The 138,209-nt window shown below is 47.4% G+C and overlaps 14 protein-coding genes and 2 pseudogenes across 22 annotated transcripts; 11 read left to right on the top strand and 5 right to left on the bottom strand.

Moving 5' to 3' along the window:
• Nucleotides 1-2,581: 2,581 nt before the first annotated feature.
• LOC112892493 (putative disease resistance RPP13-like protein 1) lies at nucleotides 2,582-5,188 on the top strand. Its single transcript, XM_025959640.1, has one exon. It carries the CDS (start codon nucleotides 2,582-2,584, stop codon nucleotides 5,186-5,188), a length of 2,607 nt encoding a protein of 868 aa, XP_025815425.1.
• A 17,021-nt stretch (nucleotides 5,189-22,209) lies between these two features.
• Nucleotides 22,210-25,661, top strand: LOC112892005 (signal recognition particle subunit SRP68-like). Of its 5 annotated transcripts, none has more exons than XR_003228635.1 (6): nucleotides 22,210-23,137; nucleotides 23,501-23,555; nucleotides 23,948-24,019; nucleotides 24,405-24,529; nucleotides 24,794-24,940; nucleotides 25,276-25,661. XR_003228635.1 is itself a non-coding variant. In XM_025959051.1 (6 exons), the coding sequence occupies exons 2-6, from the start codon at nucleotides 23,524-23,526 to the stop codon at nucleotides 25,321-25,323; spliced, it is 429 nt and encodes a 142-aa protein (XP_025814836.1). In that variant the 5' UTR covers nucleotides 22,210-23,137; nucleotides 23,501-23,523; the 3' UTR covers nucleotides 25,324-25,661. The 5 variants fall into 5 exon arrangements, 1 of the variants encoding a protein (XP_025814836.1); XR_003228634.1 differs by having other exon boundaries at nucleotides 23,939-24,019; XR_003228633.1 differs by having other exon boundaries at nucleotides 23,881-24,019.
• Nucleotides 25,662-29,412: 3,751 nt separating this feature from the next.
• On the top strand, nucleotides 29,413-34,995 carry LOC112895236 (calcineurin B-like protein 5). 3 transcript variants are annotated; one of them, XM_025963174.1, is made up of 9 exons: nucleotides 29,413-29,686; nucleotides 30,280-30,477; nucleotides 30,747-30,829; nucleotides 30,912-30,971; nucleotides 31,377-31,485; nucleotides 31,588-31,640; nucleotides 33,884-33,964; nucleotides 34,072-34,184; nucleotides 34,566-34,995. In XM_025963174.1, exons 2-9 carry the CDS (start codon nucleotides 30,339-30,341, stop codon nucleotides 34,633-34,635), a joined length of 708 nt encoding a protein of 235 aa, XP_025818959.1. In that variant the 5' UTR covers nucleotides 29,413-29,686; nucleotides 30,280-30,338; the 3' UTR covers nucleotides 34,636-34,995. The 3 variants fall into 3 exon arrangements, with proteins under 3 accessions (XP_025818959.1, XP_025818961.1, XP_025818960.1); XM_025963175.1 differs by having other exon boundaries at nucleotides 29,416-29,686; nucleotides 30,280-30,426; XM_025963176.1 differs by lacking the exon at nucleotides 30,747-30,829 and having other exon boundaries at nucleotides 29,415-29,686; nucleotides 30,280-30,426.
• Nucleotides 34,996-35,073: 78 nt separating this feature from the next.
• Nucleotides 35,074-36,614, top strand: LOC112892491. The gene is made up of 3 exons (XM_025959639.1): nucleotides 35,074-35,132; nucleotides 35,323-36,169; nucleotides 36,252-36,614. The coding sequence occupies exons 1-3, from the start codon at nucleotides 35,074-35,076 to the stop codon at nucleotides 36,612-36,614; spliced, it is 1,269 nt and encodes a 422-aa protein (XP_025815424.1).
• A 2,658-nt stretch (nucleotides 36,615-39,272) lies between these two features.
• LOC112892490 (uncharacterized mitochondrial protein AtMg00810-like) lies at nucleotides 39,273-39,920 on the top strand. Its single transcript, XM_025959638.1, has one exon. The coding sequence runs from the start codon at nucleotides 39,273-39,275 to the stop codon at nucleotides 39,918-39,920; it is 648 nt and encodes a 215-aa protein (XP_025815423.1).
• Nucleotides 39,921-41,820: 1,900 nt separating this feature from the next.
• Nucleotides 41,821-44,153, top strand: LOC112895152 (F-box/LRR-repeat protein At5g02910-like). Its single transcript, XM_025963031.1, has 3 exons — nucleotides 41,821-42,931; nucleotides 43,035-43,178; nucleotides 43,559-44,153. The coding sequence occupies exons 1-3, from the start codon at nucleotides 41,861-41,863 to the stop codon at nucleotides 43,940-43,942; spliced, it is 1,599 nt and encodes a 532-aa protein (XP_025818816.1). The 5' UTR covers nucleotides 41,821-41,860; the 3' UTR covers nucleotides 43,943-44,153.
• Nucleotides 44,154-49,046: 4,893 nt separating this feature from the next.
• LOC112894046 (aspartyl protease family protein 2-like) lies at nucleotides 49,047-51,027 on the top strand. Its single transcript, XM_025961619.1, has one exon. It carries the CDS (start codon nucleotides 49,148-49,150, stop codon nucleotides 50,624-50,626), a length of 1,479 nt encoding a protein of 492 aa, XP_025817404.1. The 5' UTR covers nucleotides 49,047-49,147; the 3' UTR covers nucleotides 50,627-51,027.
• A 4,094-nt stretch (nucleotides 51,028-55,121) lies between these two features.
• Nucleotides 55,122-57,764, top strand: LOC112894815 (SUN domain-containing protein 5-like). 2 transcript variants are annotated; one of them, XM_025962631.1, is made up of 4 exons: nucleotides 55,122-55,705; nucleotides 55,826-57,084; nucleotides 57,176-57,261; nucleotides 57,346-57,729. In XM_025962631.1, exons 1-4 carry the CDS (start codon nucleotides 55,498-55,500, stop codon nucleotides 57,593-57,595), a joined length of 1,803 nt encoding a protein of 600 aa, XP_025818416.1. In that variant the 5' UTR covers nucleotides 55,122-55,497; the 3' UTR covers nucleotides 57,596-57,729. The 2 variants fall into 2 exon arrangements, with proteins under 2 accessions (XP_025818416.1, XP_025818415.1); XM_025962630.1 differs by having other exon boundaries at nucleotides 55,826-57,261; nucleotides 57,346-57,764.
• Nucleotides 57,765-57,969: 205 nt separating this feature from the next.
• Nucleotides 57,970-60,555, bottom strand: LOC112891624. The gene is made up of 3 exons (XM_025958530.1): nucleotides 60,421-60,555; nucleotides 60,094-60,293; nucleotides 57,970-58,447 (listed from the first exon to the last, which is right to left on the bottom strand). Exons 2-3 carry the CDS (start codon nucleotides 60,273-60,275, stop codon nucleotides 58,261-58,263), a joined length of 369 nt encoding a protein of 122 aa, XP_025814315.1. The 5' UTR covers nucleotides 60,276-60,293; nucleotides 60,421-60,555; the 3' UTR covers nucleotides 57,970-58,260.
• Nucleotides 60,556-62,180: 1,625 nt separating this feature from the next.
• LOC112892489 lies at nucleotides 62,181-83,460 on the bottom strand (annotated as a pseudogene).
• A 6,194-nt stretch (nucleotides 83,461-89,654) lies between these two features.
• On the bottom strand, nucleotides 89,655-91,958 carry LOC112892488 (annotated as a pseudogene).
• Nucleotides 91,959-92,278: 320 nt separating this feature from the next.
• On the bottom strand, nucleotides 92,279-95,375 carry LOC112894171. The gene is made up of 3 exons (XM_025961796.1): nucleotides 94,613-95,375; nucleotides 92,824-93,605; nucleotides 92,279-92,661 (listed from the first exon to the last, which is right to left on the bottom strand). Exons 1-3 carry the CDS (start codon nucleotides 95,318-95,320, stop codon nucleotides 92,508-92,510), a joined length of 1,644 nt encoding a protein of 547 aa, XP_025817581.1. The 5' UTR covers nucleotides 95,321-95,375; the 3' UTR covers nucleotides 92,279-92,507.
• Nucleotides 95,376-100,012: 4,637 nt separating this feature from the next.
• On the top strand, nucleotides 100,013-107,400 carry LOC112893719 (serine/threonine protein phosphatase 2A 55 kDa regulatory subunit B beta isoform-like). Of its 2 annotated transcripts, none has more exons than XM_025961181.1 (14): nucleotides 100,013-100,409; nucleotides 102,283-102,386; nucleotides 102,482-102,577; nucleotides 102,663-102,782; nucleotides 103,187-103,342; nucleotides 103,495-103,586; nucleotides 104,321-104,439; nucleotides 105,011-105,134; nucleotides 105,273-105,396; nucleotides 105,873-105,941; nucleotides 106,054-106,145; nucleotides 106,230-106,307; nucleotides 106,489-106,556; nucleotides 106,636-107,400. In XM_025961181.1, the coding sequence occupies exons 1-14, from the start codon at nucleotides 100,253-100,255 to the stop codon at nucleotides 106,770-106,772; spliced, it is 1,536 nt and encodes a 511-aa protein (XP_025816966.1). In that variant the 5' UTR covers nucleotides 100,013-100,252; the 3' UTR covers nucleotides 106,773-107,400. The 2 variants fall into 2 exon arrangements, with proteins under 2 accessions (XP_025816966.1, XP_025816965.1); XM_025961180.1 differs by having other exon boundaries at nucleotides 103,187-103,345.
• A 1,168-nt stretch (nucleotides 107,401-108,568) lies between these two features.
• LOC112892192 lies at nucleotides 108,569-111,825 on the top strand. The gene is made up of 5 exons (XM_025959318.1): nucleotides 108,569-109,474; nucleotides 109,569-109,621; nucleotides 110,500-110,660; nucleotides 110,732-110,880; nucleotides 110,974-111,825. The coding sequence occupies exons 1-5, from the start codon at nucleotides 108,709-108,711 to the stop codon at nucleotides 111,414-111,416; spliced, it is 1,572 nt and encodes a 523-aa protein (XP_025815103.1). The 5' UTR covers nucleotides 108,569-108,708; the 3' UTR covers nucleotides 111,417-111,825.
• Nucleotides 111,826-113,521: 1,696 nt separating this feature from the next.
• LOC112892193 (thiamine phosphate phosphatase-like protein) lies at nucleotides 113,522-116,365 on the bottom strand. The gene is made up of 4 exons (XM_025959319.1): nucleotides 115,813-116,365; nucleotides 115,607-115,728; nucleotides 115,302-115,503; nucleotides 113,522-114,976 (listed from the first exon to the last, which is right to left on the bottom strand). The coding sequence occupies exons 1-4, from the start codon at nucleotides 116,080-116,082 to the stop codon at nucleotides 114,620-114,622; spliced, it is 951 nt and encodes a 316-aa protein (XP_025815104.1). The 5' UTR covers nucleotides 116,083-116,365; the 3' UTR covers nucleotides 113,522-114,619.
• A 7,924-nt stretch (nucleotides 116,366-124,289) lies between these two features.
• Nucleotides 124,290-125,415, top strand: LOC112894107 (chlorophyll a-b binding protein of LHCII type 1-like). The gene has a single exon (XM_025961715.1). The coding sequence runs from the start codon at nucleotides 124,372-124,374 to the stop codon at nucleotides 125,164-125,166; it is 795 nt and encodes a 264-aa protein (XP_025817500.1). The 5' UTR covers nucleotides 124,290-124,371; the 3' UTR covers nucleotides 125,167-125,415.
• The last annotated feature ends 12,794 nt before the right edge of the window (nucleotides 125,416-138,209 follow it).

Here is a 138,209-nt window from a genome sequence, read left to right as displayed (position 1 = left end):
CGAGGTCGGCCAGCGCTGGGTGGAGATTTTTGGCCTTCACTCTGAGGTGAGCAGGTGGACGGTAAGGCTTTGCTTTCTCCCGATGTCTTTCTTCCCAAGGCTCTCAACTAGCTTTTCTGACGCGGTCGACGTGCGATCAGACAGCCCCCGATGACAAGCTTGGGCACGAGGTGGTGAAGAGCTAGGGCCTGGAGAGGGAGCTCGGTGAAGTGAGGGTCAGCATCCTTAAGGAGTCCGACGAGCATGACGCCCTTGGGGTCGGGCGAGGCAAAGCCTCCCCCTGGGGATCGGGCGAGGCGGAGCCTTCCCCTTGGGCTTCGGCTCGGCTCCTGATCCCCTGCGCGGTGTCGGGGGTCGGGAAGGCGCCCCGTGTCCCGTGCCTGGACCGTTGCTGGGCCGTCAGGGCTTCTTCTGCTGGTGCGCTGGCCACGGCCGCGGGTCTACCTGACTGGGCCCGGCCATGTAATCTGATTGGAAGGGGGCTAATCACGTGGTGATCCTTCTAAGTTCCGCACTTTGGGGTATCCACTATATTTATCCCCGTCACTAAGAAATGGCTACCACATCCAAGGAAGCCACCAGGCACGTAAATTACCAATCCTAACACGGGGAGGTAGTGGCAATAAATAACAATACCGGACGCGTTAGTGTCTGGTAACTGGAATGAGTACAATCTAAATTCCTTAACGAGGATCCATTGGAGGGTGCCAGCAGTCGCGGTAATTCTAGCTCCAATAGCATATATTTAAGTTGTTGAAGTTAAAAAGCTCGTAGTTGGATCTTGGGCCGGGTCAGCCAGTCCTCCGTTTGGCGAGCACGGACCTACTCGACCCTTCTGCCGGTGATGTGCACTCGTGGCCTTAATTGGCCGGATCATGCATGCGGCGCCGTTACTTTGAAGAAATTATAGTGCTCAAAGCAAGCCATTTCTCTGGATACATTAGCATGGGATAACATCATAGGATTCCGATCCTATTGTGTTGGCTTTCAGGATCGGAGTAATAATTAATAGGGACAGTCAAGGGCATTTGTATTTCATAGTCAATTAGGAGGTGAAATTCTTAAATTTATGAAAGACGAACAACTGCGAAATCATTTACTAAGGATGTTTTCATTAATCAAGAATGGAAGACTAGTAAGATTGTTGCAGAAGCGACGCCATTAATTAATAATGTAAAATGTGTAAAAAAAAGTGGCATGAATAACGAAGGATATATACAACTCAACTACTAACTAGTACTCCCTGCGTCCCAAAAAGACTGCATCCAAAAAGACTGTTCGTTTAGAAAATTTCAGACATATTATTAGCAGTGGAATATGACCATATTACCCCTAATTAACTATAGCAGTTGTGATTGAAAACCGCGCTATTTCTTTGGTTCCCTAGATCCTTAACAAATGCAAATGCATTGGAATCTAAAAGGTAACGTATACTTAAGCATTTAAGCATTTGATTGGCTCCATACCGTTCTCTATGCAATTCTTTCTTGATATTTTATATTGTTTTAATTAGATGCGCTTTACTATAATGAACACTTTTTGTGGGACAAACTTTGAAGGCTAAACAAACAGTATTTATACGATGGAGGGAGTATACATTATGCATTCAGTGTGGTGGATGCCGTGGATCCCATGTGCGTCACGAGGCGCTGTGCGTCTGCTACTGACACTATATATATGAAATCCAAACTCACATGGAAAAAACAAGGACACATGCACAGTTCCTAGTGTTACATTGGTCTGATTGGCGCGCTATAGTGACTTTCATATCATCAAATCTGGCAGCACTCTACTTAGACTCCAGGCAGCAGTTACATTTTGGGATCGACCCATGCATCGTTGACTTATTTACATTCCAATCATTCAGCAATCAGCATCTTCACCAGCTGACCTGCACCTACTCGTAGTTGCGCTAATAATGGCCAGGCCGAGAGTTATTAACAAGAAGGTCCCAAACTCAGCCGCCTTCTCGGAAAGCGTGGACTGATGAGAGCTACTCCGATCCTACATTTGTGTTCTTCCTGACAGACAAGTAAGCATGATCCTTAGCTGACTTTGTCTAGTGTACAGTTTTGCCGTCCTTCAATGGCCTTCGTTAGTTCTTCGATCAGTTCACCCTAGCTAGCTATATTCTGTCTGTTCTCGTTGGAGATATGTTTAATTTCGTCCGAGGCCAGATCTACGCAAGTTGCGTGGATTTCGTACGTTATTCAGTTCATTAGCACACACTATTCAGTTCCAGCCATCGCCTTCGATCGTCTTTGCAGGTGAGGGTGAGCAACAACCATCGTCAGCAGATTCGGCCTTGTTACGTTCTCACTTTTCAGGTTGGGACAGGCCAGATCAGCACTCAGCAGCAGGAGGCGCAACAATGATCCTAGAAACCACGATAATCAGCATAGTCGGGTGGGCGGCGTCGCCGGTGGTAAACAAGCTCGTGGACAAGCTGCAGTGGTACGCGGTGCAGCGGTACAGATGGCACCAGGGCCTCCCGGAGAAGCTGGAGACCCTGGCCCATTTCCTGGATGAGATCGGCAGCACGGTGAACGTGGTCGGTGCGCGAGGGTTCAGAGACCCCAAGATGATGTGCTGGCTGTGCCAGCTCAGGGGCGCCGCCGACGAGGTGGACCACATCTTCGACGTCCTGGACTACGAGATCATCGGGTCCAGCTCCAGCCAGCCCGACGACCCTTCTGCCGCCGAGCGTGGTGGAGCAGCGTCCATTGGGTCGGCCGAGCTCTGCGGCAGGCTGAAGAAGCTGCTCGCCAAGCTGAACGACATCCGCCAGAGCTCGCGTGGCCTCATGCAGGCCTCGATGCTGGCTGTCGCGGGGGCAGGCCCCGACGGGTGTTCGAGGCCCGTCACGGGGCCGCTGCTACCGCAGGGGCTGATCCCCCTCGGATACGACGGCCAGTACGAGGATCTTCTCGCGTGGTTGCTGCAGCCGCCGCAGGGCAAGGGCGGCGGCGTCACTGTCCTCGCCATCATCGGCCACGGCGGGATGGGGAAGACCACACTTGCCCAGCGCGTGTGGGGAGACGAGCATGTCCAGGGCACCTTCGACCTCGTCATATGGGCCTGGGTGTACAACAAGACGAGCGAGGCCGACCTCCTGGGCGAGATCTGGAGGTCCGCCGCCGCCGCCGAACGGCGGCGGCACGAGCAGATGAGCTTCGGCGGCATGCAGCTGGAGCTGCAGAAGCTGGTGGCGTCCCGTAGGTACCTGCTGGTGCTCGACGACGTGTGCAACGACGAGGCGGCCACCGAGCGGCAGAGGAGGGACATGTGGAGCGCCGTGCTCGCCCCGTTTCGGCAGCCTGAAGACATCGGGAGCCGGGTGCTGGTGACCACTCGGGCCGTGATCTGCGCGGACACGCTGGGTGCGGACAGCAGCAGGAGGCTCACCCTGGATGGCATCGGCCACGAGGCGTTCGTCCGCCTGCTCTCGGGCACCGCGGCTTTCGGGGCCGGTGGGAGTGTGGAGGAGGCCACCCGTGCTCGTCGGGAGCTCCAACAATTCCTTCGAAGCAGCAGCTTGTTCCCGGAGCCGGAGGCATCGTCGGCATCGGCGTCATGGCTGGCATCCAACTGGAGGTGCTCCCCACTGTCAGCCAAGGAGATGGGGCTTGAGCTAAGGGACAGCCGCGGCAAGACCAAGTGGGCGGAGATCATGGCAACGGACTCCCACAGCCACAGGAATAGTGTGGTGTCGGTCCACGAGTCCAGCTTCCGGCATCTGCCGCCGCACCTGCAGCACTGCTGCGCCTTCATCAGCCTCTTCCCGAACAAGTTCAGGTTCCTGCCCGAGATGCTCGTCAAGATGTGGATCGCCGATGGGTTCATCAGCGGCGACGACGGCTCGTCGTGCACCAGCATGGAGGAGACGGCGAGAGGGTACTTGAACGACCTGCTCGCCAGATCACTCCTGCAACCCGTGCAGGACGGCGACAAAACTTACTACGTGGTGCACGAGCAAATCCATTCCATGATACGATCGGTCTCTGCAAGCTACTTCCGGATGATCCAGCCCAACTACTGTTCGGCCGCCAAGATTCCTCACACAGTGCGCCACTTATCTGTGACCACTGGCTGCGTGGCTCGGCTCAAGAAGCTGAGTCTCCTGAAAAGGCTGCGGACGTTTATCCTTCTCAGAGATCCAGATCCTTCAGCAGTTGTCACCGCCATTGACGAAGATCTGCTCAAAGAGCTAGAGGGTGTCAGGGTTCTGGATTTCACCGGCACGGACATTAAAGATGTGCCTTCAGAAATTGGCAACCTGATTCATCTGCGCTGTCTGGCTCTTCCTCAAACCGTGCAGGCGTTCCCTGAAGAATTTAGCAAGCTGTTCCACCTGCAGACACTAATTCGGAGCAAGAGCAAATACGACCAAACAGATGAGGTACACTATCACACGGGCCTCGATGTTGCATTTACACTCAATGCCACGAACAGGAGAAGTTTGAGGCAGCTCAAACGCATGAATTCGCTCCGGGGTTCCCTAATCATAACGGGGCTTAGTCTAGTTGCCAGCGAGGAAGATGCGCAAAAGGCTCAGCTCAATAGCAAGAAATCTGTGAGGGTCCTGACACTGGAGTGGGAGGCCAAACAGTCTGCGACTGCGAGGTTCCTGGAATTTGTGTGGGAGGCCACGGCCAGACGTCCAACCTCTGCTACAGATTTGGATGTTCTTGAAGGTCTGCAGCCCCATACTGGTCTTCAGATGCTGCACATCAAAGGATACCGGGGCATATCATCTCCCAGCTGGCTGCTCAACAACTGTCTCAGCCAGTTGACGCACCTGCATATCATAAATTGTAGGAACTGGAATGACCTGCCTCGTTTTGGTGATCTACCACTTCTCAACCATCTGGAGATCACAGACCTGGAATCTGTTACAGAGATCGATGGCTGCGGACCCTTCAAGTCATTAGAGACACTTGTGCTATCTGACATGACGAGTTTGGAAGAGTGGTGGACAGCGGCCAGAGCCACAGATAGCGGCGGATTATTCACTGCTCTTAAGAAGATAGAAATCTTCAATTGTCCAATATTGAAACTACCGCCTCCATTTCCACCAACCTTGGAGTTACTAAGGATATGCAACTGTCCAGAATTGAGAGATAAAGTCCGGAAACGATACAGAGGTGTGCCCCAACCGATTCTAGACGTCGATTTCTTAATGTGGTAATTCGCTGTTCTCTTAAGGTTTTCTGTTAAGACAGACAATGCACGATGATGTACCTATCAGTTGAGTTCAGATAACAACTCTTTTCTTCCCCATTCTGTACCAGTCATCACCAAGCAGTTCCTGTTCATGTACCCGTTATTACAATGAATTTCTCTTGAATTATTTAGGCTTATGCCACTACTGGAATTGCGTTTTAGGCTCGTGTCATCGGTTCAAAATGGGGTTATTTATGTTGACCATTAAGGATCGGCTAATGCGTTAATTAGACTAGGAAGTACTCTGTGAATTGCTTGATCTAGAAACAGAGAGAGGGATTGAGAGATGCAAGAGAGGGCACGGGGTTATACCTTCGTGCCCTAGGCCGGCGGCGGATGCAGAGGTGCCTGCCATGGCGGTGTAGCGCAGGGATGGGAGTAGTTCGGCCGTAGGCGTACGGGTCGCGGTGGCCGACGGCGTAGACGCGTCCGCGAGCTCGGGGCAGAAGCAGGGACGTCGAGGGCGATGCCGGAGGAGCTTCCCGCCGCTTACCGCGCTCAAGGTAGATCGGCTACGCTGACTGTGGGTGGGGTGGCGGCGGCCGGTCAACCTCGTGATGCGAGCCGCTGGCCCTCACCCCCTTTTATATTGCGCGGCGCGACGGGGGCCCACCAGCTAGGGTTGAGCTGGGGCGCCCCCGATCAGGGCGCTTGGGTGAGGTAGCCCATCGGCCCGTTAGGGTCCGATGGGCTAGGAGATCAATCTAACAGTCTCCCCCTTGATCTCACCCTGTCCTTTTCTTTTACTTTTACTTTTTCGCGTTTCGTCATGGATTTGTGTACAGAGCATGCCTCATCGTTCACGATCAATTGTCGATAGATTTAGCAACTACAATCCACGCTTCCATTCAGAGACGGATTCTTTAACTTTTTGGGCCCTTGTAGTCCGAAGATCACAGGCTATCCCTTAGCCCCAAGCCAGCTACGTGTTCCTTGAACACGTTGGGTGGTAAGCCTTTCGTTAGCGGATCCGCAAGCATTTTCACTGTGCTTATATGTTCAAGATTTATGATCTAATCTCGGACTTTATCTTTCACAACATAATACTTTATATCTATGTGTTTGGCAGCACCACTTGTCTTGTTGTTGTGAGCGTACATCACTGCGGGCTCGTTATCGCAGTACAACTGTAATGGTTTAGATATATTATCAACCATTCTCAGACTGGGTACGAACTTCTTTAGCCAGTTCACCTGCCCCGTAGCCTCATAACACGCAACAAACTCGGCATACATTGTGGACGATGTAGTGACGGTTTGTTTGCAACTTTTCCACGATATTGCTCCCCCGGCTAGGGTGAACACATATCCTGACGTGGATTTTCTGTCATCTCCTGCGTAATTGGAATCTGAGTATCCTACGATACGCAGAGATTCTGTTCTCCTGTACGTTAACATGAGACCTTTTGTGTCACACCCTAAAATATTCAATTTTAGGATGTGACTATCTTTTACAATATGCTCATCTATCAATAGAATTTTCCGAGAATTTTAAAGATTTTTCTGGCAATTATTCTATTTATCCAAGAGCTAGATCCATTTTATTTACTTGGAAAGCTCAAAAATTCTTTTTCATGAGTCCCAAATATTTTATTGCGAATCCTCGTGACCCAAATTAACTCCCGAGTTTTCCTCGGAAATTTTTGGGATTCTTCCGGATATATTTTTCGTGGTTTGAAATATTTATCTGGACTTTTCTAGATTTATTTTGAACTTAAAAATATGTTCTGGAAAATATTTCTATTTTTTTTCATTTTCATCGCAGTCAGACCGAGCCGTATCTTTGTTGTATATCCTTTTAACCTTATCCTCTCCGAATCATTAAGAAGTTCTATCGAGCTCCCGATCATCTAACCATTTTTTCCCGATCAAGTCATGCTCGAAAACGACGCCTCGTGGCTCGTCTTCAGTATTTTTCCGATGATGTTCGATCACCGTCAGCTCCAACGACTCGGCCTGATCCTTTCCTTCTCTTTTCCGCGCTCTCGAATAACTCGTTCATGTTCAATCAGCTCAGTCAGCTCGTTTTCGTATTCACCACTCACCCGATCATGTTTCGGCTCATAAACGAACTCACTTGGCCCTTCTCGTTTCCTCTTTCTGTTACCTCTTCTATCCTCTCGTTGCTCGCTAAATTGTGGGACCCGCTGGTCGGTCCAATCCCGTCTCCCGTGAGCAATCCGGACTCAAGAACGAGTCCCAGCCCGATGCGTCGCCGCGTCCTTATCCTCGTTCGAGTCGGAGCCCAGCACGATATCTCCAGACCCATTTAAACGCGTCTTGCACCACCTGTTCCCCAATAGCCGGCCCTAATTCTCTCCCCTGCGTCGGTTTCTGCGTGCCCTATAAATTCTCGCGTAACCCTAGGCCGCATCTTCCCTGCTCATATTTTTCCCCACCGCCGCCCCTCGCGCCCATGCGCAGCCATCTCCTCGCGTGTGTCTCTCCTGCAGCACCGCACGTAGCGCCGGCCCTAGTTTTTCCTCGTCGCCTTGCTCCTCCTGCAGCGCCCAGCGCCGCCCCTGCTCCGTTCTCCCTCTCCCGTGAGCCCCTGTGCGCTTGCACCCCTGCCCATCGCTTCTGCCTCGTGCGCTCCCCCTCCTGCATCCTCCTGCGTCTCTGCAACACGGCCACCACCAGGATGCCGTCCTTCTGCATCACGTGCGCCAGACCTGTCCAGTGCCGCCGCCCTGACCTGCGCGCGCCCTGCACTCCCTCCTGTACCGCCCCCTCTTCCAGCACCGCGCCTGCCTAGCCCTGCATGTCCAGAACCGCCAGGAACAGGAGCAGACGCTCAGGAACAGAACAGACCCGCCTCTGCAACTTCCTTCGCAAAATTCGATCACGTCGACGCATCCCCGGGGTAAGTTAGGTATGGAACGGAATCCCCTCGTCGTCCTCTTTCTTTTGCCCCGCTTCCCGCGACCTCTCGTGCCCTAAATCGACGGGAATCTGAGCTACAGTACCCGCCACCACCATTGGAGCTGTGCTGTGAAGCTTTTTCAATTTAGTCCCTGAAGAATCCTGTAAATATCGTGTGCATTTTTGTGTCTAGCGAAAATTGCAGAAAACCCCTAGATCTTTTCCATCTTTTCAATCCAGCCCCACCATGGAATCTTTTCAGATCTAACCCTAATCTTTTCCTATTTTGCAAGCACTATTTTCTGTGTCTTGTATTTCTTTTCAGCTAACCCTTAAAGTCTATAGTTAATTGCGTATAGGTCCCTGCAGCGCTGTTTTATGCGTAGTTTCCGCGTTTTATATCCGTTTCGATCCGTTCTTTTTGCGTTAGTCTTCTAAAACCCTAAGCTATCGTTTAGTAGCGTTGTTGTGCCGTAATTCCTGTTTTTAAAATTCAATATCAATTTAATTTGAATAATATCCTCTCATCTAGTTTTCCGAAATAAAATCCAATTAAGTCTTTTCTCCAGTTTTCATAATTAATGTTAATTTGATTAATATCAACTTAAATGTGTTTGTAATTTAATTTATATAGTTCAACTCGAATCATAAAGTTATGCGTTTAGATGTTCTCACAAGTTTTCTTTTCTAACTAATTATTTGATTAGTGTAATTTATACATAGAGAATTGTATATAAAATTTGACTAAGTTATATCTTCGTCTTTATAAATGCAAATATAATATGAGTTAATTATAAATAAGGATATTCTCTTTGGAATATCTTTTACATTGGTTTTCTAAATTAAAATAAATGAAAGCCTATAGTTCTTTATTTCTTTTATAACATAAATCTCCCGATAGTTGTATGTTTTCAACCCTAGCTCCGTTTTCCGCGTTTCTTTCTTTCTCGTGACCGTAGCAGCGAGCCTTATCCTTTAGTTCGCTCTTTTAAAGCTTTCCTTTTGTTTGTTGTATTTGTTCTTAGTTGTTCTTGTTTGTTTGCTTGCTTGTATGCTTCGGTCGGATGCTGGTGTGACGTTAGAAGAAGCGCGACCCAAGAGATTTGAAGATATAGAGTTTCAAGAACAAGAATTGAAGACTCTGAGCAGCTATTCTCTAAAAGAAAGGCAAGTGTTTCCTTGATCATGCTTTTGTCCTAATAATCACAATAAATATAACTTTTTCTTTATGCATGCATGTGTCCTAATTTTGATGGATCCTAATTAAGGATATGCCTAGTCTTTATGATCATTCCTTGTCAACCTGGGTTTTATCTTTATTGTTGGGTAGCTATTGCTTAGTTGCTTCAACTGGTTATGGTTTGGGAATAATATATAATCATGATGAGAACAATGATGATGTTACACCTGTTCTATCCATGTTCATGCGCTATGCGTTGTTAATACAAGATTATATGTTTAATCGGAACATGGAGAACCACCCAGGAAAACAGTGCAACCACAATACTATATGGCTCTGGTCTTGGCTAATTAATTAGAAACTCTAGCTTGTGATGATCTTACCGAAAGGGCAAGAGGGGAGTGCGTTGATGGGGTATAGCCCGGTCCTCTTGAGGCATATTGATATATGTGGTCCTTGGCTAAGGCATTTCCTCATTAGGGAGGGTTATGACCACTGCGGCCTGAAACCTTAGCGGATTATCATAAGTTGGGGAATCTTTGTAAAGGCCTCGTAGTGAATCCCTTGCCACTCACCTCGGAAGTGTTTAAGAGGCTAGCTACCTCGGGCAAATCGGGAGACACGAATTGTGGGTAAAGTGTACAACCTCTGCAGAGTGAAAACTGATGTATCAGCCGTGCTCACGGTTAAGAGCGGCTTGGACCCTCACATGATTAATTGAACTTGAAGATAAATTAAATCGTGGACCATGGCTATGGTTATGGTTATTGTGGACCATGTTTATGGTTGTGGTTATGCTTATGTTGTATATCTTCTCTCTTTTAATGTGGGTTTTTGGTATGAACTTATACCATAGTAATCAGGTGCTAATAAAATTTGACCAACTAAAATTGCTTATCGCAGTAAGCCAGTCAGCCTTTCCTTGATTTTAGCCTTCATATCATATAATTCCCAACACTTGCTGAGTACCAACCATAAGTGTACTCACGCTTGTTATAATTGCTGCTCAGAGGAGAAAGTGATGTGAAGTCTTTTGAAGATGATGCTGAGTTCTAGGCCTGCGCAACCCCCGGTCGATTGCCTGTGAAGTTTGGAGTCTACGTTTCCAGGATAAGCTGTATAACTCTGATAATCTTTATAGTGTTTAAATTCTCTTTTCGTGATACTGTTGCTGATTATTCACTGATGAAGTCACTATATGTATGGGACTTGATCCTGGCATACATATAGTTATACATTCGGTTTTGTCTTTAAAAACCGGGTGTGACAGAGGTGGTATCAGAGCTGTGTCGACCGTAGGACGCCAGCCTAGATAGCAATGGTCGTTTTCTAAGATCTATTTTGACATAAAAGTCATATTTTACCATATCCTTGACCCTCTTGTTGTTTATTCCTCATCCTTCTTCATTTATCTCATCTTTGATGCTGCTTTTATCTAACTCTGTATCCTTTTCTTTTATCCCCTCCTTTCCATTGCGGTTACATTTCATAATTTTCTTTGTCCGCGTGTACCCTCAATGGCATTGGTTACCTTTATCCATTTGTTCCGATTTACCTCCTCCTTGATTTCAAGTTTGGCCACTTTGGAAATCCCCTTGTCTTCTATTCCAAGTGGATTTATTTTATCCTTTCCTCTTGTTACAAACGCTAGACTGTCCGACCTTGTACCCCGAAGAATGGAAGTAGCAGTCTACTACAAGAAGTCAAGCTAGAGCAACTGAAGACTACACTGGACTCATAGGCGTTACACTCAAGAAGTCAATGTTCTGCCAGACAAGCTGAGAGAGATGCCTAACTCAAGAATGCTGAAGCTTTAGGATATGACCCATACTTAAGAGGTTTTCCCTTTTCAGTTGTAAAACGTTAGTTTCGATTGATTGATGGTTTGTTTTGGTGTGCTTGTAATGCTTGTTGTTTGCTCTTGACTGCTTAGACTCTTTGTTTTTCTCGTTGATGTGTTGTGGGACTTGTGCCTGCAATGACATCATTTCTCCCTTAGTTTTCTCAACCACGATATCCTCACGTTCCAAAACATAAGCCAGCAGAAAAGACCCAAACTCAAATTCCATCTTTTTGTCTCGATACCCACATTATCATATCGCTTTTCTCCTCGTCAGAAGCTCTTTGCCTTACCTCTCCTTTCTATCTCTAGACTTTATGAATCTCTTGTCAACACCATCTTCTTGCTCCTTAGCGAAAATTAGCACAGAAGATCCAAATCTATTTTCTCTATTTTTCTTGATACCCATCTTGTTACCTTTTCGCCTCCTTTCAACCGCAAGATTTTATAAATCGTCAACCCCATCTGCTTCCAAGCATGTGAAGAATACCCAATCATCGTCCCTCCTTTTCTTGTTACCCATCTTGCCATCTCGCCTTACTCCTTATCAAAAAAAACTCTATGTTCTATCTCCCCTTCCAATCACCAGCCCTTTTGAATCTCTCATCAATGCCTTCTGCTCAATCCAGCTAAAAGCAAGTGAAGATCCAAATCCCAAATGCTCCTTTTTTTCAACACCGACCTTATTATCTTGTCGCCTCCTTGATGAAATCTTTTGGCCCTAACTCTCGTCTTTGCCACCAGCCCTTGCGAATCTCGGGACGAGATTCTGTTTAAGGGGGGTAGTTCTGTCACACCCTAAAATATTCAATTTTAGGATGTGACTATCTTTTACAATATGCTCATCTATCAATAGAATTTTCCGAGAATTTTAAAGATTTTTCTGGCAATTATTCTATTTATCCAAGAGCTAGATCCATTTTATTTACTTGGAAAGCTCAAAAATTCTTTTTCATGAGTCCCAAATATTTTATTGCGAATCCTCGTGACCCAAATTAACTCCCGAGTTTTCCTCGGAAATTTTTGGGATTCTTCCGGATATATTTTTCGTGGTTTGAAATATTTATCTGGACTTTTCTAGATTTATTTTGAACTTAAAAATATGTTCTGGAAAATATTTCTATTTTTTTTCATTTTCATCGCAGTCAGACCGAGCCGTATCTTTGTTGTATATCCTTTTAACCTTATCCTCTCCGAATCATTAAGAAGTTCTATCGAGCTCCCGATCATCTAACCATTTTTTCCCGATCAAGTCATGCTCGAAAACGACGCCTCGTGGCTCGTCTTCAGTATTTTTCCGATGATGTTCGATCACCGTCAGCTCCAACGACTCGGCCTGATCCTTTCCTTCTCTTTTCCGCGCTCTCGAATAACTCGTTCATGTTCAATCAGCTCAGTCAGCTCGTTTTCGTATTCACCACTCACCCGATCATGTTTCGGCTCATAAACGAACTCACTTGGCCCTTCTCGTTTCCTCTTTCTGTTACCTCTTCTATCCTCTCGTTGCTCGCTAAATTGTGGGACCCGCTGGTCGGTCCAATCCCGTCTCCCGTGAGCAATCCGGACTCAAGAACGAGTCCCAGCCCGATGCGTCGCCGCGTCCTTATCCTCGTTCGAGTCGGAGCCCAGCACGATATCTCCAGACCCATTTAAACGCGTCTTGCACCACCTGTTCCCCAATAGCCGGCCCTAATTCTCTCCCCTGCGTCGGTTTCTGCGTGCCCTATAAATTCTCGCGTAACCCTAGGCCGCATCTTCCCTGCTCATATTTTTCCCCACCGCCGCCCCTCGCGCCCATGCGCAGCCATCTCCTCGCGTGTGTCTCTCCTGCAGCACCGCACGTAGCGCCGGCCCTAGTTTTTCCTCGTCGCCTTGCTCCTCCTGCAGCGCCCAGCGCCGCCCCTGCTCCGTTCTCCCTCTCCCGTGAGCCCCTGTGCGCTTGCACCCCTGCCCATCGCTTCTGCCTCGTGCGCTCCCCCTCCTGCATCCTCCTGCGTCTCTGCAACACGGCCACCACCAGGATGCCGTCCTTCTGCATCACGTGCGCCAGACCTGTCCAGTGCCGCCGCCCTGACCTGCGCGCGCCCTGCACTCCCTCCTGTACCGCCCCCTCTTCCAGCACCGCGCCTGCCTAGCCCTGCATGTCCAGAACCGCCAGGAACAGGAGCAGACGCTCAGGAACAGAACAGACCCGCCTCTGCAACTTCCTTCGCAAAATTCGATCACGTCGACGCATCCCCGGGGTAAGTTAGGTATGGAACGGAATCCCCTCGTCGTCCTCTTTCTTTTGCCCCGCTTCCCGCGACCTCTCGTGCCCTAAATCGACGGGAATCTGAGCTACAGTACCCGCCACCACCATTGGAGCTGTGCTGTGAAGCTTTTTCAATTTAGTCCCTGAAGAATCCTGTAAATATCGTGTGCATTTTTGTGTCTAGCGAAAATTGCAGAAAACCCCTAGATCTTTTCCATCTTTTCAATCCAGCCCCACCATGGAATCTTTTCAGATCTAACCCTAATCTTTTCCTATTTTGCAAGCACTATTTTCTGTGTCTTGTATTTCTTTTCAGCTAACCCTTAAAGTCTATAGTTAATTGCGTATAGGTCCCTGCAGCGCTGTTTTATGCGTAGTTTCCGCGTTTTATATCCGTTTCGATCCGTTCTTTTTGCGTTAGTCTTCTAAAACCCTAAGCTATCGTTTAGTAGCGTTGTTGTGCCGTAATTCCTGTTTTTAAAATTCAATATCAATTTAATTTGAATAATATCCTCTCATCTAGTTTTCCGAAATAAAATCCAATTAAGTCTTTTCTCCGGTTTTCATAATTAATGTTAATTTGATTAATATCAACTTAAATGTGTTTGTAATTTAATTTATATAGTTCAACTCGAATCATAAAGTTATGCGTTTAGATGTTCTCACAAGTTTTCTTTTCTAACTAATTATTTGATTAGTGTAATTTATACATAGAGAATTGTATATAAAATTTGACTAAGTTATATCTTCGTCTTTATAAATGCAAATATAATATGAGTTAATTATAAATAAGGATATTCTCTTTGGAATATCTTTTACATTGGTTTTCTAAATTAAAATAAATGAAAGCCTATAGTTCTTTATTTCTTTTATAACATAAATCTCCCGATAGTTGTATGTTTTCAACCCTAGCTCCGTTTTCCGCGTTTCTTTCTTTCTCGTGACCGTAGCAGCGAGCCTTATCCTTTAGTTCGCTCTTTTAAAGCTTTCCTTTTGTTTGTTGTATTTGTTCTTAGTTGTTCTTGTTTGTTTGCTTGCTTGTATGCTTCGGTCGGATGCTGGTGTGACGTTAGAAGAAGCGCGACCCAAGAGATTTGAAGATATAGAGTTTCAAGAACAAGAATTGAAGACTCTGAGCAGCTATTCTCTAAAAGAAAGGCAAGTGTTTCCTTGATCATGCTTTTGTCCTAATAATCACAATAAATATAACTTTTTCTTTATGCATGCATGTGTCCTAATTTTGATGGATCCTAATTAAGGATATGCCTAGTCTTTATGATCATTCCTTGTCAACCTGGGTTTTATCTTTATTGTTGGGTAGCTATTGCTTAGTTGCTTCAACTGGTTATGGTTTGGGAATAATATATAATCATGATGAGAACAATGATGATGTTACACCTGTTCTATCCATGTTCATGCGCTATGCGTTGTTAATACAAGATTATATGTTTAATCGGAACATGGAGAACCACCCAGGAAAACAGTGCAACCACAATACTATATGGCTCTGGTCTTGGCTAATTAATTAGAAACTCTAGCTTGTGATGATCTTACCGAAAGGGCAAGAGGGGAGTGCGTTGATGGGGTATAGCCCGGTCCTCTTGAGGCATATTGATATATGTGGTCCTTGGCTAAGGCATTTCCTCATTAGGGAGGGTTATGACCACTGCGGCCTGAAACCTTAGCGGATTATCATAAGTTGGGGAATCTTTGTAAAGGCCTCGTAGTGAATCCCTTGCCACTCACCTCGGAAGTGTTTAAGAGGCTAGCTACCTCGGGCAAATCGGGAGACACGAATTGTGGGTAAAGTGTACAACCTCTGCAGAGTGAAAACTGATGTATCAGCCGTGCTCACGGTTAAGAGCGGCTTGGACCCTCACATGATTAATTGAACTTGAAGATAAATTAAATCGTGGACCATGGCTATGGTTATGGTTATTGTGGACCATGTTTATGGTTGTGGTTATGCTTATGTTGTATATCTTCTCTCTTTTAATGTGGGTTTTTGGTATGAACTTATACCATAGTAATCAGGTGCTAATAAAATTTGACCAACTAAAATTGCTTATCGCAGTAAGCCAGTCAGCCTTTCCTTGATTTTAGCCTTCATGTCATATAATTCCCAACACTTGCTGAGTACCAACCATAAGTGTACTCACGCTTGTTATAATTGCTGCTCAGAGGAGAAAGTGATGTGAAGTCTTTTGAAGATGATGCTGAGTTCTAGGCCTGCGCAACCCCCGGTCGATTGCCTGTGAAGTTTGGAGTCTACGTTTCCAGGATAAGCTGTATAACTCTGATAATCTTTATAGTGTTTAAATTCTCTTTTCGTGATACTGTTGCTGATTATTCACTGATGAAGTCACTATATGTATGGGACTTGATCCTGGCATACATATAGTTATACATTCGGTTTTGTCTTTAAAAACCGGGTGTGACATTTTGTTCCTTGCAAATAGCGCAGAACTTTCTTTACCAATTTCCAGTGTTCTGGTCCTGGATTACTCTGGAATCTGCCAAGCAACCCGGTAACATAAGCTATGTCAGGGCGTGTGCATACTTGTGCATACTGTAAGCTTCCCACAGCGGAAGCATATGGTACCATTTTCATTTGATCAATCTCATATTGAGTCTTGGGGCATTGAAATTCCCCATATCTGTCGCCCTTAACTATAGGTGCAGGTGAGGCACTGCATTTGTGCATATTGAATTTCTTCAGGACCTTTTCTATGTATGTCTTTTGAGACAGTCCTAATACCCCTTTTAATCTGTCTCGGTGAATCTCGATTCCTAGGACGAATCTTGCTTCACCGAGATCTTTCATCTCGAAATGCGAGGATAAAAACTTTTTCGTTTCTAGCAGTAGACTAACATCACTACTTGCCAGTAGAATGTCGTCCACATACAAAATTAGGAAGACGTACTTCCCATTCTTGAACTTTGCGTAAACGCAATTGTCCTCGACATTTTCTTTAAACCCGAATTCTTTTATTGTCTTATCAAATTTCAAGTACCACTGTCTTGAAGCTTGCTTTAGCCCATAAATCGATTTTCTCAGATGGCATCCCAATTTTTCTTTGCCTTCCACGACAAAACCTTTCGGCTGTGCCATGTAGACGGTTTCATCTAAGTCCCCGTTAAGGAATGCTGTCTTCACATCCATCTGATGTAATTCTAGATCGTAATGAGCTACAAGAGCCATTACGATTCTGAAAGAATCTTTACAAGAGACTGGGGAAAACGTCTCGTTGTAATCAATTCCTTCTCTTTGTGTGTATCCTTTTGCCACGAGTCGTGCTTTAAACTTATCTATATTCCCTTGGGAGTCATATTTCGTTTTGTAGACCCATTTGCAGCCTACTGTTTTGGCTCCTTTAGGAATCCCCTCTAGGTCCCACACTTTGTTGGTACTCATCGATTTTATTTCGTCTTCCATAGCGTCAAGCCATTTCGACGAATGTTCACTTCTCATGGCTTCTTCAAATGAAATGGGATCATCCTCCATTTGAATTTCTTCGCTATTATAGACTTCATAGTCATTAGAAATAGCGCGTTTTCTTATTCTTTGAGGTCTCCCGTGAGCCTGAGCCTGCGGTGCCTCATCTATTTGGGGCTGCTGGGGCTCCTCTTCTTGTGCGGCAACTGGCTCGTCAGGAGCCTGATGAATGGGTTCCTCTTCCTCATTCATCGTCACCACAGAAGGAGTCATTACAGGTATCGGCATCGCAGTGACTTGCACTGGCGGTGCAGATACAACGGGCAGCGAGAAAAAAGATTCCTGAATCACAGGATTGGGTGTATACACCCTCTTCTCCTCAAGATCAATTTTCCTTGTTGTGCCGCTCCCCCGGATCATTTGATCCTCAAGAAAAACTGCATGCCTCGTTTCTACAAATTTCGTCGATCTGTCTCGACAGTAGAAACGAAACCCCTTTGATCTTTCTGGATAGCCAATGAAATGGTAAGATACCGTTCTTGAATCTAGTTTTGCAATGATCGGGTTAAACACTTTTGCCTCAGCAGGACTCCCCCACACCCGCAGATGATTTAGTGAGGGTACTCTTCCTGTCCACATTTCATACGGCGTTTTCGACACCGATTTACTCGGAACTTTGTTGAGAATGTGAATGGCGGTTTTCAGTGCCTCCATCCATAAACTCACTGGCAACGTAGAGTAACTGATCATACTTCGCACCATATCCATTAGGGTGCGATTGCGTCTTTCAGCCACTCCGTTCTACTGAGGCTCGCCCGGCATCGAGTACTGGGCTACTATGCCTTGTTCCATCAGGAACTTCGCAAAAGGTCCTGGAACTTGGCCATATTGGGTATGTCGACCGTAGTATTCCCCTCCACGATCGGATCTTACGATTTTAATCTTTAAATCGTGTTGATTTTCTACTTCGGCCTTGAATATTTTAAACTTATCCAAAGCCTCCGATCTTTCTTTAATTGGATAAATGTATCCATAACGGGAATAATCGTCTGTGAATGTTATGAACGAGTCATAACCATCCACACTCTTTATATTAAACGGACCACAGATATCTGTGTGAATTATTTCTAATACACCTGTGCTCCTCTTAGCATTTTTCTTTATCTTCTTTACAAATTTGCCTTTTATGCATTCAATGCATTGCTCTAAGTCAGAGAACTCTAATGGAGGAAGAATTTCATTTTTAATTAATCTTTCTATTCTCCCCCTCGAAATATGGCCTAAACGACAGTGCCATAATTTCGACGACGTATCGTGAGTTCTCTTACGTTTTCTATTTGCGAGTGTAGGCGAGGATACATTCGCACTGTCATCGCATACGGAATTAACACTTTCGCGTAACGATACCAAATAAAGATCATTCTTTCTGAATGCAGTGGAAATTACTGTATCATTACATTCGATCAAGCATTTCCCATCTCCAAATAGACAAGAATAACCATCTTTGTCCAGGCGAGACACACTAATTAAGTTTCTGTGTAGAGAAGGAACAAATAAAACATCTCTAAGTACAATAATGAAGCCAGTATCGAGTTCCAAATGAACGTCTCCTACTGCTTCAACGTCTGCCTGATCTCCATTCGCCACTCTAACTAGCTTTTCGCTTCTTTGAGTGGTTCTCGTCGAACGGAATCCCTGTAAAGAATTTGCAACATGAACAGTTGCTCCTGAATCAATCCACCAAGTAGATTTTGAATATTCTATATACAAGGATTCATTTACAAATGAAATAACGTTCTCACCTCTTTTCTCCATGATCATCTTTAAATATTTGGAACAGTCTTTCTTGTAGTGACCCCTCTCTTTGCAGTAGAGACATTGATCTTTATCTACGAGAGCCTGTCCCTGCTGCGGTCTGTGTTGTTGAGAGCTTTTACCTTTTGAGGAGGACGAAAAATTACCCTTGAAGTTGGTATTTTTCTTCTTGTTTACATAGTTTAAAGATCCGCCAGTGGTGGATCTTATCCTTTCCTCCTCCTGAACACACATTGCAATGGTCTTTTCAATGTCCCAAGTTTGTGGTTGGGTGTTGTAATTGACAACAAAAGTGTCAAATTCTTTTGGCAACGAAGCAAAAACCAGATGGACAATGTGATCCTCCTTAAAGGCAAGGTCCAATGACTTTATCTTGTTATTCTGATTGACCATGCGATGGATATGTTCCCTTATGCCACCGCCATTGTATCTCTCTGAAACCAGTTGTTTGATCAACTGGGTTGCATAAGTCTTTGAAGAACCAGTGTACTGGTTCTTTAATTTTTCAAGATACTCTATGACGGTGGCACAATCTGGGATTGAGCCCATAATTGCAGGCTCAATCGTATTCTTTACCACTGCCAAACATTTCTTGTTGGCAGGTAACCATTTTGCATACAGCCTCTCATATTCTGCTTTTGCTTTCTTGTAAGCAAGCTCTGTTTGCTTCCAAGAAGCATCTGTGTCTGTGTCCTCCCTTTCAGGAAGCACAGGCTCTGTAGGAGTCGGTGTAGCTAGGACCCAATCTAATTCACCCATGATGAAATAGAGATCCAGCTTTCTGTACCATTCATTGTAATTATCTCCCTTTAATATTGGAATATCGTTGATGGAAAACATCATTGATACTCCTCCTGAAAAACATTCATGAGTGGTGAAAACATTAAATTAAGGTCAAATAAAATTTATTGCACACGTATAAATACGACGTTGGTCATAAATTAAAATATGCAATAACCTTGTGTATTAAAACTAAAACACCGTTGGGCAGAATTAGAATTAATACATAAAAATAAAATTATCTATTAAAATTGAGGCATAATCTCTTTTTGTATTAAATCTAGAATACCGTTGGGCATAAATAGAAATAATACATGAAAATAATCTATAAAGGATAATTCAGTAAAATTGTAATATTATCGCTTGTTAACGTTGGTCAAAAGATAATAATATTACAACTCAGAAAAATTATCTATTTGCCTTGAAGAATTTAAATTATTCCGTTGGTTCAAATTTAAATTTCAAGATAAGTAATCAAAAGCATATAAAAATATTTAATCTTTGCAGCGGAAAACTGTAATTCTATCAAAAAGTGTCTAAATTTATCTTTTATAAACAGTGCATCAAGGTTCATTCAAGTTTGAATTTGAAATGTATCAAATTCAATCAAACTCTATTGGAAAGAAGCTCTGGAAAATATGAAAAAGACGATGCACTGTTTAAATCTCAAAGGCAGCCCAGCTGGCCCATTCTTCTCCGACGGCCCAGCGGCAACAGCTACCGCGCGTCCACGTGCTCGGCCCGCGCGCTCGTAGCAGCCCACGGAAAAATCCCGCACGCGCGGCCCGGTGGCAGCGGCCCAAGACTCGCCGGCCCGCGTCTGCCCCGCGCACCCCCGCGCGGGCACTCGCGCTCGGGCCAAGACAACCTGGGCCCGGGCCGCGCATTCCCATTCCCGCCTGGGCCGAATCTAGCCCACAGACACACGGGACGAACGCTGCCGTTGGATCGTGATCAACGGCTGTCCGCGCGTTTCGGGGTAACAAAAACCCCCCGCGCCGGTCACTCCCAAAACCCTAGCTTCATTCTATTCTTTCCCCGACGCCTGCTTCTCCTCCACGCGAGCGCGCGAGTGAGCGGCCGTCGGTGACCAGCGGCGACCGGCGGGCGGCGGCTGCGGCGGCAGCCGCGGTGGCGGCGCCACCGTGAGGCGCCTCGCCGACGCGCGCATCCACCGAAAGGTGAATGCGCCGCCGTCGAGGTGTTTCTCTGTGGTGCCCGTTCGAGCCGAGCTCGATTCCGGCGTGGTGGCGCCGGATCTGGCCGGGAGGCGGGCTCACCGGCGGTGGGCAAACCGAGGTTAAGTGTCTTTTCCCCCGGTCGGCCTCTTTTCCTCTTTTTTCTTTTGCATCTAGGGTTAGGGTTTGGATCTAGGGTTAGGGGTTCACGGGTTGCACTGGGATGTTTCCGGGGATCTTTTCTAGGGTTCTTTTCTACTTCACTTTCCAATTCTAATCAACGCAAAATAGCTAGAGGCTCTGATACCATTGTTGACCATTAAGGATCGGCTAATGCGTTAATTAGACTAGGAAGTACTCTGTGAATTGCTTGATCTAGAAACAGAGAGAGGGATTGAGAGATGCAAGAGAGGGCACGGGGTTATACCTTCGTGCCCTAGGCCGGCGGCGGATGCAGAGGTGCCTGCCATGGCGGTGTAGCGCAGGGATGGGAGTAGTTCGGCCGTAGGCGTACGGGTCGCGGTGGCCGACGGCGTAGACGCGTCCGCGAGCTCGGGGCAGAAGCAGGGACGTCGAGGGCGATGCCGGAGGAGCTTCCCGCCGCTTACCGCGCTCAAGGTAGATCGGCTACGCTGACTGTGGGTGGGGTGGCGGCGGCCGGTCAACCTCGTGATGCGAGCCGCTGGCCCTCACCCCCTTTTATATTGCGCGGCGCGACGGGGGCCCACCAGCTAGGGTTGAGCTGGGGCGCCCCCGATCAGGGCGCTTGGGTGAGGTAGCCCATCGGCCCGTTAGGGTCCGATGGGCTAGGAGATCAATCTAACAATTTAGGCTTGTGGACGGACACGGGGGCTTCGCCATGGCAGCGAAAGCCGGAGAGAGGTTCCCGTTGATGAGCTGCTGCAGTTCATGCTGGTGGTGCGACGCCGGCAACACCGTTGCACAAGGCGTGCGGCGGCGAGTCATGCGCACGCGCTGCTGTCCCGTGCTCGCACATGTGTCGCACCTGTGCGGCGGCAAGGCCCAAGGCGTGCGTGCTGCTGCTCCTCCCGTGCCCGGCCCGCACGTGCGCCTATGCCACGCATGCTGCTGCTCCCGTTCTTGCTGCTCACTGCCATGGCCCTGGCTCGATAGCCAGATAGGGTGTGGAAAGGGGTGGACGTGTGGGAGAAGACAGCCCGGGTCTCGGCTGGACGCGTGGGAGAGTTAAGGACGGATACCGGGCCGATATACATCTCTACTACTAATAAATATAAATTATAAATTATAAATTATTATTATTATATTATACATTATATATACTAATAAAAAAACTAAGTTCTAAAAAAAAATCTGACTCTGTATGAGTCTGTCTTCTAAGGGCAAACTACAGCAATAGTTCCCTAAATTAGACCCTCAAATACTAGAGGCTAGCTCTATTTTTTAGACTCAAATTTAATTTAACTCCAGCAAAAACCTTTAATTCTAATTTATATGACTTTCTACAGATCCTCTATATCTCCTAGGAATAAAAAGTAGATGAAAAATTTGAGAGGCCAGTGGAGCTGCTGGAGTGCAACTTTTTTTTTTAACTCTCTGGCCTCGGCAGCGTCTGAGTTGCTCTCATCCTTTCCACGGTACCTCAAACCAAACAGCGTCGCGCGCCTCCCCAATCCCCCGCCTCTTCCCAGCGCCTCCCCACCTCTTTTCGCGAGCTGACAGTTCCACCTAGTGACCCCTCCGCCGCGCCCCCTCCCCTCGCGACGCATTCTCCTCAGCTTTCTCCTCCGCGCACACAGCCCCACCGCGCGGTCGCCGCCGTCCTCGCCGCCGGTATCTCGCGTCGGCCCTGCTGCCCCTGCAGAGCTCCGCCCCGAAGCCCTCCCCCGCGCGACTGCCGCTGAATCCCGCTAGCTGGTCCGCCCCGACGCCCTCTGCGGGCGCTCCGCCTTCGCCGTTCACCGTCCGCGGGTGCCTCTCTCGTTGGCCGCCGGCCGCCCGGCGCGCGGCCGCGCGGGCTCCCAGGCGTTCCGCCGTCCGCTCTTCCCACTCGCGAGCACGGGAGCCTCTCGGATCCCCGGCGCTTGCCCAAGCCTCTCTCCCCCGGCGCGTGAGCCGGGGATCCGCGCGAGGTCGCGGCCCCGGTGCCCAAGGCGTCGCAGCCGTGCGCACACTGTGCCGCAGGGCTTCCGGCTGTCCGTGAGGGCGGTGGCGCTGGGAGCAGGCATCCCGGTCCACATCCGGATTCGCCCTCCTCTCCCCTGGATTGGCTCGTGCTCGAGCTTAACGCGTCCCCATGCCGGAGCCCGCTGCCGTCGCGAGCATCTCAGGCCCGAGCTCGCCCCACCTGACCTTCCTCCGTCTGCTCGATCTGGCCGGCACATGCGGCGCGCGTGCACTCCTGCTGAAGGGCCGGGTCTCGTGTGCGGCGTTGGTGCGGGAAGTGGCCGGTGGCGCTTGGATTTGAAGAGGAAGGAATCGGGCAGCTTGCTCGGTTGAGAGGAGCAAAGGAGAGGGAGGGAGACTGCTCGGTGGTGGATGCATCTCGGCCTGTACTTCCCCCAGGTTGCTGATCTGATTGGGCACCTTTCGTGGTGAGCTGCTCTTCAGATGATGCTACTTTGCGTCGGTGCAGATTGGTTAATTTTGTTGAATGCATAGTCGGAATTATTGGTGTAATATGATGTCACAGTGACTCTTAAGGAAACACCATAAATCCACTAGGATTTTAGCTTCTGGTTCAAGGAGCCGATGACTATTGTAAGTTTGTACTTAGACTTTTGTGCTACTAAATCTAGCTTTATCCACAGGTCTCACCAACTGAATTCAATTCTGATACACGTAACCTTGACAGCCATTGTACATATGTTTGATTCTGCTATTTTGAGATCGTTGAGTAAAGTAGTTCTACAATTGAGAAGTTGCTTATACAAATTCCCTCTCTCTTTTTACTGCAGGCCAATCTCTAAGGTTGCTGAAAATGTCTCCTGCAATATTGGAGATGTCTTATCGGTGAGTAACTTCCATTTCCTGAAACTATTCGTCCATGTAGTAATTCTAGGAGAATATACTGGATTGCAGTAAAATTGCCCTGTTAGAATTCTATCTGCTACTTTGAACGCATCAACTTTTCTGTACTGGTTTGTTGCCTTTTGTTTGTTCTGGTGTGCATGGCATGGAAGGCAAGGGTGGGTGAGACTTATGATTGCTTGACTTGATGGCTAGATTTAACTTTTTTATGGCGCCTTTTTTTCTGGTCCCCATGATAAAAAAAAAGGCACAAGTCTGTTGTTGCTTCACTTCATCACAACAAGTTCACTTTTCATGATGTGTTCAGAGAATCGGTGGGAAACTACCTTTTGCAGAATACAACGGACTTGACAGATTTTTTTTAGCTCTGGCAGAAATAAAAATGAAGAAGAGAAATCTTTTATTCATGAGTATGAGCTGAAAGGCTTGGCTTTCAGAGCTGCGAGGTTTGTAATACTCTATCCCAAGTATAACAAACTCTTTAACAACCACCTTTCTTTGCATCCATTGTCTCTCCTTTGGCAATAAATCTGTTCCGGAACTATTTTTTGGTAGCGAGTTTTTCACCCTTTGACATGTTGACATGTTGGTTTGTATGCCTTGCTACGGGCTATTCACCAATTATCTATATGTACCAAAACACAATCAGGTTATCGAAGAGCTTAATGCAAATCACTTGCATAGTTAGTTTACACTTTCCTTTCTCCAAATCACCCCATTTGTATAAATCCTTCTGCTGCTTAGCAAAGTTTCAGTTGATATGCTAGAAAACTTATATATATAATGCCCATTGGATTATCCTTACAAGTTTCACTTTGAATAATTGTGCAGACAGATGTTTCTTTTTGGCGAAGTCATATAGTTCTGCTAGCAAAAGGGCAGAAGCATATGCATTATTCTGTCATGAACAAACTCTCTCTGGTTTTTCACAGCAGCTTGCGAACAGTCCTGACAAGGTTTTGACACTGAACCGACAGCTTGCAAACTTTTTATTCATATACTTCTTTGGATCTTGAGGAATATTAATGTGATAACTAGACACTAGATACAGGAGTTTTATTTGCCGTCCAGTTAATCTAATAACATAGGTTTTGGTCTCCTCTGAGTTCAAGCAAATCGAATCCCAAGTTAATTGACTTTTTTGGCTTTCTCAAAATATGGCTTTTATGGTTCTACTGTAGAAAAGCTCTCAATTTATAACACATGCTCATTTTTCACAGGCTTTAATCCAAGATCTGAAGTCTTTATCCAACAATTGTAGATCCAATAGCTGCATAGAACATGTGACGGGTATTATGGAGGAGTATAGTGTTCCTTTAAAACTTTCAAAAGGAGTCTCAACTATTTCACTTGATGATAAAACAAAGGTATGTTATCATCATGAAATTTGTCCACATAAGCATTGCAGCATTGGTAGGATACCCTGACGATCTAGGTTTGCACTGAATTACTTCTGATGTTTATGTCGACTGTTGTATGATGGCAAAGTTTTGGACAAGTAACTGAATGCCCAAAGGTTGACATTAATTTGGCTTTTTTAAATACTATTCTTGGAGTGATAAGTGCCTCTGGCGATCCTTTGAATGGCAACTTGGCAGTTTGAGTAGCCTGATATGTCTGGCTGCCAGTTACCATTTTCAACCTATCTTCATTATTATTACCACAGCAAGCCAAGCTATTACTGAACATTTTTGAATAACAGGTACTAATGACATACCGGTATCTTGCACAAGAACAAGTATCTTCTTGATATACTAGAGAGCTATGAATCAGCAATCGGTGAGCCAAACACCAAAGGTCCATGTCGCGTCGCACAATTCCCAATTTCCCACCGCCCTTCCAAACAGTGCCATGCAATCCAATCGTGCTTGATATGGCATACAACACGATAGAATGCCTTGAGAACCAAATAAAGAAAGAGAAGAAGGGTCTTCTGCACCGGTTCTGGGGGTCAAAAGAAGACGGAATTTGACCTCGTGCATTTTGATACATTGTGCTTTTGTCATTTGCTTTGTTTGCCATGTGCATGAACTCGTACAAATATAGATGGTCCTCTCGTTAATACTGCTTTTTGATGGGTTAAATTTTTTTGTCAGGCCCATATTAGGCCCCCCCTAAGAAATTTGGACAATCTTTTATCCGCAAGAGTTTTACTACTCATAGACTAATTTGACTAACTTGATATTTTACACCATATTGAACATTGATTGAAATAGCTTGGAGTGTTGGGTGTTAAATTGTGTATTATTTTCGATCCTTGCTTACTCAATGCAATAAGCTATAAAAAATAATTCTTATGAAAAAATTTATCACCCGTAGCAATGCACGGACATTCAACTAGTACAAGAATACAAATGGAGATGGTATAGATACAAAAGGGCCAACGGATGGTGGGCGCTGCTGTGGCGGCCACAGCGGTGGTGCGGGCACTGGCTGTCGCTGCCCGCCCAAAGGCGCTAAACGAGAGTCGCTGCCCGCCCAAAGGCGCTAAACGAGAGCCTGAGCGGCAGGACGAGCGTGGCTGTGGCCCATTTGGATCCGATTATGGATTCCCAAAATCCGGATTTTAAGTGGTGATTCAAAATCTAGATTTTAGGTAAAATCTATAGCTAGTGTTCGGACCCACAGATTTTAGAATCTCTCTCTTCCTCCTCTCCTCGTCACTTTCATCCCTCCGCTCGCTTCCATCCCGCTTGCGCCGCTGTCGCCTCCCTCCTCTTCATGCTCCAGCACCCCCCTTCCGCCGCCTCGCTCTCCTCCCTAGGGTTAACTTTACCGGCAAGGGAAAAAAACCGGAGGTTGCTGGTAAACACGTTTATCGAATTTCTTGAAAATTTATCGGGTTTAACGTTTTCATTTCGGACAAAATTTAGAGGAAAAAATCCATCAAACTGTACACAAAACAATATAGATTATCTACAAGCAATCTAACATGAAAAATAAGACATCACAATGCATAGAAATGAGAAAACATAAGGACTAGGAGGAAGGGTGTGGGCATAGATTCAAAATTACGGAAAATTTTCAACAAACCGGTCACCACTGATAAACGCGATTATCGGTTTTCTTGTTTTTTTTCTCGCTCCTCTTCTTTTCCTCGGACACGGGCTCCGAGCCGCCGCCTCCCTTCCGCGAGATCCAGCCACCACCTCCTTCTCTCGCCAGATCCAGCCTCTATCGCCAGATCCAGCCGCCGCCACCCTCTATCGCCAGATCCGGCGCATCGGTGGGCACGGACGGGTATGGGGGTGGCATCAGCGTGCGGCAGGCGCGGACGGGTATGGGCGGGGCGTGCTCGGCGGTCTTCGTGGCTAGGCTGGGTCAGCGCTCCCAACCATGGGTCGGGTGATCGTGTCGTCCACCCCGAACAGGGGGGGCGTGCCTGGTGGGGAAATCTATATATCGTGCGTGCGAGTGGGAGGAGAGCGTCACAGAAGGGGGAGCGGCCACCGGCGAACTAGGGGAGGGGGGAGGGATGGGGGTGGAGCGGCCGCTAGCGAGTTAGGAGAGGGAGGGGGTGGAGCGGCCGCCTTGGAGGGGTGGGAGGTGGGGGGAGCTGCCGCCGGTGAGGGCACCGGCGGCCAGGGTGGTGGACGAGGTGGCGGAGCTTTAGGGTTCGGGGTTATCGGGGTCCGGAGGGCTTCAATGGCCTCCAGATTTAGAAGAGGAGGGGGTCGGGAGGGCGGCGGCGGCGCGGGAGTGTTACCGGCCGAGCAGGGCAGGATCCCCGTTAGGTGGTAGCCGGCGGCGGGGGCGAGGAGAAGGTGGCAGCAGTGGACGGGCGGTGCAGCGGCGAGAGTGGTTAGCGTCGGCGGCAGCAAAAGGCGGTGGTGGAGGCGGTGGACGCGCATCTGCAGATGAGGGCGCTCGGCTGCTACAATTGGATCATTCCAATTGCACGTAGCGAGAAATAGACGGCCTCTGCCTGGTTGGTAGTGCGGCTCGCCCCTGTACGCCTTTGGCCTGGTGATGAGAGGCAACGTCGTACGGCTTGTTCCGTAGATTTGACGGGACGCGGGCAGGTGGCGTGGGAGCTGGTTAGAGCTGGTCATGGTAGCCCGGCTGATCCGGAGCGCCGGGGTCGGACTACTGGTTAAGAGCGTCTCCCAACAAGACGATTTGAGCTAGCTATTTGATAGCTGACTAGGCTCGGTGCTTGACGTGGATGAGAGAGAGCAGCAAAAAACTACACACCAGCGCTTCGTTCGTCGCTAGCAGGAGCTCGTGAATCAAGAATACATGCATGCGGCGGGGGAGGGGAGGAAATGAATAAAAAATATGATTGTGGGGTATAGAGGATAGAAATAGAGGACGTTGTTGGAGTAAAATTTGGTATAGAGAATGAAGTTGATATGGAAGATGGAAATAGGGGATGGGATTTGGAGGATATCGTTGGAGATAGCCTAAATAGAGAACAATTTTGAGGGGCCCATTGAAAGGAGAGAGAATATGTAAGAATAAAATTAACCTTACAAGTGGCGTTGATTAGATGATGTGGAATTCTCCTAGTACTAGCTAGGACTATTGGAGGCGCCCAAATAGCTAGCGTCTGTGTCCACGGTGTCAGGCTAGGCACATGGGCCAGCTTGCGCGTCGCATCAACGTTGGGAGCATTAAATGCTCCATCCTCCTCCCCGTATCCTCCCAAGTTACGAGGTCGGGGTCGATCCCTGCGTGATGGCGTGCGCTCCCTCACACATCATCAAGCCACGTGCTCCCTCCCACATCGGCTCGGGAGGTCAGAATTGTGGCCCGTAGGGCGGGCCCTGGTGGTCAGTGTTGTCCAGGCCGTTTCGCTGTTGGGCCTTGTGCCTCGTTGGGCCGTGTGGCCCATTGGTATCATTTGGGAGTGATCTTTTGGTACTCGTGGTACATACACCCGTCACCTATCTTGATTGGCCTCTTATTATTCAGTCGATTGTTTTAGTGTTCTTAGCAAGTAGGCTTGGTATATCTCTTATTCTCGCAGGGTATCCGCTGTTTATAGTTGTTTGGTGAGTGGTTGTGCGTTGGGGATTTCTTTCTTTCTTGTGTTTTTGGTTTGGCTGCCACGGTCTGTTTGGTAGGGTGTATTTTTGCGCTTCAGGAGTTCAGTGATAGTTGTGTCAATGTAACTCTTTAATGAAATACGTGCCGTGCTCAGATACATTCGTCAAAAAGAGTGTGAGTCTATGTGTGTATATATATATATATATATTACAGTTGTATTTTAGTAGTCCATGTTAAAGAAGAACCAACATGTCACAGTCACAGTCACAGCATATAAGTAACTTTTGGATACGCGCTGGTTGAAAACTCCATACGACGATTCAATGGGTATGCGATAAGAAAAAATGCATTTTACAAAATTACTTTGTAAAGTCCTCGACGTATGGTGTGCGTAGGTCGTAGGTCTAGCGTGCGCGCATAGGTGTGCATCTGTGTGACTGTGGGGGTGTGAGTGTGAGTTTGTGCGCGCGGGTTCAAACAGTACAGTGTACTTCGTAGGTTAGGGTAAAAGGAAAAATCGACATGTCACACCATACAAACTTTTGGATACACGCTCGTCGAAAACTCCATGCGATTCAATGGGTATGCGATCCAAACACAAAACTTTTTTACAAAATTACTTTGTTATTGACTCCACTACCGAAAAAGAAAATGGTTGCCTGCCGTGCTAGGCACTACCCGGTAGGCCGGTAGTAGTTGGCATCTGTCACGGGTTGCTGGTAACAAACGGGAAAACAAGTGGAAACTAGAAAAGCGCAATCATTGACTCCAATCGCGGTTCAAGAAAATGAACAAATACCTCAGCGCAGCATCTAGCCTTACGGCATCCAGCACGAATAAAGTAAATCCGGAGCTTGCGCACAGGCGAGCATGAGCAACTCAGCAACTTGAAGGAAAAAAAACAAGCCAACACGCGTACGGAGACGGAGATGATACCTTTTCCAGTTATTTTATAATCTTTGTTTTATATGGTACTGCGTGCGCGGCATCTTCTGCTTGCTACTAAAAGTCAATTGGGCGGACGGCCGCGAACCGACCAGGAGGAGCAGGTCAGCGGGATACAGGACTGAGCGGCGGCGGCCAGGCCACCAGGGATTGTGCCCCTCGATCTCCCTCTCCCCCTGGTACGGCCTTCCCTCCCTTTCTTCCTCCGCTAGATTCCAGAGGCTTGCTTTGACCTGAGAGGGATTCATCCGAGTGTTCTGGGAGCTGCGGCTTCTTGATTTCTTCCGGGAAATTTGAGCTGCTACGCATTGGCCTCATCTCGTTCAGGGGATTCACCCATTTCATGTTGATAAGAAGGTTCTCGCGCCATGGTATGGGCCATGTGCGCAAATAGCCCCAGAAAATTTCCTCTTTTTTCCCCAACAGTTTGGAATGTTCATTTAATTTCTGGGCTATGGCCTACAGGCAGGGTTCTGACCCTGCAACGTTGCAATCCTGCATCTGAATGGATCTGTAAAGTTGAAAGATGAACTGGCGAGGACTGAAACTTACTTCGCTATTTGTATCTTGCACTGTTGTACTGAATACAGAACTGACGCACTAGTATTTACAGAATAGGATCACTAGATGCTCCACATTGTTTTTCAGTTATATTCCCCTAAGGAAAAAGATAACAATATCAAAACTAGCTGTTCTAGTGTACTATTGTTTCCCCCGAAGCGGATAAGGCCATATTTGTTTGAATAGTTGAATTGCAACTGTGTTTTCGCAGATGTGATTGAGGTTTGCACTTTTCTCAATTTTCTGCACTGGAGCCGCTGGATGTGAGTGATGGGGTGCGTACCAACAAAGTATGCTGGTCGGTCACTGCATTCACTGGATACACGGGAAGCTGTGGCCCTTGCTGCCGAAACATCTTGTGAGAAAGTGGATCTACCAGATTTCGTTAATATTGCTACTGGAACAGCGTGTGAGAATTAAACCCCTTCTTTCATAAGAAAGAGGAATCAATAGATTGCTTTCGGATATACTGTTGTGTATTTCTGCTCAAACCAATCAGTTAATGTTGTACACTTAACATGCAACATAGTGCAGGCTTAGCAGTTCTTTCATAGTTTTTTTGGGTCAAACAAGGCTAATAAAAAACACTGTAGCATTACTAGTTATCTGACTAACTCTGGTATTCATGTATCTGTTGTGTTTTAGAACAAGTTTATTAAGCTTCACCTATTGTTGCAGTTACAGTAAATGAAGTTGAGGCACTACATGACCTCTTCAGGAAAATAAGTAATTTGATCATCAAAAATAATCTAATTAGCAAGGTAGTCCTCAGTGCATAGTTTTAGTTGGGTAACTATCTTGCGATAAACTAATTAGCATGTGCCTTTATTTTCCCTTTACCAGGAAGAATTCCATGTTGCTCTCTTTAGGAACAAGAAGAAGAAAAATCTCTTTGTTGATAGGGTAAGTGTATCAGTTGCGTCAAGTTCTTGTAGTTCCAAAATGTTGCTCATGACTTCATTTACTGTAAAAAGAACAGCTTCTCTAAGGTTTTTTTTTCCCATATCAAATACGTGATGATTGTTTGCCGTTTACATTTTGTATTCACTGGTTGCTTTTACCAGAAACCATCCGCACTCATCTGTCAGACTCTCTAAAAGCTTTTCTGCTTAAGTGTCATAGTTGTAGCTTCTGTGCTGTTTAAATCTAAGATTGGACAAAGTATGATATACAAGGCTTAAGCATATTGTTGATTATGATGATTTGTGTTTTAGTTAAAGAATTAGTTAAAATGTGTTAGTGTTGTATAGCCTTAAATCATTTGTGTGTCTATAAATTTGTTATAACAAAGCTAAAAATAAATTGCAGGTGTTTGATTTGTTTGATCAAAAACGAAATGGTGTTATTGAATTTGGTGAATTTGTTCGATCTCTTAGTGTGTTTCATCCAGATGCACCTGAAGAACAAAAAGTTGCATGTAAGAACTCTTGGTGAAGTTATTATTCTGAAATCAGAATCTTCACAAAAAAAAATATAGGTTTAATGTTGTTAGCTAACTTTTTGTTATTGATTATTGCAGTTGCATTTAAGTTGTATGACTTAAGACAGACAGGCTTTATTGAACGGAATGAGGTATCTTTTTATTAGCTACTCCATGGTTTTCAGTGAACATAATGTTGTACATTCTTGTATCTGGTTGCATTATGTGCTGCATTCTTGTTAATTAATACTGATATTAGGTTGTCCTGTCTCTTAGAGAAGTTTTGTCTATCTTTTCTTGTTCACTTGAAATCTGGAGTTAACCTAATTTTCCGGTCAAACAAGATGCCGGAGGAATGGAGGAGAAGTATTTTAGTACCGATCTTCAAGAACAAGGGAGATGTTCAAAGTTGTACTAACTACCGGGGGATTAAGCTGATGAGCCATACGATGAAGCTTTGGGAGAGGGTTATCGAGCATCGCCTAAGAAGATTGATAAGGGTGACCCAAAACCAGTTTGGGTTCATGCCTGGGAGGTCGACCATGGAGGCGATTTCCTTAGTACGACAGTTGATGGAGAGATACAGAGAGGAGAAGAAGGACTTACATATGGTCTTTATTGACCTAGAGAAGGCATATGATAAAGTACCGAGAGACATCATGTGGTGGGCCTTGGAAAAACACAAAGTCCCAACTAAGTATATTACCCTCATCAAGGATATGTACAAGGATGCGATGACCTGTGTTCGAACATGTGATGGCGATACCAGTGACTTTCCAATTAAAATAGGACTACATCAGGGGTCAGCATTGAGCCCTTATCTATTTGCTTTGGTGATGGATGAGATCACAAGGGACATACAGGGTGATATCTCTTGGTGTATGCTCTTTGCTGATGATGTGGTGCTAGTTGACGAGAGTAGGGCAGGGGTTAATATGAAGTTAGAGCTATGGAGACACACGTTAGAGTCGAGGGGGTTCAGACTGAGTAGGACCAAGACCGAGTATATGATGTGCGACTTTAGCCCGACTAGGCATGAGGATGGGGACGTTAGCCTCGAAGCTCAAGTGGTGGCCAAGAAGGATACTTTCCGGTATCTAGGATCAATGCTTCAGAAAAATGGAGACATTGATGAAGATGTTAGACATAGAATTTCAGCCGGTTGGTTGAAGTGGCGGCAGGCTTCGGGCATCCTCTGTGATAAGAAGGTGCCACAAAGGCTAAAAGGTAAGTTCTATAGGATGGCGATTCGCCCGGCGATGCTATACGGTGCTGAATGTTGGCCTACAAAAAGGCGACATGTCCAGCAACTGAGTGTAGCAGAGATGCGTATGCTGCGTTGGTTCTGCGGGCATACAAGAAGGGATAGAGTCCGGAATGAAGAGATTCGAGATAGGGTCGGGGTGGCACCTATCGAGGAGAAGTTGATTCAACATCGGTTGAGATGGTTTGGACATGTACAACGGAGGCCTCCCGAGGCACCGGTGCGTAGTGGAGTTTTAAAGCGGGGCGATAATGTAAAGAGAGGTAGAGGTAGACCTAGACTAACTTGGGACGAGACGGTTAAGAGAGACCTTAAGGAGTGGAATATCGCTAAGGAATTAGCTATGGATAGGAGCGCTTGGAGATTAGCAATTAACATATCTGAACCGTGACCTTTGTTACTTTTTGTTTAACCCCTAACTCTTCCTTTGGCTTGTGCCTTTTTTGTGTTTTTTGTGTTTCTTATTCTTGTTTTATGTGGGTTTCATCTCTAGTCTACCCCAACTTGCTTGGGACAAAAGGCTAAGTTGTTGTTGTTGTTGTGGTGGTGTGCTGCAACACTAAAAGATATGAACAATGTGAAACTTAGCCATATACATGATAGTGATTGCAAAATATATAGTTTTTTTTCATTTCAATTGATTACTTTTGAAATTTGTTAAAATAGTTCCATCTGAAACTAGCTTAGTAGGAGGTTCAGTATATGCTCAGTGGCACCAAAAACTAATAAAACAGGCATCTAGAACTCATTTCCGATATGATAGATCAGGAATGATATGCAATTTGTTCTGTTGTATTTCTGAGAAATATTGTTCAAAAAATATTCTGATGAATATATAGTCTGTTGTGAATCTCTTCTTTTATAGATAGTATGATGTAATACCAATTTATTGTCATATATTGTTCTCTGTTCTTTGATAGTAGAAGAGAGGAAGCCTATCCTATTGTAAAGACCAGAGTGAAAAAGTGGCATGTTTCGAACCATGATATGTTTGCTTGTGTGAATGGTCTTTTGACTATTTAGCCCGTTCATCATGTCTACTGTAGCGAGCACATTAATTCAGTATTGCGTAAAATTTGATTGTTAAATGGAAAATTAGGAAATTTATTGCTATCCTCAATTATGTTGCAGTTAAAGGAGATGGTGTTGGCTCTGCTGGACGAATCAGATTTGGATATTACAACTGATGCTGTCGAGATGATTGTTGATAGGGTATGAAAATATTCCATCCATTTAGTCCTTAGGTATCCTAAATCCCTAGCATAGAAGCAAAGCTATCCCTTTTGCATGGTGCTAAACCTTTTGATGTTGGTTGATAGACATTTGACCAGGCTGACACAAAAGGTGATGGAAGGATTGATCAAGAAGAATGGACAGCATTTGCTAAAGATAATCCATATGCACTAAGGAATATGACCCTTCCATACCTTAAGTAAGTATGCACAGTTTCTAGTAGTATTTAGCAATGATATGTTAACAGTACACCTTAACCATTAGAGTTTTCTTTGTTATTTTTTGACATTGTTGAAACCAGAATATAAATGCAACCATAGAAGTCTAGTCAGATGCATCTTTCTTGTTTTTGGTGGGAGAATGTTCCTTTCCCTGTTTTATATCTAATATGTGCCCTGTGGGCTGCTTTCATATGATTGATGGACTGTCACATTCAGTAAATGGACATAAAGATATAATTTTTTTTTCCTTCAGACTCAGCCTTGGTATCTTTTTGTCATTTCTGGGTGACCACGTACACCTTGGCTGATTTTATAAATGCCCTTCTTTGACTGACTATTTCGATGGTCATAATCTGCAGGGACATCACCATGGTATTCCCAAGCTTTGTGGTTCATTCAGAAATCAGTGAAGCAGACATGGCTGCCTAAACTGAAAAGTGAGAAGTAACTGCAAGCATGCAACACATCTCTGTACATCCTGATCTAAATACTGATGAAAGGGAACGCTGCAAGCTTTTTCATCAAGAAAAGGTTTGAAACACGTCATTCAAGCACCCGTTGTGGTTAGAATTGTGGACTGGCTGTAAATGGTGGAAGTAGGAAACGAGTTTTGTTGTCTTACCTACAAGCAAAGGAGCAATGTAGCATCCAACTCCAGCATCACTGACCATTGTCTATACATGTACAAGTGTACAATGTCACAGCAATTTTTCCATTGTTGGCTGATCTTTTTATTATTTCTGCTTTTGTCACGTTGGAGAATGCTTAGACAAGGATGTTGTAGCGTCATAGTGCAGCTGTTCGATTCAACGTTATTTAAACAAAAAGGATATACAATAAAAGTCAATGTTTAACACATCTCCCCTCATGAAAAAGGATTATATGTTCTATGAGAGTAAGTTAATTGATTCACCATTAAACCTGATGTAAGATTGCTACCATATCTTTTTTTTTATCAGTTTTCTATGGTAAACTGTTAGCGTGATGTATGGGCTCTTGGGCCCGGAGGGATCGGCTGTTGCCTATCTGATTAGCTCCTTTCTGTTCTTAGGGTTATCCTTGCCTATATGTACTTGAGCCTTTGCTCCTTCATAATCAATCGATTAATCCTCCCAGCCATACTCTCTTTCATGGTATCACGAGACCGGGACTCTTCCCTCTCACCCTTCCGCTGCCACCGCGCGCTACTGCGCTAGCAGTATGGTCGGGACCCCCCCTCCCCCCCGCCTCCATCATCGACCCCGCAAAGCAGGCACGCCGTGACGCCGACGCCGAGCCGACGCGCCTCGCGGATTCCCGCGCCGCTGCTCGCGAGGCTGCCCTCGCCGAGGCCCAGGTCGCCGAGGAGGAGGCCGCCGCTGCCTCCAACGACTGCGACGCCGCTGCCGAGCGCATCCGTGCTGCTCTAGCACGGGCGGCCAAAGCCCGGGCCGATGCCGCCGCCGCGGCGGATCCCATCGACCCGGCTCCTGGAGACGGCCTGGACGTTTCTCACGCCATGGCTCTCCACGAGGCAGCCGCCATCCTCAATCTTCACGCCCAGGCTGTCTCTGTCCAGAACGCCCGCAGTCTGGTGCAGGTCACCCTCGACACCTCCTCCGGCAATTACTCGCGGTGGCACGAGCAGTTCCTCCTCGCCGTCACGAAGTACTCGTTGCAAGATCACATCTACAGCGACCACGCCACCTCAGCCCTTCCTGACTGGACTCGGATGAACGCAGTTGTCAAATCATGGCTCTACAGCACAATCTCCTCTGATCTCGCTGAGGCCGTGATTGACCACCGCGCCACCGCCCGTGAAGCCTGGCTCGCCATCGAGGGTCACTTCCTCGGCAACCAGGAGACCCGCGCCCTCCACCTCGATGCCAAATTTCGGGCCTTTGCACAGGGTGATCTCTCCATCACCGATTACTGCACGCGCTTCAAGAAGATGGCCGACGACCTCACTGACCTCGGCGAACACGTGACTGACCGCACACTGGTCCTCAACGTGATTCGCGGGCTCGTACCTCAACGTGATTCGCGGGCTCAACGAGCGCTACAAGGACATCGGCGTTCATCTCCGGCGCGGGCGCCCCTTCCCCTCCTTCGCCACCGTACGCAATGAGCTCCTCCTCGAGGAGATCAACATGGTGCAGCACCCTGTTGCCCCCTCCACTGCCCTCATTGCCACGGGCTCCTCCGCACCTCGCCAGCCCGCGTCGACCGATGGTGGCGCTCCTCGGACCGGCGCCCCCAAGCAGAACAAGAAGAAGAAGCAGAAGGACCGCCGCACCCCTTCAGGCGGCACCTCTGCCCCTGGCGGCGGCGGTTCCTCTGGTGGCCCCTCCTCATTCACGCCCGAGGTGTCTGCTAGGTCCGGGGGGACCTGGCCCTCCTTCTACAATCTGTGGACTGGGCCCATCTAGATGTGGCCCGGCCCACGGATGCCTCCCCTGGCCCAGCTTCCCCAGGGACGCACCGGCCCACAACAGCAGCAGGCGCTGCTAGCTCTTCAGGGGGCCCAACAGCTTCCCCAGGCGGCCCAGCAGCTCCCCCACCAGCAGGCCTTCCTGCCGGCCTATGGAGCTCCTGTCCAGCCCATGTTCCAGCCGCAGCAGCCGACGCTGTCGGCCTGGCTCTCCCAGGTGCCGTACCAGCCCATGGTGGGATCTCCGGCTTGGGACCAGAGCTCCCTCACCTCCACTTTCAGCACCATGACGCTCACTCCGCCGGTGAACAACGACTGGTACTTGGATACAGGTGCCTCTTCCCACATGACCTCTCATGACGGTTCTCTCTCTCACTCCTCGACCCCACGGTATCCCTCTCCCACCTCTATCGTTGTCGGTAATGGTTTGCTCTTGCCGGTCACCGCGACCGGCACAACACACCTTGGCTCTCTTGCATTAAATAATGTTCTTGTTTCACCTTAGCTCATCAAGAACCTTATTTTTGTTTGCCAATTTACTATCGGTAACAACTGTTCCGTGGAGTTTGACCCATATGGTTGCTCTGTGAAGGATCTTCTCACGCGGACCATGACCATCAGGTGCAATAGCTCCGGCCCGCTCTACCCTCTGCAGCTTCCCGTGGCACACTCTCTTGTCGCGAGCTCTACTCCGGCTTCGCTGTGGCACCATCGCCTTGGTCATCCTGGTCGCGAGGCCCTCTCCAAACTCGCTTCGGCTATTCCTACTTGTAACAACAGTTTGGATTCTCTATGTCATGCGTGTCAGTTAGGACGACATGTTCGCCTCCCTTTCGGTACTTCAGCTTCTCGGGCGTCAAACAACTTTGCTCTTATTCATTGTGACTTATGGACATCCCCTGTTGTCAGTGTCTCTGGTTACAAATACTACTTGGTTGTTCTCGACGATTGCTCACATTACTTGTGGACGTTCCCTTTACAGCTGAAATCTGACACCTTCACGACATTATCTAACTTTTTTTGCCTATGTCTCTACCTAGTTCGGCACCTGCGTCCAGGCCGTCTAAACCAACAACGGCCGGGAGTTTGACAACTCCAGCGCGCGCACTTTCTTCCTGACACATGGCGTCCTCTTTCGCATGTCATGTCCCTACACGTCTCCGCAGGTAAAGCCGAACGGATCATTCGTACCACTAACGATGTCATCCGCTCCCTTCTATTTCAGGCGAGCATGCCTCCTTCGTATTGGGCTAAGGCGTTGCACACTGCAACTCTTCTCCTCAACACCTTGCCCACCAAGACCCTTGATTTTTCGACCCCGCATTTTGCCCTCCTTGGCAGTGCGCCGTCCTACGATCATCTTCGGGTCTTCGGTTGTAAGTGTTACCCCAATCTTTCGGCCACTGCTCCCCATAAACTTGCACCCCGTTCTGCTCTCTGCATCTTCCTTGGCTATTCTGCTCACCATAAGGGATACCGCTGTCTTGATCCCACCACCAATAGGATCATCATCTCTCATCATGTTATCTTTGATGAAACCAATTTCCCCTTTGCCGAGCAAACTTCACCTCCCATGGCTGCGGATTTCACCTTTTTAGATGAACTCCCTAACCCGGCACCTGTTCCCATAGGGCTGCCAACACTATCTTCTGCAGGACCTCCAGGTACTCCTGCTGCCGCCGGTCGCCCTCCTGCGGACGTGCAGCCGCTTCCTGCACCACGAGTTCCACCGGGGTTTCCTGCCCTCCCTCGTGCGGGTGCTGCGCCACGCGCGGCCACGGCTCCCTCCTCGACGCCCATTGCGCCATCGCCCGCGCCACGCGCGGCCACGCCTTCACCACGCGCGGCGCTGTCCTCTCCGCCTGGGTTCCCGGTGTCACCATGTGTGCCCCCGGCGTCTTCCCCTCCCCCTCCCTCCCCCCCCCCGACGGCGCCTGCTCTGCGCGTCTACTCCAGGCGTCCCCGGCCCGTCGAGCCTCTTCCTCGTGCTGCTGTTGCTGTTGCCCCACCGGTGAATCAGCATCGCATGACGACTCGGGCCAAGGATGGTTTTCGCGTACCATCCCTATTCCACGCCGCACCACTGTCTCCAGTCCCGAAGACCTTCCGCGGTGCCCTTGCCGATCCCAATTGGCGGGCCGCCATGGAAGAAGAACATGCTGCTCTCCTTCAGAACCAGACTTGGGATCTGGTTCCTCAGCCCCGACATGCCAACATTGTCACCGGCAAGTGGATTTTCAAGCACAAGTTCCTCACCGACGGTTCTCTGGAGCGTTACAAGGCACGTTGGGTTCTTCGTGGCTTCACTCAGCGCCCGGGTGTTGACTTTGCCGAGACATTCAGCCCAGTCGTTAAGCCTGCCACAGTTTGCACGGTACTCTCTTTGGCTCTCTCCCACAAGTGACCTGTTCACCAGCTCAATGTCAAGAATGCTTTCCTCCATGGTACTCTGACGGAGACAGTGTTTGCTGCTCAGCCTTCCGAATTCAAGGACCCTGCTCACCCAGACTTTGTTTGCCGCCTAAACAAGTCTCTCTACGGGCTGAAACAGGCCCCTCATGCTTGGTACAGTCGTTTTGCCACATACCTGGTCTCTCTCGGCTTCGTGGAAGCCAAGTCGGATACTTCGCTGTTCATCTACTATCGTGGCACTGATATGGCATACCTGCTCCTCTACGTTGATGACATCATCCTCACCGCCTCCTCAGCACAGCTCCTACGGCAAGTTATCTCGGCCCTTCAGCAGGAATTTGCCATGAAGGATTTGGGCGAGCTCCATCACTTCTTAGGGATGCAGGTCCAGCGCAACGTTGATGGAATGGTTCTCTCTCAGCGGCAGTACATGCTTAACATCCTGGACCGGGCAGGCATGGCGGAGTGCAAGCCTTGCACAACGCCAGTGGATACCAACCCCAAGGTCTCCGCCGACTCTGGGGCTCCGGTCGCCGATCCATCAGATTACCGCAGTCTTGCAGGCGCTTTGCAGTATCTGACCTTCACGCGACCTGACATTGCCTATGCCGTGCAGCAGGTCTGTCTCTACATGCATGATCCTCGAGAGCCTCACCTTGCTGCTCTCAAGCGCATTCTTCGGTACATTCGGGGTACCCTGCACCTGGGTCTTCACCTTCGGCCGTCGATCCTGGATGATTTGGTGGTCTACTCTGATGTTGACTGGGCTGGTTGTCCTAATACTCGCAAGTCCACCTCGGGCTATGCTGTGTTCCTTGGTGATAACTTGGTCTCTTGGTCGTCCAAGTGTCAGAACACAGTCTCCCGTTCTAGTGCTGAAGCTGAGTGCTGAAGCTGAGTATCGCGCCGTGGCCAATGGTGTTGCTGAGGCTTCCTGGCTCCGTCAGCTTCTTCACGAGCTTCACACTCCGCTCCGCCACGCCATACTTGTCTACTGCGACAACATCAGTGCGGTCTACATGTCCTCCAACCCAGTTCAGCATCAACAAACGAAGCATATCGAGATCGATCTTCACTTCGTTCGTGAGAAGGTAGCTATGGGGGCTGTACGGGTTCTCCATGTTCCCACGACATCACAATTCGCCGACGTCTTCACCAAGGGGCTGCCTTCTTCGGTGTCACGATCCGGCCCAAGAGCCCATACATCACGCTAACACGCCCCCGCAGTCTGAACGTTGGTGAAGACATCGGCGAATTGTGATGTCGTGGGAACGTGGAGAACCCGTACGGCCCCATAGCTACCTTCATAATCAATCGATTAATCCTCCCAGCCATACTCTCTTTCATAAACGCCTAAGGGCAGAAATTTATTAGATGCAATAATGAGTACAGATACCATATAGGAGTATTCTCTAGTCCGGTATGTGAATCGTTTCCAAATATATATTTTTTCTTTAGGAAAAGTCCGGTTTACATCCTCGAACTTTCGCAAAAGTTTAATTTTCAACCTTCAACTACAAAATCAGATAACATAGGCCATCCAACTATCGAAACCGTGCAAATTTGGCCATTTGGATAGTTTTAAAGCTAGTTTTTATTTTATAAAATTAAAAATATACAATTTTAAACTAAAAAATTCATAAGTAATTCGTTTTAAATAAAAAAATACGAAATGGGTATCAAAATTTTTCTAAAAATGTAACCTATCTATTGACACTCTACTTCTCAATTATTCAGATCTAATTTTTTTAATATTCATAATATTTGGTTGCTCGTAGTTATGCCCAATAGAGCAATAATAGATAGGTTACATTTTTAGAAAAATTTTGATACTAGTTTTATATTTTTCTAATTTAAAATGGATTAGTTTTGATTTTTTAGATCTAATTAGAATTTTTTAAAAAATACAAAATCACCTTTAAAATTATCCAAAGGGCCAAATTTGCATAGTTTCGGTAGTTGCATAGTCTATGTTACCCGGTTTTATAGTTTTTGGTTGAAAATCGAACTTTTGCGATAGTTTGAGGGTGTAAACTGAACTTTATCATTTTTCTTTTGTTTTATTAGGCAGACAGTTTTGCAGGCATGTACTGCATGGCAACTGCAAGACCTTTTGCTATATTTCTCACATATAAGGGCACCATTGTTCAACACATATAGGTTCAGGAATCAGGATCATGACTAGATGTCGCTCCAGCAGTTGACTTAGCTGCTGCTGCTGTTTCTCTTCTTTTTCTTATAACAAGTTTGCTGCATTGATCGGGATCTGGCCGAGGGAAGGTGAGCTCAATGGCGACCAGCGCTGAAGCACATAATGTGATTCTAATTAGCATTGCTGATTGCATTATTAGGGACAACATGGTCCTTACATATACCAAAAGCTTGATACGCTGGATAAAAGGTCAAAATACTTCGGTGATACGCCAACTACAGTTAGCAGCTTTCAGACTATTTTGGATTGAGTGAACTAGGTGCCTCCTGTACCGGTTATTAATTTTTACTAAAATTACTTCTTTTATATTTTTCAAATATTTAATGCTTAATAGCTTTTTGGTAATTAATATTTACTTTTTTTGAGATTATGGTAATTAAGATTTACTAAATTGAGTAGTGCGAGGAGCCGGCCGAAAGGTATAAGGGGCCCAGGTATGTTCAAGGCCCAGACAAAACTTCCTTCAGGGCCCATAACCAAAGACATCGGGCCAGTGGCCACTCGTCAAGCACTCGAGCCACCCCCCTCCCTCTCGCAAGCGAGCTCGCACTAACCGTCTCCCAAACCCCATATTCCCCAACGGCTCCAGGCCAAAACCCTACTCCGATCCGATCGCCGCCATGGACGCCGCCGGCGAAGGCGGAGGACCTGTGACGTACGACCAGATCGAGCACTACTTCAATTCCTTGGAGGGCCCGACCGCGCAGGAGCGCATTGACTGCATCTTCTCGTCCATCATCTCCCTCCTCCCCCCGCCCTTCGTCCCCGCCCCCGAGGCCGCCGGCGACGACGACTCCGACGACGAGCGCTTCTCTCTCACCTCCTCCGACTCCGAGGCCTCCGACGCCGTCGCGGACCCGCCCGCGCTCCACCCGGCGGCGCTCGGCGACGGCGAGGACCACATCAGCCGCCTCCCGGACGCGCTCCTCTCCAACATCATCTCCCGCCTCGCCACCCGGGAGGCCGCGCACACCGTCGTCCTCTCCACGCGCTGGCGCGGCGTGTGGGCCTCGACCCCGCTCCTAGTCGATGACGCCCACCTCGTCGGCGCGGACGGGCCACACGACATCCCCGTCGTGCGCGCCGTGTCGCGCTGCGTGGCGGCGCACCCCGGCCCCGTCCGCGGCGTGCGCGTCACCCGCATCCCCTTCTACTCCCACGAGTACGCGCTCAATCGCCTGGTCGCGGACCTCGCCGACAAGGACATCAAGGACCTCATCCTCTTCAACCGCCCGTGGCCGCTCAACATGCCGCTCCCCGAAGACATCCTCCGCTGCGCCTCCCTTGAGCGCCTCTACCTTGGCGTGTGGCAATTCCCGGAGATCACCAGCGCACACCCGCCCGTGTTTGACAAGCTCCGCGACCTCGGCCTCTTCCATTGCATTGTCCGCGATGAAGAAGTTAACGCCCTTCTCGCACACTGCCCGAGGCTGGAGATCCTCTCCATCGTCATGTCGTACGGCTCGCCGTCACGCCTCCGCATCGTGTCCCACAGCCTCCAAGTCGCGGTGGATTGGAATTCAACCTTGGACGAGGTCGTCGTCCAAGATGCTCCCTGCCTTGAGCGGCTGATTTTACAGACCACTGACACAAGGAGGCCCTTGAAGATTGTTGGCACGCCCAGGCTGGAGGTGCTCGGGTTCCTCGACCTCAACTTACATGAGCTTGAGATTGGCGGCATTGCAATCAAGGTAACTGCGTTCATTTGTGACTCCTATGTTCTGCACATGGCATTCATCACGTGATCTGTGACCACGAACTAGACTGTAATGCTGAGTTACCAAAAAATGGCAGGCCGGGATGAACGTGAGGGCCAGGGCCACGGTTCCAAGCCTGAAGATACTGGCTGTCACAGTTCAGTTTGCACGCAACCAGGAAGCCAAGATGCTGCCGACCCTACTCAAATGCTTTCCTTGCTTAGAGGCGCTGCATATCATGGTAACGTTTGAAGTCAATTTACACTGATAACAGTTGATTATAGTTAGACATATCAATTTGGTAATATAGATACCATCTCATTCAAGGATTAGAGCATGTACAATGGTACTTAGAGGAGATGCTTAGCTGAAAAACTGGGTTTTTTCGCCACGTCGTTTGCATCCAGTGCTTAAAAGATTGATAAGACGCTTAATTTTGCACCGGTTTTATTAATGTCTGCTAACAGGGTGGTTGATCCTATTTAAACATCAGTTTGCATTGTAAAAACATTCTCTCTTTTTATGCACTAGTGACTAAGCATCCTATATTGTATCTTAGCAGTACTTGATTTGCAACTTTCGGATTGAAATACTGCTGACATTTGTTCTGCTTCATTTCAGGTCATTCCATCTGCGTCCCTTAACAGCGCCCACGACCTTGAGTTCTGGGAATCCCTAGATTCTTGCACGTGCCTTGAGTCGCATCTGAAGACGCTCATGGTTCATGGGTGCCTGGTGCATAACAACGAGATTGGGTTCCTGAAGTACATCATCAGAGAGGGAAAGTCACTTAAGGCTGTGGGTGTTGATCCATCACCTAAGAACAAGGTTGCAATTGATTTGGTCTTAGCTTCCTTTGGTGAGAGCTATGCAGCATCAGGTGGTGTAAGCAGTGGTGACATTTTCCATGCCAAAGTTGATGGGCACTTTACCTTCCAAAATGCCATTGATATGACATTGGACAACCCTTTCTGTGTGGACGACGTGCTAGTTTCGTGTTTCTGATTCTGCTGCTAGTGCTTTATTGTCACAAATTAAGAGATCTGCAGTGCTAACTGCTTAGTATTTTGTAATTTTATTCAACTTATTCAGGAGGTCGTGGTGAATTTAGCAGAGAGAAACTCAGACATGGATGTCTGAAAGCCAGCTTAATGCATATTATTCTGAATGGTGGTTTTATTGGGAGACAAATTAATATTTTGAGTTAGGCAAGTGGTTTTTCTGCATGTTGGTTTGGGCTTATATGTGCGTAATCTATCTGAAACTGCTATTTGTATGGATGCCATTTCTAGTTAGTACTTTTGGTACTGATTGGCCATTAGCTAGTTCCTGAAACACATTAATACAACTGTTTATATATTTCACTAGTCTTCTATCATCAGTTTGGATGAAAAAATCCATTGAAACATATGTTTGTGAACCTTAATCTATGGAATGTGCTGTTACTCTGCTATGTGTGAGAAATTTATAGTTTTTAGCCCAAATTGGAGAATCTTTATCTGTTCTGATGTGTTTTCACCAGTCAGGTTCTGCGGGTTTTGTTCATCTGTTGGGCAGTTGCCACATGCCAGGGAGATGATAAACTTGAATCATAGGGCTCGAATCTTCTTTTCTTTGCAACCAAACCTTTCTACAATACCTTGTTCATGATTTTTTATTTTGAATGGAAAATTAGATATCTGATATCTTTTCTATTGACATCAATTTACAACTTTGTTAATAAATTTTGAACATTTTTGTGCTTATATTGTAGGATTCCATCTCAAAAAAAATTTGTATATGGTGTAATGATACTTGAGCATGCAGTGGACTGATTGTGGTTGGTTAGATGCTCACTGGATGCAGTGAGAAAGCTGATCCATTAAATTCTTACTCGTCCAGCAAAATTTCAGTCTTTAGAAGGTCATAATGACCATTTCTAGAATGGATGGTCTCCTCGCCCTAGCTTTAACTGCAGCCTTGATGGTATTTGTGGACATGGTGTACCATAGCAATTCATGGATTATCTGTACATTTGGTTGATTTCATTTCTAAATACTATTATATTAACTCACCTTGTTGAGATTGCATGGGGACTTTGGTGGAACTATTGACAATTAGAAGCAGTAGGATCAGACCATCAAGATGTTAATTTACTTGTTTCTTCGTATTTCATCTTCAAATTTCAGTTTGTTCTAAAGCTTGAACGATGCTTAAGAAGGAAAAATAGTGATTGTTGGACCACATGGTACACGTTATTCAGCAAGTTTGCTTGATTAGCGCATCTGCCCTTTAATCAACTTCTATTTTTCGTATGGGTGGCCTTTTTCTCGTATAGTTAGGCATATATGTGTTTGATGGAGTGCGATCTGACACAGGATTATTGGCACAGCTAGAGGCTGATATGGCCGTCTTCATGTAGAAGCTTAGTTAGGCACTAATCTCTCTTTTGGTTACTTCTCGACTTACTCAATGAGCACTTTCATTTTTGGCTTTGCTGATTAAGTTGATGTTCTCCTGCCGGTGCCAAGGTCAGTCGAGTAAGGAAGATAGAGAATTCCAACATTCGAGACTCAGACTGGTAGTTGCTAGTTTGCTACAATGGAGCGTGGATTGAAGAAAATGTTCACGGTAGTCCCAGGTATCAGAATGTCCTCATATATGGTTTACTGACATCTTTGATTCTTCAAAGTTCAAACAGTTATCACACTATTTTTCTAATGTTCTGATTTGAGAAGAGAGAATGATCTTAATTCTATCATGTGCTTGGGCTTTACAATTTCAGTGTTTGAAAACTATTGGTCCAGGAAACATTCCTCTAGACCACTGTACTGTCATTTTTACAATTCTTCTGTTCACCGTTCGGTCATTTTTTTTTTCTGAATTTGGTGGTTGCCAGAATGATGAATGTGGTGTGCCTGTACTAATGAGTAGAATGATGGATCTACTTATAAACCTACTAGCAAATATAATGGCTACTTTGTTGTACGGTTTAGACATCCTAAGTTGAAATTCTATCCGCTGCCTTTGCAAAGACATCTTACCGTATGCAACCTCTATTATATGAATCAGTACATTTTAGTTGTAAAGGATTTATCATAGCATACGCCTAATATTGATCTCCCTGTTCTTCCTAAGTTATTCCCGCTTGCTTCGCATGTCGGATGGACGCTATTGTGGTGGAAGTGGCCTTGCCCCCTCCTTTTCAAATTCATTGATTTGTCATATGGTAATTTTCAAACAAGTTTACTTAGTTTCCTCATTGATTTTTCATATGGTAATTTTCAAACAAGTTTACTTAGTTTCCTCACACCACTTGTAAGCTTGGCTCCCTCTCAAATGCGGTGCAAGTCAAATGTGGATCCGTTACTATTTTGCCATGTGATGATGTAAAGAGCAAGGTTGATTCAATGTATAAAATCTAGCAATATGTTTCAACACACACATTTCCTGCTTAAAAAAAAGAGAGATTCAGTTTTTGCTTTTTACAAAAATCTCATGGTGACTTGGAATTTCTTCAGAACATACAGTCTGATAGCAGTCAAGTTTGCACCTGGATTCCCAAGGGCCAAGGAGCTGGTGTGCACGCGCAGCATTCTCATGATGATCATCCGTATAGCACTGTAAAGAGTATTTCAAAGGCTTGGCAAATGTACTTGGTGATTCGTTTAGCTTCACAGGATCATTCTTTTAACCTTTTCCCCTCTCAATTCCCCCCTGTAGATGCGGTGGATGTGGATCTTGCAAGTGTGTTATGCTAGACGCCGGCGAGGACCGGGGCCGCGGGCTGGAGCTGCTAGCCTCGGTGTTGAGCGAGGAGCTAGCCAGTCGCTGAGCAGGCAGGTGCTGCTGTGCAGGTGCGCAGCGGGTAGAAGTGAACCACCAATTGGGCCACTGGCACCTTGCAGCCTACATTTGGTTGGAAACGCAGGTGGTTCTCGTTCCCAGCAAGCCAGGCCGGAGGGCCACTTTTGCACTCCCAGGGCCCGGCTAGCAGGCTACCCCCAGTGTTTGAAAATAATTGGCCCAGGAAACATTCCTCTGTAATTCACTGTACTGCCATTTTTCCAAGTCTTTCGTCCACTGTTCGGTCATTTTTTTTCTTCTGAATTTGGTGGTCGCCAGAATGATGAATGTGGTGTGCCTACATTAGCATAGAATGACGCGTCTGTGAATCCCATCAGGTATCATGTCGTTTTCTTTGATATTTAATTTACATTCCCCGTAGTATCATGTTATTCCCTGCTCTGAATGTTCTACACAGTAACTACAAAATATACAAACCTGCATTTAGCAAGCTAATTCATCATTACAAATTTACAGTGCCCACACGTTCTCCCTGCGGACCCGATCATTTGCTCATCCTTGGCGTAGTCGTCGATGGCAGGAAGGATGCCGAGGCGCTCGCGGAGCTCCTCGGTTCCTCATCTGCTCCGCCGCCGGTCACCGCCTCGCACCCCAGGTGCATGCGTGCCCTCTCCACGACCCAGCAGCATCGTTACAGTACTGACAGTACATTTCAACCATTTGACTTTCTTGAGCTTAAGGGTATAAATGGTACTCTAAAATAGAGAACGCTACAGGTTTCCTCTATATATAGAGATTCTCTCTCCTCTTCTCTATTTTTTCTTTACGTTTCAAACACTGAATTAAATAAAAATAAAATATGTCCATAGCGTTTGAGGTATGATAAATACGTACGTACAAAAATTTGGAACAAAATACGTTTCTAATGTAGGGTTTAATGTATAGAGAACGAGATTTAGAGAACGTTGTTGGAGATAAATGAAATACAGAGGAGAGAATCTTGTAGAGAATTCTGTAAATGAAAGATGTAGAGGATGGGATTTAGAGGATATCGCTGGAGACAGCACGCCCTGCGTACCGATCGATCGGCGGGGACAAACTTACATGCCTGATGTCGTAGAGCGCGTCGTCGTCGACGGCTCGACGCTGACGGGCTCCATGCGGGGATCGGTCGGCGGCCTTCCTCCTCCAGCATGGCCCCTGATCGAAATGGCAGTAGTTTCACTTAGGGCTTAGGCGTATCTCGTTCAATATCAAACAAAGATCATCGCGCTCATCGCGTCAAGTTCAACAAAGAGAGAGACCACTCCTGAAATTGCCCTCTGAAGAAAAAGAGAGAACCTTGATGGAGGCAAGAGATCTATGTCGGAGCAAACTTCGCCACCATCAAGAGTGCTCAAGCAAGCTCTCATAAACATTGCAAAACCGTACAGCAAGGTCAAGATCACATAAGACGAGGGGTCAAGCAAAGGGCCATCAAGGCTCGAGAAGATTTAATAACTAGAATAAACCACGTAAAGAGTTTTTACAGTGAGTCTGATGAGGAAGCAGCGAAGTTCACCCGTTCGCGCTGAAAGACCCGCAGCAGCCGGTGATCCCATCGGAATCACGCGAGCGCGACGGCGGCGGTGCAGTTTGAAGAGGGGGCGGTGCGCCGACACGAGTCACCCGGGTACACGGGCCGGGCAAACGTGTCCACACCCGCGGGTCGTCGTCTGGCGGCCTGTTTAGATTTCAAGCAACTTGCAACAGTGCTACTGTAGCACTTTCGTTTGTATTTAACAAATTTTATCTAATTATGGACTAACTAGGCTTAAAAGATTCGTCTCGTGATGTATAATTAAACTGTGCAATTATTTATTTTTTTACATATATTTACTACTCCATGCATGTGTCTCAAAATTGATGTGATGGAAAAAATATAAAAAATTGAAATTTTGAAGGCATCTAAACAATGCCCAAAGCGAGACGCGCCCGCCCGCGCTTCTCTCCGTTGGCGACTGCGCGGCGCCGAAACATTTAGGGCCTGTTTGGTATCCTGCCTAAGGTGCCACAGTTTGCCTAACTTTTCTGCCTAAGGTTAGTTCTTCAATTTGGACGACTAAGGTTAGGCAAGTTGTGGCGCCTTAGGCAGGATACCAAACAGGCCCTTATTCCGTACCGCCTCGAGGCGCGCAGGCGAGCGCCGCACCACCGCACCGCTTGCCCACCGAGACATCCCACGGAGATGCGCCTCATTAATCAAACACCCCGGGCCCCCTGGCCGGAGGCCACACTAATTAATTAATTAATTAATTTCCTCCTGCTAATCTTCCTGTCCCTGAGCGCTGCAGGCTGCCCGCTCCCCTCCTTATACACCGCCAGCGCCCTGTGGCCGGGGCCAGTACCCTCCACTGGAGCAAGCCTCTGCTCTGCTCGCTAGCCATGGCGCCTCTCGCGGTGCTGCTCCTCCCCCTCCTGCTCGCCGCGTCCTCCAATGCCGCCGCGCTCGCCAAGCCCGTGGAGTACCACAGCTTCGCAGCCACCCCGCTCTCGCCCCACCCGTACACCGCCCCGGCGGCCGGCGCCGACGAGGACGTCTTCGGCGGCAGCCTCGCCGCCTCCGCCGCGGCGGGGGAGGAGGCGCCCGCGGTGCGCTTCCGCGTGGTCCACCGCGACGCGTTCGCGGTGAACGCCACCGCGGCCGAGCTGCTCAGGCACCGCCTGCGCCGGGACAGGCGGCGGGCCGCGCGGATCTCGCAGGCGGCCGCCGGCGGCGCGGCGGCCAACGGGACGCGGGCCGCCGGCGGCGGCGGGGTCGCGGCGCCCGTGGTGTCCGGGCTCGCGCAGGGGAGCGGCGAGTACTTCACCAAGATCGGCGTGGGCACGCCCGCCACGCCGGCACTCATGGTGCTGGACACCGGCAGCGACGTGGTGTGGCTGCAGTGCGCCCCCTGCCGCCGGTGCTACGACCAGTCGGGCCCGGTCTTCGACCCGCGGCGCTCCAGTTCGTACGGCGCCGTCGACTGCGCCGCGCCGCTGTGCCGCAGGCTGGACTCCGGCGGCTGCGACCTGCGCCGCCGGGCGTGCCTGTACCAGGTGGCCTACGGGGACGGGTCCGTGACGGCGGGCGACTTCGCCACCGAGACGCTCACCTTCGCGGGGGGCGCCCGCGTCGCGCGCGTGGCGCTCGGGTGCGGCCACGACAACGAGGGCCTGTTCGTGGCCGCGGCGGGGCTCCTGGGCCTGGGCCGCGGCAGCCTGTCGTTCCCGACCCAGATCTCCCGCCGCTACGGCCAGAGCTTCTCCTACTGCCTCGTTGACCGCATCTCCTCCTCATCGTCGTCGTCTCGCTCCTCCACCGTCACCTTCGGCCCGGGCGCCGTGGCGCCCTCCGCGTCGGCGTCCTTCACCCCGATGGTCCGCAACCCGCGCATGGAGACGTTCTACTACGTGCAGCTGGTCGGCATCAGCGTGGGCGGCGCGCGCGTGCCTGGCGTCGCCGAGTCCGACCTCCGCCTGGACCCCTCTACGGGCCGCGGCGGCGTCATCGTGGACTCGGGGACCTCCGTCACCCGCCTCGCCCGCCCGGCCTACTCCGCGCTCCGCGACGCGTTCCGCGGCGCCGCGGCGGGGCTCCGGCTCTCCCCCGGTGGGTTCTCGCTCTTCGACACGTGCTACGACCTGGGCGGGCGCAAGGTGGTGAAGGTGCCGACGGTGTCGATGCACTTCGCGGGCGGCGCCGAGGCCGCCCTGCCCCCCGAGAACTACCTGATCCCCGTGGACTCGAGGGGCACCTTCTGCTTCGCGTTCGCCGGCACCGACGGCGGCGTGTCCATCATCGGCAACATCCAGCAGCAGGGCTTCCGCGTGGTGTTCGACGGCGACGGCCAGCGCGTCGGGTTCGCGCCCAAGGGCTGCTGAGCTTCGCGGAGGGAGGGAGGAGCAACGGCGGCCGTGGCGCGGTTGATTAATTAGCGGGTGATTAGCAGGTAAAAGAAGCGAGCCGCCTTGTTAGTCATAATTAACGGAGGATGTCAGTGAGCGAGCTTTGGATGCTGTGAAAAAGGTCAAGAGCTGGGCGATGCAGAGTTTGTCTCTCATGGCAGTGGTGCTGTACGACTAGTAGCTTTGGTGCGCGAGAGGATATCAGGATAAGGCGGTTGGTCGATGAAGGCTGTAAAAGGCCCTGTAAAAGTATTTGGGTTAAAAAAAGAAGTGTGCTTCTGCTTTGTTGAGTCGAGTACTTTGCCATTGTGGCGGCTGTAAAAGTGTCTTGAGCGGTAACTCGAAGATGTTGGCCTTGCGCTGGCGGTGGCGAGCTCTGTCTGTCCGTGTGCTGTTAAAATCTTTTCTTTTTTGAAAGAATGTGTGCTGTTAAAACCGAGCAAAGAAACCACGAGCAATGCGAGCAGCGAGAGTGCAGAAACAGGCACAGCTCGTCAGTTTTCTAAGGCTAATCGTAATCAGATTTGATAGCGAGTTTTATAACATTAATTACCATGATATATCAGTATTTTTGACGATGTGGTACTGATCTAATAAGGGAAGAGAAGCAACTCCCATAACACTCTGCTAACTCGTTTCTAAGACGTTGAAAATAGCGTGAAACGAACACTGTAACCGCCGTTGTTTTATGGAGAATCCCGTACGCCAATAGATCAACTAGCATTTAATTACACTGGTTAGTTTTGAAAATAGTGAAACGAAACTCTCCATTAACATATAGTGTTTCATTTATCCCGAATCTAACGTGGTATTGTTGAAAACAGGATACGAAAGACTTTACTGTGATTAGCCTAACGGTCCAGTACGGTGAGGTGAAGATATTTTTGTCAGTGGAGGGGCAGCACGCAGCGGCCCTCGATGTGGGTCCAGCCGCTCGTCTAGGCCCGCCCCCACACCCGTCTCCTCGTCCCTGTTCTCCCTCGTCATGCTCATGGCTTGCGTGAGAGGGGGAGTTTCCGCCTCTCCGGGCTCCGGCAGCCCGGCACGAAACCCGGACGTCTTGCTCCGCCGCCGGCGGCGGAGGAAGAGGACGTTGGAGTGCGGAGCGAGTGGGTGGGCAGTGGCCAGTGGAGGAAAACGGCAGTACGGGACGGAACGGAACGTTGGTGCTTTGTGCTTTGGCTTCGCTTTACCGTACTCCTCGGAGGCCGCGCCGCGCAGGCTATGCTTGTCGCTGTCCGGCCCTGCCACCTGCCACCTACCCCGATTCCTCTACTACGCGTCCACTTTTGTACCGCCGCTGTACTGCGGCCACACCCTGCTACCCATCGTGATCAAAGATCAGCCTGGGCCAGGCTCCTGTGTCCTGCTCCTGCTATGGGAGGTTTCCCACATCCAGGCCCAGCATCCGCGTAACCACGCCGCGTGCTCGCAGGTGACGGGTAGCTCAAAACAGGGTGCGGTGCAGGCCAATGCCAGCCAAATCTGAAGAGCAGCGCTGCAGCGGTGCTGCGGTGGGTACACATCCCTGTTCTCGCAGCTGTAAACGGCGTGGTTCGTTCGGGAATCATCGGTGCGAGCAGGCAGCAGGCAGGGGTCGGGGTCGTGGTCGTGGCGGGGCGTGACGGTGGCGTGCTCCCCGTTTCCGGCAACGAAGCCCGGCCGCTTTCGCTCGCCCCGCCTGTGTCTGCCCCCTCGATTCCTCATACGCAGCCGCAGGGCGCCTGCCCCCCGGCCTCGCTGCGTGAGCGCGTGGCCGGCGCCATTCATAGAGCCGGGGACGTGCACGCGGTGCCCCTCCGGCTCAGCCGCCTGCAGCCCGGCATAGCCCGCGGCGAGGCGGGCGGGCTCCTGCTCCTCCTCCACATGCCACTGCACCTGCACGGCTGGGCGCTGGTGCTGCTCGGGTAGCGTCGACAGTCTGCGGCTGCGGCACCGCACCGGTCGCCATTGATTGGGTGGTGAATGCATGCACGGTGCCGGGCGGTGGTTAAAAAATAAAATGCGCGCCGCGCGATGGGCATCTCGCGTGCGCGCGCACATGATAGTTAGACGCGTAGGCGGGCGCATCCATTAGAAGGGCGCAGGGTGCTCTGCCAGGATTACTCTAACCGGAGCACCACCAGCATGGCCGTGCATCATCCGTCCACTGCGCAGCAGGTGGAGCGCCCGTACATACGTGGCGGGCGGCATTGACGGATGTCGCGCGGCGGGTCAACGCAACGATCGAATAGCGCCGCGACGAAGGGCGTCTCGTCCAGCGGCAGCCCGCAGCCATGCGGGGGCTGGGGAATTGTTGCCTCGCGTGCCGGAGAAGTAAGGCTAAAGGGAAGGACGCTCGCGAGGCAGAGGGGTCGTGTTCCTCGTCCTGCTCTGATGCTGTTTTTCTTTTAAAAAAAATAAAGCTCTGATCGGACCTGCTCTTCCTGTCAGCAAACCCAGCATCAGGCCGGGGATTACCAGTCAGCAGATGTCTTCTGTCTGGCGCCCTCTTGGCCTCTTGCATACATGTGCGCGCCGTGGTGTCCAACGCGTACGGCCGCCCGCTCCGCCCCCCGCGCGGAACGCCTCGCCGACCATTGCATCCGCCGCGGAATCACCGCCGTATACGCCGCCCGCGCCCGCGCCCGCGCTGTCCCGTCGTCCCGCGACGGACGGGATCCGAGTTTTAATTGGAAATCTATCTAGGCTCGGGTACGGACCCTCCGGCCGGATCGTCCACTCGGCCACCCGTGACTGCCCCTGCTCAACTCAAAGGGCAGGTCAAGGCGCACATGCCCGGCGCGGCCGTGCGTGCTGGACCTGGGCGACCGCCAGGCACCGCTCGCCTCCCTCCGCGGCTGCTCTCGCCAAATCGCCATTCCCGCCATCCACGAACGAGAAGGCGAGGCAACATCAGCCGTCGCTCAATAATAGCACGCTGCGCCTGCGCGCAAAGCCTGCGGGTTGCACCAACCGCAAGTGTCCGCTTCGGAAACGGGTTATCTGTTAGCGCAGCGCCGGCACCGTCATCGGCCGGCAGCCCGGCATGCCGTGAGCCCGTGACGACGGTGGATGCTTGCAGCAGTTAAGAATCTTGGCTGCGGAAGAACCTCTCGACTAACGGTAACAACCCTGGCCCCGCGACTGCAGCGGGCAGCGGCGGCGGTCCTCGCTCCATGTCCGGTTGGAGCCTTGAGAGCTCTCACGGCTGGGGTTTGGAGTGCACCGCCTGCGGGGGTCGGCCTCCCAAAATGCTGTCGCTCTAATGGATCTGTCCCAGAAAAGCGAAAAAAGGTTTCACAAGACAGGGCAGGATCGCTTTGTTGGCTAGCATGGGGAGTTGACGCCAGATGGGATTTGTCACGTACTCTCCAGTTCTCCAACCCTACACAGACATGCACAAGCTCAGTGCCAGACTGCCAGTGCTCAGTGCTGTCGTCTCCGCGCGCTCTCGGATGTTACTCTCGCCCACGTATGGAGAGGACAAGCTAGGCTGCTTGGGAGGTGTGCTTTTTTTTAAAGGGAACGATTCACCTAGTGAAACCGGTAAAGTCAGAAAATTAATTTTATCCGATTTCTAATTTATTTTAACCCGAGTTACAAAACAAAGCATGCTGTAGTGTCTCGATTGTACGGAACAGGTAAAAATGAAACTGGAATAAGCCCTCACTAAATCTCAGGGTTCGCAGGCGTACCCACCGCCCACGCCCCGTCTTGCATCGCTTAACCGACGTGACCGGTGCACGCAACAAGCTGCAGGTGCGTTCGTCGTCCTTACAGATGAGCCGTCGTAGCCCGTAGGTAGCCCTGGGTCCTTTTTCTACTTATTAACCGTGAGATCGAGCCATACGCAGGGAGCTTCAGTGCTCCACGAGTCATACCGTAGGAGGATGGAGAATGGGTGCTTTGTAAAGTTGTTGACGATGAACGTACCTACTCGCCGAGCTTTGAGGGCTAAAGGCCGTCCAAACACGTCCACAGATCCCCGGCTTTGCTTGCCATCTTTCCTTACAATTTCGAGGCAGGCATCTTCACTTTCCTTCTTTCGGCTGGAGCCCTTTGCTTTTCCGGATTACCTTTTCCTAATTCCTGGTAGACGAAGTGTTTAATTGTCTGTCTGGTGTTCCATTCAGACTGGCGAACAGGAGAAGTGAAGATCATAGTGCGCACACCATTCATTAAGGCACCATTAAACACCGGCCGGCCGCCTAATCAAAAACCAACGCAGTTCTTTCATCCCATCCGTGCAGCGAGCGCGAAAAGCAGGCCAGAACCTGTGATAAATTGCTGTTAGGCTGAATCAGCCCATTTAGTCCAGCTAGTAGATGGCCCAATTCAAGCCCACTTTCGTGCTGCATTCAACATAGCCCGCGAGAGGAAACCTTCCTGACCGATGCATCCATCCCATTCCCACGGCGCCGGTGCGCAAGGTACGGCCCACGGCCGGGGTGCGCAACGGTGCGGCCCACGCATGCGCGTCGCTCTCGGCTCGGCTCGGCTCGCCCCGCCTCCGTTGCGTGGCGCGGCGCGGCGCGCGCTCGGCTCGGCGCACATGCGCATCCCGGCATGTCCTCCGCCGAGCTCGCCGCTCCTTCACCTGATGCCTCCTCCCCCGTCGCGCCCCGCGCCTCCTGCTTTTCCCCCCCCTCTCCCGCCGCTGCACGCGCGCGCGACTCCGCTGCGCTTCGATCAACCACGTACAGGGGGGCACTCCCCAGCGCTCTCGCGCATTTTGCCAGGACCACCGCTCGCCGGTGTGCGCTTCTGGGGCCTGGGGCAGGGGGCGCACGGCCAGCGTCCTTTCTCCTGACGCGACGCGGGTTGGCTCGCCACGAGCGCGCCGGAAATAGGCAGGCGGTGCATGCATGAGCAGGAAGAGGAGAGAAGGAGGCGGCGGCGGAAGAGGCGCTGGGCCCGGGGACCACCACGGCGGCGGCAGGGGGTCGGGGGCCGATGCCGTGTCCATGGACGGCGGCCTCCGCGAGGTGTCTGTCTCCGTCGTCTTCTCCGTCTGGTGCCTCCTCTTCCTCCTCCGCTCCCAATTCCTCCACAGCCAGACCGATGGCCCGTCAGGTTCATCATTTCACCATCGATCTCTGTTGCTGATCGATCGATCGACCCGTCTCTCGGGAATTGAAATTCCGCGGATTTGGATTATCGCTCACGAGCCGATCCGATCGATGGTGGACGCAGATTTCTACGAGGAGCACGGCAGGCGCGACAGCTACTGCAAGGTGAGGCCGCTGGAGGCCTACGTCCTGCCACACCATAACGACTCCTCGCCGACGTGCCAGTCCTCCTACTCGGCGCCGCAGGAAGCCTCGTCCGCCGCGGCCCCGCTGCCACCGTCCAACGCCAGCAACGAGTCGTCGCCGTCGCCCGAGGCGGCCTTCGTGGGGCTCGACGAGTTCCGGAGCCGGATCATGCAGGGCAACTCCGAGAACGACACCACCGGCCGGCCCGCGGGCGGCGGCGCCGCGCACCGCCTGGAGCCCAGCGGCGCCGAGTACAACTACGCCGCGGCGTCCAAGGGCGCCAAGGTGCTCGCGCACAACAAGGAGGCCAAGGGCGCCGCCAACATCCTCGGCGGCGACAAGGACAAGTACCTGCGCAACCCGTGCTCCGCCGACGACAAGTTCGTCGTCGTCGAGCTCTCGGAGGAGACGCTCGTTGACACCGTCGTGCTGGCCAACCTGGAGCACTACTCCTCCACCTTCAGGGACTTCGAGGTGTACGGCAGCATGAGCTACCCGACGGAGGCGTGGGAACTGCTTGGGCGTTTCACCGCCGAGAACGCCAAGCATGCGCAGCGCTTCGTGCTGCCGGAGCCCAGGTGGACGCGCTACCTCCGCCTGCGCCTCGTCAGCCACTACGGCTCCGGGTTCTACTGCATCCTCAGCTACCTCGAGGTCTACGGCGTCGACGCCGTCGAGCGGATGCTCCAGGACTTCATCGCCGGCGCGGGCGCAGGACCCGAGGCCGACGCGTCCAAGGACCGCGCCTCCATCGACGCCGCCAGCTGGGACGCCCGCCGCAACGACTCCACCGCTCAGCAGGCGCGCCAGCAGGTCCCCGCCAAGCTGCCCGGCAACGGCGCCGGGCGGAACGACAGCGCCGCAGGCGACGCCAGGAACAACGGCTCCAGGACCGGCGCCGCCGGTGACGCGAAGCTGCCGCTGCAGGGCAAAGAGGCAAAACCGCCGCAGGTGGCGGCGGCGGCGGCGGCGGCGGCGGCGGGAAGGACCCACGGCGACGGCGTGCTGAAGATCCTGATGCAGAAGATGCGGTCGCTGGAGCTGGGCCTGTCGACGCTGGAGGAGTACACGAGGGAGCTGAACCAGCGGTACGGCGCCAAGCTGCCGGACCTGCAGAGCGGGCTCTCGCAGACGGCCGCGGCGCTCGAGAAGATGAAGGCCGACGTGCACGGCCTCGTCGAGTGGAAGCACGGCGTGGTACGCAGGCTGCAGGACAAGCCCTCTGAATCGTGTCGATGCTATCGACTGCTAGTGACTGACAGGGCGGTGTGCTTGCAAATGTGTTCAGGCCAAGGACCTGGACGAGCTCAAGAGCTGGAAATCCAGCGTCTCCAGCAAGCTGGACGACCTGATCAGGGAGAACGAGGCCATGAGGCGAGTGCCATGGAGATCAGGCGAGTGTTCATCTGATCTTCACGAGTGTGGTGTTTTGATTGGAATTTTGCTGCGGGGGTGCAGGTGGAGCTTGGAGGAGATGCGGGGCGTGCAGGAGACGCTGCAGAACAAGGAGCTGGCGGTGCTGTCCATCAGCCTCTTCTTCGCGTGCCTGGCGCTCTTCAAGCTGGCGTGCGACCGCGTGCTCTGCCTCTTCGCCGGCAAGGGCAAGGAGGAGCCGGAGGCGGAGAGGGTGTGCGGGAGCAGCAGGGCGTGGATGCTCGTTCTCGCCAGCAGCAGCTTCACCACCCTCATCGTCCTGCTCTACAACTGAAAACAGCTTATGAGTTGATACGTTCTTCAGCATGTTGCTGTCCTGCTCATTAACTCAAGCTAATTCTCTCAAGTAGATGGGTCACTGGGTAGTGTCTGTACTCACTATTTAGAATAAAGCGGGAACTCAGAACACAGGTTCCTCGTTCATTGTAAAACAACCTCGAATATAAGTGTTCTAAAATAATACTCCGCAAGTCCAAAGACAAACGAAACAATATTGCTTCAATGATTTATTTTTTCTTACGCAATGAGCACAACGAAGCCAAATAAACTGCAACTTTGGTAACAATCAACCAATAATGTTTTTCTCAAAATAATGACACGGAAAACTAGACATGCAGCAACCATCCAGTTAACATTCATAGTCATATGCAATGCAAAACAAATTCATTTGAGGCAGAAAGGAAGACACAAAAGAGTCATCTTGCAAGGTACTGCAGCAGATGGAATTGACAAAGAATTACAGAGCATCAAAATGGACAATCGAGCGAGCAAATTATTGAGGCAATGTTGCAACGATGTGCCCGTCCTTGCTGACATTCAGCACTAGAGAAACTCTTTTTAAGAAACAAAATTGTGAAAGAAGGCAGGTATCATCGTCGTTTCGACAAGCATCAGCTAAAAGTATAGATTGTAAAGCAGGTCTTAACCAGAAGAAATCATCTAGACCTTATAGCCGGTTAAGGTGAACCCTCTGCCAACAATCTCGCCTACGCAGAACCATGCGTAAAGCTCAACTCCAAATAAAGTCGCAATCCCAAGGTCCTCAACCTTGAGCTCCTTTCTGTTCTTCCATACCTGCTTGACACCATCAAGCTCCTTCCAGAATGCTTCATAGCGGCCTGGTAGACTGAATAAACACACCAATGGTTAGAAACCATCAAAAGCAAACTCCCAACTATTACAAGTTATAAAGACATATTTGCATATAGCAAGGGACAAACAACAGTATGCTTATGCTTTCAAGTTTTAACAAGCCATTTGTATTTAGATTTAGACAAACAATTGGATAAATTGCTGCTCCCTTATGCTTTTAAGTTTAAACAAACCATTTGTATTTGTTATGGTCAATCTCAAAATTCAGAAAACTTCCAGGTTATTTATTAGTGCCAGGAAAGAAAATTATTAGCCTTATGTTAATAAACATTTCCATTCTTATGCTACTTGGATTATCTAACATGACTTGAAAATTGCAGTGAAGTGTATGTCTCCAAACAATGCACTTGGTAATCAAACATAGTGTTCAAGTGGCTCTTCACTTGTTTAAAACTTGTGCTCAGCTGACTAGCTAATGTAAAACATATAATCAAGATGCACATTAGCAAGATATCAGAGGGTAAACAAAATAGCAGATTCAGGAAACAGATACACCTGCATGATGCAAACAGAAAACTTTAGACACTCCGCTCAAAGCAGCTTGTGCCAACACCCAACACCAAACAAAAAAATGCATAAACTTACCCAGAAATATGCATGTATATAGGGTTTCCTCTGTCAGTCAAAACACACATCTAAACTAAACAAAAATTCTATCACATTTCCCAATAACCAATCAAGTTACTACTTGTTTCTACCGCTACATTTTTATAAAGTTGGATCCAAAACCTTTTCAAATATGCATAATTTTGGGTCACAAGAATATTTATAAAGATCCATTCCATGAATCATACAACAAATTCTTCATGCTATCCCATGCCACATCAACTCCACAAGAGACTCTACACCAGGGCACTGAATGGTCAAACTTTGGTTTCACCTAGCAGTTGCTCGCTGTGTTCTATCCATATGTATCCATCGAAATGCAGAAAAATTACTATGAATACATAGTTGTAGACATTGATAATCGAGCATAAGAGCATTGTTCTGTAGGTCCCTTCTGCTATAAAGATCCAAAATTGTATTTAATCCACTAGAACAAACTTGAATTAACGGAATTGGCAGGAATAATCTTGAAGGGCAACATGGAAACCATTGCATAAAATGTCTACAACCACGCATATATGCTACAATACAGACATTACATATAAGTGAGAGCTTTATCACATTCCCTAGATGCTACAAGCCGCATGATTAAGTCATATTAAGTGTGAAGTCATAAACAGTGAAGCCATGAAGAAACCTAGGAGGATAATCCAAGCATTGGCCCTCAAAAATGAAGAACATAAATATTCTATACTACCTACAAAATCTCAGTTACACTGCCACTAACAATCTTAATCCACTCACAGAATTTCACACACAAAGCCTTGGTACAACCATTGCTGGTACGGACCGCAACCAGGTCCCATCATACTAGGTGATTTGGACAGTAGCTAATTGCAGGGAGAAAATATTAACCACACGGCATCATACCCATCGAACAATCAGTCCGAACAAAGCGCGTTACTATTTACTACGCGCACGAATAGATCATGTGATACTACACATCTACACACAACTGAACCTAATTGCCCAATCGGAACGGTACACCACAACGGAGAGGCAGGCGTAATTCACCTTGCGAGGCGGGTGTAGAAGAGCTGCTTGGAGAGCTCCTGGCACTTCTCGACGGTGGGGGGCTGCACGACGTACTGCTTGTTCTTCTCCATGACCTCCTTGTAGTAGGCGCCGCCGCGCTTCGAGGCGAGCTCCGCCGCACGCGCCGCCTGCGCGCGCAGCTGCGCCAGCCTCGCCGCCATCACCGCCGGTCCTAAACCCTACGGCACCACGCGCGAGGAGAGAAAACCGGGTCAAATCGAAAGGAAGCAGATCTGGGCGTGCGGAGTGGCGAGGCTGCGGATCTAGGAGGAGGTTAGGGTTTAGGATGGAGGACGGGGAGCTCACCTTGGTTAAGCGCCGGGGAGAGTTGCGGATGCGAGGTGCGAGGAGATCGAGGAGGAGGACGGCGGGCGAGATGGGGAGGGGAAAACGGTGGCGGACGGTGGGTGGGGGTGGTCGAGGCCTCAAGAGGTCGAGGGTAGTATGGTCACTTCATATATACTAGTTTCGGGTTCGGAGATTAGGGATCCGTTTCTGAGTACTGCAGTTAAAACATCTTATATGATAAAAGCATTAGAAAAATTAAAACGAACTATATTTTAAAATGGAGGAAGTAGATTTCTGGATGACGGATGTATAGGTTATAACCTTCGAAAAATCTAATTTAATAGTAATACTATTAGTACATTTCGTACTAGGAGGACTTATATCCAAAGTACAATATATTTTGGCGCATTCAATAAACAATTACAATCTAAGTTAAGTTTAGAAAAGTAAGCATTTTGTCAAGCAAATAAGCAAAATAAATAGTGCCTATAAATAGCTATCAAACATCATCCAGATACATAAAACTACCAAATCTCGGTGTACTCAATCTTGCATAAGCTCCAAGAGCCTGCTCAGAGCCGAGAGCGTACCAATCCAAATAGATCAGTGATCCCTGTAGGGGGTTGTAAAACTTTCCCCACATGATGCAAGATGAACCACTGTATCTTAGGTCCAAGATAGGTGTCAATTTAATACACCAACCTTTCACATACTCGTTTGACACTGCATAAACATCTGAGATAGATAGATACAATGGAACCGCCAACTACACCTCATCGAAACCGCTTCAAATTTTCCTAGTGAAAGAGTCTTGCGTATGGTAATCTCAGCTTTATGGTTCCAAATTAGATATGTGGTTTGTGCTAGAAAGGTGCTCAAAGACAAAGCACCAACATCACGGTCCTTAATAGGTGAGCCTATCATACTAGTTTGGGTTCGCACTTCATCCACATCATATGTAGCTCACCTTTCTTATCACCGTCATTGAACATATAAATCAACAAGCATTCCCTAAATCTCGCAAGTAGCGATATTTTTGCCCCCGCTCAACTTCTATGAAACTAATAGCATAATATAAATGGCAAATCTAGCAATTATTCTTATCCTAGAATATTTGGGCTGACCAAAGATGATATTCATAACTAATACTCCCTCCGTCTCAGAATATAGCTACTTTTAGATTTTTTTCAAAGTCAAACCTTTTAAACTTTGACCATAAATAGTAAAAAAATATAAAGATTGACAACATAAAAATAATATTAGTATATACATAATAAGACCAACTATCGTAATATATAATCTTTTCTATTTAAACATAATTAATTTTGAAAATATTATTGGTCAAAGATGAAGATGTTTGACTTTAACCAAGTCTATAAGTTACTATATTTTGGGATGGAGGTAGTAGGTTTTACTCATCATGTATAGCTAAATATGATTGAGCCTATGCACAAATATTATTCAATAATAGCACACCAGTATTCGAATGGTGGGATGTAGAGCAACATATAGTTATGAGTGATTGAGTTGAGGATGGTGATTCGATCGAACTACTGCTGGTCTTTGGATGAAGGTTAAAATGTCTTTCAAGCGAATCACCGATGATCAAGACAAGATCTTGAGATGATGTTTTCTCCTATGGATTTCTTGGGGCATTGTAGGAAATCTAAGCCACGAGGGTTCCACTTGCACTAAGGATCTTGGGCTTTATGGATCTAAGGTGAGGATGGGAAAATGGCTAGACATTGGTGTTCTTTCTAGGTTGGAACACAAATTGCTCACTGATTATAGCTCACTAAGTTTAGGCGCACAGCAAGAACATCTCTGATTCTCGCACCTTCCTTATCCTTGTCACCCTCAAAATCCACAAAACCATCATCATCAGCATCCCCTGAATCTCGTTAGGCATGGGCTCGCCGCACTTGATGAGAATATTGTGGAGCAGACAATCGACAACCACAACATAGGATAGCGCCTCTTGGCACTCACCCTTCCAGCATTCATCTAGAAGCCGCCACCGTGCCCGCACATGGCCAAAGGCATTCTTCACCATCTGCAATCCGTGCGTGTGCATATGAGTGAAGAAGCTCTCTTTGCATAACCCATTTGTGGCATCCACATCCTTGTACAGTGTCGCAAGCCACGGGAGCAACAGGCAACAAGCAAGCCCCAAGAAGTAGTGCGGCACCGAGCCACCAATGAGCTCGCCCTGAGGCGCATTGGCGAGCACAATGGATTGTGAGGTGTACAGCTTCATCCGCGGGAGGATCTCACCGGCACCATGGCCGGGTCCCACCCGATAGAGACATCAAGGAAGCGGCCGTCGGTGTCAACCAGGGCCTGCGCGACGGCAGCGTCCCTGAACCACACCTACCTGAGCGTGTTGCAGCAGTTTGGTAGCGAGAGCGCGCAGAACCTCAGGACAGAGCGCGCAATGCGGTTGGGCGCGGCGAGGCCTGAAAGTGCATCTAGGCCCTAGTGGGTTTTGGTGAATAGAATGACACCACGATTAAATAACTAATGATCTTATTGAGTATATGAGCAGGAATTGATTATTATATCAATAGAATATTTGTGATGAAAAATATTAAAAGTAAAGATAAAAGTCTCATATGACAAGACGTGTGACTAGGCTATGATTAAAGTAACAATATTAACAAGCAATGAATAGTATATGGATCGAGTTACGTGTTTGATGACAACTATTTATTCTCATATCTAAATGAAGCTTGTTGACAAAGTCAAAGCACTGGAAGGGAATTTCTTGTGAAGAAATGGACAATCTATCAATAGAAGATATAAGTTGCAAAGAATTGTGAAGAATGGATTTCATTGATGATTTAATTATGATACAGATCTATATGGAAATCTATGTGATGCAAGGATAAAGAGTTGGAATTCGGGATAGTGTTTTGAGGGATTAAGCTTGGCGAAGGGCAATTGGTTTGTGCTGAGATACCAACGCTAGGGTGAAGAAACTGTCAGACCCGGGGCTACCGGGCTGGGCATGTAGCGTAGTCTACGGAGGTTTAAGAGATTAAATTCGTCTTATCTCTTATTCATCTTGTTTATCTCTTATTTGTTCCGTTTAAATAGGAGATAGAGCTAATCAATACGGAGAGGATCTACTCGAGATCAGTTCTGGTGTGATCCCTCGGCAAAGGTTGGTTAGCATCTTTGTAACCCTGGCCTCTCGGATATATAAGGGAGGTCAGGGACCCCCCTCAAAAGAGGAGATCATTAGGTCATTCTACACCAAAGAGAATACAAACCACCATACAGGACGTAGAGTGTTACGCTCCGAGCGGCCCGAACCTGTCTAAAGTCTTGTGTTCTTTGCACCTTCGAGTTCCTGATCTCGGCGTTCCCTCACCCAAAACTTACCACCTTGGGTATATCCCTCGGTGGGCAGCCGGTTAAACACCGACAGCTGGCGCGCCAGGTAGGGGAGCGCGTCGAAGATCCGCCGGCGAGCTCGATGGCAATTTTCAGTTTCATCAGGTCAGTACCCTCTCAGGGTACGACGTTTGTTTTTGGCTCGTGGGTTTGCGTCGCAGACGGTGCGGGCAACTTTCGGCGATTCCTCGTCGACATGACGCCGAAAACCGTCGCTGCGGATCCTCGCAGCGGCCTCGACAAGTTCGTCGACGAGCTCGACAACTTGCCGCTCCATGCTTCCGCGGCACAGGTCGAGATGGAATCTGTTCCAAGCTCGACTTCTTCTGATGCCGCGACAACTTCTCCTGGTTTGGACTCGTTTCAATTCAGGGGTTCTGAAAGTACGCCTAGAGGGGGGGTGAATAGGCGATCGTCGCTTAAAACCTGCACACAAAAATCTCAGCCCGAGGCTGCCTGGCGGACTGTCCGCTGGGAGTGTCCGCTGGGCACTTCCAACGTCCGCTGGGAGGTCTCGGGAATGGAATGCAATCTTTCGAAAAATAAAACTTGTATACCAAATTCCACTTGAATAGAAAGACTCTAATACAGGTGAGGAACACTAAATGTGGAAGCAATCTAGTTCAAAGTAAGTACACAAGTAGATCGGGCAAGAATACTAGACGAAGGTAGGAATAACAAAAATACTAGAATGAAGTAAGATAATCAAGTACAAAAGACACAAGATTTTCACCCGAGGTTCGAATCCACTCAAGGATTCTACGTCCCCGTTGAGGAGTCCACAAAGGACCGGGTTCCTCTCAACCCTTTCCTCTCTCAAGCAACCACAAAGGTCAAACTTGAGTTTTTCACTAGCAACAAGGGTAATACAAACTTCTCAATCCAACCACACCACGAGTTGGTTGTTCTTGAGCACCTCTAACCGTCTAGGAGCCAAGCTCCAAGAGTAATAGATGTGGAAAGTGTTGGAGAATGCCAAGAGATGCCCAAGAGAGGTGAATCTCTTGGGGAGAACTTGAATCTTGCTTGGATCTTGCTCAAATCAAACCCTAGGCCAAAGATTTGGAGTTGGGAAGCTAGGGTTTCACTTTGGGAAGCTTTGGAGTGCTTAGAATGTGCTTGAGACTCAGTTTCACAGGTTAGGCAAGTGTTTTTCTCGAATGGGGGTCGTGGGGTATTTATATGGTCTCACTGGAAACTAGCCGTTAGGCAGTTTCCAGTGACCTGGCGGACTGTCCGCCAGGCCTGGCGGACTGTCCGCCAGGAGCTCTCGGGTTTAGGCTGATTAAGCGCCCTGGCGGACTGTCCGCCAGGACTGGCGGACTGTCCGCCAGGAGCTCTCGGATTTGCATAAATTTCTACAAGGCTTACTCTCCGGATTTGATTTATTGGTGATCTTCCACACACTTTCCACATCCCCCTTGATAGTACGGTATACCTAAACTCAAGAAAACATAAAACAAATAAATTTCTCCACTTGCAACTCTTCTCTTGATCCGGTACCGTTCTCCAACTTTGAATAGTCGTCAAGATTCACTCCTTTTTCTTTTCTCCTTTTTGGTTTCTTTGACCCCTGCTCATTATACTCAATTGAAGCATTAGATACTCATTTAGGTTGTTATTAATCACCAAAATAGGTCATTAGGCCTAGATGCACTTTCAGGTTCGTTGGGTCGTACTCAACCCGGCTTGCGCGAATTGGCCACTGATCTTCAGGAGGCCAATGCGCTCAGATCTCTCTTCATGATTGAGAAGGATCGGGATCTGCTGCTCCGGGACGGAAACTCCGAAGCCACCGCATGTCGGGGGGCTTCGGGTTGTTTTGGCCCCGGTGATTTGGTGCTCGCTTCCTCGCCAGAGGGATATATCGTGCATTGGAAGGGCATGAAGCTCTCCAATCTACTCGAGGCAGAGAGTCGACTCGTGGCTCACCTCGAGCCCTTGCCTTTTCAGGAAGGCAGGCCGTTGGCCACCGCGGCGGAGGGGACGACGGAACTAGTCGACGAAGGTTCTCATGAGCTTTCTTCCCGCCAGGTGCTGATGGCCGAAGAAGGCGAGGACGGTGGGGATTTTCTCATTGACAATTTTGAAGCGATCTCCGAGGATGAGATCACGGCCAATGTTGGTGACGAGAACGACGCCGATCGTGAAGCGCGGAGGGCCAGAAACAGGGCCCGCACAATCCGGCGGAGGAGGGCCAACGAGCGTAGGCGATCTATGCATCGCGAGCTTGATCCTGAGTTCGCCGCCGTCAGCGAACGGGGGTTTCGGACTCCGGTGGCCAACATCGCCAGGGTTACGGCCATCCTCGAGCGCAGCCATGACCCGGAGGTACGTCAAGCACTCTTGTACGCGTAGAGGGCTTGGATCCAGTTGGATCAACACAACCCGGCGCCTACCATCAGGGAGGAGCGCGTGGGCGAGAGTCGAAGTCAGACCCACAGCCGAACGGCTGGCGGCCGTCCTCGACGTCAACCCAGCAACGACAACGCTTGCGCGAGCCAGACCCCTGGCGGGAGGCAGCAGCCACCGCAAGGGGGTCAGCCACGACAAGTCCATCATCGACCCCCTCCGGAGGATCTGCGCCAACACATCAATGAAGGCCGCGATGCGCGCACCGTGATTTCTTCCAGGCGCAAGACCCGTGAAGAAGTCGAGAATGAAGGTACTGACTGTAGCGATCGATTTCCTGCTTTTTCTGCTCGTTTCAGCAGCTACAAGTACCCGGAGGGCTTCAAGCCGATCGGCATCACCAAGTACGACGGCAAGCAGGCTCCCCAGCAGTGGCTTCGTTGCTACTCCACGGCCATTGACGTCGCGGGGGGCTCAAATATCACCAAAGTCGTTTACTTCCCGATGGCTTTGGACCCTGCGCCGCTCACTTGGCTGGAGAGCCTCGGCAGCAACACAATCGACTCCTGGGAACGACTTAAGAAGGTCTTCATCGATAATTTCCAGGGAGCAATTACCCGTGCAGGTACTCGACACGATCTTGCCCAGTGCAAGCAGGAACGTAACGAGCTTCTACGGTCCTACACGCGTCGCTTCTTTGACGTCCGCGCCACCATCGCGAACATCTCGGAGGAGGACATCATCGACTACTTTTACAACGGCATCACCGACCCAAGCATATACAGAGATTTCGGGCGGAACAGGCCGAAGACCGTCGCGGGCCTTCGTGATATGATGCACGATTGGTTCGAGCAGGAGGAGAAGATGCGGGAGCGGTTTCCGCGGCGCCATGATAGCAATCTGCGGCGCCCAAACGACAACCGCAGCGACAAAAGCCAGCGGGACTTTTCCGGGCCACCCCGGAAACGAAAGCCAGATGATGTCATCGCGGCTATCGATCGTCCTTCGCGGGGCAAGAAGTCGACGACGCAGGAGGAATTCGAGAAACTCCTGCAGAAGAAGTGCCCATGGCATCCGGGCGCCAGCCATGCCGCCATTGACTGCTACCACCTTCGGAGGACGTTCAGCAACACCGGTGGTGGAAAGAAGAATAAGAAGCCTGCTGACAAAGAACCCGAGGATGACGATCACGATGACCAGGGGCATAATCCGAAGTTTCAGGATGCCTCGAAGGTCGTCAACGTTATCTTCGGCGGTGATGAGGATTTCGGTTCCAGGAGGGACCAGAAGCTGCTTCTTCGGGAGATCTTGTCCGTCGAGCCGGCGGTACCACGGCCTCTCCGTTGGTCGGAGGTCCCCATCTCGTTCTCTCGCGACGATCAGTGGACGAGCTTCTCGGAGCCCGGTAAGTTCCCATTGGTCCTGGATCCTGTGGTGGCAGAGGTCAAGCTTACCAAGGTCCTCATCGATGGCGGAAGCGGGCTCAATCTCATCTTCGTCAGTACTTTGAAGAAGATGGGCCTGGATTTCAAGGATATGCTGGTGCCCAGCAAGTCTCCCTTTTACGGGATCGTCCCAGGTAATGCGGCGCATCCGCTTGGCACGGTGGTCCTCCCAGTCACCTTTGGCACGCGGGAGAACTATCGTACCGAGTTCATCAAGTTTGAGGTGGCTACTTTTGATTCCTCTTACCATGCAATATTGGGTCGTCCGGCACTGGCTAAGTTCATGGCAGTGCCGCACTATGTTTATCTGCTTCTTAAGATGCCAGGACTCGGTGGAGTGCTCACCCTCCGTGGCGACTTGAAGAAGTCATATGACTGCAACCAGGAGGCGATCCAATATGCTTCGACTACTCGTGTGCCAGATGCTTCGGGAGAAGTACTCGCGGCCGCGCAGCAGCTTTCCCAGTCTGGGCTGGAAATTCCCTCCAAGAAGGCCAGCAAGTCGAGCATCCAGTCGAATGATAGCGTGGCCCTCAAGTCGATCCAGCTCCAGGAGGGAGATCCATCTAAGACCGCCGTCATTGGCGCGGGCTTAGGCGACAAATAGGAACTCGCGCTCGTCAGCTTTCTTCGGGCTAACCGAGACATATTCGCATGGAAACCTGCGGACATGCCAGGGGTGCCCAGGGAGTTGATCGAGCATGCTTTGAATGTAGACCCGAAGGCCATGCCCAAAAAGCAACGCCTCCGGAGGTTTGCTCACGACAAGCGTGAGGCCATTAAACGAGAGATCGCTAAACTCCTCGCGGCTGGATTCATTAAAGAGGTAATTCATCTAGAGTGGGTAGCGAATCCCGTGCTTGTAAAGAAAAAGAACAATGAATGGAGAATGTGTGTCGACTACACCGATCTCAACAAGCATCTCGAAGCAGGGTTTCAAGACGAAGCTTCAGAAGAAGTCGAAGACTGCTTCGAAAGTACTCGATAAGCCTGCAGTACTCAGCTACGAAGAGCTCGGGGGCTTGTCAGACCCGGGGCTACCGGGCTGGGCATGTAGCGTAGTCTACGGAGGTTTAAGAGATTAAGTTCGTCTTATCTCTTATTCATCTTGTTTATCTCTTATTTGTTCCGTTTAAATAGGAGATAGAGCTAATCAACACGGAGAGGATCTACTCGAGATCAGTTCTGGTGTGATCCCTCGGCAAAGGTTGGTTAGCATCTTTGTAACCCTGGCCTCTCGGATATATAAGGGAGGTCAGGGACCCCCCTCAAAAGAGGAGATCATTAGGTCATTCTACACCAAAGAGAATACAAACCACCATACAGGACGTAGGGTGTTACGCTCCGAGCGGCCCGAACCTGTCTAAAGTCTTGTGTTCTTTGCACCTTCGAGTTCCTGATCTCGGCGTTCCCTCACCCAAAACTTACCACCTTGGGTATATCCCTCGGTGGGCAGCCGGTTAAACACCGACAGAAACTTTTTTTTGGATTCAACTTGAAGAATCTTGATCACGTATGGTGTTCATATTAGTAAGTATCAATCTTTTTAGAATCTTATTATGAAGATGGTGGTTTGAACTAGAAGTAGATTTCATTCAAAGATAATAGTTTAAGTCACTAGCTCAAGAAAGTTGTGCTCAAGTTATAGAAATCAAGTTGGATGCACTCTTCAGATTGAGAATGATTAAGGCACGACATGGTACACTTTTGAGAAACTCAAATGGTTGAAATGTACTCTATTTTTAATCTTGAGTATAGGTGCACCGTACTATCAAGAAAGGCTGCATCACATTGTGTTTTGGTTTAGTCTCAGTGCTCAAGTAACCCAAATAAGTTGAGAGTCACAAAAGCCTCAAGTGCACATTGGGTGGAATTAACAAGGGCAGCCCGGAAGTTCCGGATTTTGCATACATGGCACTAACGGCTAGTAGGTTTGAAAATCCGGAAGTTCTGGGTATGAGAATTCGGAAGTTCCAGGTTCTAACTATCACATAACAGCTTTCTTTGGACCCAACTATTTATACCCTTAAGCCCCCTCCTTGGTGGGCTGCTATTCCAGGCATTACTTTACTGCTTGCTAGTCATCTTAAGAAAGCTTGGTAGTCTTGTTGAGCTCTTCTCAACCTCTCTTTATGAGATTGTGCAATTCTTGTAATATCTTTGAGTTGGGTTTGAGAGAGTGAAAGCTTGAAAGCATTAGAGAGCACAACAAACCTTCAGCACTTAAGTTTGGCCGAAATCGTGTGTTTTGCATTTGTTACTCTTGGAGCCTTGGCTCCTAGAAGGCTAGGTGTTGCCCGGCGAGCATCCAATTGTGTGGGCTGTCGTGGGAAGTTTGTAAGGGTCAATTTCCACCTCCGTATGGGAAGGGAATCAAGATAGTGGAAGGTCAAGGTGTGCTTATGTAGCGTCTTGGCGGGGAGGCTTCGCGGAGCTCCTCAACGGAGAGTAGAATTCACTAAGCTTGTGTAGTACATGCAGTGAATCCAAACTTCGGTAAAAATCCTTGTGTCAATTGTGTTTGATTTTATGTTGTGGATTTGAGGAGCTCTCCATTGAACACTTGTGTTCTTGGAGAGATTATTGTTTTTGTAATTACAGGGACTGTGTGGACCTGCTCTAGAAACTCCACTTAGCATAGTCTACATCTGGGGTTTGAACTTGTATCCATTTACCCGCACTAGATTAATTGTCTTCACTATGCTCTCTGTGTGAACCCAGAAGTTCCAGTTTGTAGAACCCGGAAGTTCTGTATTTGCTAACCCGGAAGTTTCGGGTTTTGCAAGGAGTGAATTTTATCCGCTGCTTTGGAGTAAAAATTTGTAGGTGCGCCTATTCATCCCCTTCTAGGCGACATCACGGTCCTTTCAAGGTCGAGCAGCACGGCAAGGTGGTCGGCTATCGCACGGCAAGGCTAGCCTGCCGGTGGGTAGCGGCGCGCGGGCGGGGCTGCTGTGGCAGAACCAACATGAATTACACCGGCTCAAGTGCGCTAATCCTTTCTCGGAAGGCAGTAAGTACTCAACCACACTTCAAACGGTGAACCCCGTGGTCTGTCGGGTAAAGTCCCGATAAAACCACCTAACTTAGGATCAAAACAAGGTACCTCATACGAAGGCGAGTCCAGAGATACAATCACCGATAATTTTACATCATAGGCATAATATTACATTATTATTCAAACATATACGGTAGCAAGACCTAACTAGTACGAATTTATACAAACCATTCAAAGTTAGAGTATCTGCAGTGGAAAATAAAATGCGACACTACCAAACGTCGCGGAACGGACATTGAGCTAAGCCCAAGCGCAACATCACTCGGAGGGACCTGTGTTGGCTGGGGATGGATCCCACTCCACGGCCCAACCATCGGAAAGAGTATAGGGCCAGGGCACAGGCAGAGCAGAGTCCTCAGGGGGATTACCTGGAACAAAAGTCACATCGCAAGACTGAGTATTCTAATACTCAGCAAGACTTACCCGTTTCATGGTATAGTTAACCATGTAGCTAGACTATGAAGGCTTGTAATGGTTCTGGATATAATTTCAGCTGAAAAGCAACAAAGAGTAGATCCTTAATTTCAACTTTTAGCTTTCAAGTTCTAATTGGTTATCCATTCTAAGTAAGCAACTATAGCTACTCAAACATGGTAGAACTTTTTAAGCAAACATCATTCTTTGATCATCATCAGGTTGCTCTTATTATTCTATGTGGCAAAGGGATCAAGCAGTCACAATCTCCGCGAGAATCGGACGATTCTGAATCAAGTTTCAAAACCTTGCAAGGGTAAACCTAACTCACACGCTTAGAACATTCAATGATCGTTCCCAAGCAACCGTTTGTCTTTCATTCCGACTCTTGGATCAGTGCCACCACAAGCGACTGTAGGACCATACGCACATCCAATGTGCAGGACGTACGCCTGTAGCGTGACTACATGACCGTACTCCTGTCCGCTATGCGGAACGTACTCCCGCACATCGGGGCATGTGCGAAAAACCAAATTACGAGTGGTTGGGGTATGTCCACTCCTCGGGCCGATTGGTTACTAGGCTTACCGCTTACCATATTTCACGGCATGTGACTAGTACTTTCAAACGCTTAACCACCGCTACCACACACTGCGACCTTATCAAATTTTCATCAACACAGACGGGGTTTTAGCCACAGTCATGAATCATAATCATAACCCCGTCCGTCATCCTTATAGTGGTTGCAGGAATGTAAACATTACAACTCCTATAAAGCTCGCGAGTGACAGACAATCAGTCGACTTCTACAGGTCCTATTAGCTTAGCAGCTAGTCGGACTCATGTTCTAGTATTCAATACATAGGTTTCTAGGAATATGCAACTAAGGTTTCAATACAATTTCTAGAAACTTAAATGCACAAGTAGATATATATGAATATATAAATTGCAGTGTAGTAAAAATAGCGGTTTATGTCCGGGGCTTGCCTTCGCTGGTGGGGCTGCGGTCAGAGATGTCAACACTAAAAGTTTCCAAACTGGGGTTTGGGGCTTCAGTTATATTTCCGATGAGGTTCCTGGGGTCTTCAGAAATATCCCCTTCTGGTTCCGGGATCAGCTAGTAGTCTCCGTCAGCGAGAGTTGTCGAATCTATATGATATGCAAATATTATAGTTAAGGAAATGCATATGCTTCTATTTCATTTCACGATAAAGTTGCAATCCAACAAGTTAATTAACCTTTGCTATAGACAGTCATTTATCGAGTATTAACTTACATTACCTAACTTCATTAAACGACATGTGGAGTTACTCTAAATAATTAAGCTAATTACATTAAGTAGCATTGAAAAAGATCTTAACTTATCTAACCAATTTCCTTAAATATTATTAGTTTACTTTATCAATTAGACTAATGATCTTTTTTTAAGAAAAAGGGTTATTATTTTAATTCTTGGTCAACTAATAAAATCTTAAGTTAAGAGTGATTACTAATGCTATAAAAATTAGTATAAATAGGTCTAACTGAAATAAGCTTATCATTAATTTTTAGAACATTTTATGCAGCATAGCAATCAGAATAATTAACTTAATCAAACAATATTTAGATCATGCACTATTTTTGTAGTTTGATATACTACAAATTTAAGGTTAAAAATTTTACTGGAAAAAGGTTGATCTGAATCTAAACTATTGTGATTTTATCAAGATTTTTATCATTATAGCCATTATTCTATAAAATACACAAAAACAGCATTGTGATATTAAGATCTATTTATACCAGAAGTTCTACACTAGATCTGGTGCTGCAATTTTGTGAACATATTACACTACTCAAACGTAACGCTCTAACTTAATTTCATAAATTTTCATAATCCAGAACTATTATTCATGGATTATTTTTGAATTCAAGTTTAAATTCATAACTTAAGCTACTCTATGCTACTGATGTTCAAAATTTTATCATGGATTACACATGCTGAAAGAAAGTTAGGGTAAAATTTTCAGCTACAAACACTAATAGATTCACCCTTGAATAAATCCTAAAGCTTTCCTCAATTTGAAACAAAGATACTTGAACACCATAGTTAGGAAATAGTTCTGAGTCTACAAATTTTACATAAAGCTATGCATGAGACACACATCCTATGTTTCAATTTTCAGCAACAGCATAGCTATGGATCAAAAGATCTAATTAGCACACCCATTTCCTAGTATTTACTCTAATTCAAAATATTCACTTATTCAGCTCAAGGTTATAACACAAAAGTTGTAGAGTTTATTTCAAGAATTCAAACAAAACTAGTTGATATTTTTCTGAATTTCCTACGAATTCTTACAAATTTCTAAAGATCACTGATTTTGAATTGAGGGGAGGGACTGAAATCTTGCAGTCAGACCCTCAGAAAGATTTAAATCAAAGCAATTGAGTCCTTGACTCATCGGGGAAGAGAGCCGAGACTCGCAGGCCAAATTCCGGCGACGGTGGTCGCCGGCGGCAAGGGGGAACCGGCCAGGGAGGATTAGGGGGCTAGGGTGAACCTTGCTGGGGGTGATGTGATGGTCGGGGTTGACCGGAGGGGGTGGAACAGCGGTGACCCGAGGCGGCGGCGATGGAGCTCGACTACGACGGCGGTGTTCCAGCGTGGGGGCTCACCGGCGGTGGATCAGAGGTGGGGGAAAAGCTCCAGGGGGTCAAGGCGGTCCTCCCAAGCTACTTGTCAGGAGCTAAGATGGCCGGAAGAGCGGGTCCCCACGGTGACCCGGGACGGCGGCGAAGGGGGAGCTCGTCGGCGAGGTGGATGTGGTGCTCAAGGGCGGCAATGGAGGGGCTGGTGAGCTTCACGGGATCACGGCGAAACTGTGGGAGGGGTTGTCGTGGATCGGGAGAGGCTATGGTGGTCTGCCCACGGTGGACCAGGAGGTCGCCGGAGAAGAGCACGAGCGGCGATGGTGGATCCGGGGCTCGGGGTGAAATGCGAATGCAAGAGAGTGCGAAATGGAGGGAGGAGAAGCTACTGAACATCTTAGACCAGCAAAGAAGGGTGGGGGAAGCACGCACGGGCGCTAGCCACGACGGCGGCGAGGTGGCGGCTGGGCAGAGCTCGGGCAGAGGCGGGGCGACGTGGAGCGCGCGGGAGAAGGCCAGAGGAAGAGAACTAGGGCGGCGGCCGGCCTGGAGGTGATGCGTGGGAGCTACCAGAGCAGGAGGTGGCACCGGCAGAGCTGCAGCGGCGGTGAGCGGCGGCGGCCTGCGACGGCAGAGGGGCAGCTTGGGCGGGCGGCAGAGCAGCGTGGCGTGCTCGGGGAAGGTCAGCAGGAAGGGGTTGAGGCGGTGGGTGAGCGCGGGGGCGACGCGTGGAGGCCAAGAGAGGCAGGGGGAGGCCTCGGGCGGCACGGCACGGCGGCCAGCGGCGGCGCTGCTGCGCGGCAGAGGAGGGGCAGAGGAAGAAGAGAAGGGGGGGGGGGGGCGCCAGGGGCTGAGTTGTGAACTTCAAAAACTCCAGGGACCTCACTATAATATAAAATTTTCCACTATTCTAAAGCCCAAATGAGAAAATGGTCAAAATAAAAGTTGTAGAACTTTTCAAACCCTACAACTTCTATTTAGAGTTAAAATTCAAAAACTCAAAGGATAGAGCTTTATTTTAAAATCTTGGACTTAATTCAAACTTTTTAAAGTTTTTGTCCTTATTAGGGTAAATTTCATGTATTTTTGGACTGAATTGCAAGTTTTATGTAATGTAATGATGACTAACACTTTTACACTTTGACCCCTAGTCAAAATTGGAAGTTACATTTGTAATTCAAATATTTTGCATAAAAGGACTCATATTTTTGAAAGATTACACATAGGTCCTTATTTCCACACATTCACTCAATTTCACACAATTCAATACATATATTACAAATTCTAGTGTGTTACAATTTTGACACCTAGGGTGTCACAGCTGCGAGGCGGCGGAGCGCCGCCGGCCGCCAATAGTGGGCGCGAACAGTGGGCTAGGGCCAGGTGGGGGCGTCGCAAGCGGCTTGATTCACGTAGGGCGGCGCAGCGCGGCGGAAAGGTCATCGACGGCCGTCGACAGTGGAAGGTGGCTGATGGGAGCGGGGCGGGTGCTGAGGTGCCGCCACATGGGGTGGGCGGTACAAAGCCCACCAGGTCGAGGAAGAAGGCATGCGCGGGCGGTACACCTAAGCAAATGGCGGGCGGGGCTGAAAAAAGGCCTGGTTTTTTTGGGCCTTAAAAATCCCGCCCACGCCCGTCCCATGGGCAGCAATGGGCCCCTTTTTTGGGCTGGACTCGGGCTGGGTCCAGATCGGGCTCGGACTTTCCATTCTTTTTGAACGGGGAAATAATTCATTTAAATAGTTCAGGCAAGGCTCGGGCCGAGAAAAAGAATTTGGGCTTCATTTCCTCTATCCAAGCCCATCCCATTGAGTGTCGTAGGCGGGCCAAAGCCCACCGGGCTCGGGCCGGGCAGGAAATGCTTAGGTCTAGCAGGCGGGATCCTTTGGCAACAGTTTGGATTCCAGTCGCCCGCGCGACCTGGATCAGCTCCTGGAGTTGGGTGGTTTGAGATTCGTGCTTGGAGAATATCAACGGATGAGATTTCATCGGTCAAATAAGTGTTTTTTAAAAAATATGATGATGAAAGATTATACAGTGGTAAACGGTTTTATTTTTTCTTTTTATGTTATTTGATATATTGTCACGTCAATGTATTCACTCAGTAAAAAACTATTGACATGTTAGTGTCATAATTAACAATACAAACTGCCGCTGTTTTATGTGATGTTTTTTGGATAGAAAGATTTTTTTTATGGTTTTAATAGTTAAGGTAGGATTTATATATGATTTTACGATTATGTGATTATAAGTTATATATACTCTGACTCTAGCTTTATAAAGAGATAAATAGAATCTTTTTTAACCAAACTCTCTTCTTTCTTCGTCTCCAAGTCTCCCTTTGGAGGTTGCTAACGCTTTGTTGTTGCTATCCGCCTAGGTCTCCAAAGCCACTGTAAAACTATCAAACCAACCAAACACTCGAGCCAAAAAAACCCCCCAACTCCGATCACCCTGATGGTGTCCGACGAAGCCCCGCACCGACGGTGGAGCGAATTCGGGTGGTCGGCGCATGGGCCAGCGCCCTGGATGTGGACTTGGGCGCCTGGATGGTGCAGATGCTGAGGGCGCCAGGCGCGGCAAGCGGGGGACGGAGTGGAGCTTGACTACGTCGTCCTCATCTTCGGCGGCATGAATAGGAATGGATTATAAGTCGAAAACAAAGGATTGCGATATTTCGTAGGAATGAATATATGAGTTCTTAGAATGGCGGAGGAATTTACATGCCACATGTTTTTTGCTTAGAACATTGATGTATTTAGTTAGACCAGCTAAGGGAGATTTTATCATTCATATAGTTTCCTTCTTCGATTAACTTAGTCAATGAACCGGGGGCCCATTTTGGTCCATGACCCCACCCAACCGTGAAAAGGTGAGGAGCAGATGCGTGTGCGTGAAAAGGCGAAAAGGATAAGAAACTATCCTCCTTATTCTTATCCTTTCCTATTTAGGTGTCTCTTTTTCACGGACTCATATATTTATCTTCTTCGAACACACGGGAGCGGAAAAAAAGGGTAATGCTTGTATCCTGACGTCCGAGCAGTAAACAAATATCGGACGCTTCCTCGTGCTTCCAATCTATTCCCCAACTCCCTCATTTCCCTCGTCATCCTAGGGCGCGTTTGGTTCCTGGCATTTGCTCCAACCTGGTTGGTGGGATGCAACGACATGATGATTGGTTGCCCGATCCTTTACCTGAACCTGTCCCGAGGCATGCAAAATACTCCGCTCAGCCTGGCTGCTGGGAAACGAAAATGGAATCCGTTTCTTGGCAGCCTGGCTCGCGCGAGCCCGAACGAGCTGCGTGCAAGACAGAAAAATTTGATCCGCCCTACAAATACATCCATCCAAACAAGTGCTCTGCTCATCCAGTACAAATTGATTCAGTGAACCAATCAACAGCGTGATGCATGCATTCAGCCTGGCTCAGCTCAGCCTGGATGGTACATGCGAGCCAGGCTCCGTTGGCCTAATCATTTCCACCTCTCGCACCTTGGATCCGCATGCTACCTCGCTGAAATCCGATGCCCCACTCGATCTCTGTCGAATCGTGGGCGCTCGAGGTGGATCCCTACCCCGATCTGACTCCACCTCCACCACGATCGGCGCCGGCCGTCTCTACCGCGGTGGCCCCTGCTCCTCCCCCGCGCGGTGCCGCTGCGGGGGGTTGTCCTTCCTGCTGCTCGCTGCGTCGTCCTCTCCAAGATGGCATGCACGTTCGTGAGCCACTGGACAGTACGAAGACACCACGCCAATAGCACCAACAAGGGAGCAGCCAAACTGCACGGCTCGCGGCAGCGATGACGGTGCGCGGAGGGGCCTGGGGCCTGGGCAACGTTTGCAGGCTCATTTTCCGGTAGACATGTTGCATATGCATTTTGCAGGAAGACATTTTCCATGTTGCGGGTGTCATTTTGCCCAATCTTTCTACAGAAACATGTGGTGTTGTCATAGGTTTATTGATTTGTTATGAGATATATTTGGAAAGTGTTTCAATTTTCCGGATTCTCTTATTTTGCAACATGGTTCTCTTATTTTGAAGTCAGTACCTCCAATGTTGCATCGTGTATTCTATAGGTATTCCTACATGTTGCGGTTGGCTTTCTTGTTTGTTGCGGCAGTTGCAACCTAAATTTATTTGTATTTTCGAAATTTGTGCTAGATCTTCATGTGCATAAGCATGTTTTGGACTCATTTTTGCCGGCAGATCAATTCTTTGTATCATACCTTTTTATATTGAAATCTGACTGTGTTGCAGAAATTGAAATGAGTTTGTTGCATAAGTTACCTAGTGATGTTGCACAGAGCGTCCGATGCGATTATTCCCATCGTGTGTCCGGAGGCTACTAAGCCTAAAAAAGAAAAGAAAGAAAGCACAGTAGTGCCACGAAAGCATTAGTATAAGGGGCTTTTGCACTCGGCAGTGGATGGTGATCTGCACCATTGCGGCGTTGACCTTGCTGGGCTGCGAGGTGCCCTGCGGCCGAGGCATGCCGAGCATCCGCGGCTTCGCCGGAGCCGAGATCTCTTTCTTCTTTTTCTTGATCTGGTTTTCTCTCGCCTGCTTCTGATCTGATATTGCACCGCTAGAATCAGTGGCGGGGCTCGCCCAAAATTTTAGCTGGGGCAGACCAACAAGATCGCGGGCATGGTGCACGGCAGCCGGCGCAGCGTGATGCACACAGCCTCGCAGGTCCGACATCTTTGGGCACGTACTATCATTAGTTGACATCTATACGTCGTCCTCAGCAGCTTTCGCACGAAGGAAGTGTTGGAATATTTGAGCCTAACCCATGTAAATCCAAATAATTCCTATAAAATCTCAAAGATCTATTAGTATATAGGTGCATGTCAACAAATTAGTACACCTTACTAATTTTTCCAACGGGAAGCAGTGCCCATGGTGACCTCCTTCGGAGCGAACGGGCCGGCGTGGTCTTCAAGGTCAGCGGTGTGACGTTCGTCGTGCACTGGTGGGTGCTAACGGCGAGGTGGCGGTCGTCACTCGTCAATGCAAGCACATTGATGTCAACATGACGATGGTGGAAGTGTTGAGTACAGAACTCAGGATCGATTGGTAACCAAGCGATGAACACAGGTTTGGGAAGCTTTGTAGATTGTGTCCGTGGCGGATCCAGGGATCGAAAGGAGTTTGGACCAAACTTAAGAAAATTTTATTACCATCTCTGGTAAAAGAAGGTTGCGACCACAACCGATCAAATTTGAACAGCTAGTTATCATTTCTTCTCTTTCAATTTTCTGATCTCTAGTATTTATTTGAACACATGTACAAACTATTTGCCTTGCTTCTCTCTAGTGATGGTCAAAGCACATAAAAACTTCACACGTACTTTTACCATTATGATTTGCTAGCGCTTTACCGTTACGATTTGCTAGCATGGTAAATCTTACAGCATGGTAACAGACGACGGGCCCTGGATCCGCCGGTGGATTGTACTAATACGTACTTGCGTTACAGAAAAACACGACAAGACTCGAGAATATATAAAGCAACTAGCAGCTAAGCTATTAACCGACTCGGACACATACGTACTAGACGTGTACGTTTCAAGCTTCTAGCTCCGTTCTGTGACTCGGACACCAATACGCACATGCAAACTATGCAGGCTTGTACGTGAACTCCAAATACTAGCAACAGGATTAACTTCTACAGGAAGCGCACACGGCCGGGGAGGCTCTGATCTGCGCCGGCAGCTAGGTGGGGCATCCATCTGCCCCACCCTGCCATAACGGGCGGGCGCTCCGCCTATGGCCTAGAATATGCTTCTCTTGCCTCTCATTGCCTCGGGCTTGCGCGAAAACGGAGCTCAGAGCGAATGCTTTTTTAACAGTGTTTTACGAAGGAAACCGTTCCTTTCCTCTGGATTGGTTTGAGTAGTGCTCCTTCGTCTTCGTCCCCTGAAAATTTTCTAAGAAAAGCCTCTAATCTAAACGGGCCTTATAGTATCATTCCAGCCGTTAGGCATTTCACCACCATTAAAGACAGCATGAACCTCTCTTTTCACCTGATCACCGAGCAAAGAACAACCGTTTATAAAGAACTAACGGAATGCCATCAGCCCCCGGTGCTTTCAGATCACCAATGTTTTCTAGAGCCGACCACACTTCATCATCAGTGAAGAGTGCAGTTAGATAGGCTGTCATTCATTTCTTGCGTGACCCGACTCTGAACACAATCTATATCATTAAGTGATTTAATACAATATTGAGATACGATAGCAATAGAAAAGACATGTTTCAACGAAGGACGACCATAATTTCAGATTGATAGATAACAAAGGTTCAAAACCCAAAACTAACAGTAAGAGATTCTTTGTTCACATCGCCCAACTTAAATAAAAATGCAGGTACATGCCGTAGCACAAGTTCTTATCGCCTCATCCTCATAAGATAGCACTACTAAGATGGGACTACAGTTCACTCGTCATCTCATCATTGTCATCGGCACCACCAGAGGCAATGAGGGCGTTAAGTCTTTTGACGAGGCTGGCCTTCCTCTGCTCAGCCTGGGCATAATTACCCGAGAATCGAATTACCCAATAATTGAACCGAATTATTCAAAACCGAAAATTCGGTCACCAGTTCGGTTCTGGGTTTCCACTAACCGAAATATTTCGGTTAGTTCGGTTCTGGACCTCGGGTACCCGAAATAACCGATGGAACCGTGCTGAAGGCCATCGGTATGCAGCCTAGCCCATCAGTAAGCAGCCCAGCCCAATAAAAAACCCTAGCTATATAACTCCTCCACCCCACTCTCCACTCCCCTATCCCCCGCCCGGCAGCCGCAAGCCCCACGCCCCCACCCGCCTCGGCGCCTCCTCCTATCCTTTGTCGTCCCCGTGCGGGCGTGCCTCCTCTCATCCTCCTCCTACAGCTCACGGGGTCCTCTGGCGGTGTTGTTTCCGGAAATGGCTGGCAGCTAAACCTACTCGAAGTGTGTATCACGCGTCGTGATTGGATGTCTATTCCCTACCGCTCGCAAGCGTTCTTCTAGCACCAGATGCTGGAGGAACCACCGGCTCCATCAGGTGGACGCACACGAGCTGAGAGCAACTCCATTATACAAAACAAGGCTCACCCACGACTCAGGTTTTGGAAGGGTTCAAAAATGGGGTCCCGGGGAGCTCCATTTATAGCCGCTCGTGCATCCCCTGTCCTGAAAGCCAGCTACGTAGCGTGGGGCGCGGCTCTGCCTCAAAAGAATGGAAATCCTCACAGGGAAATAGGGAGGACCCCTCTGCGGCAGGCCAACGCGACGGATCGGGCAGGCCTTGATGTTCCACCCCCAAAAAGCAGGCAGCTGGTACCGCCGCCGTGCACTTATTGCGCAGTCAGATCAAGGCAACCCCGATTGACTAGCAGTCACAAGGGGGAGAGCTGAGGCAGAGCGATGCGACCTCTCACTCTGAGCAAAAGCACGGCGCGGTGAGAATAGCGCCTTCGCGATTAAACAAATCGCAAAGCCGCTCGGGGGCCTCTAACGGGTCCAGGGTCCTGGGGTCCCCAAAGGGCCATTTCCTGCTGGCACTCAGAATGACCGGACCACCGATGGATCAAACAGACGCCCTCTTGGGCTACGACCATCTCCAGGCCGTCCAGGTCCACGGTCCCGACTGGCCGGCCTGGCGGCTGAAGCCTTGACCCGCGTCCCCGACCAAGGGGACGACCAAGGCCTAGGTCTGTACTACGGTCCTGACCTAAGACGCCAGTCAAACCCCACCACACACATGTCGCTTTCTCCGACTAACGAGGTCGGGGCCGGCCGGACCTCGCACACTGACCGACCCCAGGGGCAGATGCTGTGGATAAGGATGGACGCACCAGATTCAACTACCGTACAGGAGCAACCACTCCCCCCACGGTGGTTACAGTCCCTCTAACTGCCGCTGCAGGAGGACACTATTCCACTTGGTTGTCCTCGCGAAGGGACGGGACGCAACGTCATCCCAATGCGGCGGACACGCCACCATCACAACGGAGTGATGGGGCGAAGTGCCAGAGACGGAGCGTGACTACCATACCGTACTTATCGTCGCCCGGGCCGATGGAGCATGACGCATAGGGACATGATAAGATAGCCGCCCCACGACCCAGGACTTGGATGGTGGTCATCAGAAGGCCCCAACTGATAAAGTTGGTGGCCCCGACTGGCGGAGCTGGTGACCCCGAGCGGTGAAGCAAAGAACATCCTCTCTTTCTACCTTTAGTTCCCCTGTAACGGAGGACCCCCTTGGACTATAAAAGGGAGGGTCATTCGCTTAGGAAAAATCATCACTAGAAGACCCAAAGACCTCGACAGCTCTCGATCATACCACATCATCCACTTGCAAGCTTATAACTCCCCAAATCCTCACGAGCACCTGGGCTCAAGCAATACAACTAACTGACCCCCAATTGGACGTGGAGCATGATTGCCTGAACCACTATAAATATTGAGTCATTGTGTAAGCTCCAATATAGTTCACCACTATTTTACCATTATGATCCATTGTCACCATGTAGTCGGTAATGTAGCATGGTGATGGCTCATGAGTGATAACCTTAGTCTTGATGGAAGCCTTAACCTTATTTTTGACTTGAGAAAGAGTTGTGGTGGTCACACCATGTGCTATGTTCATCAAGTCCTCAAGATTTGCTCTTTTTGTGAGCGTGACACATTCCTTACCTTTGACCACCTTCCGATCATTTACCTTACCTCTCTTGTAATGTCCTAGTCCATCCTTTTTGTTTGAATATCTTCCATTCTTGTAGTTTACCTTAGTCTTAGTCTTGGTATTACCTTCATATCCATTCTTTACTAACATGTTCAATCTCTCAAGTTGAGCATTCTTTGCTTGGATCAACTTTTCTAACTTAGCCATGTTAGTAAAACAAGCTTGTACATCAACTTTATAATATTTTGAGAACCTTTCACTTGTGGAGACATTGGAGTCAAGAGTTGCTTTAGAATTGGTTTTGGTGCTTTTCCAAAGGGCATTATAGCTAACTTCAAGAACTTTGTACTTGATCGTTAAGCATGACAAGCTTTCTTAAAGTTCACTATGAGTAGCCTTTAGGGAAGCTAAGGATTTATTTATCAAAATGGTCTCCTTTGACATCCTCTCTTTTGAATCATAAATCAATAGCTAATTTTTCAACTTTCACCTTTCCTTCGGCAAGAGCCTTCTCTAAGATAAGGTTTCTCTCCTTCTTAAGGATGAGCAAGTCCTCTTGCCTATCGAGACACTCTTTCTTTTTCTCTAATTTCTCCATAAGTTTTTAAATTTCTTTAAAACCTTTCTTTCCAAATTCTTTTATCATGAATGCTTTATGTTACTCTTCCTCATCATCAAAATTATTTTGTGTACTACTAGATGTGGTGGAAGGATGAGAGGAAGAGGTGGATGATTCTTGCACCTTAGTCCCTTTTGCCATGAGACAAAAAAAGACGTCATCTTCGTCGTCGGAGATGTTGTTGAAAAGTTTCTTTGAAGACTTGGGTATGGCTAGAGTTGCCATACCTTCATGATTGGAGTCTTCATGACAACACTCCCACTTTTGACCAACATGAGCATGACCTTGATATTTCTTTTTGTAGTTCTCCTTCTTTTGTTTATTCTTCAATTGTAGGCAACCGGCAATGTAGTAGCCCACTTCTTTGCACTCATAGTATCTTCTTTGTGATGGCTTCTTCTTGTCATCACCATCTTTCTGGTAGTACTTCTTCTTCATGAACTTCTTGAAGTTTCTCAACACTAAGACCATCTCTTCATCGATGGAGCCTTCATCACTTGAATCTTCTTTCCTTGACTTTAGAGCCTGGGGGCTTGATTCAACCTTGTCATTTGAGCTAGCATTGAGTGCTATATTTTTTTATCACTTTGTTGCTAAGTGACTTGGCTACATCGCTCTCAACCAACTCTTGATGAAGAATTTCACCAAGAAGTTGATTAGGTGTCTTGACCTTGAATTTAGGATCTCTTCTAATCATTGTTGCAAGAGTAGGGTTCCTTGGTGTGAAAGCTCTAAGCAATTTTTTTGTCACCTTCTGATCTTCCCACTCCGTCCTTCCAAGAGATCTAATGTCCGCACAAGAACCATTAGTTTATCATACATTTGCCTCATGGTTTCTTCATCATACATGATAAAGTGCTCTAACTCTCCTTGCAACAAATCCATCTTGTCTTCTCTAACTTCATCGGTCCCCTCATGAGCTTCTCTTAATGTGTCCTAAATTTTCTTGGCTACTTCAACATTGCAGACCTTATTGAATTCTTAGGCACAAAGGGAACTTGTGATGACCCTCACGGCTTGCGCATTGCGGAAGTAGTCTTGAGCTTGTTTGGCTGTGGGTACACCGTTCGTAGGAGGAGTCACACCTACAGCCACAACTTCCCAAATAGAGGGCAGAAGCCCGAAGAGATGCATTTTCATGTTATAAGACCACTTGGGATAATCCAACCCATCAAAGAAAGTAGGTTTTCCCAAGTGGACCGATTAAAATTGAGAAGTAGGATATTGAGATGAAGCATAGTTATGAGAAACTTGATGTAGTCTGAAGAAAGGATGCTTCTCGCTTTCTTCCTTAATTCGCTTCATCATCAACTTCTTGGTCTTATTCTCAATTTTGGCCTTCATCTTGTCTTTTCTCCTTCTTCTTGCTTCCAATGTCTCACCTTCACTTTCATCACTTCAACTTGAGTTGCATCATGAATGGAGGGTGCACGGCTTGTTTGCTCAAATGGGTTTCCGACACCATCTAACCCTGTACCGGCATCGACTTCAGCAGCGACGATTGTGGCGGCATCGGCACCATCCCCAACTATAGATATCTTGATATACCTTAGCGGTTAAGCCTTAATCAAAAGATTAGGCTCTGATACCAATTGAAAGGATCTTGGTGCTGCCTAGAGGCGGGGATGAATAGGCGTATCTGTAAAATCTAAAAAATTCTTCACAGCAATTAAATCTGTCGGAACTTCTGACACTGAGTAGGGAGTTCTAGTGGGTCGGAACTTCCGACACTAGATCGGAACTTCCAATAAAAGGAAATTTTTTCAGAATCTGGCTGAATCAAAAGTTGCGCAATGATATTAGGAGACTTCTGCAGGTGATCTTTGCAAGCATAACAACTCGAGTGCGTAGATCGGTACAAAATAAACTCTAGGTTAATAAGAACTAAATAAATACAATAAGCACACAACACAAGAGATTTGTTTCCGAAGTTCACTCCCACTAAGAAAGCTACGTCTCCGTTGAGGAGCTCACAAAGAGTCGGGTCTTCCACTAACCCTTTACTTCACTCAATCAACCACAAAGAAAGATTGAGTCACTTATGAAATCCACAAAGGATAGGGTAATACAAACTTTCCCTAGCGCGCGCACACACGAGAGGACGCTCCATGGGCGACACCAAACCGTCTAGAAGCAAACTTCAAGAGTAACAAATGTGAATCGAAGAATGAGGATGCTTCAAGTGCTCTTAGATGAACTTGGCTGCTCTCTCATTTAAATGGTTAAGTCTCACACCTTAATCTTGCTCTCACCTAAGCCTAGCTCAAATTAACTAAAGGATTAGCTCAAGGAGGGATTGAGGAGGTGTTTGTCTCGGGTTAGGTCAGCGGCAAATGAAGGAGGGGCTGAGGGATTATAAATACACGAGCCCCAAAAACTAGCCGTTAGTGCACTATTTAAGTGATTGTCGGAACTTCCAACCTAGCTAAAATCAGCTAGCCGAGAACCCCCTGTCAGAAGTTACTAAGAACTTTCGACAGGTGTCGGAACTTCCGACCCCTGGTCGGAACTTCCGACACATACTGTGATTCTATGTCTATCTTTCATAGTTAGCGTATCAAATAAGCACTTCAACACCTTCATGCTATCCATTCGTATGCCTCTTAAAAGTACGGTGTTTCCTATACTCAAATTCAAAATAGAAAGTAATAAAAGATCTTCTTTTAAGCCCAACACCGTCCTTTAAGCAAATTTGGCGTCTTTTCTTACTCTTTTTTATTTCATTGAATTTTAACTTGTCCATAACTTGATAAACTCATTAGCTCCTTAATTTTATATGTCATCAATACCAAAACCCATTTAGAGGGGCCAAATGCACTTTCAATTTGATATGCCAAAAAACCAGTTAGAGTTACATTAGATATGCCAAAAGAATTCTCTGTGCCACTTCCACACATAGAAGACACGTTCATACCATTTCGCTCCCATGACAAAACCAAAAGCAAAAGATGTACTAGTGAGCAGTACCAGAATAATCCCTTTCCTCAAAGCATCATTGATGTTCTCCCTATCAAAAGGATGTGCATAAGTTTCATTTTGGTACAAATCAAAGAAATTGTAGTACCTCCTACTAATAACCTCATAGCTTCAGCCCACAAAGCCGCTAACTAGAGCTATTTTTCCACATCCTAATAAAGAAACACCCACCAAACAATTTGATGGCATAAAAAATCTTCTTCTTCAACAACCATTGCCTCCATATCGATGTGGGGTTCATGGGATCAAGGGTATTACTGGCAATGGTTTTGATAGTTTCCTCCGCCTGCACCTAAGCTCTTCATCAACTAGATAAGAGAGAATGATTTTCTTTACATATGAATAGAGTTCGTCATAGAATTCTTGGTCCTCCAGATAGCTATGTGCAAAATTCTTAACTACTCCATAGACATATGTGTGCGCGGCGTCATACCATACCTTATAGGACGTATAAAGAATAAGTTCGAATAAGAACATGGTAATAAAACCCTGTTCAAAAGCTCATTTCAGTCGTTCCGTGTCATAGACCAATAAAAGCATAAGCTACAGAATTTTAGAGCTACAGAATTGTTGAGAAACTGGTGCCCTTAACCTTGACATCGACTTCCGAGAAGCGGTACCAAAGTAGTGTGATACCACTTCTTCTGCGGACCCTATACCCACACTACACCAAGAAATACCTTCAACTAGACATCAATACGGGAGACCGACTCTATATGGGGACTCGACCCTTTGTTCACCATAACTTAGTACAACGCAAGACTCTTACACTCTTTATGTGGCTACCCTACCATAACACTACTACACTATATTACAATCTTGCCATCTCCTACTTGAGACCTCTTATGCTATAGTATGGCAAGGGGGAGGAGAGCACCCCTATTTATAGGGCTCCATGGCTCTTGTGGTTTTGCCATGTGTCCAACTTCTACACACTTCTTTACAAAATATCTAACTCTAGAATTTTCCTCTTCCTTATCCAACCATGCTAAATATCTTATTCTAGAGAATTCTTGTCTTGCCATGAAGCATGGCAACTTCTCTCTCTTGCCATTTCCAAATTCTTCTAGAATCTTCTCGAGTATGCATTGTTATTTTCAACACTCCCCCTCAATGCATACTTGTCTTCGGCAACCAGACCATTGTGTGTCACTTTCCTTGAATCTTCTATGCTCTGCCATTTTGAGCCTTCTTCTTCTGTCCCTGTGATATGATCTGATCTTCCATTGGCTCATACTCCTCGACCTTCAGTTGGAGCTTCCCCGTAGACTTGATGCAACTATGCACCTCCTCTTTCTTCTTCACTCTTCTTAGCATCTTTTGTCTTGATGTTTCTTTGTATGATGGCATAATAACTTTAGCTAGTGAAGCATCGACATACCTGAGATCAAGTAGTTTTGATCTCCAAACATCCCCATCATGTGCTATTGGCTCATCATGTATCACCAATTCTTCATTTGTGTCTGCACCGTACTCTCGTGGCTTCTCATCTTCATGAAGACTAGTCTCTATCTTCTCATCTTTAGTATCTTCCTCCTCGTCGCTTAGAGTCTCCCAGTCTTCATCATCATCATCACATCCAAATACTACAAATCCAGTAACAGTATCTGGACCTCTTACCTCCATCGAGAAGCCACCTTCAGCGTCCCATTCTTCTTCTTATTATTATTCATATTCTTCTATAGCAACGCTGAGAGATTCACCCTCTATTAAGTCTTCTACGAAGTAAGCTCCACCATCTTCAGTTGTGATGCATGCCTCAGCATGCCACTCTTCTTCACTAAGCCACCCACCCTGGATGACTTCTTTCATGGTAGCCATATTTCCTTATGTGTGCCTCCTTGGACTCGGACAGTCCCTGGTGAAATGTCCGTTCTTGCCATAGTTAAAGCACTCACCTCTTCTCCTCTCATTCTTGACCATCTCCTGCTCACCTTCATCATCACTACCTTGTTGAGCTCCCGCTGAATAGTTGTTCTTCTTTAGGCAACATCTATCACCTCTTGTCCACTCTTTCACCTCTCCTTCGCCTCTAGGTGGACCCTTCTTCCTGATGAAGAGCGCCTCCTCCTCATCCTTCTCCTCCAAGGTGATGATGCCCATCCGCTTGGCTAATGCCTCTTGATTAGCCAATAGATTCTCCAATTCCATCACAGACGGCTGTATTGGCCATCCTCTCACTGCAGCCATAAACCCACTATACTCAGGTCTTAGACCATTGATGGTGATCCTTCTCATCCGAGCTTCGCTGACCTTCTCCTCCGGGTCAAGTTGGGATATCTCTCGGCAAATATTCTTTAACTTAGTAAAGTATTGATTGATGTTTAGACTGCCTCATGATATACATGCAAGCTCTTTCTCTAGGAGTTGGAGCCGTGCCTCATTCTTCTTCGAGAACAGCTTCGCAAATGTCTCCTAGGCCTCATTTAGTATCTCTGCATCTCTAATGTGCTCCACCAGATCTTCCTCTATCATTGTCTTCAACTCGAACATAGCCTTGCTTGCCTTGATTCGCCGCTTCCGCAAGGCTTCCGCATTCTTCTTCGATGGAGGAGTAGTCACGGTGCCTGCCACGACCTCCCATCGGTCTTGACCCATCAAGTAGGATTCTATGCAGGTTTTCCAATAGCCATAGTTATGGCTATTGAGCCTTCTCATGCCATGCGCTTAAGATATCCGCCATGTCGACTGACGCCCAGCGTCACCTACACTTGGTCCCTAACTAGCGTTCCTTCACAGTCCCGAACTGTGATCTCTGGCAGAGTCTCCCCTTAGCGTCTCTCGGTGCCACACCGAGCAATGTAGGTGTCCTACACCTACCGACCACTGCACCGATGGGGTTGGCAGCAAGGACGAGTTGCTAAAGCGGTTGGTTGAGAGCAGGGTGGGATGGCATGGCGGTGAGGTACGTTGCCATCGGCCGCGAGCAGTGGTGTAGGTCGGCGGTAATGGGCCAGCACAACGAGGTTACTCCATCGACCGATAGGATTGACGACAGGGCGGAGGCGGTTGGTGGGCGAGGCGGCATGATAGCAAGGTCTCCGCCAACCGGAGGTGGCGGTGGAGGTCGGCTGCGGTTGGGGTGATGGATGAAGAAGAAAGGATAATAGGGAAGGAAGGAGGACAAAAAGAAAGAGAATAAAAGGAAGGAAGAGGACCGGTTCTAGGGCTGTTAGCCAGCGGTGGCGCGCGCCTGCTCGTTGGGGGTATGTTTGAGGCTTTGCTTCGTCATCTCCAACAGATGCCACTGCTGCAGCAAGATCAGCGAACGATGCTGGGCCGGCCCCTTCAACGTCAGTTACAGTATTATATAGGGGTACATACAAGCTGCAATGCAGTAGCAACTTGCATTGGGAGCGGGGTTACTTGTTTCATTTCATACTAATTATTCCGGTGGTAATTACTCACGTGTATAGTGGTGTATATGTAGTATCAAGATGACTCTCCCTCCCCCCCCCCCCCTCTCCCTCTCCCTCTCTCTCCCTCTCTCTCTGCATTCTCCAGCAGTGATCAACTCTTAATTCAATTTATGCATCAGCTGTAAATTGACTATATAGGCCCATCCAATGTATTCCATATGTTGGAGTACAACAGAGGTCCTTGCTCAGCAATAAATTCCTTGCCTGTGCATGCATACTGCTAGTTAGTTGCAAACCAAATACTGGCGCGCACTTCATATTACAGTAGCTAGTACGAGTACTAGATGCATTCAGACACGTACCCTGCATCCTAATACAACCGAAATAAATAAAGAAATAAATCAATGGGAACTAACTAACGACGCATCCTTCCCCAGCATGCTCGTAGTGGTAGGCACCATCCCCGTCTCCTAGTCCTGCCTCCTTCGACCGCGTGGCAAGAGCAGCTTGCTTTGTCCTTCATCCATTCCTTCCCACATTTGTAGCCGAATTCAAAGCGGCACCTGCAATCACATTCAATTTTCAGATTACCACAGCAACACCGGCCTATCTATCCATATATGGAGTACGCAGTAATGCAACCAAAATTAACGAGGACAAGGGCCTACTTACTTGCAGGTCACGTGGGGGGCAGCCCATTGAGAGTTCGATCATGTGCTTGCATCTCCTACATTGCCGCCACAGCCGCTGCTTCGCCAGCTTCTGCAACCCTGCATCTTCTCGACCACCGTGGGGATAGCGCCATTGGTACTCGCGGCAGCTCATCCTCTCATGCCACGGCACCTTACCGCGGATGCACAGGGAGCCTCCGCATCTCGCACACTTTCTCAGTGCTGCATCTTTGCAGGTGCGGCCACCATGGTTGTACTTTGATGAGCAAGATCCCTGCACTTCGCTCAAGGACATCGAGGCTGAGCACTTGGGGTACGGGCAGTAAATCCTGTCAAACCGAGGGATCTGTCGTTCCCGGATGCGCTGCGCCATGATCTCCAACAGCGGTGGCGGTACGAATGCCTTTGAACCCTCCACGGTTAGCTGCTTGGTAGTGCAGCCGATCCTTGGACAAGCTGGGGCATTCCATAGAGTAACTTGACTCTCACGTGCTCCTTCATGCACGAGAAGCAAAAGCGATGACCACAGCCTTCAACCGCATGGATTTTAGAAACTCCAGTGTCTTCCAAGCAGATGCTGCAGGTCTCTCTTCTCTCCTTGTTACCTTTTTTTCAGCAGCTGACTCCAGTGTCTTCTCCTTGTTGTATCACTGACCGCGCGAGATTTGGCAATCTCCTCGACACCTAGAGCATCTCTTGCTAGTTTCACCACACAGCTCGCTTGGCTTTGCTGGACAAGTGAGATTTCAAATTGCTCGAATTTCTTTTGCACTGACAGAGCCTGACCCATCATATCTGCAAGCTTCTCCCCTGTCGGAGAGCAAATACAAAGCATCTGCAATAACAATCATGTTTCAAAATGGTCATGAGAATGCAAAACTACTTTTTTTAGTACTAGCACATATGGCGAGATACCATTATGAGACAGCAAGAGAAGAAATTTCAAGCATTTCAGAGGTTGAGTTTACATGTATTCCAATTATTCTCACAAAAGCTAGCAATTAATTCTATGTGACATGTAAGCAGTACATTTGCTATAGAAACCACCCTTACTGTGGCCCCGCAATTAATTCTTTTAACTCTCTCCCTCTCTCTCACCTCTCTCACCTCTTCCTCTGCATTCGTTCTCACCGGAGATCCAAATGGCAGGTGGCCACCACCAGCAATGACGCAGCGGCGTAGAGGCCAGGCTCGGGCAGCACCGGCCTACCAGCGCTGACGCGCGGTGGCTTCCAGTTCCAGGTGCAGGGCAGGCGCGGCGGCCAGTTCTCAGATTGTTTTTACGACATAGTATCCTATCAAATACTATGAAAAGAGGGTTGGAACTGCCCTACTCTCTCTCCATAAAGAAGCCACACCACCCACTTGTCGTGTCTATTTTGTTTCCTGTGCCAAACTGAGAGTTTTGGACAGCAGTGCAAATTTTAGGGGTACTTTTAATTTGCAGTACAATAAGCAAGAAGATCAATGAAAACTTCCAGCGATGATGCCGCTCGGCCCCGGCCCCACAACCTCGTCGCTTGCCATGCCCTTGCGGAAGACGAGGAAGAGCGGAGAGGATGAGGCGGCATTGGAGGAGGAGGAGGGTAGGCGCGGAGGGAGGCTTGAGGGATGGCCTCGGCGAGCGGCGGCTTGAAAGTGCGATCGAGGTGCATAGCGGAAGTGGCGGAGGAGGAGGCGAGATTGTCGCCGCCGGCGCACGTCGTCGGAACGGAATCCATCAATTCGAGATCAAAGGCGAGGGTTTTGTTTTTATTTTTTTAAAAGAAGGAAGGCGAAGGGTTTTCGAGATTCCTACTTGCTTTGCTGCTGCTGCTGCTTGGGTTGTGGTCCTGTGGACTCGGGACTGGCCTGGGTCAAAAACTGGCAAACTCGGCCCTTTTATGTTTGTAACAGTTTCTTGGGACATTGCTATACCTTGTGAACCATCAGATCCAACACAACCTCCGGTTTTCTTCACCATCGTGAGGATAATTTTTCAACCTATATATGCGTGCATTTTCTCTCTTTTACTCGAGGTGACGTGCTTTCTTTCTTTTTTTTCTCACTTGATCGATGATGCTGATGCGACCAATGCGTGGAGTTTCTAGGCGGAGATGGACGTCACCCATGTATCGTCAAAAACGACCGAAGGTTTGACGAATGTAGGTTACGGATCGTTACACATTGTTTGGATTAAGTTAGCGTGAGGACGATGTTTTTGCTTGCCGGCCTCCAGCAGCTGATCCTTTAAAGATCATTGAAAAATGAGGTCAAATTCCCCCCCTTCAGTGTCATCACTTCTTACACATAAGCAGCAGTAGTATTTTTGGTGTTCACTGCGAGGTAATAGTCATTCATAATTTATATATAGAAGTATTATACTGCAAATAGGCATGCCACCCTAATGTATTATGCATGGCCCAAATAAAAAGCAACTGGATAAACGACTAGTTCCAACTAACAACACTTGATACTAAAACTTTGGAAGATGATGCAGTGGTTGCATCAATAGAAACTTCTCCACATCAGCCTAGAAGTAAACATCGTCCTCATCTTCCTCATAATCATCATCATCCTCATCGACCTCCCTGATGATGTTGTGTTCGTCCCACAGCGGGCAGGAGCAGGTTGCTTTCTTCTCCTTCCATTCTTTCCCACATGTGTAGCAGAACTCAAAGCCACACCTGCAACAAGCAGCAGCGACATACAACAGAGGTTTTTAGCACAGGGTCAAAATGTATGAGCCTTCCTTATAGGGAATTTCACTAAGCAGATTTTCTAGGCTCCCCGATAAAAGAACAGCTATGACAGTTGTGCAGTCAAAGGGTCAAGTGAATGAGACTTACACGCAGATCATGTGATAGCATCCCTCCGCAAGTTCAATCATGTGCTTGCATTTCACACATTGGCGCCACAAACGTTGCCGCGCAAGGTTCTGTAACTTTGCATCTTCTGGACGAGCATGGGGGTACCTCCTCTTGTAGTCATAGCAAGTCATCCTATCATGCCACGGGACCTTACAGTTGATGCAGAATGATCCCCTGCATTTCACACACTTCCTCAACGTGGCTGCATCAGTAGCCGTGTAATTTGAGCTGGATTCTTGCATTGGATGCATCACTTCTTTCAAGGACATCAATGCTGAACACTTGGGATATGGACAGTAAACCTTTTGATTTGGAGGAATTTGCCCTTCCCTCACACGTTGCACCATGATCCCTAACAGCCGTGGTGACAGGAATATCTTTGAACCCTCCACAGTTAGCTTTGTGGTGCAACCACCTTGTGGGCAACCTGGGAGCATTCCATTGAGTAGCTTAACTTTCACATGCTCCTTCATGCAGGAGAAGCAAAAGCGATGTGCACAACCTTCAACCATATGGATTTTGGTAATGTCAGTGTCTTCCATGCAGATAGTGCAATTCTCTCTTTTCGCCATGTTAGCATTGGCAGCACGGGCTTTGGTAATCAGAACAGTTATTGAATCTGTTGCCAATTTAACCACATAACTGACTTGGCTTGGCTCAACAAGTGAAATTGCGCACTGATCGAATTTCCTTCGCACTGACAGAACCTGATTGATCATATCTGCCAGATTCCTCCCTGATGGACGCCAGATCCCAAGCATCTGCAATTCCAAAGAAATTAGGAAATAACAATCAGAAGAATGTATTATTAGATTTTGACAAGCACATACTGTGAGGTACCATCATAAGATCAGAGCAAAAGATTTTTTTTGAACAAGTTAACTACTGAATTTACAGGTACACCAAGAACTCTGACATACCCCAGCTAATCTGCTGCACAAGAGGTGAAAAACTTAGCACATGTAGAATGCACATGACTGCTGCTGAACTAGACGCATATCACCATTCAGGATTTACAGTTCTTGCTGAAGAAATGACTTAAAAGCATCATGCAGTTGTATTACAACAAATGCTCCGTTTTAAAGTTCATAACTTCATATACAACGAAGTGGTGAGCACTGAATAATTCTAGACTGACATCTTAGTGAACTACCCATCGACTGGAAACATGATGTTTTGGACAACACATGGCTAAAAAATAGGGGTATATGGTGAGACCACAAAGTTAAGGATGTTTGACATCTAAAAAAATAACACTTTATAATGTTTCTGAATAGGGAGAGTAGCAAAAAACAACAGCAGAATGCTTTTCAGTTCAAACTGGTAAACGCAAAAATGAATCATCAAGAACAGAAACTCTTGGGAACCGACTATTATCAATGGAAAAAATCTTATCGATCATATTTCTATTTCCGCGCAATGCAATAAGCAAGACAACTAGTGACATTTAGATAAGCTGGGATCATGGCATCATGGAACAGTCATTTCAAGCATAGGCTAAAGCTAATGTCCAACTAAACCTAGTCCTGTAGAGACCAGAACATCCCTATATATCTTACCCAATCAGTGAAGTATTCAGCAAGACTCGCAACTGAACAGCCATTGAAAAGTGAAGTGTCCTAAACATACAGCACCACCGAATATGCTAAAAAAACAAAGTTTTTTTTATCCAGCAATTTCAGCTAAAGCACATATTTGCTAATGGCTACTGACTGATCAGGTGGTGAGGGTGCGGACAATAGATATTAGGATTTGTGTCATGACATACATGGTTGTACAGCGGCCGGTAACCGGTGACGATGGTGACGCTGCGGATGCCCAGCCCCAGCGCGGCGTCGAGGCCTTCCATGAGCGCCATCACCTCGACTATCATGCGGCCGCCCACAAAGCGCTCCACCGGCTTGTGTATCCTGAGCAACACCTCCCCCTGCGGCCCGCAGATAGCCGCCGCGAGCACCGCGACGCTGGGGTCGCGGTCCCGCGGGCCAACGACCTCCCTGCTCGCCATGCCCTTGGACAAGACGCGGAAGAGCGGGCGGTGCGACTTGTCCGACTCCAGGGGGCGCTCGAAGTAGTCGCCGTCGTGGGCCCACTGGTCCTCCGGGATGGCGGCGAGTTCGCGCGCGAAGAGGGCGTCGTGCGCGGCGACGCGGGCGGAGGCGGCGGCCCGGGCGTGGGCGGCGCGGCAGGCCTCGGCGTCGCGGCGGTCCTGCTCGGCGCGCGCGAGGTTGGCGGCCTGGACCGCGAAGGCGTAGGCGGCGTCCGAGGAGGACTCGGGGACGGGGAGCGCGGGGGCGGCTTGCGACGAAGATGAGGCGGCGGCGGCATTGGGCCCGGAGACGAGGAGGGAGGCTTGGATGGCCTCGGCGAGTTGGAGTTGGAAGGCGTGATCTAGGTCGGAGGCGGAGATGGCGGCGGAGGATGTGAGGGCGATCTGCTCGCGCAGGGCGGCGAGGTCGTCGTCGCCGGCCATCATCGGAATCGACCCTCGCGGACCGCCGCCTACAGTTTCCAGGGGGGATCGACGATAATCTCGGGTCTGGCTGAACGGGTCCGACCCCCCAACGGTCATGCTTTGGATCGAAACACCGAAACAGGGGCAAAATTGTCCAACCACGTGAAAAGAAAAGAAAAATAGAAAGAAAAACCGTACTATACAACATTATCTGACCTGAGAAGGGCGTTTGGATCAGGCAGGGCTAATGCGTAGTCCGTCACGTTATTTGAATGCTAATTAAAGGATTAAATGGAAGCTAATGGTAAAACTACTTGCATAATTTCTTAGCTAATTCGCAAGATGAATCCATATGTTAATTATAAATTAATTAGTTTTAATAGTTTCGTCTTGCGAATTAGCTATAGGCTTCTGCAATAGATTCGTCTCACGAATTAGCTCTAGACTTATACAATTAGTTTTATAATAGTTCACGTTTAGTTCTTCTAATTGGAATGAAACATCCGATATAACAGATCTAAACTTTAATCCTTGGGAAAACACTTCCAAAATAAGACCCCCTGAAGGGACGGCGATTTGGAAGGTTCCGAGAGCTCCTAAAGAGTTCATTGGCATCAAACTCTTCGACCTTAAAATCCATGGAGTGATGTTTATCACAAGATTCCGAGACAGACAATAATTATAATAAATGATTAAAACCCATGAAGTGATGTTTATTACAAGATTCCGAGATATACAGTGACTATATGCTTCGACCTTGAAACCCATGGGGGATCGACGATAGTGGTAGATGGACAGTGATTATAAAAGATGTCGGAAGGCCAGGGTGATGGGATCACGCAGAGTCGTAAAGTTTAGAAGTGGGTAGTGGTTTGTACAAAAGCGAAGAGAAACTAGTTCTCAGTGATTCGTATTTGTGGTGCTGAAGCATATGCAAAAATTTCTATTATAGAAATGAACGGTTTTTATATTGACCGAGAAAAGTTTTGACATGGTGGTGAAGTATATGCAAAAAGTCCTAGAATTTTTAGAGTACCAGCTCTTGGAAACCTTTTGAGACTCATGGAGATTGAAGTGTTAAATTACGGGTGCATTTAGCAGCGCTCCGCACGAGAATCGGCGGAGCACTATCAAATGATGACTATACCATCTGGTTGTGGCGGAATCGAACAGGAGCGCTTCACCCACCTCCACATCGAGCGGGGTGGGGAGGTGAAAAACCCTCCTCCCTCCGGTTCCCTTCCTCTCTAGTCCCTGCCTGCTTTGCCCGTCCGTTGGATGCTCGTCCCTGCCGGTACCCTAGCCGCTCATCCCCGCCCGCCCGCCCACCGGAGCTGGATTGTCGGTGCTCTGCCAGAGGTTGACTCGCGGCCGCCGAAGCTCGGACAGGGGGTCCGCAACTACCGTTGTGTCCTGGAGGTCGATTTGCTACTGCTCATCCTCCTAATTCGCTGCTGCTCGAGCTGCACAGCCACTGGAGCTCGATTCGCGCCACTAGAGATCCATTCGTGGCACTGGAGCTCGATTTGCATCGCGAGAGGTTGATTCATGGCATCGTAGCTCGATTCACGATCGCTGATGCTGCGCCCTAGATGAGTGCCGTCATCCTCCTGGGAGCTGGAGCCTCACTAGAGCGCCACCAAATAGGCTATTTTAGAGAGCGAGAGTAGCTGGGAGCGAGGAGCCGAGCGGAGTGGAGTTGATTTTGAGCGCTGCCGAACACGCCCTAACTCCCTCCGGTTCATTGGCTCATCAGTAAGAGGAAATAGAGTTTCCATGGCCAGTTGTCCATGTGAGCATCACCCTAGTAAACAGATTCAAGCAAAAGAAGGTCCAAAATCTATTATATGGTCAGTGCAATTACTCTAAATCCATGTAGATACGGAATTGATGTGTTTTCCTCGCGCCTTGAATTTGCAAAGGAATGTAGGATGAATCACGCGCCCTAGCGATGGCGCAAATACTTAAGAACCTAATCATGTAATGCAAGTATCTCACCGTCACTCGCACTGTGCATCTGCATACACACGCAAGTCAAGCATGTAGGCTCATGGGTTGATATTGTTGGCCTGGCAACAAGACACATGGAACACCACTGGGTAGAATTAGAGACGATCTTTCATATTATATATATTTATTTATTTGTTTATGTGGATTGCGCAAAATATATAAAAAATAAATAATAATGCGGCATCCAATTTGGGGCAGTCCTTTTTAAGAGAACATTAAGGAAACAATTCATTCGGCACAGAAATTGGGAAATAAAGAGTTCCCACTGCAAAACATGACCCTGGAGTCTTCAAAGGGTGGGCAGAAAAACGAAACGGAAACAGAATTTCCGGAATCATGATATCTCAAATTTTAGATGCAACGTTCGGAAATGATCTTGTTGGCAACAAAATGAGATCACCAAGTAATCCATCGTTGAGGCATGAATTTTCCCTTAGTCATTTGAAAAGAGAAAAAGAAAAAAAAATTAGTCTTCCCTGGTGCGCATGGACGACCTCGAGCGTCAGCGCATACGAACGCACACGGGTGTAGCCCGGAACTGGGGAAAAAAGTTCGTAATAATGGCACGCGTTAATCTTGAAAGAGTTAGTTTGTTGGATGAGGATATATGAGATAGATGTTGAAAGTGGGTGTAATTAACAAAAGGGGTGGACGTCATGTGCTGTCAGTGTTTTCCTTGCGAGGCTACGGATTGCTATCTGCTTTCGTCAAGAGATGCGGTAACATTGCCATTAGCTCGAGAGTCAACTTAGGGTGCGTTCGTTTTCCATTAGAGGGTTCTAAAAGAGTGCTCGCTCCTTCTAAAAAATCGCGGTCTTATTAGAGGCCGGATTAGAGAACTGTTCGGTGCCGGACCTCTAAAATTTAGATGTTAAAATTTAGATGTTACGGGTTTAGAGTGGTGAAACGAACGGACGTAAACCATACTTGGCTAATAAACGGCCGAATAGTTTATGCAAAAGGCCATGCCGGGATGCTTTTTCCTCGTAGAAAAACAACAACGAGATCAGACGTCATGTGCTCGTAGCATCGTTGTCGTCGTCTCACTATAAAAAGGATTTTAAGAATTTTTAGGGGTAGGTAAAACTATATTTTTACGGACGGATGTGGTATTGGCTTCTAGTTCTCGCAGCTAAAATTCGCAGGATGGGTAGCGCGTCCGCTCTAAAAATAATTTTCATGACCCGCCCCTAAAAATTATTTTTAGAAAATAAAAAAAAATCAAAAACAGCAAAATACAAAAAAAATATTGCAGCCAACCAGCACGTAGGCCCCTGTACTATCCAGTTATATTTTTTTATAAAATATGCACACTTGCATCACTCGGGGTTTGAACCGCATATCTCAAACCTCACGTGTACCTTCCTCTCCGCCACACTACCCAATCACTTGTGATTTTATAGGGTATGCTGTTCTTTTATATTAATTCTGAAATTAATTTATAGGGGCGGGCGACGCCACCACCCGCCCCTAAAAATATTTTTCAATTTATTCCAAAAATTCATTTAAATCTTTCCATATAGCAAAACAAATAAAAAATTAAAACTTCTACACTGTGGTTATTATAAATTATAGATAAAAAATATACCAAGTATATTTCAGTATATATAAAGATTAAGATTGTTGAAACTTCAAAGTATAACTTGAGTTGTACGAGATACTATATAGTCGTAGCCATACGTAGGTTTATAATAATTTTTGGATTATTAAATGATCTTAAATAAAAAGTTATCAACTACAAAATTTTAGATCTCATCATTCTTTATAATTTTAATATAAAGTTTAACTTCATCCGAGATCATATTAAAAAGTTATGAATTTTTGTATGTGAAACTAATTTTAGGAGTCGGGTCATGCCATCACCCATTTCTAGAAATGCCACCATTTCCAGAAGCGGGTGGTGGCGTCATCCGTCTCTATAAATACCATCACCCGCCCCTAAAAATGATACCCATTTGCAGAAGCGGGTGACAGCGTCACCCGCCCTAAAAATAGAAGTGGGTCCGGTGCTACGGTAGCCGTGCTCGAAGGAACGAGCTACTTTTGATCTGCTCTAGGAAAAAAAAGACATAAGACGTCCATACGAAATAGTAATGGGAATCTTTTTTAAGTAGTGTCTGGTGTCTAGATCACCGATCGGCCAGGTAAAATGATCTTATTCATCAAGTATTAAAATAATCTGTACTATTTACCAACTTTAACTAGATTGTATCTGTATATATATGTATTGACTGGAAATGAACAACACATATAGTTTTCACATACTATGCTGCTGCGAATTAATAGTGTTCTAAGGAGGTTCTACACTAGTTGTAGGGATCATACCTCTTCTGATGATTTTCGTTGCATTTTTTCTTATCCAGGGCTCATATAAACAAGCTCGCCAAACAATGTTCTTATTTCTTGTTGCCTAGAATATATAAGTGCTTTTATCTACGCAAATAGAACCGTCTACTCCTACAAAATTCTCTCAAGATTTGTACCAGTTTTGAATTGGTTTTGCTCTGGAGACGACGGGCTGGAGTGCTCCGCGATGATGACATCGGGGCACGATTAGAAAACCATGGCGGGGGCAGGACGAGCAAGGAAAAGAAAAAGAAACGAAAAGGGAAATGAAATCCTTTTGGTTTCTTCCATCTTCGTTGTCGTTTCCGTCTTCGTTGTCGTATCAGCGCGGGCGCCCCCACGACCTCCCCTCCCCCTCCTCGCGAGACCCCCCCGTCCCCTCCTCTTCATCTCGCTCCCTCCCTCCCTCTTCTTCACCTCTACATAGGCCATTTCGCCCGCATGAAACCCCAAACCCTCGCCGGCATCGCCGACGCCGCAGCAGCAGCGCACGCGTAGCCCCGACCCCCCTTCGCCTCGGCCCCGGCCCTCGCACCCGCAGGCGCCCCGATCCCGACCGCCCCGCAGCCGATCCCGCAGGGAGCTCGACCGACGACGATGAACGGCGCCGCGGCACCGGAGCGCTCGCCCTCGGCCTCGCCCCCGCCCCCGGCTCCGGCCCAGGCGCCGCCGTCGCCCTCGCCCACGCAGCCGCTCGAGTGGAGGTTCTCCCAGGTGTTCGGCGAGCGCAGCGCCGGGGAGGAGGTCCAGGATGGTACCGATCGATCCCTTTTCCTCCTCTCTTGCCGTGCTCTTTGGGTCGCTCCTTGCTGCTAGCTGCTGGATCTTAGTGGTTCTGTACTGCGCAGCTTGGTGGGAGGCCAGGGGCCGTGAATGGGTGCTGTTCGTGTGTGGGTTAGCGGTGCCCTGCTCAGATCGACCCGGGAATTAGGGGTGGCTGTGGATGGGGTGCGCTAAAGCTTGGTGCTTTGGTGCTGGGATGTGGAATTTACTGCTTCCTCTTCCAGATCAGTGCGATGATAGTCTTGACTGGTAGATGCATACCTCTGTGCCATTCAGTGGTGCAGATGAGGTCCTTCGTAGCTGACACGAGGGTAGAATGCATACTCTTAGGAGTCTTGCTTAATGCTGTAGATGTGAATTTTTTTTTTGTCATGCTATTGCAATTACACAGTAGGTTGGCTAGCCATACAATATGTGCTGTGATTGAATAAGGACATGCTAGGATCTGTGTTCTTCTAGTTCTGACTTGGTTATATGGGGCAACGCTACACGCAGCTGTGCTCGCGTAACATGTAGGGTTATCGAATGCTGCATGGGATGTGGCTACTAGCCGACAATTTCTAGTCAATGTGAACTTACTAGTTAATTATGCTGAAAAAGGGAATTCTGCGATGCACACGCTTGTAGTTGCACGCATCAACCAGCAATATGGATTTGGATGCATATTGCTACTTCATTAATGACGTGTCGAGAACACACCCGGTGTGCATTTGTCTTAGCTTATGGAATGTTCAGATGACAATGGACATATATTTGGGAAAAATATCCTTTTAATATATTTCAGGAGCTGGATATTATTCTGCTACCCTATTTACTGGGCTACCGGGCTTACTGCACTCAAATTACAAGCTGTGCGCACAAGAAGCCAAACTGCCGATAACTCTCTTTCCATTACTTCATTTATTCCTGTGCTTGTTACTGTGTTATTGTTAGGTTTATTGGCACGTGGCACACATCTAATTGCTACTCTGTATTCTTGTGTATCGTTTTGCTTGAGTCGGTCCCTAGCTATACAAGCTATTAGTGCACTAAAGAAGCCAAACTGTGGATAACAAATTAACAATACTTACACCTCTACAAGGGTCTGATCTGACTTATCTTTTTGATTCCTGTCCTGGATAACATGTAATTAGTACTTCTGTCGGCATGAGTCACATCTAATGGAGACTCCTTGCTTCAGTTGGCTGGTAGCTATACTAGTTATTAGTGCATCCTGCGCATGGTCACCTGCACAGATGTTAACTCACCTTTAGCCATTGTTATTAATGATGCCAAATATTACCTATAACATGGTTGGTGCCAAGCCTACTAAAGTCCTTATCTAAAATATCCTTTTGATAGAACCTGAGTAATATCCCCTTCAATTCTATGTAGATCCAATTCTTGTATTTGGTGCTTTGTTCTCCATTGTCTGCATTTACTACCCATAATTTCAAACTATGCGAATAATCTAATTCTTGCTTTGCATAGTTTTGAAACTCCTGTTTTAAGCTATCACGGTCATTAGAAACACATCTAAATCATTAGTTTATACCTTCACTTAATATTGGTTATGTTGAACATTATCTTCATGATACTTTCCTGCTCTCTTTGGGTTAAGCTGGTCATGAACTGTGAACTATCAGATTAAAACAGTACTTGTCGTGCTAGCATTTTTCTCCATTTATGTTCTGGAATTTTAATGCTGGTTTGTTTTTGTGCATATCAGTAAAACATTATATATGAATGATTACCTGGTATTATACACGTTTTTCCCGCTGTTTCTTGTATGTTCAATCATAGATTGTTGCCATTTATTATGGCTATGTACTAACTTGAACTTATCTTGCTCTCGTGCTCTGCAGTTGACATCATCTCAGCAATAGAGTTCAATAAATCAGGACATCATCTTGCCACTGGGGATAGAGGTGGACGAGTTGTTTTGTTTGAAAGGACAGATGTCAAAGATGTATGCATATTGAACTGTACACCGAAGGATACAAACTTAAGGACTTCTTATTTGTACTCTGATGGCTAAGCATATTTTGTTTTGTTTTTCTTTAGCACGCTTGTAGAAAAGATGCTGAGAAAGCTGATTATTCTATCAGCAGGCATCCTGAATTTCGCTACAAAACTGAGTTTCAAAGCCATGAACCAGAGGTATATTCTTGCAAGCATTGTTAAGTGGTGATGTTTATCTTCTGAATTACTTATATCTGACCAAGTGATGTTGTTATGGAATTAGTTTGATTACCTTAAGAGCTTGGAAATTGAAGAGAAGATCAACCAAATAAAGTGGTGCCAAGCAGCAAATAGCGCATTGTTTCTGCTGTCCACAAATGACAAGACAATAAAGTTTTGGAAGGTAAGCGTCAGCACTAAATAGTTATGGAAGCTCCATATATTATTATATTACGAAATGACGCCTAAATTTTTTGATTGTACTCATTGTTCTAAACTTAAGGACCGTAATCATCTTTGAATGTTTTGGTATACTTCAGAAACTGCTCAGTGCGTATGCACTTGCAACTCATTGATGTTTCTTGAAGTATCTTATGTTCAAATTTTACCCATTTCTTCCCAAGGAATACTAAGTTTTGTTCTCTGTGTGTGTGTGTGTGTGTGTGTGTCTCTCTCTCTCTCTCTATATATATATATATGTTCCTCATTTGTGCACATAAGTAAGCATATAAGATGCACCAGCAAATGCAATATTGTTGTACTTAAATCAATCTTTTGTTGGCTTGAATATTATTCTTTGATCTGTAGGTCCAAGAAAAGAAGGTAAAAAAGGTATCTGAGATGAATTTGGACCGTTCAACTGCTGCAAATGGTAGTCCTGGTGGTGTGGGCTATCTGAGCCCATCTCTCTCAAATGGCAATGCTTTAAAGCCTGTTGGATTTGATTTGCTTCGCATGCCTGTGGTAGTTGTACCTAACTCAGTTTCTTTTGTGCACCCCATTTCTGAACTATTGAGCTGATTCCTGGAATTTCTGTGTATTCTTCCCTATCTTTATATTAATCACCTTTTCCTTTTCATGGTTTGTTACATTTCCCAATCTATACTGTAAAACAGGTTACAAGCCAGGAAACAAGTCTTGCCGCAAATTGCCGAAGAGTATATGCTCATGCACATGACTACCATATAAACTCGATATCAAATAACAGGTCCTGCTCATCAGTCACTTATATGCGCTTGAATGTATCATAGCTTATGTTTGAGCTTTTCAGCTATTGAATTTGGCATGTCAATCTTAGTTCTAAAATCATTGCTTCCTGGAGATGAAGCCTATTTACTCTCTTTAGACATGGCAATGGTGCATTCAGCAGTTTTGTAAATCAAGTCACTTCAACTTTTAGCTACTTAGTATAATGACATAGTGCTGAATTTGCACCCCACAACATCCATAGATTTTTTGTATCAACAGTGCGAATTTTTTTTTTGAGCATCCCTTAGGGTCTCTTTGGTTTAGGGTGATCATTTTAGCAAAGTGGCATGTTCCTTAATGTTCTCAAATCCCACAACTGCTGTTCATAGATCATAGTTAAAATTGGGTAGTGAAAAACATAAATTACTGCCTAATATGGTATGATAACATATTGTGTAGTTGCCTAAAATTCGTTTCGGCAAAGAAAGGCAAGTCGCTGTCCACACGATATTTCAATAAGGTGTACCATATTTTTTGTGACCTGAAATTTCTATATCTAGATGTTTTTTGAACTGCATGTAAGCGGCTATATTTTTGATACATTAGATATCTGCGCATATTATCTCCCACATTATTATATTAAGCTAGTTTTATGTTGCTGATTTGCACCTCATATTTGTGTAGCTTAACTGTACCCTATCATTTTTATGCATTTGGTACTGATATATTGCTTTGTAATCTTTATTTTCACAGTGACGGTGAAACATTTATATCAGCTGATGATTTGCGGATAAATCTTTGGAATTTTGAAATCAGCAGTCAGAGTTTCAATATTATTGATGTTAAGCCTACAAACATGGAGGATCTAACTGGTATAACTTTCAAACCTACAAACTTTTCCTACTTGTACTGCTTATATGTGTGATAGGTCCATGAGAACATGTATATAACCTCAACTCATATTGTGGGGAAATGATATCCTTGACCATTAAGTAAGAAAATTAGTTTCTGTATTTCAATCTTATGAGCAATGAGACTTGTACTTCACCATTAGTCTAGCCCACATTTTACAAGTACTTGCATATACAGTCCTTTCATATGATGGCAACATTATTTTTTTATGAAAAATATTTAAGTTCAGGGGGAGAGGTGTTCACATGGTTTCATCCTAGAGAAGGCTAGGAAATGAACCCAAGCTGAGCTAGTGCAACCTACCTTCCCTGGAGATTCTCCATTTCCTTGCATGCAAATAATGTAATGTTGAACTAAATTAACTATTTGTTTGTTGAAATGTTTGTATTATGAGTCAACTTAGTTTGAATATGGGGTTTCAACCTTTCAGGTCTATTCTTTATTCTTCTGTATCACATATTCTTTGGGTTTCTACTGGTGGTATTTTTGTTTTTAGCTGTGCTAGTTATGCTTTGGTTCTATTATATGCAGAGGTGATAACATCTGCTGAGTTCCACCCTACACATTGCAATACATTAGCTTATAGTAGCTCAAAGGGCTCCATTCGACTTGTTGATCTGCGGCAGTCAGCACTTTGTGACACTCATTCACAAATGTGAGCTTTCATTTGATACTTTCTATTTCCTATATCCAATATACCATATTTGAAGACCATCAGATGGATACTGATGTGTATCATTTATCCTAGATATGTCTTCTTAATACTTTTATGACTGTTCCTGTATTCTTGTAGCTTTGAGCAGCATGAGGCCCCAGGTTCAAGATCATTTTTCACTGAGATTATAGCCTCAATTTCGGACATAAAGTTTTCCAAGGATGGGAGGCATATTCTCAGTCGTGACTACATGACTCTGAAGGTCTGTACCTGTAACTTCTCATGCTTTAAATATATTTGATTGGCAGCTGACCTGGTGAAACGCTGAGACCCTTTGTTTTTTACCCATGTTTTCAATTTTTCCAAATTTATACCACTAGACCGTGGACGACATAACCAGATTAACATATTTATGTGGAGACCTTTTCACTCCTTGAGCCACACTTTATGCCTTGGAAGAATTAGCTTCTAATTCTGCTTGAGGTGAACTATTATACATATTTGCATTGCATAGACTACTTAACCCGAAATACTGAAATGCGTACCTCAGAATCATACCCATGATCACCAATGCATCACTATTTTTCTTCATGACTATCATTCTGCTTGTGCTTGATATGGTTTTCATAAGCTGCTTTATACCATTATTATCTTTCTCCAGAAATATAAACAAATTATCACTGTAAAAATTGATTTGGTGTGCCTTTTCCAATATTATATCTTTGTCTGTCATTACAGCTTTGGGATGTTAAGATGAATTCTGGTCCAGTTGCAACATTCCAGGTTCATGAGTATCTAAGGCCTAAGGTAATTTCTTGCATGTTAAGATAAATAATCTATGGTTCTTTGAGGACAATGAATGACATACATATTTTCACTGGAGCAAACCTGATCCATTTGGTGCTTCGTGAAACTGCAGTTATGTGATTTGTATGAAAATGACTCAATTTTCGACAAATTTGAATGTTGTCAAAGTGGTGATGGATTACGAGTAGCAACTGGTTCCTACAGGTAGTTTCACATGCTTGTCTCAGTTGTAATGCAGCTTGGTCTCATTAATGCGAACTAATGATTAGCTAACTTGTCATCTGTCAGCAACATTTTCCGTGTGTTTGGTGTTGGTACTGGTAGCAATGAGGCAACAGCACTTGAAGCAACTCGAAACCCTACAAGGTAATGCTACTTTTTAAAGAGAGATGTTGGAAGCAAAACTTTTTTTTGAGACTCTTAAGCATGTTTTGTTTCTGTATGTAAATTGATTGCCATACTCCAAAATCATTTGAGTAATATAGATGGGCTTTTCACTCAAATGTTAATCATCTCTCTGTTATTATTTTATTTTTCTTGTGAACAGGAGGCAGGTCCAGAATCCCACAAGGGCTGCCAGATCCCTGAATACTCTGACAAGGGCTGTTAGACGAGGTTTGCTTCATGCTTTAGCATTTTAGGTTGCAGTAGATAAGTTTTCATTGCAGCAGCTAATATTGTAAACCTTATGCAGGTGGAGAAAGCACTGGAATAGATGCCAACGGAAATTCCTATGACCTCAGCACAAAGTTGCTCCATTTGGCTTGGCACCCATCTGAAAATCTAATTGCGTGTGCTGCAGCCAACAGCTTGTACATGTACTATGCATAAACAAGCAAGTCGAACAGAGCGACAGTTTTTTTGGTGGTTGCTCCCGGTGAGAAAGATGCGTTTAGTCCCTGGTGGATTAAAGCCGGGTGTTGCTGGAGATGGTGTATTTTGTGCCAGTCAGATGCAGTTCTTTTCAGTGCCATATAGAGCTGTCCAGAGTCCAAGAGGAAGTGACTCAGATCATTCCCGGGAAGCAGCTTTGATTCTGATTAATTTTTTTGTGGGGAAAGGCTTGTCTTTCCCCCATAGGTTCATTTAGATTTAAAGATAAATTCTAGTTGGGCAACATTTGGGCATCTGTGGTAGACGCTGGTAAGGGGATGGTCAACTGTTGTATTCATGTTGGAGCATGGGTCATTGGGTCTGTAACAGTCAGGGTGGGTGGTTGAGGCTTTCGATAATTTTATCTTACAGATTGACCGTTTTTTTTTCCTTATGTGGGGCTCCTTATTTTCCTCTCGAATGCCAGGGCCGTCGTCGTGTTTTAGCGGAACTCTAGAATAGATCCATACTATCTGTCATTTTGTTGTATGTACATTTTAAAATCGGTGGAAGTGGCTCTACTTTTATTTAGTTATTATATTCTTATTGCAAATGGAGGATGTTTCCTCCCGTTGTTACCGGATAATACTGCAGTGCCTTGTCACCTTTGTACAGTATTTCATCTCAGGTTCATTTTGGAATGCAACCTATCACGGTGTGGTGCTAATTTTCGTAGCATTAAACCACCTAGACTTTTCGAGTTTACCTTCATTTTTATTCAACGATCAACACAGGTGGGAAGATGGTATCGGTGTAAGACGCTGTTCCTGTGTCACAAATGCATCGGCGACACCAATAGGAACAGATGGTTAAATCTCGTGCTCTGAACTGGTGGACTCTGTTACTTGCTGATTTGCAGGTAGGCCTGGACCCTGAGCCAGCTTGACTTGGCTTAGTTTGGTCTGGCTCGTTAGCCTAACGGGCAACTCGGCTCGGCTTAGCTTGTTAACAAAATAAGCAAAAATAGCGGCTCGGCTCGTTAATAGCTCGAGCTAGCTTATCAGGCTCGCGAGATGCCGAGATAGGTGTAATTCTGGGATTACTGCTTCAACATACAAAAATTATAGCAATTATAAAATTTCAAACTTTCAAAATTCACCATGCATCGAATAACCACAAACCACAACCAATCAACAGTTTACATTAGTTCTAATTTTCAGATTTTAATGACACAATGATAAAATCTTATAACAAACTTGAGTTTTAGCTCAACCATAGGTACTGTAGTAGCAGGTCGGCTCCGCTCCATTAGACCCTCTAACTCGTCGGCTAGCTCGTGAGCAGCTCGCGAGTTGACTCGAGCTGGCTCATGAACGAAACCAGCAAAAACAGCCGTTTAGAATGTTAAAAAATCCATCGAACCGAGTGGCAATGTAGCATACTATCATCATCCCATAACTTGGTGCCAACATTTTTGCAGACGCGAGTGTCGCATTCACATGTTCTTCCGATGTGTAACGGTGCAGTCGGTGCTTTCCTGTTTCATTCCGTAACGGGCAGCTGTATTTTTCCTTAGGTTTACTTTGAACCCAACACAAGCCCAACCCAACCAGCCTTCGCCTAATTCAGTGTGATAGATTTAGCCCATTTTGAACTGGGCCTGAAACCCATATCAGGCCCAACCCAACCGAGCCAGCCATCTCCGGTAGCTCCTCTTCAGTCACTGACCACCGGGCTCCAGTAGTCAGTGTCACCACGCCCGCCCCTCCCGTCTTCAAAAACCGCCCACGGCCGCAGCTCCGACGCACCCCCCACCCCCGACCATTTTGAACCCAAACCCCTTCCCCTCCCCCCTCGACCTCCCCGAAACCCCCCACTTCTCTCGAACCTAGGGTTAGGGTTTCGTCACCCCCGTCCCCGATTCGAGCCAATTCGCCTCGCCCCCCGCCGCGCCATGGCCGCCGGCCCCCTCGTGGTGGACTTCCCCTCCATGGGCACCGCCCTCTGCTTCAGCAGCCTCGAGTCCCTCCTCCGCGACTCCGCCTCGGGCTTCCTCGCCGCCGTCTCCGCCGCCCCGGCCCCCGGCGCCGCCGACCTCACCAACTTTCACCGCGTCTTCTCCCGGGTCCTCAGCGCGTACCCGGACCCACCGCTGGAGGCCGTCTGGTTCTTCTCCGCGCTCTCCTTCCACGACCGCCCCGACGACCTCCGCTCCCTTCTGCAGCTCCTCTCTGCCTTCGCTGCCTCCTCGCCCGGCGCCGCCAAGCCGCTCGCGCTGCTGGCCCCCGTCGTCTCCGAGCTTTTCCACTCCGACAAGACGCGCAGGGAGACCGAGGCCCTCGTCGAGGCCGTGCTCAGCTACATCAGCATCTGCAGCAGCCGCCCAGCCGCCGCCTCGGCTGATGGGGCCAGAACCGACGCCGGGAGCCTGCTGCCTGCCTTTGGGGAGCTCGTCAAGGTGTGGAGCGTGCGGCACTCGAGGGACAGATGCCCGTTCCAGGTGCTGTTCCCGCTCGCCGGGGAGGAGGCCAGGCAAGAGCTGATGAAGGAAGGCTGCAGCGTTGAGTACCTCGCCGGGGTGGTGGTGGCTGAGGCGTTCCTGCTCAGGCTCTGCCTCAAGGTGCAGAATGCAACAGGTGTATCTCGCGCTGAGCTGCAGAAGGAGCTCAGGATCTGGGTGGTCAGCTCCATCCCGGTCTTCCAGAACCAGCACTTTTTTGGTGAGTGGATGATGACCATGCTTTTATTGCTCCTTCTAGAATCAGTTGTAGTGACTCAAGATTGTGTTGGTGTCCTTGCCCATGGATTTAACAGGTGTCCTGCTGAACATGCTCTTGAAATCTCCGCTGCCTGTTTACTCACTACTGGTACGTTTTTCTTGACTAATGAGCAATTGTGGATGTTGTATTTGTAGCTGATGTCTTAGCAAGCTAGGATTATCATGAATTGGCTACTTATTATCAAAGTTATAGGTAGTAATGAAGCATTCACAATACATATGTGGTAGCTGTATGGACCATAAAAAACATGGCAAATAGCTTAGTAAACTCATTTCATGAATTAAGAAACATGAGTCATGATCATGCTTTTTCATTACCTGTTCTGTAAACTAGTTATTTAGCATGGATTACCTTTGTAACATAAGAACTGTGCAACTTGTTGCCTTGTACATCGATTGTGCTTGGACTCAGGGGTCTTTCTTAATTTGTGGAAACTAAAGAGGAGAGCAGAACAGTATATGGGTATTGTGTTTCGCAAAGCTGGTGTTAGTATAACATTTTGCTCTCAACACCGCATGGAGCGTGACATGGGATGGAGTTGCATCTCATCTTTGTGATATGCAAGCAGGTTGAAGTCTGATCTGCGGTTTGTCTTAGTATGCACTTTTATTTCAGATCATTATTATGCTATTTTGTGTGGAACTGGCAAAATAGGGGTTGTATGCCCAATTGTCCTTGGTTGTAGTGTTCATTATTGCAAGCCATGTTAGTTCTCTACTTATGAATTTCATCACTGGGCGTTATCTTTTGCATAAAGTTGTCAGACTGGTTGAATTAGTTTACTTTATTATTTGGTTTCCCTGAGTAGTTGATTATGTCTTCAATTTTTATTCTTTAGAATCTAGAAGTATCATTCAGAAAGCAGGCTAGGGGTTCTACATATATTGACAGTGAGTTGTGTCAGCGGCATTATCAAGTTTCTTGAGTCATCTAATTTGTGTTGCATTTGCTTTCTGGTTACTCAGAGTGCTGATGATGAAATTTTGGTGAGAGATGTCCTTTATGATGCTCTGATCTTGGTGGATTATTCTTTCATTAACAATGTTTCTGGAGTTGATCAAGCTGACCTCTTGCCTATAAATTTGTCGAGATTGATTATCACTCTTGATGCGGTCAATGATGCCAGGTGATAAGGATTACTGTAACCAAAACTTAGCAGGTGTTGGAAAAATCTTCTCATTTCATTTCTTCTGATAGGAGGAAAGGTGATCAAGGGAGAGCAATGTCATTTGTCAACGCCTTCTTGACCTCCAACGTTCCCAATTACCTCATCAAGTGGGCTACTTGTCAAGCTGGCTTTGGTGCACTCAACAGACCAATTGCCAATACTCCCCAAGCTCTTCTCCGTACGTGCATATATGATATGACCTCATTGATTTTCAAGTATCATGTCTTGTGGAGTGTACTCAAGTAGAACTGTATATGTTTTCTTTTCGCAGAGTGGCTTGTTGACCTTGAAGATAAGGGGCTCAAAGTGTTTGGAGATAGCAGTTCTTGGGTTAAGGGGAGGCTTATTTATGATGAGGTCAAGAATGGCTATGGGAACAGGATGGGTCATTCAGACGCAGACCTTTTCTTCATTGATAAACAGAGTGGTGGGGAGGTTATGGACACCAAAGGCAGCGAGGATGAAGAAGCTGTGGGGATGGAGACCTCAGGTAATGCTTTTATGGCTGCTGCTCAGTTGATGAAGGTGGAGACTAACGGCATGCGGAAGAGGAAGGGCTGTGGAAATGAAGATGCTGCTGCTGTGAAGTTTGTGAAGTACAAGGTAGAAGACAACTCAGTCAAGGACTACTTCTCGTCAGCGAACAATGGCATGAGCAGCGGTAGTGAGGTAGAGAACCCGCAGTCTGATGATGAGATGCAAGAATCAGACTGATGATAGAACGAGATCACCTGCTAATGCTTACTTGGGAGAGTTGCTTTAGAGAGTTTCTTGGACAAGTGCCTCTTCAGAGCCTGGACCATGTTGTTTTGGATGCCGCTTCTTAATGATGTCGTGCAGTTACCCTGTTCAGTTTATGTTCTAGGATAATAATCAGCAACAGAGGGTCCTGTCTCCGGCTAGGCTTTCGGATATAGTAGTAACATGTTAGCTGACCTGAGTACTTGACTTGGCGCATGATGTGTGCTTTATGCTATATATCGTGTTCTTTGTAATGTGCTCAAAATGTAGATTTGCTTCAAGTCTGTATTAGATGTGTACTTTAATGTTACCCACGGAACCACTTGGCACCAGTGAAATCTTCAACCAGTATATCATGGCTTTTGTGTTGCCTTATGTGAAATTCGAATGAGCCCATTTGAGTCCATTTCCCTTTTTCTGTGACATGTTATACAATAGTTGCATCAATTTGCATACTATCAAATCATGTTTCGTGTGCAACTGAAAGCAACTGGTCTCCTAGACTTCATGCAGGTGGAAGCGGTTTTTCCATTTACGTCTCCTAGCACAAGAGGCGTTTCCTCCAGAGGACGCTTTCTCTGTGACGCGCGGGGCATCGTTGTCGTTTCGGGGTTTGCAGCGACCAAATCCATGGCTTCTCTCTGTTCCCCCTCTCGCAGTCCACGATCCACGCCACCGCCGGCCCGCCTCACCGTCGGCTACTCTACCTCCTCTCCCCTCCAGCTCGCCTCACAGTGCATTCCTGATTCCCTCTCCACCGACCCACGGCGATGCGCGCCGGAGCGCCGATTCCCACGCCCACGCGGAGGAGCTCCGGTCCGGGCCGCGGCGCTGCAGGTCTGAGCCACCCGCCGCGCGCTCCGACACTTCCATGCGGGCTGCAGCCCTACACGTCCTTCACGACTCGCTGCTCCTGCTCAACACCGACATTCCTTTTACTGCGCGGCCTGGCCGACGCCCGGAGGGCGTTCGATGGAATGCCGCACGGGGGCGTGGCCGGCGTCGCCCACGCGGCTCTGAGCCTGTTTGTCCGGATGATCACAGGAATGAGGGGCACGCAACGGGTTTGCGCTTGTGGAGGTGGTCAAGGCCTATACGGCTATGCTTGGCCTAGAGTTTACAAGGCAGGTGCATGGTGATGTGCTAAATCTGCTACAGGATTTTGCATGACCAATGTGTTTGTTCCTCCTTGATCGAGGCCTACACAGTTACATGAGCCGTGGGGACTTGGGAGGCGGACGTTTCTGGCCTTCGCGGTGCCAACTGTGACGTGTCATGGAATGCCCTTGTCAGAGGGGCTGGAAAGTGATGCTGTTGGGAGTTAACTGCTTGATTGAAACACAGCATGGTCATGATCATGATGGAGAGCGATGGTGGGCATGGTCATGCTCATTTTCAAGAAGCATTCATGGTCATGCTGGAAAGAGATGGCGTACTCATTTTCAAGGAGCATGTGGAGTCCCACAATGCGATAAGTAAGCATTGATTTACCTACTATTCTGAAGACCAAACGGTCGCATGAAACTCAGGTTGCTCATGCTTTGGTGATCAAGAGAGTTCCTTGAGTGATGCTCTTGTGAATAGTAGATTTAATGTGAAAGTTGGTGCTGTTCTAGGTGCAGTACTCTTGATCTTATGCAGACTGACATTTTTCTTGGAGCACACTTATCTCTGGATTGTATATGTTGGAAGGAACTGTGAGTAAGCTTTGAAGAGTTTCAAGCAGGTAATTTTGAAGTTTTTTTTCAGCTCACAGATACAATTATTTAGGCATTTTGAGTTGTTGCACTAGCTTGATGGATTTGAGATATGGAGACAAGATTCATGTATGTGTTCTGGAAAGCGGGTTGCAAAGAGATTCTGACATTACGAAAATGTTTGTTGACATTTGTGCAGAATCTGGGTGCCTCACAAGTTAACTACTGGTATTTGATCGACTGAAAGAAACATATGTGTTCTCATGGACAGTGATACTTTCAGGGTATGCTAGAGTTGTAAACATAAAAGACGATAGAATGCTTCCGTTCAACATTGCAAGTAAACAAACTGGCATCACACAAGTAATCTCCTTAAGTTTCTGCACTGATTTGGCATCCTTAGCCTGCAGGCTCCAACTGCATTAATAGGCAGTCAAATTCGTTCGGAACAATTCAAATATTCCAATGCTTTAGTTGACATGCATGTGGTGTGAGAGCCTAACAGATGCTGAGATGCTATTTTTCCGAGTCAACAATTGATGATTGACGAAGTTGCATGGAATGCGGCCATCTTTGGTTGTTCTAAGTTCTAATAGTGGTCATGGATGCAAGCCACTGGAGGCTTTCCAACAGTTAATAGATGAGGGGAAGAGACCCCATATGATCGGAATTCTCATTTGTAGGTTTTCTGTCGCTTGTACTTGTGCAGGGAAATTTGGCAAATCGAGGAACTACTTTATACAGTTGAGTAGTAGTGTCTAACTGTCTATAGAGTTACCCCTGCCATGGAACTCTGCTTGTGTGGTTGATATTCTGTGAAGTCTGGAAAACTTCCTGAGGCTGAATCGCTTACTGATCAGATGAAATTGATAGCAGATTCAGCCATATGGAGGAAAATTACAGGAGCTTGCAGGACACATGGAAACTGCCAGGTCATGGAAGTAAAGAAGGAACCAGGGTTAGCTGGATTGAAAAATGGTTGTGCATGTGTTCTTGGTGCAAAACGGATGCTCAAAAATATAAAAAAATTTCTTCATGTGTTTCCACCTGTTCAGCTGTACATTTTATTCCTGCAATCCAAAATCTACTGGTGGGCTCTTATGGTGTCCACACAGACAAGGTCAGACCAGAAGAAAATTCAACATATGGGTGGTTCTGTGTACTGATGAACAGAAACAGTAAAGGTAAACTCCTGAATTATTACCACTGAAAATATCACCTGTTTTGTAGGACATATACACCGTGTGTTACTCTCTCGACTGTTTTATCTTTTATTTAAGAAGCTTAATATACTGAATTTCGGATCTGGAAACTTGGATACATAGTTACCTGCTTCACTAGCAATTCAGTTTTGATTAATATTTTCCGATGCCATGTTACTTCTATCAATAATGCAGACTGACGACTTATATCAGTGGAGGCGTACGGAAATAATCAGGCACTCATGCCTGTAGTTGCAAACTAAGAATCGATCACTGATCAGTGTGGCACACGGAGGGCCTGATGGTGGCCTACTTCAGTGGATGCTGGTTTGCTCATTTCATATTTGCTGCAATCAAATGAAGACACTTGTGCAGGTGGGGTGATCATCTTGTTGACCAACTTAAGTAGAGTCTTTTCCAGTTCCTCACCACTATTCCATGGATGAACTTCAGCCTTAAGAAGCTGCTTGTTGCTGCAGATGAGTTTCCACAGGGGATAGTTCTCCTTTGGCATGACATAGTCGCCTTCACCCAGCTTAAGGGAGGGGCAGTAATCTCCCTTCCCATCACCGATGTAGATGAAATGCTGGTTCTTGGTGCTGGCCATCGCCTGGATCTTCTCAATTATCTTCCCCTGCATATGGTAAGCAACTTTTTAGTTTACGCAAAACTATCATTGATACTTGTTGTTTACACATCCTGGTATGAACAATGTACAGAGTGTTTAGGAGAAAGAAAGCTATTAAATTGCTGAAGAATACTATACTATGCCTAAAATTCTGAGATTCAGATTGCAGAGCACATCATTATCCTACAGTACTAATATTTGTAGTGATTCATTTCTGTATAGATCTTGCTGTTTCTTTTGTCTGCTCTCTCCGCTGCCCACGTGCGGTGAGTGAAGGATTGGAAAACTGGCATTGAACATCTGAACTGATCCGATGCCCTACCGTCCGTACCTTGCACATGTTCTCAGGGCACAGGCTGCAACCGTGGGGCGTGGCCGCGGAGTCGTGGAACGGCGAGATCCTGAGCCTGCCGTCGGCGTCGACGCGCGCCGGGTTCGTGCTGATCTCGGAGAAGCAGCCGAGCACGCCGTGGTGCGCCAGGACGGTCTCGATGAAGAAGGTGTTAGCGTCGCTGACCACCTTCAGGTCGCACCTGCAGCAGCAGCAGCAGCGCCAAGGATCAATCCCAAACGGCAAAATGCTACAGCGCGAGTCAGGAACTCATGGGCATGGGTGGGGCGGGGAGGGCGGCGTACCCTAACGCTGCCGCCGTCTTGATTGCGGAAATGACGTGCGCATCGAGTGGCGCGCTCCTGAGGCAGTCGCGGATGTCCTCCGCCGTCTTCCCCCGCGCGTGCAGCTCCGCCATCATCCTGTCCTGGAGAAGGAGAAGCAGCGGAGGCGGCGGGCATCATTCGTCTGCCCAATCGATGCGAGGATCAGCGGATGGGGAGACGTGTACCATGAGCGGGTTCCAATGCATGGTGGGGCGCAGGCGCCGGAAGGCGTCGGCGGCGCCGAGCTTGGTGATGACCCAGTCGTCGCTGTCCCAGTCGATGATGGTGCGGTCGAAGTCGAACACCACCACCACGCCGGGGGCGGGCGCGGACGCCATCGGCGGCGGGCGGCGGATGGCAAGGGGGTAGGGACAGCTCTTCCGGTTCTCCGGTGGGACGCGTCTTCTATTGTGCGCCGTGGGCGGCGGGTTGGGTGGCGCTGTCTCCTCGGTCATCTCCTCTGGTTTATATAGCCAGGCAGGCACCCACCTGGCGGGTCGCTGACTTGTTGGGTTTGCGCGTCGCGTCCTCGCCCACACGTGACGCTTTTTGGTGTTTGCGTTTCAGTTTTGCTTTGAGCGTTGTGCTCTTTTATTTTTCTCTTTCCTTCTTTCCCCAGGTCTTGCTATGGGATTAGAACTAGGATTAGAATTAACTCCATTACACCACAGGCGTAGCTGAATTGCATGCCAAATGAAACAACCGGTACGAGAGAAGACGCTCGATTGGGGGCGCTGTGGATGAAGCCTCAACTGAGCAGCTGGAACCTGGAAGCAATCTTCAGACCTTAGCTTGGATGTTTTCTTGAACCAGTTGGTTCACCATCCAATCCAAATAATTTCTTCCCTTCCTCTGTCAACTCCGGATCGAGATCTCTGAACTTTAGGCCATCCTGCTGCCGTTTCATGTATATCCTTCCATCGACCAGTGTATCCCCATTACGCAATCGACCGTTGCTGCCATTCGTAACAGCTACTCAACGTGCCTGCGCCGCCATCGATTCTTTTAGTTCCTTTCGGTTTTTATTCATATCAGCATACAATCCGATTCCATGTACACACTGGCTACCTTACAGTTAGCTGAATTTCTCAGCTTTTCCTCCTGAAAAATTCCTACTAGCTGAAGAAGAAGAAGAAGAAAAAAATCTGTGTTTTCCACACAGGCCTTGCCTCCCTCCTGTGTCGCACATTGTGCCGTGTGGTGTCACAACTCACAACGTTCAGGTATGCATCAGGGCTTCACACCAAAGCGTCGAAGTTTCAATTCAATTGGTAACCATGATGGCTGACAGGAACAAATGGGTTCACCAGTTCGTGGGAAGCGCCATGTTTGCTGGGGAGTAGTGGCACCCTGTCCTTCATCAGAGGCCCAGGCCAGTTACAGGCCTGCTAGTTGCATCACGCGTCACCCGCACCACACTTGTGCGCCTTGCCGGCAGACACCTTGATCTTGCTAGCCGTTCACTGCTTCCGTGCATCTTTCAGCCACGCCAAACCAAGCCAAAACCATCCACGATTTTTTTCTGACGGCCGGAGAGCCAAGCGTCAACCAGTTGGTCTGAAATCTATCCATGAACCATGCTTATCTTTTTTTTCTCTATTCTGATGGAACATGTATCATGCTTATCGGATAAGTGCAGGCTAACAAATAGCACTCGTGTATGGCTGCCATGCAGTGTCTTCCACTTTTGGCTCACAAGAATAATGGGGATTGGTGGATGGATGGGTGGGTGGGTGGACAAGGCAGGCTGTGCTCGTGAAGGAACTGTATGCTCGTAAGATTGACCGGCAAGAGCAAGTCCGGCCAACTTTCTAAATAAATCCACATCTTAAATTTGGAAGATGGAATAAAAAAACACACTTCAGCAGACTTTTTACTAAAGCTGTCATTTTGGGAAGGTCTCCAAATCTCTTTCTCCACCTTCTATTCTTGGAGTGTCTCTAACAAGCTTCCTATCCACTGATAAATAGATCCACCCTCTAGATTAAAAGAAGAGAATGATATTTAGAGACTACTGTTGGAGTTGAGCTTAAAAAATTAGCTCTCAAAAAAATAGAGAGAGCTCTTATTCAATAAGTAGAGGTCTGATTTGAGGGTCATTACTGGAGATGCTCTAAGATAGCATATGGCACAGCACCAGAGACTAATCCTTTTTCTAAAAAAAATACAAATCTCGACTTCCTTTTCTTATGTGTGTCTCGTTGACAAAAAATAAAGTTGGATAAATAAAAAAGGGTCCTCCAAGCTTTATCTTTTTGAGTGAAAAATAATTCTGTTAAGCTGTCAAGAGTACAATGATCATGTATATGTCCTCCTACAATTTTGCAGGTGGAGACAAGGGGCAATGATCATGTATGAACGATTGTCGTTCATTTGAATATGCGTGCCTCCGTGGCTCATGTTTAGTATTAAGCAACTCCAAAGTGGATCATATCCTCGTGCGCTGCTAGAGAGAAAGGTGACGGCAAGTCCACCGGAAGTAGAAAAGATCAAAGGTGAGGAAAGTTTTGTGCTGCAATAATGCACATATATTAGTTTTTTATACTAGAAGGTTTGTCTTTCTTTTTTTAGAAAAGTAGGATAATAAATTAGGTCAACATGATTCGTTAACGTACGTTTGTCCCCGTTACCACGTAAGTAGAAATCTATTTATAAATTTAGTTGGGATTTGAGACTTTGTTTGTCACATGTGGTCATGTATATAACCGTGCAACGTTGAATTTGGCAAGCGACGAAAGCAGTATAAAAATTAGGGGTGTTAACCGAGGAAATTAGTATGTAAGATTGTTTTTTAGTCCCAACATTTTGTTTGGAATGAACATTTAAGACAGGCGACCGAGCGTAATTTAGTTGGTTAGGTTTTTATATGGTGGAACTTATGTAGCTAAGTTCAAGTCCTAGATCTAATATGGGTGCTCGTATTAGTTTAGTTTGTTGAAAAAACTAATGTTGCTATATATTCTTCAATGGTAGGTGATGGGTGCTCGTATCTTTTTTTATCCAAGTAATTGAGGTGATGTGCCCAGCTACATTAAAATGTTTGTGGTGACTTCATCAATTTAAAAATCTTCCAACCCATTCTTTTAGGAGGTGTGGTAACGATCTAAGCAAGCAACTGCAACGAGCAATTAAATTCCCATCCCATGAATAGGCAAGGCATAGGGATATGGTGTGTGTACGAGTCAATGTGTTCGTGTATATGTACCGTGTTTTGTTAAAAAAGAAGATATAAGACATGGTTTAAGAGGAAATTTTCATGCACCATTTGGTCCGTGGGATTGACCATGAGTCTATGAGAGTTAACTGCATCATTGTCTGTGGGTGCGACCCGTAAACTGCCCTGCCAAACCAGTGGCCGGCCAAATTTTGGTGACCAAATCGGCCGTCCCGGAATTGGACACTCATTGGTCGAAAAATGAACTGAATCCGAGCATGCAACCCTAGGCAAGCCTAAGCATGACCTCAGTCGAAACGCAGCCCTTGCCGAAGGTCAACGACCAACTTTTGGCATGGTAGGTCGCTCTGGGCAACACCGAACCGAAAGAACCGAGAACCGGAACTGAGAAATTCGGTTCCTGTTTCTCAGGAATCGAATTTACTCAGTTAATTCGGTTCGGTTCTCGGTTAATCGAGAGAACAGAGACTAATAAACATTCAACCCATTAACTCACTGAGCGCAATGGAGCACCGACCCAACTGGGCACTGGCCAGTGGCCACACACTCAAACCCTAGGGGTGAACCCACACGGGCCACACCCCCGCCCCTATCACGCTGTCGTTCCCAGTCCCAGCCGCTCCTCTGCATCCCGCCAGGGTGCCAGGACCCCGAGCCATCCACCCCACCGGCCGCTGCCGCCCCCGCCGCCGCCCAGCGCTCGCCCCCGCCTACGCCCCCGGTGAAAGTGCATCTAGGCTCCTAATGGGTTTTGGTGAATTAAATGACAAAATGATTAAAGGACTAACGTGTTTGTTAAAGAGTTGTTGAGCAGGAATTTATTTGTGAATCAATTCATGGTATTGGCTCATGTGTTATGCAATCAAATAAAGGAATATATTGAGAAAGGACAAGCAACATGCAATGGAAAATAGAAACAAATGATTTTGAATATCTATGGTGGTTTCTATCTATGGCTTGGTATCATAAAAAATAGCTTGCTAAATATGAGTGATTGCAAATAAAAGATGAGTATATGAAGACATGGATTTAAAATAGGATATACATTGTTGATGGTCAAACAAAGCCAAGCTCAAAGAAGATAAGATAAGACGAAGGGATCAAGCAAGTGACTATGCACGAGGAACTAAGCAAGGTATGGTCAAGCGATGGCTTGGATCATGAGATCTTTGTTAGGGTGAAGTAGCTAGTACTTGAAGGATCTTGAGGCATCAAGTCAAGCTTTTGAGAGCAAAGCAATGTGAAGCATCAAATCATTATGAGATCATATGGTCAAGTGGCTTAGAGATCAACGCAAGAAATATCGATCATGGAAGTCTCTAAGTCACTAACTCAAGTTGGAAGTGCTCAAGATGATAAGCAATGTTGAAAGTCCCAAGTTTAAGAAAGATAAAGTATGGCAAGAACAAAGTAATTCAAGCTCAAGCGGTTGAATACGATTTTATATTTGATCTTGAGTATCGGTATGCCGTACTATCAAGAGGGATGCAACGTTGGTTGATTGACAATAAAAGTTCTCATAGGTTTATCCAAGTGAGAATCCTTAAGAAAAATCCTTGGTTACTGACTATGAGCAACCTGGTCGACCAAGTTTTGGGTTAGTCCACCAAGTGAAGCTCTCTATCTTGGAAGTGTTTCTGCTCTGGCTCACACCGGTCTGACCGGTCCGAGCACCAACGGCTAGTAGAGTTTGAAATCCGGTCTGACCGGTCAGTCACACCGGTTTGATCGGTTGGGCTCTGACAGATCAACGGCTAGTTTTTTAAGAAGTTGGGTATTTATACCCCTTAGCTCTCTCTTTCGTGGGTTGCTGGTTCTTTTGCATTCCTTAGCTTCCCTAAGCTTTCTTTCTGGCCAACAAGCTCTCCCCAATCTCTCTTTGTGAGTTGCGCTAACTTGGTTGCAAATCCTTGACTTGGGTTGAGAGATTGGGTGTGTGAGAGCACTAGAGAGCATTCCATAGCTTGAGCACTTGTGGTTCACATCAGGACAACTCGTGAAGCATTTGTTACTCTTGGAGGTGAAGCCTCATAGATGGCTAAGCGTCGCCGGCTAGCTCCCGAGCTTGTGGTGAGCAGCAGCAAGTTTGTGAAGGTTGGATCTAGCCTCCGCTAGGGAAAAGATCACATCTAGTGGAAATGAGGAGCATTTGAAATAGACCGAGCTCAAGGGAACAAGTTGAAAGAGACTCAAGCCCAACGAGTTTCTCAACGGAGATGTAGGGTTCATAGCGGTGAATCCGAACTTCGGAAAACAAATCCTTGTGTCTACTTTGATTTGTCTTACCACTTTACTCTCTAGCACTTCCTTATTTAATTCCGCATGGATCTACTTGGTTGTGCTTGCCCTGTGTGCAATGACTTATTGGAAACATTAGAAAGCATCCATAGAAGCAGTACATCAAGTTTGGTTTGTGCTAAAGGTTGAGGGAAGTATCTCTGATTTTTGTGTGCTTTTTGTTTTGGACCGGTCTGACCGGACTTACCGGTCTGACCGGTCTGTGGTGCTGAAAGCTGAAAACTGTTTTAAGTGTTGTAATTTGCAGAAAAGCCCACTCATCCCCTCTAGGCAACATCAAAATTCCTTCATCTAGCCCCCACCGCCACACAGCGCCCCCGAGTGGTCGAATCCCCGACCACGGCAGCCCAGCGCCCGCCACACGGCCAGCGCCCCTGACCGACGTAGGCGCCCATGGGCACTTTTCCTTCTCCCCTTCTCGTCTTGTACTCTTGTCCACAAGGGCTACATCAATTTCATCCTGTAGTGTAAGTGCTACTCATCTATAAGACTATGACTGACTATATTTTGTGAGATACAGAAGAGTTGATCAAACTAGAAGAAGGTAACTATTTATTGTACTTGTACCATTTATTTGCTCTTTTCAACAATAAAAAATTATTTAATGCATCATTTGTTTGTTATTTCTATTTTCAGAAATTATTCAAGAATTCAAGGACTAAGCCATTGTTGATGCACATGCTGCCAAGTCACAAATCCAAGGCAGCAAAAAAAAGATGGTTACATCCATCAACATTGGCTCTTAGCCAAGCAAGTCCTCCAAGCCAAGCAAATCCTCAAAGGAAATCAAAAACAAGAACTCGTCTAAAGATAAATGATCATATGAGCTAAATAAATGTATATCATTTCTTCTAGTCATATACTCGTCATAAATTCTATTTTGTCTTACTTGTTTCAGTTTGCAAATAATGTTTCAGGCTTGTGGAGTGTGGACTTGTGGACTGCTTGCTGCCTTGCTGTTGCTGGACATGGACACATGGTGCTTGCTGCCTTGCTGTAGCCTGTAATGCTGTCGCTGGCTTGCTGCCTTCATACCTTGCTGTAATGTAATGTTGTTTGCCGTTGCTGGCTTGCTGCCTTGCTGGACGGCTGGATCTGAACGTGGTGCTTGAGCCTGACTGCTTGCTGTAATGCTGTTGCTTCCTTGCCAACTGTTGGTGATTTTAGCTTGTTTTCCTTTGAATTTGAGAGAACTATACATTTATGTGTTCAACCGTTGTTTTATGCTCCATTGTTGTTTGAATTATCCATGTTGACTGCATGAAAATTCGGTTGAAATGCTCCTGAAATTTGTTGATTGGGCTGTTTGTGCATTCTGAAAAATTTCAGTTCCCTCGGTTAGGACCGGAACCAAACCCAAAGAACCGAAACCGAAATTCATCGGTTCAACCGATTGGCTCCTATTTTTTGGGAACCGAATTTTCAAAAGAACTGACCAACCAAACCGATCGGTTCAGTTAGAACCGAATGCCCAGCCCGACTGGCAGGTGTGGGCTACCATCTAAACAAACCCTATATCGCCCGGGACCCTAGCCCGTGTTTCCGTACCTTTCACCTCCGAAACAACATTGCAGCATTTTCTTCCTCTCTAACGTGAGTTAAACATGGTAACCAAAGATTATTTTCTGTTAATACTACGCTCATAAGAAAATTGCCAAACTGACGGGAACTGAGCGATACGGAAAAAGTTTGCCATCTTGCATAGCCAAATTGGTATCAAGATATAGACGGAAGGAGAAGCTTTGCTTTAGTCAAATGGAAGAAGGAGAAGGATATAGAGGGCAGAATTGGGCCCATAATTTTTCGAGCTTTTTGAATTGACGGATTTAAACTGGGCTAGGTAACTTGCACAGGGACGGAGCATTAGCCCATTAGCTCTCATTACAATGCCAGTGGGCGCAGCTCCATTCTGTATGGGTGTGATTGGTTGCTATTGCTAGTCTAGCCAGGCTTATGATCTAAGCCAGACTAGTCTAAGCCTGGCTTCAGCTATACAATATGTTGTTGTTTGGTTCACCGGTATGGATAAGCTCGTACTAGCTAGCTCATGTTTGGTTGGTTGGCTATCAGTGACCTTGCACAAGGTGAAGGTGAAGTTACCCCGTCGAACCTCCATCGGCTCTCCCTCTATACCGGCCGTCGACCACGTGGTGCCGCAGTGCGCGAGCGAGCCTCCATCCTCGCGGCCGCCGCCGGCTACGCCAGGAGCGCTTCCTCCATGGCGAGTGAGTACCGGCGGTGAGAAGATTCGGCTGGCCAACTGGGGTCCACCAAAATTTGCTAGCCGGAGAGCAATGCAGGATGCATTACCGGAGAACACAGCTCGATTGCGTTTCCAATAGTGCATGCTGTACCGGGCCAAACCGGGCCAAAATGCACTATGCAAGCCCGGCTAAGGGTCCTAACCAGCCTACCAAACAAACAAGCCTGCACTGCATCACAATCTATGTGTAGCTATGGACTGCTGTTTAGAAGTGTTGAGCAAGAACCTTACATAGGCTCCGTTTTTTTCTTATCCTTTAGAAATAATAACATGGTTTTATCCTCAAGACCATAGTGCTCCTTCATGATGACACAGTATTTATGCGTACAAATTCAGCACATCATCATACTCATATCACCTCGTACACGCGAGGGCGCAAGGCACAACCATGTAAAATACAAGTATTCTACACAAGTTTATTGAAGGCAAATAATGCTCCTCGTAGTTTGGTAGTTTGTCTTAATTTTTTGTTCTAGGTGAATTTTTGCTTCCGGGCTTGTTGAGATAATCCTCTCCCAAGGTGATTTCACCGAACCATGCAATTTTTTTTTTACAAATACCCCTTGTTCATACGGTTCAACCAGAAAGGCACACACATGTCCGCAGATCCGCAGAGCCACCCGTTGGTATCAATCAAACACCGGACACTTCATTGATTGCTTTTAACAATTAGCAAGAAGCACGTGATGACAACACCAAGCCTATCTCATCCAACTCTTTTTCTCCACAATGCCAAGTGGCAGTTCCTGATTAGTTCTGCCCATTCCTACGTGGCACACCCCAGGATTCCTGTGTGATAGGCCACTGGGCCCCGCCGTGCGCCACGTCAGCCGCCAAGCCATCCCAGCAAGGACCGGCCGGCCAATCCCAGCCCAGCGAAAGATGGCCTCCTATCCAATCCGACTGTATAAAAGCAGCTCCCGTGTTCCGACAGAATCATCACACCGAGCCACAGACAAACAGAGTCACAGAGCAGAGCAGCGCAGTAAGACGAGTGATCTGATCGACATGGCCGCCGCCACCATGGCCCTCTCCTCCCGCGCGCTCGTCGGCAAGCCGGCGGCCAGCTCCAGGGACGTGTTCGGCGAGGGCCGCATCACGATGCGCAAGACCGCGGCGAAGCCGAAGCCGGCGGCGTCCGGCAGCCCCTGGTACGGGCCCGACCGCGTCCTGTACCTGGGCCCGCTCTCCGGCGAGCCCCCGAGCTACCTGACCGGCGAGTTCCCCGGCGACTACGGCTGGGACACCGCCGGGCTGTCCGCCGACCCGGAGACCTTCGCCAAGAACCGGGAGCTGGAGGTGATCCACTGCCGCTGGGCCATGCTCGGCGCGCTAGGGTGCGTGTTCCCGGAGCTCCTCGCCCGCAATGGCGTCAAGTTCGGCGAGGCGGTGTGGTTCAAGGCGGGGTCCCAGATCTTCAGCGAGGGCGGGCTGGACTACCTGGGCAACCCGAGCCTGGTCCACGCGCAGAGCATCCTGGCCATCTGGGCGTGCCAGGTGGTGCTCATGGGCGCCGTCGAGGGGTACCGCGTCGCCGGCGGCCCGCTCGGGGAGGTGGTGGACCCGCTGTACCCAGGGGGGAGCTTCGACCCGCTGGGGCTCGCCGACGACCCGGAGGCCTTCGCGGAGCTCAAGGTGAAGGAGATCAAGAACGGCCGCCTCGCCATGTTCTCCATGTTCGGCTTCTTCGTGCAGGCCATCGTCACCGGCAAGGGCCCGCTCGAGAACCTCGCCGACCACCTCGCCGACCCCGTCAACAACAACGCCTGGGCCTACGCCACCAACTTCGTCCCCGGCAAGTGAGCGAGCTCGCTAGGTGAAGCGACTGGGGGGGTCGCGTGTGCCGTAGACGTACGTATTCGTATGTACTGCTAATCTGCTACTGCAGGGTGTACACAAGTATTTGTGAAGGGAACCTGGGATCACAAGCAGGTTTGTTGTACGAGTAGTAGTGTATTTGTACGCATGCGCTGGACCGGATCGATGAAATATGCGCACCGCGTTGTAAATTTTTGGCAAAATAAAGTAATCTCTAAATCTGTATCTAAATTATTACCTTTGTGCCGACGATTCAGTAGTCTTTCTGATGAAGTGTAGAGTTCAACGAGCAAGTCCTAGCTTATAATGAAGATTGAAAGTAATACAGGGAATCGTTTTCCCTTCCATGCTTTCGTTTGGCTGTCGCGGCAGCCGGATAGCAGTACTTCACCGTGGCGGATTGGCACTCCAGTAATGAAAATTTGGTACTCAAACCAAGTATCTTCATCCTGATGATCGCTAACTGCCTTTCCAGGAAAAAAAAAGCCTTTTTACGATCATTAAGAGGTACTCCTAGTCCTACCACCAAATTATAACTAGGGAGGAAATAAAATTTGTACACCTATTTAGGCACTACTTTGGTCCCAAGGACCAGAAGAAGAAAAAAAAACAACCTTTCTGAAATGTTAGGAGGCAGGTGCAGCTGTCAGGGGAAAAAGTTGTGATTGCAAGAATTGGTGAGTGCTGAGTGGTGACAACGACAAATGGAGCCAAAATCATGTGATGGCCTGTGAAAAAGATCTACATAAGACTCAAAACCCATGCATCCGAAAGACGAAAACTGAATTGTGAATGAGCCTTAAGTCTGAACCTGAAACTGTCTCTGCCTGAAGAGACTACACTACACCTGAAAATTCAGAGACGAGGAGCATGTATATATCCACTTCCACAGATACGTCTATCAGTCACACCATCTGACTTATTGCAACTTGTGGCACTAGTTCTAACAATTACATCGATCTCACTTGTCACGTGAACGACAAGAGAAACCTACAATTACATCGACCTCTCTGCCCATGTGAATGGCACCTGATCATGAGAACGATAGCTCAAAGCTAAGTAGCAGGAACGCCAATGCTAAGACGTTGCGGCCATTCCAAGGTGAGGAAATATCTTACTTATCACAGGCCCCTGAAGAAGGCTCTGATCTATGTGACGCCCCGGGATTTCTTCAGAGCTGGGCATGGCGCGACGAGGCCACCGCATTCCCTTCGCTCTTCAGTTCCACAGATCAAGGATGATCAGCGATGTCACTTGTGTGGTGGGAGAAGATGAGCCTCTTGATGGATGTGGCCTTACATTTTGCTACTACAGGGTGCAAAGGGAAACCAGGTGGTAACCTTGGAGGGTGGGATCGTTTTTAGTTTCAAATGAGAAGTATCTTCCCAGTTTCTTCACTGACAAATAAAATGCAAAAGTTTCTAGCATCAACCTCTGGGTCTTCTTACATGCCTAGATGCAATAAATCACTCGGAAAAAAAGAGCAGTATATTACGCCTGATTCTTTTTTTTAAAAAAAAATGCAAACTGAACGATTTCTCAATGCAAGATGGTACAAAAACTGTGATTAGTTTCTATTTTATAACAAAGTTTACACATTGTCCACGGTACCGCTTTTAGGAACAATGTATTCTAAGAGGGTGTTTGGTTCCACGACTAGACTTTAGTCTCTGTTACATCGAATGTTTGGTTACTAATTATGAGTATTAAATATAGACTGATTATAAAACTAATTGCACAGATGAAGGCTAATTTGCGAGACAAATCTATTAAGCATAATTAGTTTATGATTTGATAATGTGATGCTAGAGTAAACATGTGCTATGATGGATTAATTAGGCTTAATAGATTCATCTCGCGAATTAGCATCCATCTGTGTAATTAGTTTTATAATTACCTCATATTTATTCCTTCTAATTAGCATCGAATCATAAGGACTAAACTTAGTCCATATAACCAAACACACTTTCATTGAGGAGTCATGAAATAGTAAATCACCTTTATCGTAAATGAGTTCAGGAGCTCTCAGAGGCAAATCACTCCTTAAGACCCCTTCACTGACCTTGGCGTGTGTCTAGGCCTCGTGCTGGAGCTCCAACTTTCCAACCTGAATTTTTTTAAGGAAAACTACGGCAAAGAAACAAATTACATAGGTGATTACAAAAGAGAATATCCAAAGAAAGATCTTTACGACCGATGAGGGGAAAAAAAATCGCCTACAGCGTGCTGCAGACTCCTCGCCGCTGCCGCCCCTCACGTCTTCGATTGTGCAGGCCCACGTGATAGAATCGGCTGGACCTAGACTCCTCGGCTGGTAGGCAATTTTCTCCGCGGCTCCGTGGAGACTAAGCCGTCGCAGCCTCTCGTTTTTCTCCCTCAAGCCACCGCACCTGGTTTCTGCGCTGCCGCCGCTGCCTGCCGGTTTCCCTGCTCGCACCTGCCCCCGTCCCCGCCCTGTCGCCTCTCCCTTTTCCAGCACACCCCTGCCCCAGCCGCCGCCGCTGCCCCTGCCCCCGCCGCCTTGCTGTTTCCCTGCTCGCTGCCTCCGCCTCGACGCCGACGCGCAACACCACCTTGATCTCGGCACGTGCACAACGACACGTCCACTCTCCATCACGCTCAACTCGGCAGTCAGCAAAGCGTCCGTCCTCACCCCGCCGGTGCTGCTGCAGTGGCTACAGCCTCGTCCTCCATGCCCAGAGGCAGCAGCAACAACACGCTTACCAACTGCTCGACGAAATGTCTGAGCAGCAACATCGATGTGGCCGCTCCTATTGCAGCGTACATCGTCAATGGTTGTGTTCTCGTTATGTTTAGGTCCAGCGGCAACTACTTTATTTCAGCTACTGTAATTACTAGGAGGAGAAGTCGTCGTCAGGATCACAGATGAAGTGTTGTATTTTAAATGTCTGGATTTTTGGAAGAGTAGTAGAGAGCTGATGGAAAAGGCTGAGAAAAGATGGATACCGGAATAATAGCAATGGTCTAGCAAATTGTGTATGCATTGCTCAGGGAAGATGTAGCTGAGCAAATAAATTGTGTTGCAACATCCAAGAGTGTAGTACAGGAGTTTGTATGTTTGTAAAATAGTAACACAAATATGTCGATATGAAAGAACAAATGTACGATGTATCATACACAATTTATTCAGTAACATGTATGGCTGTCACATTTTCAATAACTAAGCTGTCATATTCTTCAAATGTTGTATCATTTGCTCCTGCATCAAATTGTAATTTCCGTGCAGCTGAGGCATTTTGATCAAGACCATGCAAAAGACTTGTATATCCTCCTTGCATCAAATTAGACGCAGTGGTCGGAAAGTTGATCAAGATATTGCTAGAGGTATTTGGTACTGCCGCATTGCCACCACTATTGTCACTAGTGTTCCTTGTTTCTTCTCCTACGACATCTGAAATATATTTGCAACAATTAAAAAATATGAGTTGGTAATAAAAAATTCAGTACATGAATAAAGCATTACCTTCCTCTTCACAATTTTTCTTTTTCTTCCTTGTCTTCTTTTCCACAACATTCTTTGCTCGTTTACTTTTGGGACCTTTTACTACATGAGGAACTCTAAATGATATTTGACTATTTTCTAAGTCTACAACATGGTCATTTGAAACAATTAAAAAGAGCTTCATTTTCTCGCATCTTGTTTAGTGAATGATCAGCCCCCACTTCCCACTTGTCTAATGACCTCTCCAAATCATCAAGAAGTGGTTCTGATGCCGAACACTTTAATGCAAGGGATGTTGCCTTTCGAGAGATACGTGCAGCACGTGCTTTCAAATTCAAATTCTCCCTTCCTTTCTTCTCAACATAATTCCCTCTTTTTGCATATTTTGTCCATCTGCTTAGAATATATTGAGATGGTAAAATGAAAATATCATTCTTATTAAATACTTTGAAAGCATGCTTGCATAATATACCTAAAAGATATGGAAGATAGTGATCAGCAATATATATTACAACCGCAATTCTATCTTGAAATTAGGGTACATACCTATAGATTCAAACTTTCTGCAAGAGCATGAAATTGTCATATCTGCAATGTTGAATACAACTGTTGCTCCATAATCAGAATGCATATGTGTAACCATGAATGTCGATGTTGATCCCTCAGTCTCTAACATTTTACAGGAATACTCATGTTGTTTTGTAAATTCTGTCTGAAACTCTTTATACATCCTCCTAGTATATGATTCAACAACAGACTTGAACAAAGGCAAATTTAGGACACAAGTAATTGGGATCTTTGTAAGTGTTTTAAAATCTTCATCCAACTCATTTTCACGTAGAGAAGTAGAAACCTTGTCACATTCGATAAAGAGTTCAGAAAGACCGAGTTTCCTACGAAATCTTTTTTAAAGACATTATTCATACCTTCACTCCTTTGAGTTGTTGTCATATCAGCAGTAAAAGAGCTACGATAAACAGCAGCCCATTTTTCCCTCAAATCGTACAGTTTTAGCAGCCATGAGTTCTCTTGAAGGTCATATCTACTCAACAACTCATTCCACATCTTTGTGAAATACTCCTCTGATCTATCTTCATAGACACATCTTTTAAAACCATATAGAAACTCAGGATGCTTATGAATTACATGACTAAGATATTTAATTGCATTCAAATAAATATGCCACAAACAAAGTCGATGACTTGTATTTGGAAATACATAAGCAATTGCTCCTGCCATGGCTGCATCTTGGTCAGTAAAAATTGTGCTTGGCTGCTTGCCTGACATTGCTGTCAAAAAAGTTTGAAACAGCCAAACAAATGATTCAATAGTTTCATTAAACATTGTTGTTTGCTTGTGATGGTTGGTTCCAAGGAGTGGAGCAAAAGGCATCTCAAACTTATTTGTTTGAAATGTGGTGTCAAATGACACTGCATCACCAAAGCATGCATAGTCCATAATAGACTGACCATCGGTCCAAAAGAAATTGGCTATCCTTCCATCTTGCTTATCAATTTGCATGGCATAAAAAAATGCAGGATCCTCTATGTGCTTGTTCTTTAAGTATTCCAACAATATTTGTGCATCATTGGATTCTAAGTACTTGTTCCGCTCGCGGCCAATCATATTATTGCAATCCATCCTTAAGAAGGGAACTTTGTCAGCCCCACCATAAAACTGCTTCATGAAACTCATACACTTGTGTTGGCTTCATCCCAACTTCTCGTATTTGAGCAATGAGTTGTTTGTCTGCATCTATAACATTTCGTTGGGACCTCAACATGTGCTTCTTTTTTGGTGTGGCTAACACATGATTGTGATCAAGTTCAACCTTTTCCACTGTCGAAACCCCCTCTCTGCTGACACCAAATTTAATAAGAGCTTTGCAACCCGTCCTTGTACTGGCATGTGATGAACTTGCTTCTGCATGTCCTTAGCTGCTGCAAACTAACACTCTGGAATATATAGTTTTATCTGCTCGACGCTTTAAATCACTCTTTCTGATGCTGAACCCAACTGTACCAGCATAGATGTTGTACATCTCATAGGCATCAGTCTCAGACGTAAAAGACATTCCGACTTTAGAAACATTCACAGCTGGTCCATCTTTATTAATAATCTATTATAAAAAAATACAGTCACACAGATCGATAGCAATTAGAACATATGTAATGAATAATCATAGAATATTTTACTTGTGTTATCGGCTGATCGTTGGTTCCACTGTCCCTAAAAATTGCGGAGTTCTCGTACGCAACAGGGACTGTGATCTGGCTTGCCATGTCCTCACGTGGTGCGCTGCTCTCATGCCCTCCTTCCTCCATATCGACTCACGCCGGTAAGGTGTTTGTACAACAGCTGTGCATGTATGAGATGCGAACCTTGAGGAGAGGAGACGAGATGAAGCAACACAAGATCCAACGTGCGAGACATGAACCTTGAGGATAGGAGACGGCAAGGACGCAACACCGGAACGGCGGTGGCGCGGCAAGGATCGGCAGCGGCGGTGTGGCAAGGATCGCTAGTCGGCAGCGGTGGCGGCAAGGATCGCAAGCAGTGCCGCGTTTTCCGTTTTCCCTTTTGCATAACGTAATTATCGGAACAATCCAAAACTAACCCACGTCGTGACTCCTGCCGTCCGCGAGAGATAGCAGAGCCGAGCCGAGCGCGTTGAGTCCCAGCCGATCGAGCGCGCCGTGGGCTGTTTTTGCTCGTGGACCTGCGTTCATAAAATGTGAGGGGCGGCAGCGGCTTGGTACTGCAGCGCGCTGTAGAGAATTTTTTTCCAATGAGGGAGAGAGGAGAAGAAAAAAACTAAAGCTGTAGAGACTTAGAACTATTCCTATCCTATTGGGGAAAAAACTACTCCATTCAACAATCTTGGTCTTATCAGCTTGTCTGTTGCACCTGAACTTGATGATCACTGATTGGTTTTTGAAACACCAAATAGACGATCCTGATAATAATCAACAGAAATCCTACTAAGTATAGAAGTCCAGCGAACAATGCAAAATCATACGGAGTGTTCTCAGCTCCAGGTATCCCATCGATGTTGATACCAAACAATCCAGTGACGATGGACAGAATCAGGCCACACCCACCGAATATTGTCTGGTTATGCGTAATTCGAAGTAGCTTCAAGCAAGGACTTTGGTGCTGCCCCCTAGATACTTGAGGAGCTCAAATATTATCTCCTCTCTAGCATGCAGTGACACTTTCACTTTGATGACCTAGCAATTAAATACAATGCGTATTGTTCAAAAAAAAATTAAATACATTGTGCATGAAGTGGAAGTGTGACTCCCAACCCACGCTCACACCACTCGTGCCTCTGTCCAAAAAATTGTTATTTTAAAAAATTTCAGATATGTTACTAATCATGAGAATTGACATCATTACCTCTAATTACTTTAATTACTTATAGTAATTGTGATTGAAAATCACATCATTTATTAGATTCTCTATATCCTCAATAAATACATATGCATTGGAACTAGAAAATTACTATCTACTAAGCTTTTAATTGGCTCCTTACGTTTGTCCATATGATTTTTTCTTGGCATCTTGGATTGCTTTAGTTAGATAGATCTTATTATATGTTAAGAATATTTATTTTAGGATGGAAGGAGTATGTTACATGGCGGGTAGGGTAGGGCTTTGCAGGACAGCGCTCCTTCAACGGCGTGCAGGATTGCAAGTGCATGTTTGACATGCGCCACGCGGGGTAGGAAAACCATGGTTGGTGTTGCATCGGGTGTAGTTGCTGTAATGTTGCACTTGGCGCTCGCACATGAGCGCCAAACAGCCCGGCGTTGGACCCTGCACACACCTCATATGCTTGGAGCCTTGGACACTGTCCGATGTCTGTCAAGGCGCGAATGCCATCCACTGACGCCACGAAACGCTCCAAGTCTCAACGCCGCCGCTCGGGCCTCGCCTACTCAGGAAGCACGTACGGCACCAGAGCCGCCTTCGCTTCTGGAACATTCCCCGATGCCATTTCCGATTGTAGTGCATCGTGTAGTTAGTTAACTGTTGCAAGTCTGCGGGTGCCTCTCCGGAGGAGACATCTGGAGCTAGCGATATTCCTATCGGTCGGCTAAGATTCGTTACGGCCATTCCAAGGTGAGGAAATACAGGCCCCTGAAGAAGGCTCTGATCTGTATGATGCCCCGGAGTTTCTTCATAGCAGGGCATGGCGCGACGAGGCCACCGCAGCATTCCCTTCGCTCTTCAGCTGCATGGATCAAGGATGATCAGCAATGTCACTTGTGTGGTAGGAGAAGATGAGTCTTGATGGATGTGACCTTACATTTTGCTACTACAGAATGCAAAGGGAAACCAGGTGGTAACCTTGGAGGGTGGGCTCGTTTTTAGCTTCAAATGAGAAGTATTTTCCCAGTTTCTTCACTGACAAATAAAATGAAAAAGTTTCTAGCATCAACTTCTCTAGGTCTTCTTACATGCTTAGATGCAATATGTAACAGCCCTAGGCTAATTAAAAGGATAATCATGTCATCATATGCATCATCAAGCATTAACCATGATTAGATTGCACTTAGGGGTGATAAAACTACAGGGCTAAGTTCTTTCAAAATTATAGAGGCGGACGGTCTGACCCTACAGGGCGGACTATCCTCAGTTTATCAGCACGACTGACAGAGGTCAACGTCACCGAGTTAAGTCTTTGCCACATCAACACCCTGGACGGTCCACACCACACTCGCGAACGGTCCGCTAGTGCCTCCCTAATGCGTGTCAAGTACGCAGAACTTTGACGCCATGTACCCCCCACGGGCCCCACGCGTTAGCCCGAGCTCCTCTTTGTCCAAAGCACCTCCTTCTCTCTCTCCTTCCCCACTCACTCAAACTCCACTCTCTCTCTAGCCCCAAGCCATGGAGTAGCTTCATCTTCTCCCCCACCATTGAAGCCTTCCACCTCGCTGGAGCTTCGCCGGAGGATGCCGGAGATCGACGCCGACGAGCTACACCCCCTCGACATCATCTTCTTCCTTGGAGCTAGGAACTTCCCCAAACTTCTCCCTCCATCTTCTTCCTCTTCCTTAAGCTTTAAGCAAGAAGGACGAGCTCGAGCTTCACCAAACCTCCTCCACCATCTTGCAGCCCTTGCCGGTGTACCACTCGTCGCCGCTGAGCTCATCCCCTCCCCGATTTATCCCCATTGCTCTAGGTTTGGAAGCCATGAAACCCCTTTAGAGCACAATCACCATTGATGACCTAGAACTTTGTAGTTATAATGCATGCGAGTTTTAGCTTGCAAAATAGACTCGCCACACTCTCACGAACCTTTAGAAACAAACCCCACCCTAAACCGTGGCCAGAATCGCCACCGACGAACTTGCCGGTGAGCCTTGGCTGTGGTGCGGACAGTCTCCCCATCATGGGCGGACGGTCCGTGTGACGCCCTGAAAATTCACCAAATTAAATCACGCGCTAGAATGCTTCGTTTAAAAACTGTTCGTCATCAGGACCCTAGCCCTAACCCCTTCTGACCGACACCGAACCTGATCGCTGCCCCATCCCGCACCGACCGCGCGCGACCGTTTTCCGCAATCTGTGCCGGCGCGATTCTTTCCCCTCGCGCAGCGCGCGAATAACGCGCGCGCGTGGCCGACCGGCCGCGGTCGCCGCCGCGATCGGCGCCGACGCGCCCCTCTCCTTTTCCCCTTTCTCTCTCTCCCATTTTTTTCCAATCTCTCTCTCTCTCTCTTTCTTTCCTTCTTCCCTTTTTCCTTTTTCCTTCCTTCTTTCTTCTTTCCTCCTCCTCCCTTCTCCCTCTCCTCTTTTTCCCCTGCCGCGCGCCCGAGCACTGGCCGGCTGTGCGCCTGCTCTGCCCGGCCGCGCCGCGACGCACGCGCACGCGCAACGCGTGGCCGTGCGCCGCGCCGCGCCGTCCATCGCTCGCACCTCGCCCTGGCCCGCGCCTCGCCGCGCCGTGCGCACACGCGCGCGCTCTGTTCCGCGCGTGCCGCGCCGCCCGCCGCTGGCACTCCGCCCCGCCGCGCGCGCCGTCGCTTCTCTACCTCTGTGCCAGCACAGCCCCCACGTACGACACCTCGGCGCCCTCGCCACCGCCGCACCACGACAGCCGTGAGCGGCCGAACGCCACTAATGGCGTCCGCCAGCTCGGTGGCCGGCCACCGCACGGCCCCGCCCCTCCACCGCCTCGAGCGCCTATAAATAGGGCCGAGGGGCACCCCGGCACCCCCACGACCGCCACCGCACGCCCAGCCCTCCGCCTTCCCAAGCCCAGCGCCGCCGCCGCACCCCGCACTGCCGCCGCCCGCTGCCCTCCGTCGCCCCGCGCCCTCGCCGCGTCCCGAGCCAAAGTGAGTAGGGGAATCAAGTCCCCTTGCCTCCCCCTCCCTTTTCCCTCACCCCCGGGCCGCCATCGAGCCCCAGGCCGGCCGGATTTGGCCGCCGCCGGCGACCCCTTTCCCCCTCCTCTGTTCTGCACGGGGGAGAGGAAGGAGAAGGGCAATTTTGCCCAAGGCCCCCCCCTTTTCCTGTATTACCCCAAAAGAACCCCCCCCTCTCTTATTTACTCCCTTTTTGCTAAAAAGACCCTACTGTTTCTAGCATTTCAAACCAAACCCCTCCATTACGTAAACCTAAATATACCCGACACCCCCGAGTATTTCTAGGATTCACGAATAGGTCCTTACTCTTTCCGGATAAAAACGAATAAGCCCCAGACCCTGGTTTAACCCCTGAACCCCCCTTTACCTCGTCATTTTATGCGCCAAACGACCTCCGATCGACCCGAAACTTTACCACGCCCTTTTTAGTATAGTTCCGACCATGCCATTAAGAAACCACCCAAAAATATTAACCCTATCTCCATAACTAAATTATTTCCGATTCAAGCTTAACGATAAAAGTTTTTAGTTCTTTCGCTTGATTGTGTGCCTGTTTGTTTGCGTCGTAGGACACGGAGTGAATGAGGAAGTTCCCGAGTGTGATCAAGCAAACGAGGACCAGTTCTGCGACCCCGAACCCGAGGGACAGTGCTTCGATCAGGACCTCCCGCAAGGACTTGACGATGGCAAGTTCAATCCCGCCCTTTGATGCATGTTTCTGTCCTAGTTTTTATAAACACAACCCAGTGGCCTGTTTTATAAAATTGCATGGTTTTGCTTGCTGAAAACACGGTAGGATAGCCACCCTTGTTTGTGATAGCCATACCTTGACCACCTGGTTTTATAAAGAAAATGTGTGTGTGTGGGAAGGGATAAAATGTGGTTTTGAAAGACGAGTTAGACGGGATGGATGGCATTTCTGTGTGAATTGCCGTTGGTGTGCTCGTACCTGTGTGGTTGAGCGAGGAAGGGAGATATCCATCTTGTCACCCCTAAGGACCGAGTTGATGTGTCATCTCACCTAGCTTCCTGTCGTGCAAACCACTTGACCGTTGTATGGGCAAAGGCTTAGCATAAATCCCACTAGTTAGTCTGGTAGCCATCAGGAGAGCTGAGAGCAACGGGTGATCAAGGAGAAGGGATAAGCTCTGTGTGACTTATGCCCTGGTTAAACCTCGGAGATAGGTCGAATGACCCCTTGATGGATCCCGTGGTGGCTAGTCAGGTCTAGCTAAGGTGGGTAATGGCTTTGTTGGGATCTGCACCGACACTAAGGTGATCGTGCTGTGGTACCCCACCTGTGGGTAAAGTTGCACACCTCTGCAGAGTTAAAATCTATTCGAATAGCCGTGCCCACGGTATTGGGCAAGTTATGGTGTGGTCACATAACTAGTGTCTCTCTCCGGGAATGGTTGGGCTGGTGTGAGTTGTTTGAAAAGTGTCCGGCAGTTGTGCCGTGTGCTACGGCGGACGGGGAGTCCGGTAGCGGTTTAAAACTTGGATCCTGTGTGGATCAACATCGTGTGCTCCTTGGTACTAGAAAACTCGTTTTGGAAATGTTTTTAAAACGAACCTTTGCATACAATTGAGTTTTCCGCAACTGAACCATACCTTATCCTTGGATTGTCCTGTGCATTGATTTCTGTTATACCCCCTCCGTGGGTGTGATTGGTCTTGCTGAGTACGTTTGTACTCACCCCATTCTTACTTTTACAGTGGAAGACCCAGACTACGTCCCCGAAGACATCGAGTAGGGTTTCGTCCTGCACCCAGTCTTGCCTGTGGTTAAGGCCACCGTTGGAGTTCCGCATGGCGCAAGACTCTGATGACCCTCTTTTCGTAGCTAGTGTAATGGTGTGGGTTTTAGTTGTAACCCTCACGATAGTGGCGCTTCACTGCCCATTACCGCGCAGAGTTGTATGGTGATGTACCATCTGATGTAATAAAAGTGTTATCAGCCTCCTGGGACTGATAAAGCAACACTTTTTAAGTCTTCCCTGATGGGGGGACGCTTCAGTCCGCCAGCTACTCAGAGCTTCTGGACGTTTTTCGGCCTTCCAAAATTTTGTATGGCGGACGGTCTCCCTCTAGGGGCGGACGGTCCACAGGTTATTTTTCAGCACTATATAGAAATACACAGAAACCTTGTTTCTCAACCAAAATAGTTCACGGTTGACCGGCAGACGGTCTATGAAATAGTCCGCCGTTTAGAGCCGGACGGTCCGCTTCTTCCAAGTCGGACGGTCCGCTTTACTCATTTAAGCCCTTGCACTTAACCATAAACAATCCACATATGTACTATATGTCTAGCTTCTTTTATCATAGTTTTGCAATATTTAAGTATACTTTCTCATGCTATTTGCATATCATTACAATCATTAATAGCATATTTATTTATCAAGCATCGTTGCACTCGTGTAGAGGCCGTGACGCCGGAACAAGAGGAGGGCGAGTCGGAGACCGTGGGAGACGACACCTCTTTTGAGAACCAAGGCAGCCACCTATGCATCTTTTACCCCTTATTTTGGATCAATGAAGTATATATGTCTTGTTTGTGCATGAGTTACTATATGTATCAATGATTGCTTAGACCCTAATTAATGCATTACCAACCTTGCTTAGAACATTATTTCCTAGTTGAGTATGCTTGTTAGTTGAGTATGCTTGTTAGGTGTCACGAATTATATGCTTATCCATGCTTAGCTACAGTAGAAGACGAGAGGTGGCAAGGTCACCGCTCATAGCCGGGTATGGGTATGTGAATGGTTGAGGCATAAATCAACACTTATCCTTGGTCGTGGGTATGGTCGTCGGTCTTGTTCTTGTGTGGGAAAAGTTGTACAGCCTTGCAGGTTATTTGATCTATTGCAATAGCCGCGCTCTCAGTCATTACGCATGCTCTTGTACTTTAACTTTAACGGAGAGTTACCGAAGAAAGTTCATGGAAGATTGAGCTCATGATTTATGATCACTTTATTTATGCAATTATTTGATGCTTGAATTATATAGATCATAGAGGCCATGTCTTTTGCTTAATATAACTTGATCAAAGGAAGATGCCTTTTTGCAAAAATTAAATACCATGACTTTTCCTTGAGGTCGGGCAAGTATATACCCATATTAAATAAGTCCGTACCTTTTGTACTCATGATGCTATTGTTAAGTTGGTGCAGGTGATCCACAAC

The sequence above is a fragment of the Panicum hallii genome, chromosome 5 (assembly GCF_002211085.1).
Source record: "Panicum hallii strain FIL2 chromosome 5, PHallii_v3.1, whole genome shotgun sequence".
NCBI classification, from domain to species: Eukaryota; Viridiplantae; Streptophyta; class Magnoliopsida; order Poales; family Poaceae; genus Panicum; species Panicum hallii.
Note: the sequence above shows the minus strand (reverse complement) of the source record. Positions and strands in the feature narration are given on the sequence as shown.

Bases quoted from the DNA above. Each gene is read 5' to 3' on its own strand.
- LOC112892493 (XM_025959640.1), top strand. From the start codon at position 2,582: ATGATGTGCTGGCTGTGCCAGCTCAGGGGCGCCGCCGACGAGGTGGAC.
- LOC112892005 (XM_025959051.1), top strand. From the start codon at position 23,524: ATGTCTCCTGCAATATTGGAGATGTCTTATCG. The intron at 24,020-24,408 runs GTTTGTAATACT...TTGTGCAGACAG, and splicing joins TTGGCTTTCAGAGCTGCGAG to ATGTTTCTTTTTGGCGAAGT. The intron at 24,941-25,275 runs GTATGTTATCAT...TTTGAATAACAG, and splicing joins CACTTGATGATAAAACAAAG to GTACTAATGACATACCGGTA.
- LOC112895236 (XM_025963174.1), top strand. From the start codon at position 30,339: ATGGGGTGCGTACCAACAAAGTATGCTGGTCGGTCACTGCATTCACTG. The intron at 30,830-30,911 runs GTAGTCCTCAGT...TCCCTTTACCAG, and splicing joins AAAATAATCTAATTAGCAAG to GAAGAATTCCATGTTGCTCT. The intron at 30,972-31,376 runs GTAAGTGTATCA...AATAAATTGCAG, and splicing joins AAAATCTCTTTGTTGATAGG to GTGTTTGATTTGTTTGATCA.
- LOC112892491 (XM_025959639.1), top strand. From the start codon at position 35,074: ATGAAAAAGGATTATATGTTCTATGAGAGTAAGTTAATTGATTCACCA. The intron at 35,133-35,322 runs GTAAGATTGCTA...TAATCCTCCCAG, and splicing joins GATTCACCATTAAACCTGAT to CCATACTCTCTTTCATGGTA. The intron at 36,170-36,251 runs GTGACTGACCGC...GAGCGCTACAAG, and splicing joins TCACTGACCTCGGCGAACAC to GACATCGGCGTTCATCTCCG.
- LOC112892490 (XM_025959638.1), top strand. From the start codon at position 39,273: ATGGCATACCTGCTCCTCTACGTTGATGACATCATCCTCACCGCCTCC.
- LOC112895152 (XM_025963031.1), top strand. From the start codon at position 41,861: ATGGACGCCGCCGGCGAAGGCGGAGGACCTGTGACGTACGACCAGATC. The intron at 42,932-43,034 runs GTAACTGCGTTC...AAAAAATGGCAG, and splicing joins TTGGCGGCATTGCAATCAAG to GCCGGGATGAACGTGAGGGC. The intron at 43,179-43,558 runs GTAACGTTTGAA...GCTTCATTTCAG, and splicing joins TAGAGGCGCTGCATATCATG to GTCATTCCATCTGCGTCCCT.
- LOC112894046 (XM_025961619.1), top strand. From the start codon at position 49,148: ATGGCGCCTCTCGCGGTGCTGCTCCTCCCCCTCCTGCTCGCCGCGTCC.
- LOC112894815 (XM_025962630.1), top strand. From the start codon at position 55,498: ATGAGCAGGAAGAGGAGAGAAGGAGGCGGCGGCGGAAGAGGCGCTGGG. The intron at 55,706-55,825 runs GTTCATCATTTC...TGGTGGACGCAG, and splicing joins CCAGACCGATGGCCCGTCAG to ATTTCTACGAGGAGCACGGC. The intron at 57,262-57,345 runs GCGAGTGCCATG...GCGGGGGTGCAG, and splicing joins AGGGAGAACGAGGCCATGAG to GTGGAGCTTGGAGGAGATGC.
- LOC112891624 (XM_025958530.1), bottom strand. From the start codon at position 60,275: ATGGCGGCGAGGCTGGCGCAGCTGCGCGCGCAGGCGGCGCGTGCGGCG. The intron at 58,448-60,093 runs GTGAATTACGCC...GTGTTTATTCAG, and splicing joins TTCTACACCCGCCTCGCAAG to TCTACCAGGCCGCTATGAAG.
- LOC112894171 (XM_025961796.1), bottom strand. From the start codon at position 95,320: ATGATGGCCGGCGACGACGACCTCGCCGCCCTGCGCGAGCAGATCGCC. The intron at 93,606-94,612 runs GTATGTCATGAC...TTGGAATTGCAG, and splicing joins ACCGGCCGCTGTACAACCAT to ATGCTTGGGATCTGGCGTCC. The intron at 92,662-92,823 runs GTAAGTCTCATT...TGCTTGTTGCAG, and splicing joins TGCTATCACATGATCTGCGT to GTGTGGCTTTGAGTTCTGCT.
- LOC112893719 (XM_025961180.1), top strand. From the start codon at position 100,253: ATGAACGGCGCCGCGGCACCGGAGCGCTCGCCCTCGGCCTCGCCCCCG. The intron at 103,587-104,320 runs GTCCTGCTCATC...TTATTTTCACAG, and splicing joins AACTCGATATCAAATAACAG to TGACGGTGAAACATTTATAT. The intron at 105,135-105,272 runs GTGAGCTTTCAT...GTATTCTTGTAG, and splicing joins TGTGACACTCATTCACAAAT to CTTTGAGCAGCATGAGGCCC.
- LOC112892192 (XM_025959318.1), top strand. From the start codon at position 108,709: ATGGCCGCCGGCCCCCTCGTGGTGGACTTCCCCTCCATGGGCACCGCC. The intron at 109,622-110,499 runs GTACGTTTTTCT...CTGGTTACTCAG, and splicing joins TGCCTGTTTACTCACTACTG to AGTGCTGATGATGAAATTTT. The intron at 110,661-110,731 runs GTGATAAGGATT...TTCTTCTGATAG, and splicing joins GATGCGGTCAATGATGCCAG to GAGGAAAGGTGATCAAGGGA.
- LOC112892193 (XM_025959319.1), bottom strand. From the start codon at position 116,082: ATGACCGAGGAGACAGCGCCACCCAACCCGCCGCCCACGGCGCACAAT. The intron at 115,729-115,812 runs GTACACGTCTCC...CTCCTTCTCCAG, and splicing joins TGCATTGGAACCCGCTCATG to GACAGGATGATGGCGGAGCT. The intron at 115,504-115,606 runs GTACGCCGCCCT...CTGCTGCTGCAG, and splicing joins AAGACGGCGGCAGCGTTAGG to GTGCGACCTGAAGGTGGTCA.
- LOC112894107 (XM_025961715.1), top strand. From the start codon at position 124,372: ATGGCCGCCGCCACCATGGCCCTCTCCTCCCGCGCGCTCGTCGGCAAG.